At 35.8% G+C, this 106,583-nt stretch overlaps 5 protein-coding genes across 5 annotated transcripts; 4 read left to right on the forward strand and 1 right to left on the reverse strand.

Moving 5' to 3' along the window:
• The first annotated feature begins 26,920 nt into the window (after window positions 1–26,920).
• Window positions 26,921–35,616, forward strand: LOC133323335 (neprilysin-4). Its single transcript, XM_061532275.1, has 2 exons — window positions 26,921–29,870; window positions 35,291–35,616. The coding sequence occupies exons 1-2, from the start codon at window positions 26,933–26,935 to the stop codon at window positions 35,614–35,616; spliced, it is 3,264 nt and encodes a 1,087-aa protein (XP_061388259.1). The 5' UTR covers window positions 26,921–26,932.
• Window positions 35,617–41,818: 6,202 nt separating this feature from the next.
• Window positions 41,819–52,465, forward strand: LOC133323332 (glutamate receptor ionotropic, kainate 2). The gene is made up of 16 exons (XM_061532273.1): window positions 41,819–41,825; window positions 44,434–44,496; window positions 46,402–46,562; window positions 46,619–46,835; window positions 46,886–47,076; window positions 47,139–47,442; window positions 47,502–47,665; window positions 48,274–48,504; window positions 48,571–48,774; window positions 48,829–48,913; window positions 49,050–49,326; window positions 49,387–49,588; window positions 51,567–51,807; window positions 51,863–51,975; window positions 52,045–52,194; window positions 52,259–52,465. The coding sequence occupies exons 1-16, from the start codon at window positions 41,819–41,821 to the stop codon at window positions 52,463–52,465; spliced, it is 2,817 nt and encodes a 938-aa protein (XP_061388257.1).
• Window positions 52,466–59,962: 7,497 nt separating this feature from the next.
• LOC133323338 (glutamate receptor ionotropic, kainate 2-like) lies at window positions 59,963–65,933 on the forward strand. Its single transcript, XM_061532278.1, has 13 exons — window positions 59,963–60,094; window positions 60,164–60,574; window positions 60,636–60,834; window positions 61,094–61,257; window positions 61,324–61,554; window positions 61,856–62,059; window positions 62,116–62,200; window positions 62,259–62,535; window positions 62,597–62,798; window positions 62,860–63,085; window positions 63,141–63,253; window positions 65,550–65,699; window positions 65,772–65,933. The coding sequence occupies exons 1-13, from the start codon at window positions 59,963–59,965 to the stop codon at window positions 65,931–65,933; spliced, it is 2,556 nt and encodes an 851-aa protein (XP_061388262.1).
• Window positions 65,934–66,513: 580 nt separating this feature from the next.
• On the reverse strand, window positions 66,514–86,307 carry LOC133323337 (leucine-rich repeat serine/threonine-protein kinase 1). The gene is made up of 17 exons (XM_061532277.1): window positions 86,174–86,307; window positions 85,865–86,024; window positions 85,589–85,754; window positions 81,518–82,173; window positions 81,192–81,452; window positions 76,400–76,558; window positions 74,774–76,336; window positions 73,800–74,709; window positions 72,212–72,478; window positions 71,598–72,140; window positions 71,409–71,489; window positions 70,568–71,346; window positions 70,328–70,484; window positions 69,874–70,201; window positions 69,232–69,817; window positions 68,738–69,170; window positions 66,514–66,750 (listed from the first exon to the last, which is right to left on the reverse strand). The coding sequence occupies exons 1-17, from the start codon at window positions 86,274–86,276 to the stop codon at window positions 66,517–66,519; spliced, it is 7,386 nt and encodes a 2,461-aa protein (XP_061388261.1). The 5' UTR covers window positions 86,277–86,307; the 3' UTR covers window positions 66,514–66,516.
• A 9,506-nt stretch (window positions 86,308–95,813) lies between these two features.
• On the forward strand, window positions 95,814–104,097 carry LOC133323331 (phosphatidylinositol 4,5-bisphosphate 3-kinase catalytic subunit beta isoform). Its single transcript, XM_061532272.1, has 8 exons — window positions 95,814–95,958; window positions 96,054–96,707; window positions 96,784–97,901; window positions 97,976–98,563; window positions 98,626–98,932; window positions 99,025–99,195; window positions 99,360–99,479; window positions 103,969–104,097. Exons 1-8 carry the CDS (start codon window positions 95,815–95,817, stop codon window positions 104,095–104,097), a joined length of 3,231 nt encoding a protein of 1,076 aa, XP_061388256.1. The 5' UTR covers window position 95,814.
• The last annotated feature ends 2,486 nt before the right edge of the window (window positions 104,098–106,583 follow it).

Genomic DNA, 106,583 nt, shown 5'->3' on the forward strand with positions numbered 1-106,583 from the left:
CCACGCCTGGCCTGAGATGGTCCCTGAAAAAATATTCTTTAATAAATCCACGCCTGGCCTGAGATGGTCCCTGAAAAAATATTCTTTAATAAATCCACGCCTGGCCTGAGATGGTCCCTGAAAAAATATTCTTTAATAAATCCACGCCTTGAAATGGTCCCTGAAAAAATATTCTTTAATAAATCCACGCCTGGCCTGAGATGGTCCCTGAAAAAATATTCTTTAATAAATCCACGCCTGAGATGGTCGCTGAAAAAATTATCTTTAATAAATCCACGCCTGAGATGGTCCCTGAAAAAATATTCTTTAATAAATCCACGCCTGGCCTGAAATGGTCCCTGAAAAAATATTCTTTAATAAATCCACGCCTGGCCTGAAATGGTCCCTGAAAAAATATTCTTTAATAAATCCACGCCTGGCCTGAGATGGTCCCTGAAAAAATATTCTTTAATAAATCCACGCCTGGCCTGAGATGGTCCCTGAAAAAATATTCTTTAATAAATCCACGCCTGGCCTGAGATGGTCCCTGAAAAAATATTCTTTAATAAATCCACGCCTGGCCTGAGATGGTCCCTGAAAAAATATTCTTTAATAAATCCACGCCTGGCCTGAGATGGTCCCTGAAAAAATATTCTTTAATAAATCCACGCCTGGCCTGAGATGGTCCCTGAAAAAATATTCTTTAATAAATCCACGCCTGGCCTGAGATGGTCCCTGAAAAAATATTCTTTAATAAATCCACGCCTGGCCTGAGATGGTCCCTGAAAAAATATTCTTTAATAAATCCACGCCTGGCCTGAGATGGTCCCTGAAAAAATATTCTTTAATAAATCCACGCCTGGCCTGAGATGGTCCCTGAAAAAATATTCTTTAATAAATCCACGCCTGGCCTGAGATGGTCCCTGAAAAAATATTCTTTAATAAATCCACGCCTGGCCTGAGATGGTCCCTGAAAAAATATTCTTTAATAAATCCACGCCTGGCCTGAGATGGTCCCTGAAAAAATATTCTTTAATAAATCCACGCCTGGCCTGAGATGGTCCCTGAAAAAATATTCTTTAATAAATCCACGCCTGGCCTGAGATGGTCCCTGAAAAAATATTCTTTAATAAATCCACGCCTGGCCTGAGATGGTCCCTGAAAAAATATTCTTTAATAAATCCACGCCTGGCCTGAGATGGTCCCTGAAAAAATATTCTTTAATAAATCCACGCCTGGCCTGAGATGGTCCCTGAAAAAATATTCTTTAATAAATCCACGCCTGGCCTGAGATGGTCCCTGAAAAAATATTCTTTAATAAATCCACGCCTGGCCTGAGATGGTCCCTGAAAAAATATTCTTTAATAAATCCACGCCTGGCCTGAGATGGTCCCTGATGGTCCCTGAAAAAATATTCTTTAATAAATCCACGCCTTGAAATGGTCCCTGAAAAAATATTCTTTAATAAATCCACGCCTTGAAATGGTCCCTGAAAAAATATTCTTTAATAAGTCCACGCCTTGAAATGGTCCCTGAAAAAATATTCTTTAATAAATCCACGCCTTGAAATGGTCCCTGAAAAAATATTCTTTAATAAATCCACGCCTTGAAATGGTCCCTGAAAAAATATTCTTTAATAAATCCACGCCTGGCCTGAGATGGTCCCTGAAAAAATATTCTTTAATAAGTCCACGCCTTGAAATGGTCCCTGAAAAAATATTCTTTAATAAATCCACGCCTTGAAATGGTCCCTGAAAAAATATTCTTTAATAAATCCACGCCTGGCCTGAGATTGTCCCAGAAAAAATATTCTTTAATAAATCCACGCCTGGCCTGAGATTGTCCCAGAAAAAATATTCTTTAATAAATCCACGCCTGAGATAGACCCTGAAAAATATTCCTTAATAAATCCACGGCTGTATTGGTAGCGGGAAAAATATTCTTTAATAAATCCACGCTTGTAGTGGTCCCTGAAAAATCCCGTCCTGAGAGGGTCCCTGAAAATTGAATTGGTTACAACCCCTTTGATATTGCAGAGATATTTTCCTTTATTTTGTAGCTAAAACAAGAATGGTGAAGTCCATTTTTTTCATCTATTCCCACTTTGACTTCAGTTCAAAATAATTCATTAAATCTTGATTAAAACCGGCCACGAAAAAGCCACCAAAAATGTGTGTTTGAGTTTTTTTTGTTTGTTGTTTAAACAAGTATGTAACCTAATAGTCCAACAGACAAAGCCAAACCAAAAAAGAAGGTGAATACCACCACCTCACTGGCCAAAATATTTCCCAAGCCAACGGCCAATGACCAAGTTTTAGCCAGTCCGAAAATAGCCATAACAAGACAAAAAAAAGGAGGCAAACCGAACAACACCTTCGCGCATGCGCAATGATTGTTGTAAAGTAAATGAACTTTTTTGTATTGTTTTCCAAAGGAGGTGAAGAGAAGATGATGGAGGGGTGGCCTACCAAACCCAAACTAACAACTAAAAAATAGTTTGAAATGAAAATGAAACTCCATGGCAGAGTTTCTCAAATTTTAATGGAGTTTTAAATAAAATTTTAATTATCTTAAAAAGATTTTTTTGTAATTTGTAATTTAATAAAAACAATTAATTATAATTGGGTGAATTAAATTTAAAATATTAATAAATATAGGAAATGATTACCCTATTTGGGTAGTTAAACTTAATCGAAAGAATATAAACCTATTTTTTTTATAAAAATCATTTCACAGAAAAATCTGCCCCGTAAATTATGGGCGTATTTCTCATCTCACAGAAAATAAACTGCCGAACCCACCACTTGTTCTCAACTGCAGTTCCGCCCCTAACCTATAATTATAACCCAATTCCACACAAGATATATCTTCTAATTTACACCTTTAAGAATTCCTCAAAACCTGTGTTGGTGGCGCTGGTGGTGGCAATGGATGAGTGGTGCTTGCGGCTATTTTGTTTCTAAATTTATACCCGTTTTAATTTTTGATTTTATTTTATTATTCAGTTTTTTTTGTTAAAGAATTTCCATTCTCAAACAAAAATCATGGAACTTTGCTTGAATGCATTGAAAGGCGTTCGTTCGGTTTGCGATTGGTTCTATCCAAATCGGTGTTCACTTTTTGCAGCGTGGACTTCGTAATTTGTGTTCAGCTTAGTTCTCTTTTTTTGGTATTTAGGCATCACGAAGTTTATTAACCTTAAACAGAATTTTGTGGGTAAATGTATTTTGGCAAACAAACCACATTGACGTACAACAGTTTTGTATAAAAACATGCATGTTGCACTGGACCGTAGATTTTTGTTGTTGTAACAAATTGAAAGTCTATGTGGCATGTGCAGTGATTACCACATGTTTACGAATTTTCACGGTTTTATGCAATAATCCTTGATTGCATATAAATTCGTGTAAATGGAGACATGAGAAATTATATACATATATGTATATACATATAAAGTTGTATTATAGGAAAAATGTGTCAGTCCGTATTATAATTATTTATTTATTTTTTATACTCTACACAACTATGTTGTCAGGGTATTATAGCTTTGTGCAGGCCCAAAAGTTCTGGATGGGTTCTGGCCAATGTTTTGGGAAAAACATCGGTTAATATTTAGGGGATGAAATGGACCAAAAACTTTATTTTTGTCGGTTTTTCTGGTCGCTCCTGAGGCCGCAATTATGGCCCAAACACCGCGAATTTTTGCATGGAGAAGGGGATCGGGTCAAAGAATAAGCATGCCTGTTTTGATGAAGATCGGTCAATATTAAGAGGGTCAAATGAACCTTAACTTTTGTGTGAAAAATTACAAAATTTGTATTCTATAGAGTATATATTTACCACTGAAGGACATATACCCGAGAAGTTGACAGTATATCCAAGAGGAGTGGTTGACCTTTAAATTGATACCAATTATATTGTCGTAGGTACTCGGATGCGGGAGTTACACTTAAATATTTACAGGTGCTTACGTATTCATATATTATTTAGTAACCTATTACCACGCTTGAGGGCGGAAATATAGCGCTGATCGCTTTGAAATGTTCCATGTGGTTCCAGTTATGGTCAGGGATAACGCCTAAAATGTTAGGTGATGATCAGGTAATAATTTTTCAGATGAAGTGGACCGAAAACTTAATTATTTATACCTTTCGAGTCGAAAACCGAACATCACAACACAACCCACTGATTATTAGTATCATTTGCTGACCTCTAGTCAGTCAAAAGTGTGCAAATATCGCGAAATATTGCAAAATCTCAGAATATAGAAGCACAGAATGTTAGATTTTCATGGAAGTTGTGTAGGGTATCGTATGGTCGGCCCCGTCCGACTATTCTGCTCCGCTCACTGGTTTTTTCTTCTTTTTTTTTTGAGAAGCAGGTGAACATTTGATTCGATTTGCTTCTTCCACAAACATTTTTTGTACAGGGCATTATGTCTTTGTGCATATGTTTGTAACAGACAAAAGGAGCTAGACACATGGTTCCTTTTGAGAATATGCATAGAATCACTTTCTAAGTCGATTTATGCATGTCCGTCCGTCCGTCTGTCTGTCCATGTTAAATTGTAAACAAAGTACAGGTCGCATTTATGATCCGAATTGGATGAAATTTGGCGTAGGTCACTTATTCGGCCCAAGGATGAACCCTATTGAAATTGGGAAAAATTGGTTCAGATTTAGATATAGCTCCCATATACATATATTTGTCCGATTTAATGTATAGGGTCCCTATCAGTGTTGCCAAAACTTGATTGAGAAAAAATGCTAGATTTTGCTGAAAAATATGCTAGAAAGTGCTAAAAATTTTAGAAAAGTGCAAGAAAAAAGTGCTAAAAATGAATTTAAGAAAATTTGATTATAGTTTATAATGATATCTATCCTTCTTAAAATTTAAATTAATAGCTATGTTGTGAGGGTATTGCAAGAGTTTGTGTTTCAATAGTTTGTAACGAAATATTGGTCCTGGACTTACATTTTGGTATACGGATCGTTATATCCCGAATAGCTGAGATGTATGTGACTTTCCGTATGCCCATTAACATTTGTAAACAAAGTAACAATTGTCACGATATTCTGCATATCCGGTTCTGGCCAGTGTCTTCACTGGTATTGTGTTTGGTAAGAACGGTCAATATTTGGCTGTTGAAGTCAACAAAATCATTTTATATTTGTTTCTGGTCTCTCTAGAGGTCTCAAAATTGTACATGGGGAAAATGCTAATAAGCATATTGAGCAAGTCAAATTGACCCAGACTTTTGTTTGAAAAAATACAAAATTTCATTATATGCTCTTCACATTTATTCTAGAAGGGCAGACACCGTGTGTGGGAGCTATACGTAAATATTTACAGGGGTATATCTATTCTAATAATATTTTGTATTACCATTACCGCACTAGATTATAGCTATACAATTTTGCATAAAGGTTTTGATTTGTTGAAGCGCGACATCTATCGGTTTTGAACGAATGATATTTAGAGGAGTAAATAATACAAAAAAATTCTAAATGCACTTTTATAACCCGAACACCAATAAATACGGGAAATCTAGTCAACGAAAAAACATGGCTGCTTTGATAATGATCTGTCAGACATTGCTAGTACTCCTTGGATGTTTGGTATGGCAAATGTCATATGTCGGTCTAAGTATTGGTCTAGCCCTCACATAAGGGTCCCCCAATATTCGGTATTTTGGGGATTTTGGACACATTTTCCAATCGAGCTGGCTGTAATTTATTATAAAGTTATACAAAGTTCGGCCGTTAACATAATTTTTTACTTGTTATATTCTGATAATGTAAATTTTTTTGGTGCTAAACGAGTTTAAAAAGTGCTAAATCTAGCACTAAAAGTGCTAAATTGGCAACACTGGTCCCTATATATCTTTCGATTTGCATGATGTGTGTTAAGTTTCCTGAAAATCGGTTCAGATTTGGATATAGCTCCCATATATATTTTCGTCCGATTTAAGGTAAATGGTGCACCAAAGTCCACATATATCTTTCTATTTGCACGAAATTTGGCATAGCGTACTGAATAAAGTCTAGTATGATTAGTTTCCCATAAGATATTTTCTACGGATTTAATGTTTTTTTCTTCCGATTTTATGTAAATTGTGCACTAAAGACCCAAAGTTTGTCCGATTCACACACAAATTTGTACAATGAACTGTAGTTAATATAAATTAATCTCTGGCAAGTCTCATTGAAATTGGTTCAGATTTAGATATAGCTTCTACATATATATTTTTATCCGATATCCTAGAAGATAGATATAAATTCTACACTAAACTCCCAAGGTGGGTCCGATTGGCACAGAATTTTGCACAACGTACTGAAGATACCATAAGATAATGTGTGGCAAGTTTTGTTGAAATCGGTATATAGCTCCTAGATATAGTTTCATCCGATTTTAAGTAAAAGGTGCACAAAAGACCCAAAGTTAGGCCGTTTGCTACAAAATTTTGCACAACGTACTGAAATTTATATTGCCTAACGTTTGCAAAAATTTGTAGGAATCTTTTCCGATTTAGATATAGCTCCCATATATAGTTTCGTCCGATTTTAGTTAAATGGTACACCAAATACCCAACGTTAGGCCGATTGACATAACATTTTGCACAACATACTGAAGTTAATAAAACCTAACATGTGGAAAGTTTTGTTGAAATCGGTTCAATTTTGGATAGAGCTAACATATATATTTTCTCCCGATTTTAAGTAAATGATGCACCAAGAACTCGAAATGTGGCCGATATGCACAAAAGATACTGAAATTTCTATAACCTAACCTGTGACAAGTTTCGATTAAATCGGTTAATATTTCGATATAGATTTTATATATATATTTTCGTCCGATTTTAAGTAAGTGGTGCACCAAACTTCTCATGTTTATCAGTTATTTATCCAAATGATCAACGGGTGTCGGATTGATATTTGCTTTAAATTGATTTACAATGTCGTGAAGGGTATCATATAGTCGACCCCGCCCGACTTTACTACTTTCCTTACTGTTTTTTTTTTTTATTTTGCTCTACTTCGATTACGGTCGATTTTTATTTCATACCGGTCTATCCTTGATTCGTTGGAGACCTCACAAAGGTTTCAGCTGAATTTCCCCACCAAATTGGCTGCAACTTGGCCACGAATGCCATGTTACAGCCAATTTTGTGGGTTTGGGGGAAGAAATATATTTTCAAAAATTTATTGATATCATAATCATCATCGGTCCATTTTCGATGATGATTATGTCTGGCGAGCTGTGGCAATCTCTCCTTATCCTCATTCAAAGGTTCGGCCCATTTTCGATGGCTGTAACTTGATATTCCGAAGGCATTTTCAATGCTGAAAATCATAACGATGCCACCTCCTTTTCGGTAATTTGAAGCTTTTCATAGGTATATCTTTGGACACAATTTCATAATAGTCGCCTTTCGCCCTGAAGTGGTTGTAATTTGGCATTTCGGATTTTTCCAGGCTGACACACAAATACGCAGAACATTTTTAAAAAATTTGCCGAATATTATGGGCAATACCAAACATACGCAATGACAAATTTAATATTACAGCGATCGATCCTAATCTTTCTATTTGCAACGAGAGATGTTTCACTATTCGGACTCTACTGTAATTTTTTTATCATGAAGTGTCTAAAAGGGGTCCTGTCTAATTTCCTGAACGGTACCTCCCCATATGACGACGTTCGGTATTTTGAGCAAGTTGTTGAACGGAATCTCCTGTACGATATTTTGGGGCTTTTGAACGCGTTTCCAACAATCACTAATAGTGGTCTCCTTTTGGGGTGTAGTCCCCATATTAATTTCAAAATAGTTAACTGATTTGTTTCTCATGTTCCATGATATAACCAAATTCCACCATAGACATAACCCCCCATATAATGATGCTTTAATATTTTCGGCATTTTATATTTTTAGCGTGCAAAAAGATATAGAAACCTTGAAATACAAATTTCAGGTTCGGTCAACATTTAGTGATCGCCCCCATATAATAACACCTCCCGATTTTCCATATGTTTTAGTACAGTGTGGATTACAACATGGTATGCATAGGTCCACTTTTTGGTACTTATCCTGCCCATTATTCATTACATCATATTCCGCGACAGTAATACATATATATATATATATATATATAGATATGTGTTGTGGGAACCTTCATTTCGAATAAATGTCAATGCCATCATAGTTTGGCTGCAAATTTAGTATTTCTGGTCTCCCGCAGTTCTCAAGATATCAAAGGAAAACATTATTTGCAAAGGATTACTTATGTTTAATATCCCATATATAATATCCAACCCATTTTTGATTACATCGGAAATTTTAGCCACTATCCCCTAACTCATTCGCTGTAGTGGTGTTGGAACCTTCATTTCCAGTAACTGTCAAAAGTTTAGTCCGTTTTTACTTGTTTTAAAATCCGCGCCTTATTTTCGGTTCTTGAAATTTCCCAATTTTCCAACCTGAGTGTCGGTTTTGGCAGACAGAACATTAATCGATAGACAATTTACAATGACATAGCCAACATATATAGATCCCGAACTTTTTAGAAAATTTGAAATCACCCATTAACAGTCCGGCCGAAATTTACGTAATTTGTACTTGTCTTCTAGTAATATGGATTCAAATATTGAAAACGTTTTCATTTATCAATTCATTAAGTTGCTTCATTTATCAGAAACAAAACAAAACGACAAATGCATCAGACAATTGATTTGCCTTCAATTATCTAAGCACATAACAGAGATTCGTTACTAATTTGGCACTCAATAAATTGACAATTTTTGTTGTGGTTATGATATGTCTGAGATGCAGAAAATACTGCCTGCAATCTAAACAAAATCGACGACAATTGGTCTGATAAAAATCACTAAAGCAATTGAGGCAAATATATTGTTCGTCATACATATCAATCAAATGTTACGCATACTCTTACTTAACAGAATATTTCAATTACGATTCGTAGGGAATGGTTTGCATTTCCAGGAAAATTGCATCATTTCAAATGGTTAAAATGAAATTGAACTTCAAAATAAACAATTTCGATTTTTTAAGTTTTTTATACCTGGTTAGGGCTGTATAAAAAGTGCAACTGGTAATATTATCGCAAAAACATTTGGAACCGCACACCCTTTATAGATTTCAACTTCAAATTTCATCCAAATTGTTTCTGGTTATTAATATTTTCTCGGAAAAAAATGTTGAATATAGTTTAAAGTATTAACAAGAAAATTCCATTCCAAAAATTAAGAATCCGCTTTCCGTAATATGTTTATCAAACAATGATAAAGTACCATAAAGGAAACTATCAGTCCATTTATGCAAATGTCAACCCCGTATATAAAGCGAATGGGATATTCGTATCGAACTTTGTCCATGTCTATATCAATTCTGTAGATGAAACCTCTGACTCCACTACATCTGGCAGAGAACCGACAACTTTGGTCATAATTGAACTAACTACAATCCTGACATACTCAGTGGTGCTCCCGATGATATCCTTCCGGGTCCAACGCTTTGGATCACTTTGAGTTTCGAATGATACCTGCAACATTAACATTCATAAATTGTGATGACACTTTCTCGGTTTGGATGGCTATTTTACGACATAGCACACTCCTTTCGTCCAATCACTCTCGGGTTACTCTATAAACTAACGGCTAAAATAACATCCGTGCCTCGTCGGATCAGAAAAACGTAGACGTCCTTCCTTCCATGGTGCGAAAGTGACTTCTCCGTTGCCCATTTTTTAATTGATTCGTTCACCATGTTACATTGCTTCAGGTGGTCTAACCACTTTTTACTTTTATGCTCATCTGATGACTTCAAGGAGAATTTATCTCACCTAGTTTTTTAGAGCGTCGTACGGCGATGCTCGTAACGTTTATGTTATGAAGTAGGATGGCATATTAACGGAGAATATGTTATATATATATATGGTCTGAGACGAGCGAAATGTCAGTGATGGTGATGTCTGGCTAACTGTGACAATCCCTACTTATCCTTAGAGGATGCTTTTCATCTGCGCACCAAGGTTTGATTAAAACCATACAAATTATTGAAAGTTGAACGGGACATTTATATTAGGGCTATGCCAAAACATTGGCCTATATTGATCGTTTTCTTCGCAGATGTATAACATCTGCAAAACCCCGAAATGCTAAATCAACATAGAATTATATTATGTTCAAGAATATATGTATGTATATACTTAATGGGGTATCCGACGAACCTCCCGAGGTGTTGCAAACAGAATGACATATTTAATATGTGGAGTGTTATTATGTTCTCTAAAAAATTCAAGTCTGCGATAGTCCCTAAAAATATTGTAGGCCTTAAAAAATATGTTTTAATAAATCTAGATCTTGAGAAAGTATTCTTTAATAAATCCACACTTTTTATATTTTCTGACAATATTCTAGATATTGAAGAAATATTTTTAATATATCCACGCTTGGTATAGTTCCTAAAAATATTCTATGTCTTAAAAAAATATTTTTTAATAAATCCACGCCTGTTATAATCCCCAAAAATGTTGTAGGTCTTGAAAAAATATTTTTAATAAGTCTACGCTTGTTATAGTCCCTAAAAAAACATTTTTAGTAAATCCACGCCTGTTATATTCCCTAAAAATATTTTAGAACTTCAAAAATATTCTAGGTCTTTAAAAATATTCTAAGTCTTGAAAAATATACTTTAGTACATCCATTTATAGCCATTTATATTCCCTGATAAATATTCTATGTCTTAAAAAAAATATTGCTTAATTAAACATGACTGTGATAGTCCCTGAAAAAAATATTCTTTAATAAATCCACGTCTGTGGTGACCCCCGAAAAAATTATTCTAGACGTTACAAAATATTCTTTAAAAAATATTCTAAGTCTATTCTATTCTATGATAGACTCTGAAAAATATTTGTTTATAAATACATACCTGTGATAGTCATTATAAATAGCCTTGGCCTTGAAAAAATTGTTTGAAAATCCACTGCTTTAATAGTCCATAAAAATATTCTTCAACCAGTGAGCAGAGCTGTATAGTCGGACGGGGCCGACCATATGATACTCTACACAACTACCACGGAACAGTAACTTTCTGCTGATATGTACTCCGTGCCTGGGCAATATTTCGATTAGAGATCAACGGCTACAATTTCTAACCCTGGCATATTTTCAGAATATTTTTCCCGGAATGAACTTTTACGCCGTAAGATGCAATTATTTTATTTTACAAAGAAAGGTCTTGAATGATTTCACCCGCTGAATATTGGCCGATCAAAATAGTAATTTTAATTAGTTGGCCCCATGTGATGTGTTGTGATGTTCAACTTGTTCTTGAACATGTTGAGAAAACATACAAAAACTTTTCCATTTCATCCCCTAAAAATCATCATCATATTATCCGAAAATCACAGGCGTCGTCCGTGACCATAACCAGAACTTCGTGTATAATCAGAATAGGTACAAACCAGAGTGCTTACAACAATATAAATGGTATCAATTTAAAGGTGAACCATTCATCTTGGATATACTATCAACCTCTCAACAACAGACCCTCTGTATCCTTCAGGAGTAAATAATACGCCACAGAATTCAAATGTTCTTATTTTTCACACAAAAGTCTGGATCCATTTGACCCGCTAAGTATTGACCGATATTAATCAAAACTGTCATACTTGTTCTATGTCCAGTCCCCTCTTCCTGTGTAACAGTTCATGACGTTCGGGTCATAATTGTGGCCACAAAAAGAGTCCAGAAAAACAGACAAAAATTAAGTTTTTGGTCCATTTCATCCCCTAAATTTTAACTGATCTTTAGCACAAACAATAGGTCTTCGTTGGCCAGAACCTATCCTGCATGCAAAATTTCGTGAAGATTGGTCCATAACTGTGACCTGTATCGTGTTTACAAATTATAATGGACAGACGGACACACCGACGGATACACATGTCTAGACCGACTCAGCTAGTCGAGATATAACGATCGGTATACTTAACGATGGGTCTAGGACCAATATTTCGAAACACTGTGGTATTCCTTAAAAACGCCACGTCGGTATTGTTATACAACATATTATAACCATCTAAATATACTTACAACACGGTGTTTTTCAATACTCAGATATAATACCAGTACATGAGTATAAAAAATCGAGATGCAACGTTTGTTTTAAAATGATGGAATCATTTGTTCAAATTATCAGATGTTCCTACTATTAACATGCACATATATATTTAAGACAGACATAAAAACAATTAACTTTGATTCCATACAACAACAACCACGTCACATTACATACAGTTCACATTGTCTTAGTGTTAATTATAATGTTTTCTCTGCATAGAATTTAATTGGCTACTTGAAAATATCACAGAACAATGAATGCGATGACTGCAATATCATTTTGCTCTATTTTGTCAATTTATTAATGAACAACAATGAAAATGTTGTTTAACACAATTAATCCATATCAACAACAACAACAACAACGGTGGTCAACAATGCAGAGAACACTTTTTATTGTCATTATAAAAAATATAAAAATAATGTCACTATACAATACTAGTGAGCAAATAAATAGGTACACGAGTTTTAAATGAGATATAATTTTTATAAAATAACAGCTATGAGTATGTGGCTCATTATCAAAATTTCAATTTTTCGAATATCTGAAAGTTTAAAAAATTATTTAAATTATTTTTCAAATTGTATACAAATATATTCATGTTGTCTATAATTTGAAACGATTTACGATGCATTCCATCATTTGCAAGCACTCGTGCATAAATAATCCACATAAATATGAGTTTCTTTCGAGCTATTCGTGTTTTCACTCTTTTGTCATTTAGCAAATAGATTTATTATTGCTGTTCGGACGGACGGACGGCCCGCCGTTCGTCTGTCGGTTGTTGCGTTAATTTGTTTTAATGAATGCTGACAAATGTTGTTGAAATATTGTAAATTTATTCGTTTAATTAAAGCGTGCACATTATATTAAAGCCTCCTAGTCACTAGCCACTTGGCGTTGTATGGACGGACGGATATGCATTTCTACATACATACATACATACATACATAGAAATGCATGTGCATATAAATGAAGTATGGTGTAATAGATAAATATGTCCAGCTATTGATTCTGACAACTTAATTAAATTCTTTTTACACTCGATTAGACGTTACCAATAACAATATGAAATTATTTATTTCACTGAATTCATTTTTCTTTATGAAAGTGAAGAAAACAATGCATATCATATTTTAAAGAAATTGTTTTTTTTTCTTATTATACCAGGAACTATTAACGGACATTTAACACAAGTATTTAAAAATAAAAAATATTATTTAATTCACGCCTGCGAAAGACCCTGAAAAAATATTCTTTAATAAATCCACGCCTGCGAAAGACCCTGAAAAACATTCTTTAATAAATCCACGCCTGCGAAAGACCCTGAAAAAATATTATTTAATAAATCCACGCCTGCGAAAGACCCTGAAAAAATATTATTTAATAAATCCACGCCTGCGAGAAACCGAGTACAAATAATTAATAAATCCACGCCTGCGAGAAACCGAGTACAAATAATTAATAAATCCACGCCTGCGAAAGACCCTGAAAAAATATTATTTAATAAATCCACGCCTGCGAAAGACCCTGAAAAAATATTATTTAATAAATCCACGCCTGCGAAAGACCCTGAAAAAATATTATTTAATAAATCCACGCCTGGCCTGAGATAGACCCTGGAAAAATATTCTTTAATAAATCCACGCCTGCGGAAGGCCCTGAAAAAATATTATTTAATAAATCCACGCCTGCGAAAGACCCGAAAAAATATTATTTAATAAATCCACGCCTGCGAAAGACCCTGAAAAAATATTATTTAATAAATCCACGCCTGCGAAAGACCCTGAAAAAATATTCTTTAATAAATCCACGCCTCGGTTGGCCCTTTAAAAATATTCTTTAATAAATCCACGCCTCAGTTGGCCCTTTAAAAAATATTATTTAATAAATCCACGCCTGGCCTGAGATAGTCCCTGAAAAAATATTCTTTAATAAATCCACGCCTGGCCTGAGATAGACCCTGAAAAAATATTCTTTAATAAATCCACGCCTGGCCTGAGATAGACCCTGAAAAAATATTCTTTAATAAATCCACGCCTGGCCTGAGATAGACCCTGAAAAAATATTCTTTAATAAATCCACGCCTGGCCTGAGATAGACCCTGAAAAAATATTCTTTAATAAATCCACGCCTGGCCTGAGATAGACCCTGAAAAAATATTCTTTAATAAATCCACGCCTGGCCTGAGAGGGTCCTGAAAAAATATTCTTTAATAAATCCACGCATGGCCTGAGATGGTCCCTGAAAAAATATTCTTTAATAAATCCACGCCTGGCCTGAGATGGTCCCTGAAAAAATATTCTTTAATAAATCCACGCCTGGCCTGAGATAGACCCTGAAAAAATATTCTTTAATAAATCCACGCCTGGCCTGAAGTGGTCCCTGAAAAAATATTCTTTAATAAATCCACGCCTGGCCTGAGATAGACCCTGAAAAAATATATTTCAATAAATCCACGCCTGGCCTGAAGTGGTCCCTGAAAAAATATTCTTTAATAAATCCACGCCTGGCCTGAGATAGACCCTGAAAAAATATTCTTTAATAAATCCACGCCTGAAATAGGCCCCGAAAAAAAATATTCTTTAGTAAAACCACACCTGAGATAGACCGTGAAAAAATATTCTTAAACAAATCCACGTCTGAGATAGACCCTGACAAAATATTCTTTAATAAACCCTCGCCTGAGATAGACCCTGAAAAAATATTCTTTAATAAATCCACGCCTGAGATAGACCCTGAAAAAATAATCTTTAATAAATCCACGCCTTAGATTGTCCCTGAAAAATTGCTCGATAAAAGTTCTAAATTTCTTTCAGTGCACATGCTTCTAAAAGTCATTGACTTTGTCAATATTTCAAAATAAACTACAAAAAAATTCCAAAACCCAGTCAATGCCGGAAGTATAATTAAACAAATTGGTGAATTAACAAAAAATAACAGTTCCCAAACCATCATCATCATCCGAACAATCAAATATAATTATCTGAAAATAATTATATTTTGGAAGTATTTAATTTTTCCCATAAAAATCATATTCTAAAAAACTCCCCACCACAAGCATCCAAACACCTCGTACCCTAGACGTCATCAGAGATCGCAACAAATTATATATTCCAATTAATACGACACAGGCGACGTTAATTAATTAATATCTCAAGCCAAACCGAATGATGAATTGTTGAACAATTGGAATCGCAAATAAATAAATTACAGTTCTAACGTAAAGGTATGTAATTGTGTGTGTGTGATTTGTTTTTATATTTTTTGCATGTTAATTATCACCATGCAATTGAACTTTTCAACGCCAGTCACAAGCGACTAGTTCGGCACAGACGCTGTACCCTTTTTGCCAACACAAATCCGACATCATCCTCATCATCAGCATTGTTTTGCCGGCACTTCTACTTTTCCTCAATTCATTGTAAAAGTGTCAGTAACATCCACCGGTCGTCGTGGTTATCAAAAACACACAAAGCCGTCGCGTTTTAGATTTCATCGCGTTATTTGCATTTTCATTTTCAATGGAAAAATTGATGTCGATGTTGATTCGATTTAGTTTTTCATTTGGCAAATTGAAATCATTTTAATCGGTTTTATTTTTTTCTAAGGGACCATTTCAGGCGTGAATTTATTAAAGAATATTTTTTCATCGACCATCTCAGGTCAGGCGTGGATTTATTAAAGAATATTTTTTCATCGACAATCTCAGGCCAGGCGTGGATTTATTAAAGAATATTTTTTCAGGGACCATCTCCGGCCAGGCGTGGATTTATTAAAGAATATTTTTTCAGGGACCATCTCAGGCCAGGCGTGGATTTATTAAAGAATATTTTTTTTTCAGGGACCATCTCAGGCCAGGCGTGGATTTATTAAAGAATATTTTTTCAGGGACCATCTCAGGCCAGGCGTGGATTTATTAAAGAATATTTTTTCAGGGACCATCTCAGGCCAGGCGTGGATTTATTAAAGAATATTTTTTCAGGGACCATCTCAGGCCAGGCGTGGATTTGGATTTAAAGAATATTTTTTCAGGGACCATCTCAGGCCAGGCGTGGATTTATTAAAGAATATTTTTCAGGCGTGGATTTATTAAAGAATATTTTTTCAGGGACCATCTCAGGCCAGGCGTGGATTTATTAAAGAATATTTTTTCAGGGACCATCTCAGGCCAGGCGTGGATTTATTAAAGAATATTTTTTCAGGGACCATCTCAGGCCAGGCGTGGATTTATTAAAGGCCAGGCGTGGATTTATTAAAGAATATTTTTTCAGGGACCATCTCAGGCCAGGCGTGGATTTATTAAAGAATATTTTTTCAGGGACCATCTCAGGCCAGGCGTGGATTTATTAAAGAATATTTTTTCAGGGACCATCTCAGGCCAGGCGTGGATTTATTAAAGAATATTTTTTCAGGGACCATCTCAGGCCAGGCGTGGATTTATTAAAGAATATTTTTTCAGGGACCATCTCAGGCCAGGCGTGGATTTATTAAAGAATATTTTTTCAGGGACCATCTCAGGCCAGGCGTGGATTTATTAAAGAATATTTTTTCAGGGACCATCTCAGACGTGGATTTATTAAAGATAATTTTTTCAGCGACCATCTCAGGCCAGGCGTGGATTTATTAAAGAATATTTTTTCAGGGACCATCTCAGGCCAGGCGTGGATTTATTAAAGAATATTTTTTCAGGGACCATCTCAGGCCAGGCGTGGATTTATTAAAGAATATTTTTTCAGGGACCATCTCAGGCCAGGCGTGGATTTATTAAAGAATATTTTTTCAGGGACCATCTCAGGCCAGGCGTGGATTTATTAAAGAATATTTTTTCAGGGACCATCTCAGGCCAGGCGTGGATTTATTAAAGAATATTTTTTCAGGGACCATCTCAGGCCAGGCGTGGATTTATTAAAGAATATTTTTTCAGGGACCATCTCAGGCCAGGCGTGGATTTATTAAAGAATATTTTTTCAGGGACCATCTCAGGCCAGGCGTGGATTTATTAAAGAATATTTTTTCAGGGACCATCTCAGGCCAGGCGTGGATTTATTAAAGAATATTTTTTCAGGGACCATCTCAGGCCAGGCGTGGATTTATTAAAGAATATTTTTTCAGGGACCATCTCAGGCCAGGCGTGGATTTATTAAAGAATATTTTTTCAGGGACCATCTCAGGCCAGGCGTGGATTTATTAAAGAATATTTTTTTCAGGGACCATCTCAGGCCAGGCGTGGATTTATTAAAGAATATTTTTTCAGGGACCATCTCAGGCCAGGCGTGGATTTATTAAAGAATATTTTTTCAGGGACCATCTCAGGCCAGGCGTGGATTTATTAAAGAATATTTTTTCAGGGACCATCTCAGGCCAGGCGTGGATTTATTAAAGAATATTTTTTCAGGGACCATCTCAGGCCAGGCGTGGATTTATTAAAGAATATTTTTTCAGGGACCATCTCAGGCCAGGCGTGGATTTATTAAAGAATATTTTTTCAGGGACCATCTCAGGCCAGGCGTGGATTTATTAAAGAATATTTTTTCAGGGACCATCTCAGGCCAGGCGTGGATTTATTAAAGAATATTTTTTCAGGGACCATCTCAGGCCAGGCGTGGATTTATTAAAGAATATTTTTTCAGGGACCATCTCAGGCCAGGCGTGGATTTATTAAAGAATATTTTTTCAGGGACCATCTCAGGCCAGGCGTGGATTTATTAAAGAATATTTTTTCAGGGACCATCTCAGGCCAGGCGTGGATTTATTAAAGAATATTTTTTCAGGGACCATCTCAGGCCAGGCGTGGATTTATTAAAGAATATTTTTTCAGGGACCATCTCAGGCCAGGCGTGGATTTATTAAAGAATATTTTTTCAGGGACCATCTCAGGCCAGGCGTGGATTTATTAAAGAATATTTTTTCAGGGACCATCTCAGGCCAGGCGTGGATTTATTAAAGAATATTTTTTCAGGGACCATCTCAGGCCAGGCGTGGATTTATTAAAGAATATTTTTTCAGGGACCACCTCAGGCCAGGCGTGGATTTATTAAAGAATATTTTTTCAGGGACCATCTCAGGCCAGGCGTGGATTTATTAAAGAATATTTTTTCAGGGACCATCTCAGGCCAGGCGTGGATTTATTAAAGAATATTTTTTCAGGGACCATCTCAGGCCAGGCGTGGATTTATTAAAGAATATTTTTTCAGGGACCATCTCAGGCCAGGCGTGGATTTATTAAAGAATATTTTTTCAGGGACCATCTCAGGCCAGGCGTGGATTTATTAAAGAATATTTTTTCAGGGACCATCTCAGGCCAGGCGTGGATTTATTAAAGAATATTTTTTCAGGGACCATCTCAGGCCAGGCGTGGATTTATTAAAGAATATTTTTTCAGGGACCATCTCAGGCCAGGCGTGGATTTATTAAAGAATATTTTTTCAGGGACCATCTCAGGCCAGGCGTGGATTTATTAAAGAATATTTTTTCAGGGACCATCTCAGGCCAGGCGTGGATTTATTAAAGAATATTTTTTCAGGGACCATCTCAGGCCAGGCGTGGATTTATTAAAGAATATTTTTTCAGGGACCATCTCAGGCCAGGCGTGGATTTATTAAAGAATATTTTTTCAGGGACCATCTCAGGCCAGGCGTGGATTTATTAAAGAATATTTTTTCAGGGACCATCTCAGGCCAGGCGTGGATTTATTAAAGAATATTTTTTCAGGGACCATCTCAGGCCAGGCGTGGATTTATTAAAATATTTTTTCAGGGACCGTGGATTTCTCAGGCCAGGCGTGGATTTATTAAAGAATATTTTTTCAGGGACCATCTCAGGCCAGGCGTGGATTTATTAAAGAATATTTTTTCAGGGACCATCTCAGGCCAGGCGTGGATTTATTAAAGAATATTTTTTCAGGGACCATCTCAGGCCAGGCGTGGATTTATTAAAGAATATTTTTTCAGGGACCATCCCAGGCCAGGCGTGGATTTATTAAAGAATATTTTTTCAGGGACCATCTCAGGCCAGGCGTGGATTTATTAAAGAATATTTTTTCAGGGACCATCTCAGGCCAGGCCAGGCCAGGCGTGGATTTATTAAAGAATATTTTTTCAGGGACCATCTCAGGCCAGGCGTGGATTTATTAAAGAATATTTTTTCAGGGACCATTTCAGGCCAGGCGTGGATTTATTAAAGAATATTTTTTCAGGGACCATTTCAGGCCAGGCGTGGATTTATTAAAGAATATTTTTTCAGGGACCATTCAAGCCAGGCGTGGATTTATTAAAGAATATTTTTTCAGGGACCATTTCAGGCCAGGCGTGGATTTATTAAAGAATATTTTTTCAGGGACCATCTCAGGCCAGGCGTGGATTTATTAAAGAATATTTTTTCAGGGACCATCTCAGGCCAGGCGTGGATTTATTAAAGAATATTTTTTCAGGGACCATCTCAGGCCAGGCGTGGATTTATTAAAGAATATTTTTTCAGGGACCATTTCAGGCCAGGCGTGGATTTATTGAAGAATATTTTTTCAAGGACCATCTCAGGCCAGGCGTGGATTTATTAAAGAATATTTTTTCAGGGACCATTTCAGGCCAGGCGTGGATTTATTAAAGAATATTTTTTCAGGGACCATTTCAGGCCAGGCGTGGATTTATTAAAGAATATTTTTTCAGGGACCATTTCAGGCCAGGCGTGGATTTATTAAAGAATATTTTTTCAGGGACCATTTCAGGCCAGGCGTGGATTTATTAAAGAATATTTTTTCAGGGACCATTTCAGGCCAGGCGTGGATTTATTAAAGAATATTTTTTCAGGACCATTTCAGGCCAGGCGTGGATTTATTAAAGAATATTTTTTCAGGGACCATTTCAGGCCAGGCGTGGATTTATTAAAGAATATTTTTTCAGGGACCATTCAGGCCAGGCGTGGATTTATTAAAGAATATTTTTTCACCATTTCAGGACCATTTCAGGCCAGGCGTGGATTTATTAAAGAATATTTTTTCAGGGACCATTTCAGGCCAGGCGTGGATTTATTAAAGAATATTTTTTCAGGGACCATTTCAGGCCAGGCGTGGATTTATTAAAGAATATTTTTTCAGGGACCATTTCAGGCCAGGCGTGGATTTATTAAATAATATTTTTTCAGGCCAGGCGTGGATTTATTAAAGAATATTTTTTCAGGGACCATTTCAGGCCAGGCGTGGATTTATTAAAGAATATTTTTTCAGGGACCATTTCAGGCCAGGCGTGGATTTATTAAAGAATATTTTTTCAGGGACCATTTCAGGCCAGGCGTGGATTTATTAAAGAATATTTTTTCAGGGACCATTTCAGGCCAGGCGTGGATTTATTAAAGAATATTTTTTCAGGGACCATTTCAGGCCAGGCGTGGATTTATTAAAGAATATTTTTTCAGGGACCATTTCAGGCCAGGCGTGGATTTATTAAAGAATATTTTTTCAGGGACCATTTCAGGCCAGGCGTGGATTTATTAAAGAATATTTTTTCAGGGACCAATTTATTAAAGAATATTTTTTCAGGGACCATCTCAGGCCAGGCGTGGATTTATTAAAGAATATTTTTTCAGGGACCATTTCAGACGTGGATTTTTGTTTTTATAAAACTGTTACTTTTACTTTAATGTTATTCTAAATTATATTATTTCCTTACGTATTCTACAATTTTCAAATAATTTATTCAAATACGTCACGAACACAATATTTTCATCGCTTATCGCAAATAAATGACATGAGGCCTGGCCCCTTTTGTGTTTCAGTTAGATTACGATGTCGTTATATCAAAATCGTTTCGATTTGTTTTGCAATTAATCAAAACAACATTTAATTCGAAAAGTAAAAAAAAACCTTTTGATCTCCAATAACAATTACAACAGCAACAACAAAAACAACAATATTAAACGTTTAGTGGGAAATTCTGCTAGAAAAACGTCGACTACTGCGTATAAATCAATTACAATACAGATAAGGGGGTAAACTACATCGATGCCGACAAACAAGGTACACGATCTGCTATTGCACTCGAATTGATGATGCCTCTCAGTATTCAAATTAGTCTCATATAAAATTGTTTATCGTGTCACTGCCACTTGAATTGACTTGGTTGCTGTGGATGGATGACCGCTTTGTCCAAACGGCCATTTTTTTTTACGCTGAGAGTTAGTTGCATGGCAATGTTATGAATGTGATGACATGCCGCCCCCACATACACGCATACATAAATTCTACAAACAATAGGAAACACATGTATGATGGAATGAAATATGAAATATATATTGAAATCCAAAAGGGCCTTTTTGAGAATTTCTTTAGTTGAGGACTCCGATACCAACATCTCAACCGAATCGAATCACACATTATTTAACATATTCTAGACTAATTCCTGTCAATAAATAAGTAATCTGCATTGAATCGGAATTAATATATATGCAAGCTATTTTTTTAGGGTCTAGTCTTCTATTGAAAATGGGATATTTCTGTCCATGCTTCGTACTCAGGGTTATTGGATGGTTTTAAAACATAGCTGCAGAATATTTTCGATATAGGAAAACGTTTTGTATACCATTTTGAGTTGTAGGTCTTGACCGCAATATCATACCAAAGTGGCTGTAATTTTGTACTCCACGATTTTAGACGAATATTCGCCACTTTTTAAAGTAGCTCCAGAAATGGACATCCCAAATTTCAGCATTTTCCCGAGTTTGGGCACGTTTTTAACCCAATGGGCTGTAATAGTATTTTTGATTATCACAGGGTAGAAAATCTCCTTGCCAAAAATAATCAATATTGACTCAAATTCCCGGCTAGGCCCTTACTTTGGTTAAATTTTAAAGTTTCTAAATACAAGGCCCTTTATCAACAGTGTGTCCCCACCTGTTTTATTCTATTTGATATGAATTTAATCGTGAACAAAACGACAAAACGACATCAACAATGAACCTGGGACTACCAGTAATGATGCGAATGATTATCATCAACGACATTGTTATTGCTATCATTTTAGTTGTACACACACTATAATCGCCATAGTCGTCATCATCATTCTCATCGCAGCCATCACATTGCTATGCACGAGCGGCACAGACAGTATCACGACATAAACAAATCAAAACACACAAAAAACAATAAATTTCCGCCATAAAAATAAAATCACAAATCCAAATGATTTTGATTGATGAATAATTTATTCACTTTCCCATGCAAATCCGTGCGGAAAACAATATAATGAATCTTGGGTCTAAAAAATCGGGGATTGGCTGTGAATGGTTATCTGACATTTCTACGATTCTAGGAAATAACTGATAAGAAACTGATGATGTGCATTATATTGTTTTATTGCGAAACTTCTGGGAATTATACCTCTTGATTGGAGGGATGTGATTTATATTTTGATCGAAATGAGTCAAAAATTTTTACTGCACACATCGACAAATATTGATCCGTATATACTGATTGCAGTATCGAAAAATTGTCAATATACTTCCTAATAACCAAAAAGCCAGCTGCAAAATTCTTCTCGACCCATTCTATTATCAGTACTGTCTATGGATGCACGGTACTGTCTCTTTTATGTTGCAAAACGGTTTTATTGCCTGAGAACTTTTTTTAGCTGCTGTTGTGAGTAAATGTTCTCGTTCGATGCCTTGCTTGATTTATTTATTTTTATTTGTTGTTTGTGTGAGTGTGTGTGTGTGTTTTTATACGTCCAATGGTTGCTGTTGTTGTTTCAATTGCATCTATAACCTTAAACTATTTACATAATTGAATTATGACCGAAATTGATTTTGATTTCCATTTTCTGTCTTCTTTTTTGCGACATTGTTGTTGATTTTTCTTTTAAACAAAAATAAAATAGAGCAGTGGGTCAAATTTAAATATACTTTTTAAAATTAAAGATAAAGGAATTTTGTGTGGATTTAAAAAAATACTTTTTCTCAAGGGCTATAATAAAAGTGGATTTTTATTAGAACATTATTTCAATGACTATGAGAAACGTGGATTCTTTAAAGAATATTTTCAAGTCTAAAAAAGCGAGGCTTTTTTACAGGATGTTTTTTCAAGTCTAAAAGAAGTGAAGATTTTTTAAACAGATATTTTCAAGACTAAAATATGTGTGGATTTTAAAAATATTTTTTTAGACTAAAAGAAGCGTGGATTTTTAAAGAATATTTTTTTAAATTGCATTATTTAAGAATATTATTGCCAGGACTATTAGAAGGATGCGTGGATTATTAACACTAGAAAGACTGGAATTTTGTATATACCTATATTGCCTAAAATCGGTCAAAATGGCCTCATTCTGAAAGAATTTTATTGTGTAAAGAATTTTTTTTTTAACTTTTTTTAATATTTTTTACATTATTTACAATCATACAAAACGTTGTTATTATTTGTTTTCTGTGGTAGGGCTCTCAAGTTTCCCCTTTTAAAAAATAAGTGCGCGGACAAAATATTCGAAAAAAGGAAGTCTTTACTCTAAGAGTGAAATCGACTGGAAATATAACTTTTTTCCCCGATTTGTATGTTCGTTTGTGTTTCTAGAGTAGCAAACGGGTTTCGATGTTGTTGTACTGATCTGGTCATATAAGAAATTCACTTTATACAATAATAAAAGTAGTTTGATTATTTAGTATTTCACAAAAGGTCAAATGACCGCTTTAGACAATATCCCCGTGAATACGGGGAATGAAAGAGGGGAGGAAGCAGCTACTATGATTAATAAACGTAGTTCTATGTGGTACAAAAAGTCACCAAATTTTAAAAAGCTGAGTCATAGTATACACAATTGTTTTTGTACTTGAAAAACGGTCAAAATGACTGCCTTCGGCAATCTAGTGTTAAAGAATATGTCTTCAAGGTATATTAGAGGACTTTTAAAGAATATACCTTCTTTAAATAATTTTTTTAAGGAATTTAAATTTTTTGAGGAATATTTCCAGAAGTGTAGATTTTTTTGTTTAAATAACAGTTTTTCAGTTACTCTGAGAAGCGTGGGGTTTATTCCAATGCATGTATTTCTTAAAGAATATTTTTTCAGTGTCTATAAGAAGCGTAAATTCTCTAAAAATTATTTTCTCAAGTCGTGAATATTTTAAAGAATATTTTTTCAAGGACTATAAGAAGCTAGGATTTTTAACTAATATATTATAAAGAAAATGGAAGTGTGGATTTTTTGAAGAATATTTGTTCATGGACTCTAAGAAGCGTGGATTTTAAGTAATATTTTTCAAAGAACATTACATGCGTAGATTTTTAACGAATATTTTTTTCAGGGACCACCACTACAAGACTTGGCTTTTTAAAGAATATTTTTCCATGGACCACTACAAGGCGTTGATTTTGCATAGATTTTTTTCAATGGTTCTTGATAGGCGTATATTGTTTAAGGATATTTTTTTCAAGGATACTGGATTTTTTTTAAATATTTGTTCAAGGCGTGGATTTACTAAAGAATATATTTTTAAGGCATAGATTTATTACAAAATATATTTTCAAGGCAAGGATTCTTAAAGAATATTTTTTTAAGGACTATAAGAAGCGTGAATTTTTAAAGAGGAGTAGATTTTTTCAGGCCAATAGAGGCGTGGATTTTTTAAGGGCCAATAGAGGCGTGGATTTTTTAAATAATATTTTTTAAGAGCCAATAGAGGAGTAGATTTTTTCAGGGCCAATAGGGGCGTGGATTTTTTAAATAATATTTTTTAAGAGCCAATAGAGAAGTAGATTTTTTCAGGGCCAATAGGGGCGTGGATTTTTTAAATAATATTTTTCAAGGATCATTGCAAGGCGTGGATTTTTATACCCTTCACCACACTGTGGTACAGGGTGTTATGTCTTTGTGCATATGTTTGTAACAGGCAAAAGGAAACGAGATAGACACATGGTTCCTTTTGATAACTTTCTGCGTCGATTTACGCATGTCCGTCTATCCGTCCATGTATTTTTGTGAACAAAGTACAGGTCGCATTTATGATCCGATTTGGATAAAATTTGGTACATGTCACTTATTTGGCCCGAGGACGAACCCTATTGAAATTGGTTCAGATTTAGATGTAGCTCCCATATATAGTTTCATCCGATTTTATGTAAATGATGAACCAAACTCCAAATATTTGTCCGTTTGGGACAAAGTTTTGCAAGGACTACTGAATTAGGTCCAGACTGATGTCTGTGAAGTTTTTTTTAAAATCGGTTCAGATTTAGATATAGTTCCCAAATATAGTTTCGTCCGATTTTATGTGAATGATGTACCAAACTCCCAATACTGAGGCAAAATTTTGCACATGCAATTTCTCAAGAGGCTAAATATAGATCAGGAATAGTTTTCAGTGTACGATAGAGGCATAGTTGATTTTTAGATAGATCTTTATCTGGGAAGACCCCATGGTCTTCTTTGTGAAATCTTCTTTTGACAAGACCAATTGGTCTTCAACTTTTATCGAAGTGCATCTGGCCTTCTACTGGGCTTCAATGGGAAGAAAAACATATTGGTCCCCTATGAGAATACATATTGGTCCACTTTTGGAAGACATTTAGATTACTTTCATGGTTTTATGAGAGGACTTCCTGCATCTTTTGGAGACACTTTCTGACATACTATGAAAATGCATTTCTAAAACTGTAAGAGATGAATTCTGGCTTCTTATGAGAATATTTTCTGGCCTTCTATAAGGGCAACTTCTGAGAGAAGATATTACGTCATTATGTCTATGAGAAAAACTGCTAGAAAATATAAGGCCTTTATTCTTCTTTTAGATTCTCCTACAGTATTTATTATCAAGGCGTGGATATAATTTTTTCAAGGCCAAAGATTTATTTAATATTTAACAATATTTTTCAATAATTATTGGCTCCAGAATTTAAAACAGATATTTTCAAGGATATATATTTTCAAGGAAGGATCTTTTAAGAATGACTTCTGTCCTTCTATGAGAAGACTTTTGCCCTCTTATGAGAGTATATTTGGCTTTCTATATAAATTAAACTATTAATCGATTTCAATTTTACCTAATCGTATATAGACACAACAGATAGCATCGAATTTTCCCAAAAAAATAATTTTTGGAAATCCATTTGATCCTCATTAGTTTAACTATTATGTCATAATTTATGCTCCAGAAAAAAGTGTGATATGGTGATGAAACCCCCATAAAGAGATCCCATTTGATTAATCTTCAGCTCTCTCTCTCTCTCTCTCTCTCTCTCTCTCTCTCGTTTTTCACTCTCATCGCATTCAAATTCAAGTTACAATCAACGCTTTTCATTTTCAATTAAAGAATGAAAAGATTTTTTGTTCAGAGACCATCCTCAAATTTTGTGGACACTCTGTGGCTCTGTGAAATGTCATTTGGATACAAGGCAGTCAGTCACTTAGTTAGTTAGCGAACGTGAGGTACATCAAGCGGTCGTCAGCCGCTTGTAAAACGGAACGGTCGATCCCGAAAAAAATAGTATTCTAAAACGCTGACGGACGTTCTGATCGTTGTTGTGATTCAATTCTGGCATTAATTGGTTTCATTGTTACAATTAATTAAAAGACTTGCAGCAGCACACAAGTCGTTGACGTAAAATCGTAAAGCCAGTCAGTCGTCAGTTTCAAAGTCATAATTTGCTAAATGGTCAAATGTGGTTGTTATCGATGTTGTTGTTGTAGTCATTCAATTTAATTGGCCTTAATAAAAAACGCGAGTTACAATTTCATTTGTGTGAAAAAAGCCGTAGAGCAGAAGAAGAAGAAGCACAAGTAGTGAAAATCAGTGATAGAAATTTAAACATCGCAAAATAAAAAAAAATAAAACATGTCCCATCATGACCATTCGCCGTGTGGCGAAATGACACAAAAACGTGACTTCCATAGCATTGCATTACCCCAGGTCCACAGCCAATCGTTGAGTTATGGTAGTCGTACATTTTCCACAGCATCGGGTTCACAGACGTTCGGCTCGAAACCAAAATTGGGTTTGGGTGTCAATGCCCAGACAGGACGTCTTCAATGGTGTCCCGGTTTTACATGTTGCAAACTTTTGATTATCATTCCAGTGATAATGCTACCGATTACCTTGGTGCTGATTCTGCTGATGCGCATGGATGGCATGTTGATGGCCTTGCAGATGCATCAACATCATCGCCATTCACATAGAGGAGGGGGTGGAGGAGGATTGGGATATCATCAGGATCAAGAGCCACCCTTGTATTTGGAAGATTATGAGGGTGCCATGGATAATGATCCCTATCAGGATATGATCAGTGAACAATTGCTAATACCAAGGGATAAAAAGGTGCGCCTTAGCGAGGAGGAGAGAATAAAACGTTGCATTTCCTTTCGTTTTGGTTTGAGTGAATCGCTGGATTGGGAGGATCGGGATCTAATGAAAGATGCCCGTACTTCATTTTTACCAAGGGATACAACAGTTATCCCGCGCGAATGTTTGGAAAACTTCAATGGGCACTCTCGCATCACAAATTATAATGAGTTCGATTTGAATGCGTTACTGGAATCGTATGGACGCCGTAGGATACGTCGAGATAATACCGAGCAAGAGGCTCCTTCAATGGATGAGGCTGAAGAGGAGGAGAAGGATGAGGGCGTGGAAAAGCAAGACGAATCTCTGAGACCAAAAGAAGAATTTAATCCAACATCTGAATCAATTTCCGTTTTGAAATCCTTTTGGAATGACCAGACCACCAAGAAGAGCATGCGTGAGGCTCAGGCTCGAACAATGAAACTCTATATGAATACCTCGGTAGATCCGTGTGATGATTTCTATCAATATGTTTGTGGCAATTGGGAGAAACATCATCCTATACCCAAGGATAAGGCTGGGTTTGATACCTTCGAAATGTTAAGAGAAAATCTGGATATTGTCCTCAAGGAGTTGTTGGAATCGAAGGACTATGATGACACTGCACCCAAGAAAGTGGAACACATTGTGGCCAATACTTATGAACAGCTGCCCAACACCCAGGCAGATATTGTGAAACCTGTGCAGTCGCAGGATACCGAGGAAATCGAACGAGAGAAATTGGTACAACATTTGCTGGAGGAACGTGAGGCTCTGGGCCAGTTGCTGGAACGTTACAAAAGAGACTCAAGGATATTCACCAATACAAAAAGGAAACGTTTTACATCACATCCAAATGCCTCGGAATCGTTGTTGTCCTATACTTCATATCGCCAAAAGAGTGGCTTTACAGCCCAACCGCCTTTGGTTACCTTTCAACCCACCTCCACTCCCCTTCATAGAGGCAATTCCAATGATGCTCACACTAAAGCTCGGCAACTTTATCAATCCTGTACAAATATTAAACTCCTCGAAGAAAGGGGCATACAACCTCTATTGGATTTGGTGCAAAGTCTTGGGGGCTGGCCAGTTTTGGATGAAAATTGGTCATCCGACAATTTCGATTGGCTTAATCTCACCGCCCATCTGAGACGCTATAACAACGACATTCTTATCGTCCAATGGGTTGGACCCGATATTAAAAATTCCGATGAAAATATCATACAATTTGATCAAACAAATTTGGGTTTACCCACACGCGACTACTATCTGCAGGATGTCAATGCCAAATATTTGAATGCCTATCAGAGATTTATGGCCGATGTGATGCACAAATTAGGGGCGGATAAAGAGCAGGCCACCAAGACAGCAGCAGATTTAATCAGTTTCGAAACCCAATTGGCTTCCATAACAGCCCCCGCGGAGAAACGTCTCAATGTCACCAAACTTTACAAACGTATGACACTCAGTGACCTCCATTCGCTCATACCGAAAATTGATTGGTTGCGTTACCTTACCATACTGCAACAGCGCAACGTTCAGGATTCTGAAGAAGTTGTCATCTATGCCACAGAATATATGCAAGACTTGGTAAATCTCCTCGATTGCACAGATCCTCAAACCATTGCCAATTATTTACTATGGCGTTTCGTGCGACATCGTATCAATAACGTCGATGATCGCTTCGATGATACCAAACAAACATTCTACCACACCCTCTTCGGTCGCGAAGAGACGCCCTCACGTTGGAAAGTCTGTATCTCCCAGGTGAATACCAATATGGGCATGGCTCTGGGCTCCATGTTTGTTCGCAAATATTTCGATGAAAACAGCAAACAGGACACTCTAAAAATGACCTATGAACTACAGCAAGCATTCCGCGAAATACTCAAAACCACCAATTGGTTAGATCCTCAAACCAAACATCTGGCCGAACAAAAAGTCAACGCTATGTCATTGAAAATTGGCTATCCTGATTTTATACTCAACACTGAAGAGCTAAATGAAAAATACTCTGGCATTGAAATTGACCCGCAAAAATATTTCGAAAACACTCTGAATGTCCTACTGCACACAACACGCACCGAACAAAATAAACTCCACGAACCGGTGAATAAAACCACTTGGCAAACAGCCCCCGCCATTGTTAACGCCTATTATAGCCGTAATAAAAATCAAATTATGTTTCCTGCTGGTATTTTACAACCGCCATTTTATCATCGCCACTTTCCCAGATCGTTAAATTTCGGTGGAATTGGTGTTGTTATTGGTCACGAATTGACACATGGTTTCGATGACAAGGGCCGTCTGTTTGATCGCAACGGCAGCATTCACAAATGGTGGACAGATTTATCTATTAAGGGATTTGATGAACGTGCCCGCTGCATTATATCCCAGTATGGCAATTATACGGTGAACGAAGTTGGCATAGCGTTGAATGGTGAAAGTACGCAAGGTAAGTGAAATTAGATATTAAGTGATTTTTTATGGCAAAGGGAATTAGAATGAATTTTGCATGACAGAGTGAATCATAGGTGTGTGTAAATTTTGGTAAAGATAATAGGTTGTGCAAAGTTTAGTTTAAATCGGACATTCCGTTAGTCTGATATTGGATTTATAAAAATTGAAAATTTTGGCCCTGTGTAGGGGAGGTACCAGAAGGACTGGACCAATGAGTCTAATATTCCTCCTTGATTTAGGCTTGGTAAAGATATAAGGTTGTACAAAGTTTCATGTTATTATAAAATTACATTTTAGCACAATTTTTATCATTTGTGAGGGGAGGTACCAGAAGAAGTGGACCGTATTACCCATCTTCGAACTTAAACTAAATTTGGAAGAAATATTAAGATGTGTAAAATTTGGATGAAATCGGTTGCTCCCTTCGAGATTTATCGTGTTCACTAGCCAGACAGACGCACAACGGTCGGACGGACATGTGTATATCTACTCCAAATTATCTGAAACGGATTTGGTCCGAAGAAACAAGGGGTCTAAACTAATATTTCGATGAGGCAAATTTTCACCGTATCAAAGTGTATATACCCTCATTAGCCATATGGCTGGGGATATAATAATAAATTTCAGGAATATTTGTCAGTATATATTTTCCTAGTTTAGTTTCTATAGAAAAAATAACAAGTGAAAAATCGTTAAGTTCGGCCAGGCCGAACTTTGGATACCCTCCACCATAGATATACTGACAGGTACTTATGCCTTAAGAGGGTGTATACAATTTAACACGGTGAAAATGTGCCTCATCGAAATATTGGTTCTAGACCTCATGTTTCTTTGGACCAAATCGGTTTCCGAAAATTTAGATTTCATCCAAACTTTGCCCATCTAATTGTTTCTTCCAAACTTAGTTCAAATTCGAAGATGGGAATATCGGTCCACTCCTTCTGGAACCTCTACACGGGCGCTACGTCTTAATGCCGCTATAGTTCATTATCGAACCTTACGTTCTAATTTTTAATCTCGCTCTCCTCCGCAGGTGAAATGATTACAACAGAGTCTTAGAACCAAACGCAAACACGAAACAAATTATATAACTATTTTAATATAAAAAAGGGGGTTATATGGGCACGACCCCAAAAAGGGGGCGAATATTAAAATTGCTTGGTAGGGTGATTTTTTACCATATACGACTACCAAATACCAAATTGCAGCGAATTCGGTTGAAAGCGCGTTCAAGAACCCAAAAATACCGAAACCGAAAATGGGGGCTATCCGAAAAAATGGGCATATATTTATAATTTTTTGTGGAGAGATTTGGTACCTATTAAGAACTCCAAATACTAAATTACAGCCAATTCGGTGGAAAAATAAAATCAAAACCCCCAAAATACTAAAAATTAGGAGGTACCATTATATGGGGGCTACCAGAAAAAGTGGATCTATATTTATAAATTTTTATGGAGACATTTAGTACCCAATAAGAACTCAATGTACCAAATTCCTGCGTATTCGGTTGAAAAACGCGCTCAAGAACCTATGCTATATGGGAGCTATGCCTAAACGTGGACCGATATAACCCATCTTCGAACTTGACCTGCTTGCAGACAAAAGGCAAAGCAAATGCAAAATTTCAGCACCCTATCTCAATTCCTTCAGAAGATAGCGTGATTACAACAGACGGACGGACATCGTCTTAGAATTTTTATCCTGATCAAGAATATATATACTTTATAGGGTCGGAAATGAATATTTCGATGAGTTACAAACGGAATGACAAAATTAATATACCCTCCATAAGAGGGAGGGTATACAAATCAAACCTATAGTTCGGACAAAATATTTTCTAGATTAAGAAATCAATCCTTAGGTCGTTCAGATGATTTTCCTTATAGAAAAAATCCAAGTTTTCAGAATTTCAAATTTCTGAAGAATTTATTTCTATAAAATAAATTACAGTCAATTTGCACCTCTATGAAAAAATAACCATCACTTCTCTATAGATTTTTCCTACAAAATAAATCAAAGCTTAATAGTACGTTTACATTTAACCGGATTTCGTTAACCCAGTGGGTTTCAATTGTCAATTCCTTTGCATATATGGACATTTTGGACATTTTTATGGTACTTGGCGCAGTTTGCAACCAAAGTGGCTATAGTTCGGCTTTCCACATTTTATGTGATTTCAGAACTTATTTGCTGTCAATTTCTTACAATAAGTTCTAAACCTTCATATAATGGTTTCTCCCCATTTGAGGTTTGCTAAAAATTACCAACCTTAATTTCTGTTATTTGGTATTTCGTTTTCCCCTAGGATAAAAACATTTAAGGGTACCATAGAAGAACATAGTCCGTAAATCATTGTGAAAATATAAACATTTTGGCCCAGCCGAACTTAACTAATTTTTATTTTTACTTTTTCTATATTCTCCTTGGCTCTCCCACTTCTGTTGCTAGGTGTTTCTCCCTCACTGCTTGTCGGTTCTCCAATCATAGTCTTCCCAATCATAAATTAGACAGCATTGAATTAGACAGGCTTACCCTTACAGCCTGTTTTTGTAAAATTCCAAAAGAACGAATTCGAGTGACTTACGACCAAACTCCTTGGTTTTGAAAAATATGTCATTTATTTTTGTTTTAAATCAGAAAACCTTTATAAACATAAATAATGGTTTGGTCGTAAGTAACTCGAATTCGTTCATTTGGAATTTTACAAACACAGCATCCTTTCAAAGTTTAAGAGTTCCCACTTCTCCACCAGCAGTGTCTTGTTCTGTATAAGGAAGAATTATGTCTTAATATCGCCGCCCCAACCTTTGACGAAGACCGTTGCCTTTTGTATTTAAGAATGTATATTTTCCTCACCAGGTTGAGTTTTATTATCTCAGTTATGGAGACTATGTTTGTTAATAGTTTAGTAAGTGCATCAATGTTGTTTGAGAACTCAAATTCATGCTTTAAGTAATCCCCCTATACTCCATGATCGTATTATTGACCACATCCATCGTATTATTGACCGCATAGCAGAGCTCTTCTCCTCCTGGCGCTACAGCTTCACCGTCCTTAGTCGAATAATTCTCAACGTTTTTTTCTTTATAGCTTTTCATTTTTTTTATGAATTGACATTCGTCTGCTCTTCTGGAGACCTAATCCCTCTTCTGAGGGATGGTCAGGCTTGTCCTGAACTTAGTCATGTCTTTGCTCGCTTATTCCACCATCTTATTAGCTTCACTTCACTACTCTGGCATTCTAAGTCGGTTAGGTTGGCCTTACTCTCGTGTTCAGCAGAGCTCTTCTCCTCCTGGCGCTACAGCTTCACCGTCCTTAGTCGAATAATTCTCAACGCTTTTTTCTTTATAGCTTTTCATTTTTTTTTTATGAATTGACATTCGTCTGCTCTTCCGGAGACCTAATCCCTCTTCTGAGGGATGGTCAGGCTTGTCCTGAACTTAGTCATGTCTTTGCTCGCTTATTCCACCATCTTATTAGCTTCACTTCACTACTCTGGCATTCTAATTCGGTTAGGTTGGCCTTACTCTCGTGTTCAGACTCGGAATTTTAGTTTGAGTCCCCGTCTTCCTCGCATGGCTGGGTCGAGATTGTTCTTCCTCTATGATTCTTAAACTTACATCCATTTTTGCTTGTTGGCTGCTATCCTGTAGCATTACTCGCGACTGCAGATGCCAAGAACCCACATCTGTAGGAGTCGTTTGCTCGGATATTACAAATATTTTCAAATTTTCGACGACTCCAAAGTCGGAGCTACTTTTCCCAATATATCTAACTTAACTTGTTTGGCTCTTAATATATCAAAACATAATAGGGGAGACTGGGGCACCCTCATCACTTTTTATTTAGAGCTCTATATCTCAGTACTTATTAAACATATATAAAAACTTTATTGCTGATTATTGCCCTCTGCTACTTAATTGTAAAAACTAGTACCAAAAGCATATAATAAATTAGTATTAGTTAAACATTTTTACAGTTTTGAAAAAAGTCAAATTCGCCGAATGTGCCCCTACCTGGGGTAGCTTCGGCATTTGATGGTTACATTCGGCACCATAGTCATAGCCTGGAAATTATAACCGCTATCAGTGTGGTTAAAATTCAGGTCCTCCATATGTTCCATATTATTTTAATATGCGACTCAAAGTTTGACTTTTAAGGCTATATTTTCTAGCGGCGGACGTTGATAACTCAAGGCCACACACACCATCAGAAATACCTTTTTTCTATCGCGTTTTCGTCAATGCAAGCACGTTCGGTCTTATATAAGTAATTTCGGACCATATTAAAGAATTATTTTTAAAGACAAACTCAAAAACATTGTAATGAAAAAAATAATACCCCACTATCTGTATATGGCCGAATGTGCCCCACTTCAAAATGCCGAATCTACCCCGAATGTATTTTTTATATTTTTTCATTTATTTCTATCAATCTTCTAAAACATTATATTTTTAATTATTTTTATAAGAATGGACATTGTAATTAACTACTTTTTAATAATACTGCCTTAAAAATTGAAAAGTTTTAAACACGAAATACTTACAAAATGGAATGGAAATATTACAAAAACGTCTGTAAGAATAAAAAAAGCGGTATATTTAAATAGGATTATTAGCTAGAGATTTCAGACTTTGCGACAGTTATTTATTTTTATATTCGATACCGGTTGGTCCTTTTTGGATTCTCTACGGAAGATTCAGATTCAGCGCTGCTCTCCTGGATATTAAAGCTAGCTACGCCGCATTTAGTCGATAGATTCTCGTAGCAATCTCCTTTAACTTTGGATTGGTTCCGCTTTCTCTTTATATTATCCGGCGGAATTGGCATTCGTCAGATCTAATCCTTTTGAGCATCATGTTTGCTATACGCTATAGTTTCTCTATTTCTTGTCGTGACTTCGCTCGCTTCCTCCACTATCTTATCAGTCCCTTCAGACTCCGGAGGGATATTGCTCTTATTTCTTAAATTTACATTTATATTTGATACATATATGCGTGCTTGTAACGGCTACAGATGCGAAGACACCCACATCTGTAAAAGATGTTTGCTCACGATCGCGGATGTGTGCTGTAATTTTATTCTTTTTATTTCCTACCACATTTGTTTATTGTTTTGAGGGAACACCCCGTAGTCTGGTGGCCTCATAAAACAAACAGTATGACCCAAATTTCCATTTTTAAATCTCAAACAAAATTTACATTTCTTAAAGATATATTTTTGTCATTTCAAATCATATAGCCAAGACTAAATTGTAATATCTTGTGGGTGAATATATAATATAGCACAGGTCCAGAGTTTTACATATTCTTCCCAACTTTAATGTTTTCAACTAATAACATATACATTTAGTGTTTAACAAATTTTACTCGTGTATACTATTAAAAAATAATATGTTTCCTCTCCTTCCAGGTGAAAATATCGCCGACAATGGTGGTATACGACAGGCATTTCATGCCTACAAAAAATGGCTACAAGACAACCCCGAAGAAGCGAAAGATGAATATTTACCCGGTATCGATATGACGGGAGAACAATTATTTTTCCTCAATTTCGGTCAAGTGTGGTGTGGTGCTATGCGACCCGAAGCGGTACGCAATAAACTCAATACAGCCATCCATAGTCCGGGTCGATTTAGAGTAATAGGAACACTTTCGAATTCCATAGATTTTGCCAAAGAATTCAATTGTCCAGTGGGTTCACCCATGAATCCGGTCAATAAATGTAGTGTGTGGTAGATTAAGATATCTTTTGTAAAAATCATAAGGTAAGAAGATTAGAATTAGTGAAATTTAATTATTTTATTAATTTTTGGTTTTATATTGCAGATTCGTTTTCTGAAAACAAATTACAAAAACAACCAAAGACACAGTGTCCATCAACGAAAACAAAAAATACTTCAGTTAGCCATTAAATTTTTAAAATTAAAAATCAGTTCAATTTCACTTTAGTTTTCAAACATCAGCAGTTCAGTATCATCTCCCCACTTAAAGCAATGTGAGCTCTAATTGTCATAGGATTTTTTTTTTTATTTGTTGTTGTTGTATTTTTGTGCTGAATGGAAATTGAAGTGTTTGGCTCATATTGTTGCTGTTGTTGTTGGACTGCCGAGGTTGAATTTTCATTTAAATTGTCAATTTAAATTGGTTGCTGTCTACTGGCTTTGCTGCTGATGCTTGACGACTACGACGGCAATGTGGATCTGAAAACGATGAAGATGGTGGCAGTGCTGTTGATGGCTGTTAAGTTCTCATTCAGCTGCATACAGAAATAAAACAAGTCTCCGGGTGTAAGTATATGTATTGTGTATTATGTTTATAACGAGGGGTATATGATAATTCGGACGGATCGATCTTTTTACACCATCCATTCCATTACACCATTTAAAATACTTCAAATCCATCGGGACTTTTATACGACGATTATACCATATTAAACTGCTGCCACACTACATACGCTCTGGGTGAAAACTTGTATTCTCGGAAGAATATGTTTATCCACCACAATTACTGTCATTTCTTAAACCTAAAATATAGTCTGTTCGTTTTAAAAATGCGAGGTAGACCTTTACTACCCAATGAGAACCCAAAATACCAATTAGATATTTGTAGTGATATTTGACACCAAATGAGAACCAAAACAAGCAAAAAAGTGGAAGTCGGTGTTGCCTACAGATATTGCCCTTGGCCTAGTATAAACTTATCCTGACTTTTGTATGCTATTTTAGTTTTAGAAAGTCTCGCTTATGAGAACAAAAATGTATCGCTTAGGGGACATGGCTTGTCAGAGCTTAATTTCCTCAGAGCTTAATTGCTGTTCGTAGACTCAGATCGATGGGGTCCATACTTGCAGCAGGTGCTGTATAATCTTCTCTGTCTTCTCTGGACATTAGAGTCAACTTCGATGCCCTAAATCGATAGATTCCTTCAGCATTGATTTGGCTCCGCTTCCCCTTATATCGGTCGATGGGAAGCTCTTTTTTGTCGGTTGGGCATTGTCTGCTCTTCCGGAGATCTATCCATTTCTTGCAGCTAGTGCTTTTTAACAGCCGCATTATTAGTAAAGCTCTTACCTGGACAATAAAACTAACTTCGACGCCCTAAGTCGAAGGAATCTCGTTGCAGTCACCTTCAACTTTCATTTGGCTTCGCTTTCTATTTATATCAGTCGACGTAAAGCACTTTTTTTGCCGCTTGGGCATTGTCTGCTCTGTCCAGATCGATGATATCACCTTCTTGCAGCTGGTGCTCTATGATCTTACTATTTACCGCATCCATCACCTTCTTATGGATCTCTATTTTATTTTACCAGACGCTTTGTTAGTAGAACTTTTCTCTGGGCATTATAGTCAGCATCGACGCCCTAAGTCGAAGGTATTTCGTGGCGGTCTCTTCAACTGTGTATTGGCTCCGCTACTCTTTATATCATTCGATGTAGAAATCTTTTTCCTTTTTACGGACATTCGAACGCTCTTCCGGAGACCTAATCATATTCGCTGCTACCGATCAAGTGGGAGAAAGTTCGGACATATCCTTTTGAACATCAGTTTTCTGTTCGTAATTGCCTCTCCGATTCGTCTTGTCCAATTTCCGACCTTGAGTCCCGAAAAGCTGCTCCTCCGATATTCTAAGACGGTTAAGATGATCTTAATCTCGTGTTCAGACTCGGAATTTGAGTCCCCGCTTGTCTCAGAAGGTTGGGTTGAAATTTCTCTTCCCCTATGGTTCTTAAACTCAGATCCATTTTTTCTAGTTGGTTGACAACGATATCTTCGACCACAGATGCCAAGATACCAACACATGTACCATAATGTTTGTTCACGATCTCAGGATGACGACATGAAGATACTCGTGGACAGATCAACGAGGTATTTAGCCTCTCAACTGTGACGTTATTCACCGATTTCCTTCCATGTTCGTTTTGTTTAAGGGAAACAGCCCACATATTTAATTGCCTGCAAAAACAATTTTTATCCTACTTGCATATTGTTAGTCTATTTGAAAAATCTGGTATGTCTGCGAATACATTTCTTAACCACTAAGAAGCTGGAATACCACTTTTGTTGGAAAATGTGCCTAGGAATATCAAAATTCTTAAATTGAAATGTTGAAAAATTCCTCCAAATATCTGTTTTAACCCTCTAAAAACTTGAAATTCCGCTTTGGTTCGAAAACACCGAACGAAATGGGTATCGTTATATGAAACGTAGACCAATATAGAAATTTATTTGCGAAGCTCTATTGCGATTTCAACATACATACGAATATGGCAAACCGATATAGAATTTTATTCTAACCTTTATGAGATATCCGTGAACATTTCAAAGTGTTGCAAAAGTAATTACAAAAATTAATATACCCATCCCATCTTATGCCGGAGTTAACGCCATAAATCAACGATTTGAACCCCTTATAGTCATTTTTTTCTTAATAGATATGCATGCTGTTGGCGCTTCATCACCATCACTATCATCATCATCTCTTAACCCATTAATTTAATGGAGTTGCGTCAGTTCATTCATTCATCAATTAGTTCTCCCTCCGATTGTAAGCAGTGACTCTCAATTAGACTGCATTCTGGTGGTGCGTGCAATCAATTGTCATTGTTTTAGATTTTCGAATCCATAACAAGTTAACATGATATCAGCATCAGCAACAAGAACATGTAAACGAGGATACTCGTCATCATCATCATCCACATCGAATACAGAAACAGTGTCATGTCCCATATGGGTGAATATGTTTTGAAATATGGGACTAAAAGAGGGAATATTGTAAACATGTACATACATCAAATCGAAAGGCTCACCAAATGATCCCTAGATTCATAGAAAAATTACTGATTGATCGTTTTCAATAATAAAGACAGGGCCCCTTATTGTTTCACTCAATAAAAAGTAGAAAAGTGAATGTCCTGGAGACATAATTGGAAAATCCTACACATTATGAGAAGATTCCCAAAATTTGACTATTAAAAGTTATATCCATAAGAAATGGAATATAAAACATATATTTCAGAGATAATTTTACTCTTTACCTATATTATCTTTACAAAATACCAATTTTCACCACTCTTTATTTTGCAAATGTCAAAAGAATTTTACTACACACGAAAAAGTATATCTACTTCCGTTGAAAAATACTTCTAGAAACCTAAAACGTTTCAAATCATAAATTCAGCTAATTCAGTTGGAAAAGTTCGTTTAGGGCCTTCTTTATATGAGAATCTATCAAAATTGATATGTTTTCATCAAGAAAGTCGGTTATAAATTGAAAATTGTACAATTCCATTCGGAAATCCAGTTTGGACCTTCTAGACACAGAAAATCGGACGGATGATATTTCAAAACCTTATGAATATATTTTACCTGGGGAAAAATTTGTTTAAACTTTTAGAAGACGATTCAATAACATTTGGTAAGAGGTAAAAAATATACACTGGTGGCCAAAACTAAAGCAACTAAAATTGAATGGTTAATAAATTCCGCATAAATTTTTCAAAAATAAATTTATAGTTGATGTTTTTCAGTTTTAATCATAATGAAATAAATATTAATTTATTATACCCTCCACCATAGTATGGGGGGTATATTAATTTTGTCATTCCGTTTGTAACACATCGAAATATTCATTTCCGACCCAATAAAGTATATATATTCTTGATCCGGGTAAAATTCTAAGACGATCTAGCCATGTCCGTCCGTCCGTCTGTTGTAATCACGCTATCTTCTGAAGGAATTGAGATATGGTGCTGAAATTTTGCATGAAGTTGTCTTTTGTTTGCAGGCAGGCCAACTTCGAAGATGGGATATATCGGTCCAAGTTTAGGCATAGCTCCCATATAAGGGTACCCCTCAATTTTCGGTATTTTGAGGTTCCTGAGCGTGTTTTTCAACCGAATTCGCTGAAATCTACTTTGAGCTCTTATTGGGAAGCAAATCTCCCTACTAAAAATTATAAATATAGGTCAATTTTTTCTGGTACCCCCTATATAACGGTACCCCCAATTTTCGGTATTTTAGGGTTCTTGAGAGCGGTTTTCAACCGAATTCGCTGAAATTTGGTACATGGGGTTCTTAATGGGTACCAAATTTCCCCACTAAAAATTATAAATATAGGTCCACTTTTTCTGGTAGCCCCCATATAATGGTACCTCCCAATTTCCAGGTTTTGGGGGGTTTTGTCCAGATTTTTTCACCGAATTGGCTGTAATTTAGTATTTTGAGTCCTTAATAGGTACCAAATCTCCCCACAAAAAATATGAATACAGGTCAATTTTTTCGGATAGACCCCATGTAAGGGTACCCTCAAATTTCGGTATTTTGGGATTCTTGAGCGCGTTTTTTAACCGAATTTGCTGCAATTTGGTATTTTGTAGTTGTATATAGTAACAAATCTCCCTACCAAAAATTATTATTATTTGCCCCCTTTTTGGGGTAGTCTCCATATAACACCCTTTTTTATATTAAAATAGTTATCTGATTTGTTCCGCGTTTTGAGTTTGGTTCTAAGATTCTGTTGTAATCATTTCTCCTGCGGAAGATAGCGAGATACGAAATTATAACGTAAGGTTCGATAATGAACTATAGCCGCATTTAGACCTAGCCCCTGTGTGGAGGTTCCAGAAAGAGTGGACCGATATTCCCCATCTTTGAATTTGAACTAAGTTTGGAAGAAATAATAAGATGGGCAAAGTTTGGATGCAATCTAAATTTTCTGAAACGGACTTGGTCCAAAGAAACTTGGGGTCTAGAACCAATATTTCTATGAGGCACATTTTCACCGTGTTAAATTGTAAACACCCTTATTAGCCATAAGACAGAGGGTATAATTATCCATTAAAAATTTCTGAAATTTTTATTATGGTTTACATAATCCCTTTTTAGAAATGTCGGTATAGGTCCACTTTTTGGTATGTTCCCTATATTTTCATTTCTAGTACATGTCAGTATACCTATGGTGGAGGGTATCCAAAGTTCGGCCTGGCCGAACTTAACGCGTTTTCACTTGTTTATTTAATAATATTAATTTATTTATTTTTATAAAAATGGCTAGAAAAATATACAGTACAACTAAAATACAGCATAATCACTGGTAAGATTATGGAAAAATGTGTCACAAAAATTATTTTGGAGAAATAATCCATAAATAAATCCGTGATTTCTCGCATTATAAATTGGTTTTATGCAACTAAATTGCTAGTGGACGATCATCACGGAAGAAGACTGCAAAATAAAAAATACCCATTTAAGAGTTCAAAGGAATTTGTGAGACGGTTATCGTTGAATATAAATTGAAGAACAGAGCGTGAACGAGCTGAATGAGCCGGAAATTATCATGAAAGCCATATTATTTCTGAAAAAGCTCGTATTATTTGGAATCCGACTTAGAGGAGAAGTATTATGTTCTCGAATGAAATAAAGTTAAATATAAAGAGCTCCGGCACGAAAAAAATACAGTTAGAAGATCAAACTACTAAAGGCTCAAGTCTCGGTATTACAATAATGGTATGGTGATGTTTTTATTTTTATGGAGTTCGATATACAGGGTGAAATTAAATTGCAAGCAACTTCAGACTGCTGTAATTTCTAAGCCATTCGTCCGACAGCTGTTAAAATTATTCCAGTTTACAAGCGTATGAAAACATTTTGGTGAGAATTTTCCAGAAATGGTGGATGGAATTCAGGCGTGATAGTTTGATTTCTTTATATTTGGCTTGAAAACCAAAAGTGACTATCGTTAGAGCACTCCAACATTTAAATGTGAATAAATCTTTTGTGTCTCGTACTATCACTCGTTACCGAAATAAAAAATTTTTAGGGGTATCATAGATAGCAAAATCAAAAGAGTTTCACAAACAAATAGACATAACCTCTTCCCAAAGGTCAAGGATGCTAGGAATAGTATACCCAAGGATCAAATTGAACATTTTATTGATTCAATGCCTCGTAGGTGCGTTGTCGATTACTAGACAAAATGTGCTTATTTATAAGAACAAATCAAAATGTTGCTTGAGTTTTGACAATGCAAAAGTTGGGCCAATTTAGTTCTCCATAGATTTTTTTTCAAAATAAATAAATTTTGTGTTTATATTTTTTGTTTTTAAAAATAAAAAAGTAACCTATTTATTTCCGTAAAAACTTTCACTATAATTTTATTTTCAAAAATATTACGGGTCATTTATTCAGTTTGCAATTTCAGTTGCTTTAGTTTTGATCACCAGTGTATATGTCAAGTTTGAATGAAACTATATGCGTCATTCGTTCCAAGTAAAATATAAAAATACGTTTTTACCAAATAGTTTGCCATATGTGGAGGAGGTTCTAAAAGAGTTAACATACGAGGGCAGTTCGGAAAATTCTAAGCCTAGCACAAAAAGCGCGGTATAAACAGAAAAAAGTTAAGTGATTTCGAAACATAAATTTTGTTTCGATTTGGAAAGTCCTTCATATAGAAACAGGTGTTCAAAAAGACGCATTCGCAATTTTTTAACAATGAAAGCACGCATCTTAATTTTTCCATTGGCTGTTTTTTTTGTTTTTTTTTTTTATTTGCTTTCCAGATTCCATGTGAAGAATTTATCATTCCGTTTGTAAGACTTCCAAATGTTCACTTGAGAGCCCATAAAGTATATACATATATTCTTGATCGGAATCTGAATCAATGTCTGTTGAAATAACTATAGATCACTCAATATCCATTATTCTGTATTTTGTGACATTAAAAAACTTTTTTCAATCAATATCCTTATTACCTTATACCATTTACCTTAAATCGGACGAAACTATATATGGGAGCTATATCTAAATCTGAACCGATTTTCTCGAAACTTGGCACACATCATTCTAGGCCTAATTCATTACGCTGTGCCAAATTTCGTGCAAATCGAATGATATATAGGGATTTTGGTGCACAATTTACCTTAAATCGGACGAAACTATATATGGGAGCTATATCTAAATCTGAACCGATTTTCTCGAAACTTGGCACACATCATTCTGCACCTAATTTAGTACTCTGTGCCAAATTTCATGCAAATCGAATGATATTTAGGGACTTTGGTGCACCATTTACCTTAAATCGGACGAAACTATATATGGGAGCTATATCTAAATCTGAACCGATTTTCTCGAAACTTGGCACACATCTTTCTGGACCTAATTCAGTACTCTGTGCCAAATTTCGTGCAAATCGAATGATATAGAGGGACTTTGGTGCCCCATTTGCCTTAAATCGGACGAAAATATATATGGGAGCTATATCTAAATCTGAACCGATTTTTCCCAATTTCAATAAGTGACTTGTGCCAAATTTCATCGAAATCGGATCATAAATGCGACCTGTACTTTGTTAACAAAAATACATGGACGGACGGACGGACAGACAGACGGACATGCATAAATCGACTCAGAAAGTGATTCTATGCATATTCTCAAAAGGAACCATGGGTCTATCTCGATTATTTTTGCCTGTTACAAACATATGCACAAAGACATAATACCCTGTACCACAGTGTGGTGAAGGGTATAAAAATTGTTTAATTTGCTCTTTCCCAAATCTGGTCCCCTTACATTTCTCCTGAAGTGTGTAATAGTTCGGTCCGTCCGAACTAAACCACGTTCTTACTTATTACATTTATTTACATTTCCATTATTTCAATAACTTTGTTTTTCTTTTTTTTAGCTATTGCAACAAATATATAATACAAATGATCAACAACGCCATCTATCAACATAAGACGATATTAAACAATCACTAAAGCACTCACCCACCCACACTCACAAGCAAGATACACCAACGATGATATAAAATACAAAAATGTGCCACAATATGTATTATACAATACAAATACAAATGTAGGTTAACTATAAATATTAGTTAATAATATTGAATATATCTACTTTAGAATAATTATAAATATAATAAATATAAACAACAATATCCATCTTGTTTATAATGTAGACAATTTTTATGTTTTTAAATAATTTCGAAGTATTTTACACCATAAAAATATACAAACAATTATATATATTTCTTAAATTTAAGATTTTTCTAGCTTTTTAGTATATTTTTTAAAACAAATTTTATTATTGTGATAATTTTTAAATAAAATTCAAATGTGAATAAAATGAACTGTTCGATTTTTTACATTTTGGAAAGTTTTTCTTTCCTAAAAAGCTTTCTCTCCCTAGTCACTGGAATATCCACATCTGCTCATTTTTTGTTCTTTCTTTTTTTAAAGATCAGTCCATATTGAACTCTTCATCCATGCATTTGTTTGGATGATACCAACGCGGAACACGGAAAATTTGTTTGACGAAAAACATTGCATGAGACGCGTTGGTTGACACGTTTTGTTGTGATATTTGTTGGTGCTGTCCCATTGTCGGCAAAAGCTAAAAATAGTTTTGTTTTAATTTTATTTAGAAAACATATCGGAAAAGCGGAGAATGTAAAAAGAAACAAACAAAATGTTTATTGTTGTGGAAAAAATATATCGTGAAATTGTGTTTTTAGTGTTAATAACAATTATATTTATTCAACATCCTATTAAAGGACAGCGGGATAATTATGGTTACGGTGGTATATCGTTACAGGCCGGTGGTCGCATACCGATTGGTAAGGATCGTTTAAGTTATATGTATGTATATGTATTTGTTAAAATGCAGAAATATGTTTTTTTTTTAATTAAAGCATTTATAGAAATAAATGAATTCGCCGAAATGGTTAATGGGTTTGACATCACCAGTGACATTTTTGTAGTTTCTAAAATGTATTTTTGTTTTATTTTGCATACAATTCAAAAAATGAGGACGAAGAAAACTTACTAGGATTCGAGATATAAGAGGGTTATGCTTTACACAAATATTCCTCATTCGATTTTACTGAAGACATGTCATCTTAAAAATAATGGGCAATAGCCGCAACTAGACATCTGTCGAATTTGACCTTATGGGTTCTTAATATATTCGTCAAGTGTTTTTATAGCAAAAAGAGATTTTCATAATTTTGTTGAAATGGACAGATCTGTACAATGGATTACCAGGTGTATTCCCTCAGCATATGGGAATCTCTAGTGTTGATGTTTCATAATTGTAACAGATTATTGGGGAGGAAACAAATATAATTTACCTATAAGCCTATGATTGCTCTAAATCTACGCTTTGACTTTATTGTGAATATTCATTATTTTTTATGAGTTTTTTTTTTTTAAATAATACCAAATTTTAATTGAAGTGCTACCTATTATATCTGTCATTATTCTTGGCTGTACTGATAGATTTCTCGTAAACTATGGATGTATGCTCGTTGGAAGGGTGACATTTCTCAGTAAAAAAATATTTTGCTGTTTTTATACCCTACACAACTATGTTGTCAGGGTATTATAGCTTTGTGCAGCCCCAAGAGTTTGTAACGCCGGGAAATATTAGTCCTAGACCCACCTTTAAGTATACCGATCGTCATATCTCGACTAGCTGAGTCGATCTAGACATGTGTGTCCGTCCGTCCGTCTGCCCATTATAATTTGTAAACACGATACAAGCCACAGTTATGGACCAATCTTCACGCAATTTTGCATGCAGGATGGGTTCTGGTCAATGAAGACCCCTATTGCTTTTGGTGAAGATCGGTTAATATTTAGAGGATGAAATGAACCAAAGACTTTATTGATTGTCTAATTTTCTGGTCGCTCCAGAGACCGCAATTATGGTCCAAACATCGCGAATTTGTACATATAGAATTTGTACATAAGAAGATCGGACCAAAGAATAAGCATGCCTTTATTTGATACATGATAAAGATCGGTCAATATTTAGTGGGTCAATTGGACCCTGACTTTGGTGTGATAAATTACAAAATTTATATTGTATGGCGTATATATTTACTCCTGAAAGGCATAGACCCGAGAAGTTGACAGTATATCCAAGAGGAGTATTTGACCTTTAAATTGATATCAATTATATTGTCGAATGCACTCGGATGTGGGAGTTGCACTTAAATATTTACAGGTGTTTACGTATTCATATATTATTTAGCAACATATTACCACACTAGAGGGCGGAAATATAGCGCTGATCGCTTTGACATTTTTCATGAGGATGTAATTTTTGGAGATGATCAGATAATAATATTAGGATGAAGTGGACCGAAAACTTATTTTGTGTTTTTCGAGTTGATCTTTAAGCCACAATTGAAAGCCGAACATCACAACACAACTCACGGTGAAGGGAATCTGGACAAGTAATTAGAAGGGCTGTACTGAATATTAGTAATATTTGTTGATCTCTTGTCGGTCAAGAGGGTGCAAACATCGCAAATATTTTCCATGCTCAGAGTATAGAACCGCAGAAAGTTAGATTTTCGTGAAGGTTGTGTAGGGTAACATATGGTCGGCCCCGTCCGACTATACTGCTCTGCTCACTGGTTCAAAGTTATAGCCTTTAGTAGGATTATATCATATTTAACTTTTCATTATTATTTCAAAAATATTTCCACCAAATTAATTTCATAATTTTCATTAAGGCCTTATTACGGATCTAAATTCGGAATTGCTACGCAACACCTTTGAGAATGCCACAAATATTATCAATGCCGAATTGACAACACAACTGGAAGTGCAGCATGCCGAAATAAATTACGGAAATTCTATGCAAGGTGTTGATCGTCTGTGTCGTATGATGCAGGTAAGCATTGCTATAATTCCGACTGATACAAATATTTAAAAATATATATTCTATAGGGTGGCATTGGTGGTGTATTTGGCCCATCCGCCTTATCCACAGGTCTACATTTGATGAATGTATGCGACAGCAAAGATGTACCCTACATTATGTCACACATGAGTGAGGCCAATGAGGGATTCAATTTACATCCACATCCGGCAGATATAGCCCAGGCTCTACATGCTGTAATTTCAGCATTTGAATGGAGTCGTTATATTTTTCTTTATGAGAATGGTAAGTGTGGGATGATGTATATGACAATTTTAAAATATTTCTTATTTCAGCTGGTTATCTCAGCATTTTGAATGCCCTAATGACCATTTATGGCAGCAATGGCCCCGTTATATCCGTTTTACGTTATGATTTAAATTTAAATGGCAATTATAAATCGGTTTTGAGAAGAGTTCGCAAATCGGTAGATAATCGTTTAGTTGTTGTGGGTTCTTCGGAATCGGTGGCAGAGGTTTTAAAACAGGTAAGTTGGAAATTTTGAAATTATTTCGAATTTTTCTTTTAAAAAAAATATTTTTGTTCTAGGCCCAACAAGTTGGTATCATGAATGAAGATTATACCTATATTATTGGCAATTTGGATTTCCACACCTTCGATTTGGAGGAATATAAATATAGTGATGCCAATATTACTGGATTTCGCATGTTCTCCGCGGAAAAACCTGAGGTGCAAAATCTTATGCGTGAAATGGGCTATTTACAAAAATTGTCCGATGATGAACGTTACAATGAAATTGATCGTGTCGATGCTGCGGAAATTGATCCCGATGATGTGGAGACACAGAATCGTATTCGCCTTCGGGAAATTGATAATGAAATTATTAGGAATGGTATGGTAACTATTAAATTTTTTCGGTCGAATTATTTGTAATATCAATTTGTGTTTTAGGTTCCTGTCCCATAACTCTGGAAATGGCCTTACTTTATGATGCGGTCATTGCTTTTGCTGAGACCACCAAAAATATACAATACGTTCCCCAACCGCTGGATTGTAAATTGGATGCCGATAATGTACAGGAGGATGGGTCTACTTTTAAGAATTATATGAGATCGGTAAGACTTGCACTTTTAAAGAATATTTTCTCAAGGACTAACACAAGGAGTGGATTTTTTAAATAACATTTTCTTAAGGATTAACACAAGGCGTGGATTTTTTAAAGAATGTTTTCTCAAGGACTAACACAAGGCCTGGATTTTTTAAAGAATATTTTTCAAGGACTAACACAAGGCGTGGACTTTTTATACAATATGTTTAAGGACCTACATAAGGCGTGGACTTTTTATACAATATTTTTAAGGACCTACATAAGGCGTGGACTTTTTATACAATATTATTAAGGACCTACACAAAAATATTTTTGCAAGTGTCAACAAAGCATCGATTTTTTAAAGAATATTTTTTCATGGATTTGGATTTTTGAATTTGGATTTTTGGATTTGGATTTTTCAAGGGTCAACAAGGCTTGGATTTTTTATACAAACATTTTTGAAATATATATTATATTTTAACCTGTCTACGATTTCCGTATGCTGAGAACCTATGGACGGTGCTCCATTTATTGAAGGCATCTGTTGGATCTTGAGAAAGACCGACGGAAGGCCTTATATAAAATACCGTTTATCTGTAGAAAGTCCTTAAATATTCTATTTTTGTATTTCAGTTGGATTTCGACAAAAATACCCTAACGGGGCGTATATACTTTGATGGCTTTCGTCGCAAAGGCTACAAACTGGATGTTATAGAACTACAGCCAACAGGTCTGGTAAAAATTGGTGTTTGGGAAGAGAATAAAAATTTCACATTTGAAAGGCCACCACAGCAGAGGCAAACAATATTGCTCGATGACAATTCTATGGTTAATAAAACCTATGTTGTGCTGATATCAGTTCCCGTAAGTTCTAATAATATTGAAATGTCCTCCTTATCTCGAATAAATATTCAAATTGTTTTTCTACAGAATCCACCCTATGCCAGCTTGGTGGAATCACACAAAAAATTAAATGGCAATAATATGTATCAAGGATATGGTGTTGATTTAATTAAAGAATTGGCAGATATTTTAGGTTTTAATTTCACGTTGCGGAATGGTGGCTCCGATTATGGTTCATTTAATAAGACGACAAATACAACAACGGGAATGTTGAAGCAAATCATTGATGGGGTAAGTGTGGAGCAAGTATGAAATTGTATTTGGAAATAATAGACTATATTTTAGGAAGCTGATTTGGCCATTACTGATTTGACAATCACATCGGAACGTGAAGAAGTTGTGGACTTTACCATACCTTTTATGAATACAGGTAAATATTTAAAAAACAAATAAGTATTAGATTTAAAATACAAATTAATATAATCATAAGGAACATTTTTGAATCAACTTGATTTTAATTGATTTTATAATTATTTTATTTCTGTGTGTATTTTTATTATTTTTAGGCATTGCAATTTTATATCTAAAGCCACAGAAAAGTGAACCCACCACCTTCTCTTTCATGGACCCCTTCTCTAAACAAGTTTGGAAATATTTAGGCATTTCATTTCTCTCCGTGTCCTTGTGTTTCTTTATATTGGGTCGCCTCTCGCCCACCGAATGGGATAATCCTTATCCCTGTATTGAAGAACCCGAAGAATTGGAAAATCAATTTACCATCAATAGTGCCCTGTGGTTTACAACCGGTGCATTCTTGCAGCAGGGTTCAGAAATTGCCCCGAAGTGAGTTTGTTCTTTATAATATTTTAAATCGGAAAATATTAAGACGTAATTTTCTTCTAGGGCTCTTTCCACCCGTACCGTTGCTGCCATCTGGTGTTTCTTTACCCTGATTATAGTATCATCATACACGGCCAATTTGGCCGCTTTCTTAACCATTGAAAATCCAACAACAGTTTTGGAAAATGTCAAAGATTTGGCCGAGAATAAAGGCGGTGTACAATATGGAGCGAAAAAGAATGGTGCAACAAGAAATTTCTTTGCGGTAAGTGGGGAGGGATTATACAATATGATAAAGAAGACAACTAAAGTAAATATACAGTTGGGCTTATAGGATAAGTATGCGATTTGAAAAGGGCTTATATTTTTTCAAAACGTGTTTTTCAAAACGCTTGTGTTAGATATAGAGCCGTACATTCTTGCCCAATACGAATTGAGGAGGTTGCACTAACCTGATCTTAGTTGAGCTAATACTACTTGAGTTTGTAGTGGCAGCTGCTTGGTCTTACTTCGGGTATTCGACCAGCAGGAATGTAGCAAGCGGCAGCAGTGGTGATGATTCTACGGATTTTTCTATTAGCTCCCGAGGACAGGTAAAACGGTGATTGGTAAACACTCTGAACCCAGACCAATCAGCTTTCCCAATTTTCAGGAAAGAACGACGTTCAGAGGTAATAAAGTGGAGACGATGATAGGAAGGTGGTCTGAGCCGATGACTGGTTGACAGGCTATGTCATTTGTCAGATCCAGTGCCAAAATGAACTGTATCAATATTTTCTTATTATCTTGGGAATATCCTCATTAACCTGCAAAATGTTGAGCTTTCAATTTGTTCAGCCAGCGTTGTATCCCTCTGGTTATTACTTAGGACGAAATGCTACAACTTATGGTGAGCACTGAAATCCCCTAGTACCAGGCGATTATTACCTTCTACAGCTAACAGCTATTCATCAGCGGCATATAAACATTTAGCACATCTACCTCGGCAATTCCACAATTGACTGCTACCCCCATAAATTCAATATATGGATCACTAGAGTCTAGCTCAAGCGAGATAGGTCTGTGCTGGCAAAAATAATGTAATAAGAATGCAAGTCCCCCCCCCTTCCGCTTCTGGTACGATCCTTCCGCACAACGCTCAGCTTTGTTTCCTGGATCGCACCGTCCATTATTCTCATAAACTCCACAATTTTGCTGATCTTCTTGCGAAGACCATCACATTTTCGCAGTACTCTTGGATCCGGTCTAATCCGGAGAAACCTTGAAAATGCCCATTCTCTAATTTCATTGCATCTTACCGATATTGATATATATGGATGCGGTTCCGGGGTTCCTTTCTATCCCGGTACGGACCACTATGATTCGGAGCAGTCATTCCGGGATATAACGCCGCTCTCATGACAAACATGACGCACACGAACATGTATTTGTTGAAGTGGCAGCCTCGGGTCGGAGTCCATATCCGAGTCAATTCGGTACAGCCGTGGGATTATGGTTGTTCGTTTATTGGGTGCCTGGTCCGATTGACTGGATACTCGGGAGCGTGTCTAGTCACTGTTTGATCCGTGAGGCCGGATACTCGAGTAATTACGGTCACAGTCCTGTGGACTGCTATAAAGTTTTGTTTTTCGGTTTTGCGGATCGTTTGTGAGCGCATTTTGGTTTTGTTTGTCTGTATTGTCTGTGCCTTTGGGATACTAGTCCCGGATCATGGATGGAAGCAAGAAGGGTTACTATTCCCGAATTTTATAGGCTTGTGAAATTATCGTCGGGTGGGAAAGGGATACTGCATGGAAATTGGCATCGAAAGGTATTGGTTTTTGAATCTGTTTTTCATCCTCATTTAACCGTTATTTCATTGTGGAGAGCCTGCTACCATTAGTTCAAATGGTACTAGTTTCGGCTACGGAAGCTCTGTGGGGGACCGTTCCCGAAGTAGCAGGCTTGTGAAACAATTGTTGGTGGCAGGGGGGCTACCAACGGCGGTCACTTTTGCTTTTTTACCCCCATTCACCGATTGTAGAGAGCCTGAGAATATTAGTTCTAATGGTTTCAGTAGCACGGGGGTTCAGGGTCCAAGGTCTCGTTTTAAAAACTCCTTGACAATTCCGTGTCTATTCAGGTCATTTATCGCCTGTAGAATTTCTCTTTTCATCTTGAGATTTTAGCACCACCCTTGGCACCTGCGATATTTTCCTTTATTATTAAAAAAAAACTATTTTGTTTTTTTTTTTAAATTTTAGACCTCTTCAGAACCCACTTATATGAAAATGCATGAGTATATGATGGCTCATACTGATCTGCTGACGATGAGTAATCAAGAGGGTGTCGACAAAGTGACGGCTAGTGATGTTAAAAGTGGTACCACGTATGCTTTTTTAATGGAATCCACATCCATTGAATATCATACCGTTAGAAATTGTAAGCTGCAGAAAGTCGGAGAACCATTGGATGAAAAAGGCTATGGCATTGCAATGAAGAAAAGTAAGTTCAGAAAGAAATAAAGAACCTTCAGCATTCTAAGCTCTTTCTGTTTAAGATTGGCCATACCGTGATAAATTCAATAATGCCCTATTGGAATTACAAGAACAGGGTGTATTGGCTAAACTGAAGAAGAAATGGTGGAATGAAATGGGTGCCAGTGTTTGTACAGTAAGTGATGTGAAATTATTAATTTTTTTTTAATTTTTTAATATAAATATTTTTTTAATTCTTTTTTAGTCCAAATCAGATAGCGGTTCCGCCAATCCCCTGGCCGTCAATAATTTGGAGGGTATATATTATGTTTTAATTGTGGGTTCTGGCATGTCTATAATTTATGGCATAATTTGCTGGCTTTTCCATGTCTGGCGAATGGCTCGTACCTATGATGTAAGTGTAGTGGTTTTTATTTTATTTACTTGTTTATTTATGCATTTTAAAAAACTTTTTTCAGGTCCCCTATAGTGCTGCCTTCTGGGAAGAATTAAAGGCTGTCATTGATGTTAGGAACAACGAAAGGGTATTAAAAGGTGCCGCCTCAGTTTATTCCCGTAGCCGTAATTCATCATTGGAATCAATTGAATCATTTACCACCGATTCGGATGAAGATGGTAGTGGTAGCAGTTTGAGTGAGGGAGAAGACGGAGAAGGAAGTGGATAATAAACACGAACATTAATAAATTTAAATTTTAATATAAAATATATAAATAATAAGCATTTCTTTAATTAAATAAACAACTTTATACGCAATTTTTCGACTTAAAAGTTATGGCCAAAGTAAATGAGGTGTGTATTTTTTTAGAAACCCTTCGTCAGCGCCATCTCTTCGATAGGAAGGTGTACCACCCAATGAAAATTCAACTATTTAATTCGAGCCAATCTGGTCGAAATACGTACCCAAAATACCGAATAATGCGAGGATGGGGTCTAGCCCGAAACTTTGACCATTAATGCATTCAAAAATTTTGGTAAGAAGATTTTCTACCAAATGAGAACACAAATTTATAAAACTACAGTTATTCTGTTTGAAAAACATGCCAAAAAATCCAAACAATTTTCTCTTATGTGCCTGCATTAAAATTATTTCCCTGTGGAAAATATAAAAACTACACCGTTTTAACTTTCCAACGGTGAAATTTTCATAAATATCTCCATTCGTTCCAGAGATATAACCATTTGAATTTTAGCTTCTATGAAAAGATAGCTGCTACATGATTCTGTTCGCCTGGTATCACAAATTCCAAAATAGCGATATTTTACATTTTCCGAAATAGCAAAACTTGCTCTTGCAATGTTGCCAGATCGTGTGTAGTGTTTCAGTGTTGGTGTTATAAAATTAGATAATTTTAAAGCATACTTCTAGGCGTTAGAGTGAAATTCCCTTCATTCTAGTAATTTTTATGGCGCCTCAAATTATGCTTTGCATTTGGGAAACTATGCCTGCATGATCTGGCAACATTGCAAGCAAATTCTGTCATTTGAAAAATGTAAAATGTAGTCATTTTAAAATTTTGTGGTAATAGGCGAACAGAATTATGTAGCAGCTATATTTTGTTAGAAGCTAAAATTCAAATGGCTATAACTCAGTAACGAATAGAGATATTTATATGAAAATTTCAACACTGGAAAGCTAAAAAGATGTAGATTTTATTTTTCTCACAAGGAAATAAGTTTAATGCCTGCAAACCAGACAAAAACTTGGCTATTCCCCCTCAACTAAAATTATTTGGTATTTTGGGTAAGTTTTTTAAACAAAAATTATTATCAATGTTTCGGCATAGACCCCAATATAGCGTCGATCTTCTTAGCACAAATTTTCATCTTTTTTACTCTAGAAAAAAATACGAATCTCAGTTTCGGAGATTTTTTCAATAAAAAAAAATTGATATTTTTTCTGTAAAAAAATAGGATCTCACTTTTTGAGGTATTTTTCAGAGAAAAAAACTTGCACCTCAATTTCTGAGGTAATTTCTTACTTAATTAATTTTTAAACTTTTTTATAGGGAACAATTTTGGACCTATGTTTCTGAGTTACTTTGTTCTATCCAAAAAAATGGACCTCAGTTTCAAAGGTATTTTTTCTTTTGAAAACAATTTGGACCTCATTTTCTGAGGTTCAAAAAAATTTAAACCTCAGTTTCTGAGTTCCTTTTTTCTATACAAAAATTTGAACCTCAGTTTCTTAAGTTCATAATCTTCAAAACTTTTGTGCGGCCTTACATATTATGCCCATATGCGATGCCAATAATATTTCATATTTTTATTCCTTTATGGGTGATGTCGCTGAAGTATTTAATTTATATCCCAATTCGGAGGATATTGGAAAAGCCATATGCTCCTTAATAATTATTTTATTTTAGTTCACAAAGGATTTACTATCGTATCTTTCACATTCCACAAAATTAATTTAAATATCTACAGTAGCTCAAAATTATTGGAAAAACCAATGAGGTTTATATTTTTTCATAATCGATTTTCGGATCTAATAGATGGATGGCGCTGACGACAAGTGTTTGCCAGTGATGCAAAATGTATAGAAAATCGTCTGTATTTTATATTCTTCAAAACATTGGAATGCATATCGGTCCTCTTCTTTTGGTATTTAATGTGGAGAGAATTAAATTTGATTCAATGGTTTCACACATTCTACCAAAAATATTCTATATGCGAAGATGGCGTCTATAGGCCAACCAACCTCTTCTGGTACCTCTCCGAGGATGGTCAAGTATTTGGTAAAAAATATATGCATTTTATACATCGAATAATAAATAAAACTTCACACTTTATTTTAAAATATAAATTTATTAATTATTTAAATGTATTACAATCTAACATTTTTCAAAATCTATATAATATTATATATAGAGCGGGATCCATCAATGGAAAGCTTTTTTCAATTCCACAAAGCTTGGAAAATTAGTTTTCTCTTACGAGAAAATCAAAACAAAAAACCATGACAAAAATATGAAAATTCTTTCCAATAAGAAAATGCACTGGAAAACTATCTCAACACGGCTGCGATCAGTATAGCTTTACTCTCGCATAAGAAAACATCGGCGGACGGTGGTGACAAAAGAATATTCGGAAATTTAATAACAAGAAATATGTAATAAAAGAAAATTCCATCGCTTGTGGGGAAACTACTTTAAAAATATATATGCAAAAAAGAAAAATAGATATTAAACGAAAAAAAATAATGTTTTCTAATAAGATATTCTGGTTCATTGAACTAATTTTGCTATTTTCGAAAATCTGTCCAATAAATGCTCAATATGGCTATAATCTCAGATACGGAGATGTGGGTGATGACAATGGAAACAGCATCAATAACAACAACAACATGATGTACTCGTCTAATAAAATAACCCTAGGTAAGTGACTCTACATGAATGAATGGATGAGGGCATGCCTGAGTGACAAACATCTTTCGGATTTCTTTGTATTTACATATAGACATGTATTAGTATAAGTAGGAGACTGTCTACGGCATGTCTGACGAAAAAATAGAACATTATTACGAACTATTTATAAACAAACATACACACGCAAAGAAACTGTTTGTTTGTCGAGAGTTTTCAAATAAACAATTTGAAATGTTTTATTAATATTAAACGTTGAAAGATTTGTTTGGGAATTTCGGATGGCAGTGTTTAGAAAATATTGTGTGTGTTTTTTGGATGTTGTTGTTGTAAAAAAACATTTACTTTTTTTTTTGTTTAGAATTCAAAAATGCCGGTATATTAATGAATACAGACTGAGATAAAAAACTGCAACAAAGTCAAACACCAAAATTTTAAATTTTATTGAATGAAAGCAAAAAAAATCCGAAATAGCATCAACTTTTAGAATAAATTTAGATTTGTTCGAATTGGTCACCTTTGGCACGAATTATGTTTAAAGGCGTTTAAAGGCAGAACCTCACACGCTGCCCGAATGGCTCCTAATATTTTGACGAAGTAATTCGATAATCGCTGCCTATACCATATTAAACCGTTTTTCTCAAATAATGTGAATTCCAGTAAATCAATCTCCATTTCCTACGTTTCATATGTTTTTCTATGGGTTCCTGGTTCGTAAAGTTACACAGCTCTACGTTGCTTAAGGTGCAGAGGCAGAATATTTTGCGTGACGGTGTTAGACACATGCAAGATCTCAATATCGTTTTTATCCAATTTCGAGTATACTAAGCTTGTTTTTTTCTGGATATAAATGAGCTTCTCCAAAAACCTTACAGTCGTCCCAATGCTGATCTCGCTTTTTTGCTCCTTCCTGTCATCTCTCTCAATAAATTATCAACATTTTAATGAAAATAATGAAAAACAAATAAAAATCTCATAAAGTGTGACCGGACCGAAAAAATATATAAAACTATCGATCCTCCGGTTAGTAAATTTGTGTTAGGACCTCGAACATATCAAAAACCAGTAAGGAAAGTAGTAAAGTCGAACTGGGCCGACTATATGACACCCTTCAGCACTTTTGATATATTGCATGCATCCTAACAGACATCGCCTTGTCAAAGGAACATTGACATGAAATTGAACGGACCTAAATAAGGGATCTTTATCTATAAGTGAACCTTCCGGCAACCTATACTAAATTAAATTTTATTGGGGCAGATTTAGAGTCGTTTGCGTACCACAAATCTGAACCGATATATATATATATATATATGGGAACTATATCTAAATCTGAACCGATTTTCACGAAACTTAACGCGCGTCGTTCTATGCCCAGTGCAGTACGCTATTCTAAATTTCGAGGAAATCGAAAGATATATAGGGACTTCGATGCAGAATTTACATTTAATCGGACGAAAATATATATGGGAGCTATATCTAAATCTGAACCGGTTTTCAGGAAACTTAACACCCATCATTCTAGTCTCAATTCAGTACGCTATTCCAAATTTCATGCAAATCGGATGATATATAGGGACATTGGTGCACCATTTACATAAAATCGGACACAAATATACATGGGAGCTATTTGTACATCTGAAACGATTTTTCCCAATTTTTCGTCCTTGGACTAAATAAATAAGCTGTGCCTAATTTCATCCAATTCGGACCATACTCATAAATGTGATGTGTACTTTGTTTACAATTTAAAATTGAAAAAGTAACATGTGTCTATCTCGTTTCCTTTTACCTGTTACAAGCATATGCACAAAGATATAATACCCTGTAGCACAGACTCTGTGCTACAGAGTGGTGAAGGGCATAATAACGTTTGAAAACCATGTCTGAAATTCTCCAAAGACAAACAATTTGCGCGTTCTGTTATAAGGGGACTGTATGTACCAGAACGAGGATCGATATTGCGATTTTTGGTAGAAGGCGTTGAACTCAAATTGAGGTCAATACTGCAGAAAAATATGCCCAAAATGCCAAAATTTGGAAGTTATCGCTACTCCGGAACTTGAGTAATATCCGCAATTTTTGGTAGGAAGATTTTCTGCCAAATGAAAATCAAAAAAAAAAAATATTAAATTTCAGTCAATTTGGTTGAAAAACGTCCACAAACATTAAAGAATACCGACGTTTCGGAGTAACCATTATATGAAGGCTATTCCAAAATTCGGCCAATATTGGTCACATTTAGTACGAAAATTTACTATTCTCAAAAGATCCACATATATTTATACTCTTGGGTAGAAAGGTGTGCCATCCAATGTAAATCCTACATATTTTATTGAGCTATTTCGGTCGAAAAACGTACCCAAATGACTACCCTACCCCTAAACTTTCACCATTAAGGGAAATGAATACCAATGCTTGTTAAGGTTTGTAACTTGGCACATATATATTTGAAGATTTAAAAAGGAAGAAAAATAATTTACAAAAATTTGCAAAGAAAAGTCCACATTTTCGATGGCGGGCATGATAACTCCTCACTGGAACATCGGAATCCGAAAATTACTGTGTTAGAAAGAGGACATGTCTGGCTATGAACTAGGATTTTGGTCTAAAAAACGATTTTTTACCCATGTTAAAAAATGAAGATCTTACGATTGGCCATACGAGAGCTATACACTCTCAGAGAAACGCTGCAAAATTTGGAACCGATTGAACTTTCACACCATTGAGAAGCCCTTTAGCCGTCACTTAATGTTGATACAATAAATCGGATATATCTTCAAGACTTCTTGAGATTTTCACTTGAAATTTTGTAGAGACATTCCTTAATCAGTGTAGATTCGAATTATATCAACAAAAATTTTGACACCGAGAATGGGGGGGGGTCCCCTTAATACGTTAAAAATGTTGGTAGGAATATTTTCTAGCCAATGTGAAACCAAAATATAAACTTGCAGACATTTAGGTTGAAAAACATGCCCAAAAATCCAAACAATTTTAGTAGTGGTAGAATTAGTAAAGGTTTCCTCTGGTATATAGGTGATAAATTTATTTCCCTGTGAAAAATATAAAAACTGCACCGTTTAAACTTTCCAATGGTGAAATTTTCATGTAAATATCTCTATTCGTTGCTGAGATATAGCCATTTAAATTTTAGCTTCTATCAAAAGATAGCTGCTACACGATTCTGTTCGCCTGGTATCAAAATAGCGATATTATACATTTTCCGAAATGAAAAAATTTGCGCTAGCAATGTTGCCAGATCGTCTGTAGTGTTTATACGTGGCTTCATAAAATGATATAATTCGAAAGCATACTTTTAGGCGTTAGTTGGAAATTCCCTTCATTCTAGTAATTTTTATGGCGCCTCAACATATGCTTTGCATTTGGGGAACTATGTTTGCATGATCGGCAAATTCTGGCATTTGGAAAACGTACAATTTAGACATTTTCTTATAATAGGCGAACAGAATTGTGTAGCAGCTAAATTTTGATAGAAGGTAATCTTTAAATGGTTATATCTCAGCAACGAATAGAGATATTTACATGAAAATTTCACCACTGGAATGCTAAAAGGATGTAGATTTTATATATCCTAAAAGGAAAAAAAAACTTGGTTATTCCCACCTCAACTAAAATTATTTGATATTTTGAGTACGTTTGTTAACCAAAAATTGAACCCGATACAGCGTTACCCCTTCATTTTCGGTATTTTTAATACGTTAGATTCCCATTGGATCTTCCTAGCAAAAATTATCATATTTTTTACTCCAGAAAACGGATCTCAGATTCTGAGATTTGTTTAATAGAAAAAATCCTTGATATTTTTTCTGTAGAAAAAATCAGAATGTCACTTGTTGAGGTATTTTTTCAGCGAAAAACTTGCACCTCAGTTTCTGGGGTAATTTCTTATTTAGTTAATTTTTCTATAAAAAAATGAATCTCAGCTTCTGAAGTAATTTCTTTCTATAGACAAAAATGTGGACCTTTGTTTCTGAGTTACTTTTTTCTATAGAAAAAATTGGACCTCAGTTTCGAAAGTACTTTTTCTATAGGGAAAAATTGGGAACTCTGTTTAAGATGTACTTTTTCTTATGGGAAAAAAATTGGACATCATTTTCTGAAGTTCATTTTTATATGAAATAAATTTAAACCTCAGTTTCTAAGTTACTTTTTTATAGAAAAAATAGGACCTGAGTTTCAGAGGTACTTTTTCTTATGGAAACAAATTTGAACCTCAGTTTCAGAGGTAATTTTTTTATATAAAAAATTGGGTAAAGAGGTACATTATCTTATGGGAAAATTTGGACCTCATTTTCTAGGGTTCATTTTTGTAGGAAAAAATTTAACATGTGGACTTCAGTTTCGGAGGTACTTTTTTCTATAGCAAAAAATGTGATCCTTTTTCTTATGGAAAGAAATTTGGACCTCATTTTTTTAGGTTCATTTTTACGTTTATCCTATAGAACAAAATTTAGTCCTTAGCTTCAACGTTTCGGAAGTAGGGGTAATATGACATTACGGGATCTTGGGTAACAAACAACTTCTTCAGAGAACATTTTCAATATATGTCCATATTTCTACATAGTCCTCTTACAAATGGTATGTCTTATCATAGTCCAGACTGTAATTTACCATGGCATATATACGTTCTGATCGATTTTAAATATTGCGAATAAAAATTAGGTCCGTTCGAATTTTCACTTGTTTCTTTAAGAAGTTTTTCAAAATCCTAACAATTTAAACAATCTTATTTTTTCTGAACAACAGGACTACTTACTGATAGAGAACCTGAAAAAATGGGACTGGTAGTTGATGTGGCCATTGAAAACGCGAATGCAGTTTATGGAACCCAACTGGAGGTGACAACGGATACAATACCATTTGGAAATTCTTTTATGGGCTATAATACTCTATGCGGAATGATGGAGGTATGTAGAATATGACTTTAAAATCGATATGACAAACAAATCTATGTCCTTTATTCCTCTATTTAACAGAATGGCATTGGCGCGGTGATGGGCCCATCTTCCAGACACACCGCTTTCCACCTAATGTCCATATGCGATGCCAAAGATATTCCATATTTTTATTCCTTTATGGGTGATGCTGCTGAAGCTTTTAATTTATATCCAAGTTCGGAGGATATTGGAAAAGCCATACACTCGTTGCTGACCGCTTTTGAATGGAATAATTTCATATTTCTCTATGAATCTTCGGAATATTTGAATATTTTAAATGCTCTTATGGCTGAATATGTACCCAGCGAGGCACCGATAATAACCGTACTACGCTACGATATTGGTTACGATGGTAATTATAAGGATGTTTTGAGGAGGGTGCGCAAGTCACCGGATAAACAAATTGTGGTGGTTGGTTCAACGGAAACCATGCCGGAATTTTTGAAACAGGTATGGAAAATTGAAATGAAATTTATATGTTATGTTTATAGTATGGTTTATTTTTTTGTAGGCCCAACAAGTTGGCATAATTAATGAAGACTTCAAATATATCATTGGCAATTTGGACTTCCATTCCTTCGATTTGGAAGAATTCAAATATAGCGAATCGAATATCACCAGTCTGCGCATGTTTTCACCTGACAATCCAATTGTTCAACAAATTATGACCAAAATGGAATATCCTTCAATAAGTGAGGGATTTCAGAATGGTAAGAACTTATTCCGACCTCTGATTTGTTTGTTAAAAAAGTCGAAACTCAGCTTCAGGGATATATTTTTTCTCAGTTTACTGAGGTATTTTTTTCTACAGAAAAAAATCGGACCTTAGTTCACTGAGGTATTTTTTTAATGGAAGAAAATTCGTTCCTCAATATCTGTGTTCTTTATTTCTACAATTTCTGAGGACCCAAGACTAACACCAATTTCTGAAGTTTTTATCACTCAAACATTCTTTCTTGCCTCCTTTAGGTTCCTGTCCCATAACCATGGAAATGGCTCTGACCTATGATGCCATACAATTGTTTGCTGAAACCACCAAGCATATTCCTTTGAATCCTGAACCGATTAAATGTTCCGAACATAGTGATAGTGTGGCTACAGATGGTTCAACATTCAAAAATTTCATGAGATCTGTAGGTTCTTGACAACATCCAATATCAAGTCCAGATAATAACCACTTTTTCCTTCTCTATTCACAGATGAAAATGGAAGCCAATACCATAACGGGTGAAATATATTTTGATGGTAATGTTCGCAAAGGTTTTACATTTGATATTGTCGAATTGCAGCCATCAGGTGTGGTTAAAGTTGGAACCTGGAACGAAGATGATGGCTACAGTAGCCAACGATTGGCACCGACCACAGCTCTCTATGATTCCAATGATAATTCTTTGGCAAATAAAACTTTCTTGATTTTGTTATCCGTGCCGGTAAGTTTTGTTCGGGAGAGTGGTTGAAAACATTTTTTTGGGAGGGACTATAGCCACCACAACGCCGTTGAACATTGGGTTAAAGAGCGACTTAACCGTTGCCCACAGTTTACTTACTCCGGTATTGATGTTACAATATTAACTTAATTCGGGAAAGGAGTAATGAAGCGGGATTTAAGGGAATTGAATTTCTAGAATAATTTTTAGGGCTTAAATTTTTAAATAATATTTTGGAAGAGACTTTAAGGGCGTGAATTTTTAAAATAATATTTTGCGTCCTCTCTTTATCCTTTCCCCACAGAATAAACCCTATGCCAGCATTGTTGAATCTCACAAGAAACTGGTGGGCAATAATCAATACGAAGGATATGCTGTGGATTTGATCAAATTCTTGGCAGCTAAATTGGGTTTCAATTACACCTTCATACCCAGTGGAAATGATTATGGCACGTACATCAAGGAGACAAATACTTCCACAGGCATGCTTAAAGAAATTATGGAGGGGGTAAGTAAATTAATTATTCACAAGGGAGTCACAATATAACATAACTCTCTTTTCAGCGTGCCGATTTGGCCATATCCGATTTAACCATTACCTCCGAGAGACAGGAGGCCATTGATTTTACCACACCATTTATGAATTTGGGTTTGTAAAACGTCGTATATTATTTGAAAAAAATTTTAAAATATTTTTCCCTATGTAGGAATTTCAATTCTCTTCACCAAACCCCAGAAGGATACTTCCTCCATTTTCTCCTTTATGGATCCTTTCAATAACGATGTATGGCAAGCTTTGGGTTTATCATTTATTGGAGTCTCGTTGTCGTTCTTTATATTGGGCCGCTTGGCGCCATCGGAATGGGATAACCCCTGCCCGTGCATTGAAGAACCCACCGAATTGGAGAATCAATTTACTTTGAGTAATTCGATATGGTTTACAACGGGTGCTTTATTGCAGCAGGGTTCAGATATTGCCCCAAAGTAATTATTTTTTATTACTTTTCAAAAATAAAATTTATAATTGGTTTCCATTATATTAAAGAGCTCTTTCGGTCAGAACTGTGGCCTCCATATGGTGGTTCTTTACTTTGATTATGGTCTCTTCCTATACCGCCAATTTGGCTGCTTTCTTGACAGTGGAAACACCAAAGGTTTTAATTGAAAATGTCAAGGACTTGGCTGCCAACAAGGAAGGTGTGGTATATGGCGCCAAGCGTACTGGTTCCACAAGGAATTTCTTTTCGGTACCTTTCTCATTTGTTTGACTCTATGACTCTTTATTATTTATTTATATTTTTTCTCCAGACCTCCACCGATCCAACATATAAAATTATGAATGAGTTTTTAACGAAAAATCCCCACCTCCTGACGGAATCAAATCAAGAAGGTGTGGAAAATGTAAAAAAGAATAATCGTTATGCATTTCTTATGGAATCCACTTCAATTGAATATCACACGGTAAGGGAATGTAATCTGGCGAAAGTGGGACAAACATTGGATGAAAAGGGTTATGGCATTGCAATGAGAAAAAGTAAGTAGGCAGCGAAATGATAAGGGAGCAATGAGTTAACGATTTTTTTTCTTAGATTGGGCCTATAGAGATAATTTTAATCACGCCCTACTGGAACTACAGGAACAAGGCGAATTGGAAAAACTAAAACGGAAATGGTGGAGAGAAATGGGAGCAAATTTATGTTCGGTAAGTATGACATCTTCTGCAGCTATCATAGATGGATATTCTCCGAGGATTGTATTTACTCTGTATTCATGAATTACTTCCTCAATTGCATCCGTGTGGATACAATTCAATCATTTCAATAGGCCTGTTCATATATAGGCTACCTTTTGTACCTCTGGACATCACTCTTTCTCAATATCATGAAGATCCTTCCAGATATGCCAAGGTGGTGGTTGCCTATCCATATGTTGATGGTTTGGGTAGCTACTTCTATAAAACCCAATCAGATATTGCATCGACAATGCACAGGAAGGATCGTCGTATTATCATGGAAGTGGTCTATTGGAGTCTTGAGGAGACACCTTGTTGCAGTCCTTAGGGAGGCATTCTGGCAAGCTTGAGAACCTTGCTCCTGCTCTTGATCTTTTGGTGGTCGGAATTGTGGAACCATCGTTTTTTACATTCTCCGATGTCCATATGATAAACAATGTGGGCGTCCGAAAATTGTCAGCTATATCCACGAGATAACTCGCATATGTCAGAAAATTGGAGGTTAAAAAATTCCGGAGATATCACCCCTCCTTGGAAAACTTCCTATATAACTCTACGGCCTTCGATTTCTTATTTCTAAATTCCACGAACGACTGGCGTCCACACATATAATTTACGGTCCAACGTTTCAAACCTGGCTATGGGATTGTTCGTTCGACGTCCTTGGCGTGACTTACGGCATCCAATGCCTTTGATAAGTCCAGCGGCCTATTACAGGGATCATTCTGGTTGAGTACCTCCGTTATATTGGTGGAAATGGCGTGTAAAGCTGTTGTTGTGCTGTGCTGCTTCCGGAATCCATGTTCATGATCCGCAACTGAGTAGCATTCACGAATGCTAGAGAGTAGCGATGCCTCAAGAGTCTTAGTTAGATCGGCCAGTATGAAATGGCATCCTTGCCAGCAAAGACAGTATCAGGACCACCCTGCACATTTTCCAGGCATCGAAAACTAGTAGGGTGACTGTAGGCAAATTGAGGACGTTGGTTAGGTCTTCTACTTCTAGCTCATCCAGCTAGGGAGGTGATCAGACCCCAATGAAATGACAGGATGCCAACACACGTCATTCCTAAACCCTGGAGACACGATTGATATGCCTGGTGTGCTTGACAGTCTCCTCTTACCCTGGCGGCTGTGTCTATTCACTGTGCAAAATGTTGAGTTATCTCTCGGTCATTATCTAGAACGGAATGCCATAATTTATGATGGACATTACAATTTCCTAGCATCAGAAGTTTATTGCCTTTTAAAAGATGGCGCATCTGTCAAGTAACGCAGAACACAGCTATTTAACGGCGAAATGTAGACGTTAAGCACCTCAACCTCGGTGTATGTGTCACTAGAGTATAGATCAAGCGATATAGGTCTATACTGGACACAATGGTACTATTAGATCGATTTTGCTCCACCTCTCATACTAACCTGCCTTTTGATTTTGTATCCATCATTACTGCGACGCATAAAATCCACGATCTCGTTGATCTTCCCTCGAAGTCTATCTCAGTTGAATTGGAGAAATGAGACATTATCAGGTGTTATAACAGCAATGTGTGGTGTTAGTTTTGTCATCGTAGATCACGATGATAACGACGACTCGCTGGGGTCTGCATTGCCGCAGCACAATGCAATGTAGTCCTTTCCGCTATACTCCTGTACCCGCTGTAGACCGGAACAACTCCTAAAATGTACCCATTCTTCGCATCCGTTTCATCTCACCTATATAGACCTATGGTGGATGCGGTTATGACAAACGGAGCAAAACCATTCTCCGGGGTTTTTCTCAATCCCGGCCCAGAAGAACCCGGAGCAATCATTCCGGATAATTTAGCTTCCTTGTTGAAAAAATACACGAAAGTGTACTTCCTGGGTTTACTACCCTTGGTCGAAGATTGGCTCCATCGAGTCAATCCGGTGCATAGAACCGACCGTCGTTGGATTGATGTTGGCTTCTCAATTACCTTGGCGGTATTGATTTAAATATGAAAATTTCAAATCGATAATTGGTGCACATTAATCAGCAAGACGATCGTGCACTTCTATATCGAGTACAAATTGTCTAAAACGGATTTGGTCCGATATTTCGAAAACAATAAGAGTATATTTGCCCTACTTAGCAATAAGGTTGATGCTACAAAAATTAATTGACTTTAAATGCGTATACTTATCTGATTCTTTCGAAAAACATTTCAATCACTGGCATATTTTTCGACATAGCTCATCAGGATCTTGAATCCACTTTTATTTAATAATTCTCTTACACTTCACAGACCAAACAAGAACAGGCTGATGCTGCCCCCTTGAATATGGAGAATTTAGGCGGTATTTACATTGTTCTCATTGTGGGTAGTGGTATGGCAATGATACATGGCATTATCAGTTGGATATTGTTTGTTATACGCAAAGCACGAAGTCATAAGGTAAATGAAAAAATAAATAAAAAGAAATTAAAATAAAAAAACTAAAATTACATAATTTTTAAAATTATACAGGTACCATTGAAAGCCGCCTTCAAAGAGGAATTTAAATTTGTTTTGGAATTCACAACATATACACGTGACTTGAAATCATCCAATTCGATTTATTCGCCCAGTCGTAATTCATCTTGTACCATTGAATCCCTGGAAGCTGAAAATTCCATTGAAATGAATTGATAAGACAAAAAGAGGTTTCGGTTTTTTTTCACGTGGGATTATAAGCTGGAAAAAAATGTTTTGTTGTATTTTATTTTGTTTAAAAACATGTCGAATTTTAAATTGAAATTTGTTTATGGAATGTTAACAATTTGTGGTTGTATTCATTTTATCATGATGCACAAAAACACAATAAATTGAAATATATACTCAGAAAAAAATATACATATATTATTTAAATATTTAATAAATATTAATAATACTGTTTTTAAATAAAATGTTGTAATAAATGTTTGATAAAGAAAATGTAGATATTTAAAAAAGGAATGATTATTTTAAAATTTAAATAATTCAAATAAAAATAAATGGAATCGTTGTTTAAAATGCTCATTATTAAAATATTCAAACTAATTTAATACAAAAAAAATATAATATTTTTGAGAGATTCGGTTTTTTCTGGAAGTAAATATTTGTAATGCCACTCTAAACAATAGTTAGCTAACATAATTAGTAAAATAATGCATACGTAATTATTAAAAAATAAATTATTCACGTTTTACAGTGCCTAGTTTAAAACCATAAAATCCCTATCCTCCCATCAATTCTATGTCCAATCTTTGGCTTTCCACAAAAGAACATGAATATGACTGTCAATATCTTGTGGCTGATTTGCTTTGTATTGATTCTTGAAATGATCAAAATGTGTCGGTGTTGATACATTTTTACTACTGGAACTCTCGGGCGAATCCATATAACGTGATATCAGTGAACGATAACGTCTACCAATTGTGGCAATAAGCGGTACATTGGGATGTGGTACAGCAACAATTGTTTTGATCTGTAATTAAAAAAAATGTTTATTTAAATTACACTGTGCAACACACAAAAAATAATTACAGAGAAATTCCAACGGATTATGAGAAAGAGGGGGTGGAGGCAACCTAAAAATGGTGCACTTAAAATGGGAGATACTTTTTTACAAATAAATATCCTGTTTACAAATATTCGTTTCTATTGTAACTAATAGTGAAATTCAATGCAATCTTATTGAATATTTTGACACATTTCTGCAAGATGTTTAATTATCACTTATTGCAGTCAACAAAGAATTTGTTGAAAATACTCTTAATTTTATAATGTAAATTTATAAAAAACCAGTAAGGAAAGTTCAAAAGTCGGTCCGTGTCGATAATATGATATTCTTCACCATTTTTGGTACATATAAGAGATGAAAATATGTACAATATCCTATAGATATTTGCATAAATACATAGATATTTAAACCAATTAAAAAAAAAATCCTCCGATTTAGCTGATGGCCATTGTAGCCAATGCTAGATACTTTTATTATTAGCATTGTATTTACTACAATGTTAATACTATAATAAATAAATAAAAAAAATCCCATACACATACCATTCTAAAATCAATGAAAAATTGCATGTCAAACGGACAGACTTGGATTTTTGTGTGTACCATTTGTATGAAACATAATTCTGAACCGATTTCAACGAAACATCGCATACATTTATAGTGCTCCATTTACATAAAATCGGACGAAACTATACATGGGAGCTATATACACATATATATATATATATATATATCTGAACCGATTTCAACAAAATTTCGCATACTCCAATCAAGACCTAATTCAGTACTCTGTGCAAAATGTTGTCACAATCGGACAAATATTGGCTGTATAGTACTCCATTTACATAAAATCGGACGAAACTATATATGGGAGCTATATCTGAATCTGAATCGATTTCAAAAAACTTTCGCATACATTAGTATGGACCTAATTTAGTACCCTGTGCAAAATTTTGTTTCAATCGGACAAATATTTGAGTTTGGTGCATCTTTTATATAAAATCGGACGAAACTAACTATATGGAGCCATATCTAAATCTGAACCGATTTCAAAAAAACTTCGCATACATCAATCTGGACCCAATTCAGTACTCTGTGCAAAATGTTGTCACAATCGGACAAATATTGGCTGTATAGTACTCCATTTACATAAAATCGGACGAAACTATATATGGGAGCTATATCTGCAAGCTTTTTCTATTTTTATCAGGGTGCGAAGATGATTAAAATACGTTCTTTCTCACGAATGCTTACGCGCGAGAATTCGAATGTTTTGAATTTATCGCGAATGATAAAGTTACAATGAATTCACGTTACAATGAACAATGTTCGCATTGCACGAAAAATTCACGAACGATGAAATTTCGCTGCAAGCGTCGTCGGTTCGTTCTTTCGCTAGCATTTGTTGCTGAAGAACACTCTTTTGAAAACTCAAAAAACAAATGTTCGCGAACAACTATTGAGTTTACAAACGTTTGTTGTTGTTGTTTTAGCAGCCCTATTGCTTTTGTTTGTGTTCTTGTTGCTGTTTTGAGCATTCACGAGAATTCGGGAATGTTTGTTTTCATTCGTGAGAGAATGTCAGAAAGAATTTCAACCACCAAACGAAACGAACGATCGTTTTTGTGTGCTCTCACTCGTTTGTTATGTGTGTGCGAACATTATTTGGCGAATGCTCGTTTGGTAAAGAATTTATCGCCATAAATTCATTCGTTAAATGAGCACAAAACGAACATAATTTATATTAATTTATTCGCGAGCGAATTTTTGCGCACCGTGATTTTTATCCCCTCTTTCATTCGTTGAAATATCCTGATAATTAAAAAAATTGAAATTTGTTGCAACATCACTGCATAACAAATTCTGTTAACAATTATTTCGATTCAATTTATATTTTCTTCACACATTATTGTGGGTATTTGATATACAGAAATACAATACAATCTACTTACCTCATTTTCATATGGACGAAATACGACAACAGGTCGCAGAGTATTCACTTCAGCTATTATCAAACAACCCCAAGTGGTACCAATATACAACTCTTGGCCATGCGTACATAATGCCGAAATTTGACATTTAATAAGACTCAAGTGTTCATCAATAGCAATACTCTTTAACGATTCCGAACAGGGTAACAGTTTTGAACAGTCTAATTTATTTTCTATGGTTTTATTTTCAGCATGCCATTGATAAACCATAAATCCCGGATAGAGGCAGGTGAAGACATAATTCATATTGCTGCACATGCGGGCAACTCGCAAATCTTCGATGGCATTCGGTTCATCGCTGTGACACAATGCTTGATGGCCACAAACACCGGTCTTGCTCAATGGGAAGACATTTAATTTGCCGGCCATTTCACCGCACCACAACTCGTAGGTTCTATAATAAAAAAATAAATATTTTGTTATGGTGAATTTGGTATAAATTTGTATTAACTTACCCCTCCACCATAACAGCACATGCACAGTGTAATATTAAACCCGAACAAATTTCCGTCAAAACGAATGAACCCTCGGCAAATGCACAATTCAAGGGTATACGTGAGCTATCCACTAAAAATACCCGACCATTATGTAGACCCACTGCAACACGTTCAATATCCTTTAAATACACCAAACTTATCAGGGGTGATTTAATGGCCGGATCTAACATATATGAAAATATATGGGTGTAATCTGCCAAACTATAGGAATGCAGGGTGCCCGATGCATCACCAATCCATATTGATTGTTCAATAATACAACAACAAAGCATATTAATACGTGGCAAACGTGTTGCAGATGGTGTTCGCGATGAAGAACCCGAGGACGAGGAGGCCTGCAGTGATGAGGGTGTATTCAGTGGTGAAGATGACTGTGACTTCAGGCTAACTTCTTCCACACGCGGTGACTTGGGATCCGACGATAGGAATTTATTTGTGCATTTAATTGTACTCGATTGTATAAATTGACCATGTGTTGTTGTTTCCAGCACATCAATGTGAGAATTGTAGCCGGGCAGCCATAACTCCAGGCTGGAGAAGTCATCTGAAGGGGATATCTTATTAGTTGAAAATTTATAATATAATAACCTTTTGTCTTACCTTCAATTGGACTATTGGAATTACTAAAACTAAAACCACCACAAACAACTTTATCAGCATGTGGCAAGGCCACAACATCTAAGAGATGTATAAATTCTGGTGCACTCAGTATAGAAACAATTTGACTGGCTGTTGGTCTCTTCTTGGGTAATTCATCCCAACACAAGACCATTAAATCCAAACAGTAGGTTGGAAATTGTGTTTCTCTTTGTGTTAGCGCCGGTCGATTTCCCTCCAGTATACATTCTTTAATCGATTCATGTCCCTCAAATGGTTGCCGCAAACTGATATTTTCGTAAATGAACATGCCGAAAGAGAAACAATCAACCTGTAAGAAAAATTTAAATTGGAAAAAGAAAATTTTAGAATAAAATTATGAGTCCGAAGAGAGGTATTTTTCTCTTTCGAACAAAATCCACTTATTTTGCTCTTTCTCTCTCCCACTCTTACTTACCTTTTCCGTATATTCCTCTTCGCCATTGTAACGTATTATCTCAGGAGCCATAAATCCTTCGGTACCACCAAAACCCTTTGAACCACTAGGAGCCGTTTGACGACTTATGCCATAATCGGCAATTTTGATGTGTATCGAATTTCGTGGACTATCCTCTCTGAAAAAAAGACAAATAAAAGATAAATACAATTAAATTAGTTCCCCACTCAAAATACGTCTTTTCGTTATCGAATAACTTACGCATGTGGTTGTGGAAAATCCCACACGAGGACATTTTCCGATTTCAAATCCCTATATATTATACGGCGACGATGTAAATATTCTATAGCGCGAGCCGCCTGCAGTACCAATATTTGAAATGTATGTGGACCAATGTGAGCACCACTGCGACGATGTTGTCGTAATATCGAATCTAAACCACCCATTGGAGCTAACTCCAATACCAATGCCAACGGTTTGATACAAATACCCACCAAAGGAACAATATTGGGATGTTTCAGCGTCAACAGAACAGCCAGCTCTTGTCTGGCTGTACAATAAGCTTTACATGCATGTTGCAATGGATCACGATCCCATTTTCCCAAAGCCACTTTATAAGCCATTAGGGCACTTTCTTTAGCTCTGGGTCCGGGTGGAACAGGTTGTAACATTTTCATAGCAACAGCACGGAAGTTGCGAGATCCTTTCAGTTTACATGTTGCCTTAAAAACAAAGCCAAATGCACCACGACCCAATAATGAACCTTTTATAATTGTTTCCGAATTGATGGTATATTTATCGGGTATATCGGCGAAAACAACATCGGGTGCCAATTTCAGCATAGGTACCTCCAGGTGGACTGGACAAGAGATTTTCGTTTGATTATATACCGACAATATGCATTCTTCAATCATCCAAGTGTAGCACACATTCGATATATCAGGAATATTATATAATGGATGGCCGTCAACGGAGGTGTTGCGTGAAGAACCGGCAGAATCTGGGCCCACACCCGAATCAGCATCAGAACAAAGGGAATCCTAAAGGTGAACAATAACAATAACACACATATGCAATTGTAATGTAAATGTAATCCAATTACCTCTGATCGACGTTCCCTTCTGGCGGTGGCATTTAGATACGCCGAAAATACATTCAATTGAGCATCATCTCCATTATCACCCTGGAAGTAAAACGGCCTCTTGGCACGTACCTTATTCGTATAGCAAATAGCTGCAGCGAGACCCACACCAGCACCATCAGAAACATCCGATGTGCCATTACCACTAACTCCCCCACTTCCGCTGCCGCCACCAGCACCATTATTATCGGAAGATTCAGATTTTTTACTATTCAGCGATAACTTTTTCAAACATCGTGGACACATTACAAGTCGTGTTATCAAAAATCGACCCTCCGAGGTGTGAACAAATCGTGTGCCCAACGAAGGATACCAATCCTCTAACAGTAAATCAATATGATCTACAGCTAATGCCAACAACTTGGCAATAATTGGCATATTAGGTTCAATTTGTGCCAAATGTTGGCGTGCACCATCCTCTACCTCTTGATAGACATTGACATGGGTTAGCGGAAATGATATCTCCAATATACTCGAGTTACACAAATTTATATCACTCCACACGCCATCCAATTTAAGTTTAAACCGATTACTGGCATTACGAAAAGGTTGGGTATTCGCCGACAATTGAAATGGTAACTCCCATATTTTAAAGACCAATATTGGGCCATAGTAAAGTGAAACGCCAGTTTGCCATAAATTCCACTGACTGTCGTGTTCCAAAGAGGTACGTAAATCGAATTCAAGGGATTGCTATGAAAAAGTGTTACATACATTATATTCAAATATTTTTTATTCAAATATTTTTTAGACTTGGTACTTACATCATTAGCCGCAATGTAGACCGATTTTATGGCTTCAGTTATATGCTCATCGGCCAAAAGCCGTGTAATCAAACGTGACCAAAAACCCGACGGAAAATAGGTCATAAGCAAAATACGTTTAAGACCCATTTCCAATATATTACTGTCATTCACTGAAGAGGAGTTGGTGGTTTGCTCCACTGGCTCATAAACTAAATTATTTAAATTAATTTCATTTGAGACAGAGCAACCTAAATTCAAATTGCGACCACGTGTTCGCTGTGAAATCTGAAAAGCAACATAAAAATGAAAAAAATTAGTGTTAAGTGTTAGAAGTATTTTTCCAACTAAATGGAAAATTGTTGGGGAATTTTTAAACTAGATATATATTATGGGTCTGCGATGCCTTCAAAAAAATTAAAAAACAGGGACATGGGTCTGCTATGCCTTCCAAAAAATATTCAAAAAGGCTCAAAAAATGTTTTGTTGCGCTCTAGAACTTATATCATTAAATAGTCCACTCTAATTGTACTGTTACCCAAAAGTAAGAATTTCCAAAACTAAATTGAGTGTCCCAGATCCAAATTTGGTACCATTTAGTACTTAATAGTACGAATTTCCAAAATCAAGAATGATCCTAACTCCAAATTTCAAGATTTCAAGATTATACCAAATTTAGTAACATTTAGTACCCATAAGTATGAATTTCCAAAACTATATCCATACCCCAAAATCTTACACTCCAAAATAACCTTATTTCCGAAATTCAGTGTTCCAGCTCTATCGGTTCACCTAAATGCAAATTTGATACCACTTAGTATATAATAGTACAAATTTCCAAAACTTCCTACATAACCCCAATCCTACCCCCAACACTGATCCTAACACAAAATTTCAAAATCCCAGCTCTATCGGTTCACCCAAAATTCAAATTGTACCAAATTTAGTACCATTTGGTACCCATAAGTATGAATTTCCAAAACTATATCCATACCCCAATCTTACACACCAAAAGTAACTTTATTTCCGGTTCACTCACCCAAAATTCAAATTGTACCAAATTTAGTACGGTTTAGTACCCATAAGTATGAATTTTCAACACTACGTCTATACCCCAATCATACATTCCAAGAGTAACCCTATTTCCAAATTTCAGTGTTCCAGCTCAACCGGCTTACCCAAATCAAAATTGTACCAATTATAGTACGATTTAGTACTTTTTGTACATATAAGTAAAAAATTGCCAAAACTGCCTACATATTCTAATCCTTCACTCCGGCCGTAATTTAATTTCATATTTCAGTATTCCAGCTCCATCCGTTTCTCCAAATTCAAATTGTACCACATTTGGTACTGTTTAGTACTTTTCGTATACATGAGTACACTCTTCCAAAAAACACCTCTTTATATCAACCTTACTTCTCAACCTTCATTCGTATTCCAAGCGATAAGTTTTTAGATCTATCCGTTCACATGTTACGAAATTGAATCAAATTCAGTACATTTTAGTACTTTTCGGATACTTATAGTTGAAATTTCCAAAATCTCTTTGGTACATCTATCCTACACTTTATCAATGATCCTTAATCTTTTTTTTAATAAAACTCACCTTTACAATTGTTCCCGAATTTGGCGATTCATTTTCATTTTGCGGCAACAACGACGGTATCAGCAATGTTCGCGAATCCCATGTCAACGCCACCTCGAATTTATTCAACAGGCTTACAATATATGAACGATTTGAATTACTGCTACCACTTGAATTGCGAAATAATAAATTCAAATCATCCAATTTCATAATTCCGGTGCGAGCAAATGGATTAATTTCACGCACCGTTACCACATGGGCCAACATGTCACACAGCCATTGCGGATCTAGGAAATAATAATCACGTAGAGTGGCATCATCATAATGCAAGAGGACGCCATTGTCATGTAGAAACATAGTTGCCTGATTTAGCTCAGCGGTATCACGAAAACTTTTATAATTATGTAAACGCATTTCCTCCGTTACCAATTTACGATAATTTTCTGCATCGAGAACAGGATCTAAACCGGCGGCCTTTAAGTTACACGATATAACATTGACAATATCTTCTAGGGCAATATAACTGGCTGGTATTTTTTGTAGTAGCATTGGTTCTTTGGAACCGGGAGATTTCAGCATGAATGCAGTATCATAAATAATGTTTATTAGCAGGCGTATATTGTGCATTGTTTTGCAACTAATTTCAATGGAATCAATTACACGTGGTAGACCAATTTTCTCTGCATCCGGAATGGCAATGAATTTTTCACGAATTATCTGTTGTAACTCCTCGGCTTTTTCCGGGGAAAAGGTATCGCCGACAGCATCAAAATGGGTGCCAACAATTATGACCGGTGAATTGGGTGCTCGTGCCTGTATATTACCCAACCATTGTAGGATTTCGGCAAGACCCTTGTGGCCATCCGTTATTTTCCATAATACCAAATAAAGGCTACGCTTCGAAAGGAAGTACTGATGCGTGGCATAATATCTAAAATGATACAAATACAAATTTTATCAAAGAGTTTTGTTACAATTTAAAAATTCCTACTTACTCCTTTTGACCACCAAAATCCCAGGTGCGAAACACAACCGGTCCATGTGATCCCGGGGCCTTTTTACGTTTCTCAGATATCCATGTACCGATATCCACACCCACAGTGGATATATTGCCACCTCTTTGTGATTTCGAGAGATTCTTGGTGTGACCCATGCGTTTAGCCCAATGATTTTCAGAAGCTTTGGGTTTCTGCGAACCAACTCCCTGACGCAACAAATCCAACAGTGTAGTCTTACCAATACCCTGAACACCAACCACCATTAATTTCATGCGCGCATATGGCTGGGCATCTTCATAAATAGATTTCAGGTAACCAATGATGTCCATTGTCTTATATTTTTTACTTTCAATCATTGACTTCAGTGGATCCTGCAGCAGACAGCCACGAGTATTCAAATTCCATAAACGTGTCAGCAAACCCAAATGTGGTGGAAGATCCGTGACATTAACATTGCCACTTATATTGAGCACACTAAGACTTGTCAATTCATGTAGCGATGTGGGAATTTCTTTCAAACAATTGTTGCTTATATCCAACATTGAGAGATTCGGAAATATCAACTTTGATTTGGTTACACCAACAACACTCCAATCAGAATCATCCGATTCATTGAAAAGTGTGGTTACATCGTCGGTGGATAATTGTATACGTGTTAGTAAATTATCGGCCAAAATTAATGTCCTCAACGATTCCAAGCGTAAATGTCTGCGATGACGACACACACTCTTCAACACGGTGGAACGAAATGATGATGACTTAGCATTATTAGGATTGTGTTTGGCAAACGAGGGTATATCATCATTTTCTCCACCCTGATTTTGGGCTACAAAACTATAGCACAAAAGATGAGGATCCGATTCGGTGATGCGTGGCAAACTGGGCCAACAGGAAATTTCATTGTGACTTAAATCTAATTGTTTCAAGGTTGCCGGATAACTAGTAACATGACCCATGGATCTTAAACTATTATAGGACATATTAAGTCTTGTTAAATTCACTGCCAAACAAGGCAAGGCCGCTGGAATGCTAGTGAACAAATTGTTGGCTATATTTAGGCTATTGAGTTGTGAGACACCCTCTTCCTTTTTCGATTCATTCCATTTGACATCGTTGTCGGTTATCTCCAAACTATTCGACCATATATTACGATGCACCAAGGGTTGTAGGGTGAGTGTTCTTGTCTTGCTGCGATTCTCCGAACCGTAGGCATCGAACTTTGAAAATGGTTCCAAATCTAATTTATCTAAACTCAGTTGGGACGATGACGTTTGCATGGGTGGTATGGGAAGATCTTTGAGTAAATTAAAGGCAATATTCAATTCACGTAATTTCGGGGCTTTCCACATATCGAATGGCATTTCCTGTAGTTTATTATTGGATATATCTAAAATTGTTAATGCTGGCAAATCAAATATTTCCGCTGGTATTGTTATCAGCTGATTATCTTGTATATAGATTTCTTCAAGAACTGGTGAGGAGTAGGCAGATCTGCCGCTGGGTGTTGTAGCCGATGGCATGGGTAGTTGGGTTATTTTATTTTGAGCCACATTTAAGTATCTGTAAAGAGAGAGAGAGAGATATCGATATTGTAGATTTATATTAATTAATAAAAATACTCACTTTAGCGAAACTAAATTGAAAATTTCAATGGGCAAGCTTGTAAGATGATTGTGAGAGAAATCGATGCGTGTTATGGCTGTTAATGCAACCTCGGTGATTTTCGGATGACCCTGTAATTTCGGATTCAATTGTAATACACCATTTACCATCCAATCAACTCTGAAAATATATAAAAATAATGATTAAATAAATACTTGCATGGAAGATCTTCAATTCTAACCCCGAATCTCACCTAATCACCGTTCATGGATCAAAAAAAGCTACTTTCGCACAAATTGCTAGCAACAATAATACAGCCCCAGTACAAACAAACGCCATTAATGCAACACAACCCAATTCAACATCTCCTTCATCTCAAAACCCGACACCTTCCATCTCATCTTCACCAAGAAATGAAACATTTTCAGAAGATAAAAACCCTCAGTCCAACATCCAACCATCACAAATAAAACCAATACAAAACTCCCAATACCAACAAAACTCAGAAAACACGCCAATGAACAACTCTACATCACACACCATCCCAAACACAACAACCAATGAAACAGAAATGCAAATAGACATTGAATCTCCACAATGCACAACCACACCCAAACGCCTAACCACACAATCAACCGAACTATCACCATGCAGCCAAATATACAAAAAATTTCCAGAATTGAACGTCATCATCACCCCAGAAACCTACAGACGCACAGCATCCAACAATAAAAACTCAACATCTTAAAATCATTTCTCTTATTAAATTTATTTCTTAATGTCCTACCCCATATTAAATTTACTACAATGGAATATCCAAGGATTTATAAACAATAAATATGCCTTGGAAATTCTCATAGCTAAACAAAAGCCAGATATAATAGCCCTTCAAGAGACACACATTATTGAAAGAAATGTCCAATTTTTGAACTTGTCAGGTTACAAGGTACTGCATCACAACAAAAATTACAGATATGCGAAGGCAGGAATCGCATTATTAATTAAAAATAGTATTAATATTTTATCTCATACTAAATCATCTGGAAATCTTCTTTTCCAAACAACCACAATTGACTCAGGTATTACTTTAACAATAACAAACGTTTATAAAGAACATGATATAAACATAAATCGAGGTACGATTAATCAGATTTATCACTCTAACGGCAGTCATCAAAACCATCACTTGATAGTTGGAGACTTAAATGCACAAAGCACCGTTTGGGGCTCCTCTATAGATTCACCCACAGGTACACTCTGGACCGAGTTCGCTGAGGACAGTGGTTTTGTCATTTTAAATGACGGTTCTCCCACACTGCTTAGTACACGAAATACTTTTACAGCCATAGATGTATCGATGGCCAGCTCTGATATTGCTCCCCTTTTAACATGGTCCCGTTTGGACATGCCAGACGTAGGCGATCATTACCCTATACTTATTTCAAGTGTAAACATTTCACATGGGAAACAACATATTCCAAAATTTATTCTTAAGAATGCTAATTGGAAACTATTCCAATCTAAATTAATTGCATTTAATAATTCCTTTCAGGAATCTCATGAAGTTAATAGAGAAGCAGCCCAAATTGGACGGCTTTTCCGAAAAGCAGCTAACGAATCTATACCAATAAGTAAAAAATCTTCTAAACAAAATGTTCCCATATGGTTTAACAGCACAATCTCTAAATTAATTTACAGTAGAAGCAAATACTGGAAAAAATTTAAAAGAAGGCGTTCTCAAGAGAATAGTTTAAATTACAGAAGAGCCTGCGCAATGGTGAGAAGAGAATGTAAGTTAGCGAAGAAACTAGTATGGGCTAATTTTCTTAACTCTTTAAATCCCTTTCTGGATGTCAGAGTTCTTTGGAACAGGATAGGTAATTTACGAACTTCCAAGCTGAAAAATTTTCCATCCATTACAACATCTGGAAACATTTTAACAAACCCAAATGAAATAGCATCTGAGTTTGGCACCTTTTGGAGCACGTTAAGCTCGGATGACTCTTTCAATCCAAATGTAATTGCTTTAAAAAACAACTTTGACTTACCAACATTATCAGATGCAAATAACTTTCCCGAAATAACCGAAATTATTGATGTCGCAGAACTTGAACAAACGTTAGTAACGTTAAAAGGTAGCACTCCTTCGCGGGATAAGCTTTCTTACCCTATGGTAAGAAATGCTCCACTAAATGTTAAAAAACGTCTCTGCAATCTTTATAACATGATCATTGTCTCTGGAATATTTCCTCACGCTTGGAAAACATCCGTCTTATCTCCTATACCAAAGCCCGGTAAGAACATGTCACAAATTGAGAGTTATAGGCCAATTTCCCTTCTGCCTATACTCTCTAAAATTTTTGAAAAAATATTAGCTCGTCGATTTTTCAAATATACTACGCAAAAATTCTCTAACCTACAGCATGCTTTCTTACCGAGACATGGTGTTCATAGTCTGGGCCATCAACTTGAAGAAGTTCTTCGAAGAAATTTATCCATGAGTAAACATTCCGTTGTCATTTCTGCGGATATTGAAAAGGCTTTTGATCGAATCGTCCTCACGCCCATCCTCTCAGAACTACATCTTTGGGGTTTAAATAAACAAACTTTATACCTAATTAAATCGTTCCTAACCAATCGCCGAATTATTGTAAAAATAGATGGTTACCATTCTCGTTCTTTTAATATCGATAATGGAATCCCCCAAGGCTCACCTCTCTCTGTAATTTTGTTCAACATATATGCTAACTCTCTAGGTAGAACTTTGGAAGAAACCCTAAATATGGATTTCATCGGAATATATGCCGACAACATTTTTGCTATTTCATCGGGGACCCCCCAAGAAGTACGTGAGAATTGCTTAAGTTTTGAAAACTGTCTACAAAATTGGACTAGTGAAGTAGGAGCCATTATCCCACATGAAAAAATAGAAATATTACACGTTTGTAGACAAAGACGCTGTCGAGAGATATCTATTCCCCTACAAAATTGTACCATCTCCCTTTCATCAAAAATTAAAATTCTTGGACTTTTTTTCACAAAGAATATGTTATGGAGCGAACACGTTGCCCACATTGTTTCGAAACTGGGCAAAATAAACAATCTACTCCGACTAATATGCTCAAAGAAGAAAGGACCTCATATAGACACGGCTTTATGTATATGTAGATCCCTAGTCATAGGCACATTATCCCACTTAATTACCATATATGGCTGGACAAGCAAATCAAACATTAAAAAAATCGACACAGCGATTAATAAATGCTATAGAACAGCTACTGGCCTATTAAGAGCAACACCTATTGAATCCTTGAGAATTGAAGGCCGTTTCATAAGCTTCAATGAACTCCTAGAGAAATATTCAATTAGCTTAGCATCTAAATCAATAACCCTAAGAAGCGACGGTTTAAATAAAAGTTTCTGGAAACAAATCCATGAACCAAACCGATATCCCAACGCTATAGGAAATATTTTTAAAACTATAACAAATTACAATATAGTAATTCCAGAACAACCAGTTTCCATTCCTAATTGTAACTTACCCTTAATTGATCTAAGCCTTAGCATTTACAATAAAGACAAAACCAACCCATCTGTATTCCAAACTCTCATGGCTGATAATATCTCCAATTACGGCCCTCAGACGATTTTGTATACCGATGGTTCTTTTAATGGCATCAATACTGCTTTTGCTGTAGTAAAACAAACATCGACCTCAACTTATCAAACAATTTGCAAACGCAGATTGCCAGATAGAGTCGGTATCTTCTCCGCGGAACTAGCAGCTGTCATTGAAGCTATGACACACGCCTCAGATCTCTCTGGAAGGACACTTATCTGTACTGACAATCTCAGTGTAATCAAAGCACTAAAACAGAATCACAGGGGTGTTTTCGATTTCGCTTTACCCAACATACACGCTGAAAACATGAAAATTTTGTGGATTCCATCCCATATTGGAATCAATGGAAACGAACAGGCTGACGAGTCAGCCAAACAAGCACTACTTCTACCTGAAATTTCAAAGCCACCCTGTTTTCCAATGGCTATTAAAGCTCAATACATCTCTATAAGAAAAAGCATAAATTTGGAAATTTGGAATAATAGCGAATCTTTTCTTAGATTTATCAATCCCTCCCCAACCAGACCTGACTACCACAGATCACTTTCTAGAGCAAATTGCATAATGTTAGCCCGGCTTAGAGTAAACAAAACATTATTTAATACTAAACACTATTATGAAAACTGTGAACCTGCACAATGTAATTTTTGTAATACTATAATTTCGGTTCGCCATATCTTATGTGAATGCAATACCTCAAAAATTAATGAACCCCTCCACAAAATCCTTGACTGTTCAAGGATGGACATGATTCCCAAAATTCGTGACTCACTTGCAAAACATAAAAACCATATAATTTAAAACCTATAAGTTTAAATCTACCTACCCTTTGTAAATTTTATATGTATATATTAGACTATGTTAGAAAAAAAAAAAATCAATCATTAAATCTATTCCACTTCTAAAAATATATTATATATGTATATATATATATATGAATATGTATATGCACATGGATGTATATATATATATATATGTAGATATATATATATATATATGTGTATACAAATGTATATATAGATATATATTAAATCGATCATATTACTATACGTCAAACAGGTGCATATGATCTAGTTATCCAGCACCTTTTAAATCTATACTTTGTAAATTAATTTACAAATTATATAATAAATAAAATAAAATAAAATAAATAAATAAATACTACCGTAAGAATGTTTTTCGTAAACTTACCTAACAAACGGCAACTGGACATTTGTATTATTATGCCAATCTATAATGACCGGTGTATTTGGAAACATGGTACTGTATGAAATATTTGTGGCAGATGGCAAGAAAACTTTAACTTCAACCGGTGTGGGTAGACCTTTCTTATTGATTTTATAATCGGAATCGGGATGGACACGTTTGGCAAGTAAACGATTCAATATGGCCTCATCCTCTGAGGCAACAGCCACACTCAAAGCTGAACCATTATCATCACGAGCACCATATCTAGTTAAAAAAAAAAGACGAATTAAAATACATATCCCCAACAAATGATTCAAGTCACAACTTACTTCAACAACAACTCCACCATCGGCAGTGAACGTTGTTTACATGCCTCAGCTATGGGTACATTACTCAAACCATATATCTCTTCACTACACTTCGGATCGTTGTGATCCTCAACGGGCTTAGCAATTATATTGGGATTTGCACCATTTTGTAAGAGTACCGTTACAACATCTAAAAACGAACCACGTACAGCTGCCAGCAACGATGTTTCCCGTGCAGCACCACATAGCAAATTTATGTTTATTGGACATCTATCGCATTCTAGAGACTCTTCTTTTATCAACTGTTCACCCTCACCGGATATATTCAGCTTTGACATTATCGCCTGTATACCGAATGAAATACGCTTGCGGGTCGGTGTTATCGGTGCACTTTGTGGACTTTGAGCACAGGTTTTACGGGCCCGAACTTTCCATTTTAATAATATATTGACTAGAGACTTATTACCCAATATACTGGCTATATAAAGACTAGTTTGTCCGGTGACATCTTGTGCATTCGGATCGAAGGGTAAACTCCATTCCCAAACGCCCTCTTCGTCACGATATGTTGAATAGAGATATTCCGGATAGTTGTAATTGATAAGTAATTCGAGCAGGTTGACGTGACCATTTATACAGGCGGCATGTATCGGTAGCCATTTTTCCACTGTCGGTTGCTGCAAAGCAAAACGAGAAAGCGTTAGGTTCACGGATGAAAAATAGTGAAACAACATTTATATTGAAATAAAAGCAAAATACTTCAATGTTATTTAATGAAATAAATAAAAAGGTTTTTAAGTTTGTATACAATATAGTGGACATCGAAAATTTCTATAATCGATCGGTAGTTTTAAAATAGGGGCCACATGCCATTGAAAATCGCTGCCCAGAAGTAATGAACTACGAAACAATAGTTCATTAACGTCCAACGAAACGTCAACCAAAAATCACAAGATATCAGAATAGGTAGACACGTGTGAATAGTTGCGTATAACTCCCACATCTTATACCCACATATATCCTACCATTTTCACATAAAAGTCAGTGTCCATTTAACCCGCAACATATTGACAGATCTTCATCAAAACAGTCACGTTTATTCTTTGATCAGATCCCCTTCTCCATGTAAAATTTTGTAATGTTCGACAAAAATAAAAGAATTATTTAAACATATCAAATATTTTAATTTGTTTTCACAGAGAACTACATATGTCAGAAGTGCAAATGAACACGCACACACCAGTATTGACAATAATTAAAATGTTAGTACCACTTGTTTATCTTATAGAACATATTTCCAAAACTACCTCCATATCTAAACTCTACACATCAATTCAAATGTCATGATTCGAGCGTTATAAGTTTAACCAAATTTAGTACCATTTAGTACACATTAATATAAATACAATAAAAATCTTATTCCCAATTTCAGGATCGGTTCAAATCTTATTTCCCAATTTCAGGATCGGTTCACTCAAATATAAGTGTACCAAATTTAGTACCATTTAGAACACATTAGTTTGATTTTCCAGTGATCCCAACTTCAAATTTCAAGGTTCCAGCTCTATCGGTCTACCCAAATCCACATTTGATACCATTTAGTACACATTAGTAAAATTTTCCAAAACTTCCTACATAATTAAATTCTACACCTCATCAGTGATCCTAACTCCAAATGTCAGGATTCCAGCTCTATCGGTTCAACTAATGGTACCAAATCCAAATTTGGTACCATTTAGTACACATTGGTACACTTTTCCAAAACTTTTTAATTATACACCCCAATAGTGACCCTAACTCCAAATTTCACCCACAATTCAAATTTTACCAAATTTAGTACACATAAGTACGAATTGACATAACTACCTACATACCTCAATTCTACATTCTAACAATTTTTACTATTCCAGCTCTAAATCTAAATTGTATAAAATTTAGTATCATTTAGTATCCATAAGAACAAATTTTCAAAACTACATCCATACCCCCAATCCTACTCTCCAACAAAAATCTTGTTTAAAATTTCAGTGTTCTTGCTCTATTGGTTCAGCTAAATCCAAATTGTACCAAATTTAGTACCATTTAATACTATTCGCATAGGTACAAATTTCTAAAACTACCTACATATCGCTCCGTCGGTAATGTTAATTTCAAATTTTGTTTTTGCAAAATAGTCAGGCTGAATCCCAGTTTGTTGTTTTTATAAAAAAAATACTAGCAACACCAACAAAATCGTTGTGTGCATTTGTCGCGATGTGACAGCTAAGTACTTCGCTTTGTTACAAGAGACATTTGGGTATGAAAGGTTTTTTGTATAGAAGCAAGGGAACAGATGAGGATCAGTGGCGTGGTCCGAAACTATAGTCTTCCCTGCCTTACCCCTCGGCAAACAATGCCATACATTCCCCACTAATAAATAGTTGTTTTTTTTTATAAAAACAACAAACTGGGATTCAGCCTGACTATTTTGCAAAAACAAAATACAAATGGTATCCCAAATAAACCGCCAACACTACTGATGTTAATTTCAAATTTCAAGATTCCTTCATTTGTTTTTTTTTTCAAATTCAAATTGTACCAAATTTAGTACAATTTAGTACTTTTCGTATACACGAGAACGCACTTTCAAAACCACCTCCTTACATCGACCCTACTTCTCAACCTTAATTACAAATTTCAAGTTTTTAGCTCTATCCATTCACATTGTATCAATTTTATTACATTTTAGTACTTTTTAGATACTTATAGTTCTACCATTACCATTTGTATTTGGCAAACTGGTACACATTTAGTACTTCTTAGAACTTTCAAAGCCCCAGCCTTATCTGTCACCTTTGGACCAAGAGTGACCCTCACCCTAAATTTCCCCAAGATTCTAGCATCAGTTTCGTCTGGGCGTTGATGAATCGTTAAGTCAGTCAATCACTTTACTCTCTTATTAGTATAGTAGATTATTTCCAATTTCCATAATAGGGTTCTTCATTGACCCGAAACAAGTAAATTTTCGTGATGATTGGTCCATAACTATAATGTATTTGTAAATTATAATGGACAAACGGACGGACACGTGTGTCTAGATCGACTCAGCTAGTCGAGATATGACCGTACCGGTATACTAAAAGATGGGCCAGGATCAACAGTTTACGGTGTTACAGACTCTTGGGGCCATGCAAAGCTATAATCCCCTTACAACATAGTTGTGAAGGTTATAAATACGAATAATTTAGCCAAGTGGCGTTCATTTGTTGTTATTGACTGGTACATTATTACTCAGTTGCACTTATTTTTATTTATGGTATATGGACAGACTATTGATAAAAAAAATGAAGACCTACAAATTAACGTATTAATCGCATAAAGTACCAAAGAAGAAAAAAATAAACAATTTAAAACTATGTTAAGTTCGGACCGTCCAAACTTTTTATACCCTCCACCCTGGCAGTAAATTCATGTTGTGATAGGACTTTGAATATACCGAAATATATGAAATGAAATGATTTATATGAGTGAAATGATTTTTAGTACAGAAATATGGGGCCTACACTCAAACTTGGGGGCTACACTGAATAATTTTTAGTGTGAGGATGTGCTATACAATGAGAACCCCAAATACTAAATTACAGCCAATTCGGTTGAAAAACGTGTAACACATCCCCAAAATACCGAATATTAGGGGTACGACCGTTATATTGGGGTTACCCGGAAACTTAGGCCAATATTAATAATTTTTGGTACAGACATGAACTATAGAATGAAAACCCAATATACTAAATTACAGCCAATTCGGTTGTTAAAAGTGTATCCAAAGTCCCCAAAATAACGAATATCGGGGTTACAGTTATATGGGGGCTACCTTGAACCTTGGGTCAATATTAATAATATTTGCTATGGAGATGTGCTATACAATATACTAAAAGGTGTGTCTATTACCAATATTTCGCGTGGGGACTCGAAAATCGAGTTAGACCTATGGTTCCTTCACCAAAGTTGCGTAGAATTGTCAATAGAATCATCCTAGGGGCTGGTTTTAATTGAATTTTTCGGCTCCATAGAAAATGGATCGCCTTAATATATATCTATTTTTTTAATTACCTGTATTAAATCTGGAAACTTTTCCAACATTTTCTTGGCAATATTATAGTGGCCATGGTGTACAGCAGCATACAATGGTGAATATTTTGTAACCGTATGCGAACGGCCATCAGCACCGGCATCCAATAAACGATTTGTTATGCTCTCATAACCCGACTGGGCGGCCCTTAAATCAAAACAAACAAAAAAAAATTATATCAACATTACAAAAAAAGACATGTTCATTTACATCCATACAAGTACACAATTTACATATATGTATGCAGATATACTTACAGGAATAACAGTGTATTTGCACCAGCCGGAGCCATATTGACTATAATTTGCCGCTCACTGCCCAATGCCTCCAAAAGGACACGCACCGTGCGTTCATCTCCAGAGGTTACTGCATGTCGCAATTCACGATGTTTGATAAGGCGAACCTGTTCACGAGCATCTGGAAACAATTACACACACAAAAACGAATATAAATACATATATGTTTTTGGGAGTTATACACATCATTATGTAAAAAAGTTAAATTAATTAACTAAGAAACAAACCAAAAATAATAATAGCAATGAAAATTTCTTTAAAATGATTCACCTAAGGTTTTTGTAATTTCAATGACCTCATCTAGAAAATAATCACAAGCATCTAGAGCGGTTTCGGTGCCTGATTTTGGTTTTTCCACAAAACTCCAATCCATATTTGTTTTTCGTTATCCTCAATTACTGTATCACTCAAAATTTTTTTGCACACACTTTCAATACATTATAAAATATTATTGCAAAGGAAAATTGATATTCATATAAATTTTCAGTGTGTTCTTTCTTTTTTCCTCCCTATTTAGCTGTAGAGTTTCCTTTTTTCGTGCCCAACTCCCGATACCTTCTGAGACAACAACACCCTTAGCAGTACAAACTTATAATGACAACAAAAATGTAAGTTGAGGAAAATTTTTGGCTTCGTTTCGAGACGACATCAACGTCAGCTTTGGTTAAAAATCAATTGCCTGCTCTCAAATATCAGCCAACAAACTTTGGCAAATTCATTCATAAAACCGGCAAAAGAGCAGCAGGAGAAGAGGTGATATAGCTTTAGTGGTTGGTTGGCTTGTATTTTACAATCCAAACAACCACCACCGCCACAACCACCCACAATTTTGTTGATCCGAGTCCATGGGGAGCAGAACACAGAAAGCAGAGAGGCAATAACAACTGCGCAAGACACGCATTTTTGTCCATACTTACCAGCTGCTGCTGTACGACCAACTGTTGCACGTGGCTGAGGTGGTGTTCTTTTTTTGTGTAATACAAGTCCCATTCTCAGGGAAATCTTGTAACAGCAACAACAACAGTAACAACAATTCCTCAAGTGGCATCAAAGATTCTATTACAAACCAATGCCAAAAAAAAATCAGCAAAAAATACACTAAGTCTCATTAGCTCTGACACTAAGATGTGAAGGAGATGGGGTAGGAGGATAGATGACGATGGTCTAGTGTACAAGGAGAACTGGCGGTAAATGATATGTTTCACTTATTATGCAAAATAATAATAATAATCCAGCAACCATATGACGACGCGCAATGGAAGACTTTTATTTTATTATCGGGTAAAATGTATGTAAAAAAATATTGTGGTTGATATTTTGCATTATTACTATTATGGGTGTGTGTGTAGGTATGGGAATGAATGCATAAGATTATTGACTGGTACATTATTACTCAGTTGCACATATTATAATTTATGGTGGTATATGGACAGACTACTGATAAAATAATGAAGACCTACAAATTGACGTATTAATCGCATAAAATACAAAAGAAGAAAAAAATAAACAAGTTTAAATGACGTTAAGTTCGGCCCGGCCAAACTTTGTAAAACCCTCTACCATGAGGACGACATTCAAAACACATATGTGAAATTAATGGGGGCTCCTGGGAGTAAACTCATGTTGTGATAGGACTTTGAATATACCGAAAAAAAGACGTGGGAAAAACTGGGATCAATATTGATCTTTTTGGATAGTGAAATGAGTTTTAGTACAGAAATGTGGGGGTACCGTTATATGGGAGCTACACTCAAACATAGGGGCTACACTGAATAATTTTTTGTGTAAGGGTGTACTATACAATGAGAACCCAAAATACTAAATTACAGTCAATTCGTTTGAAAAACGTGCCACAAATCCCCATAATACCGAATATTGGGGTACCACCGTTATATTGGTGCTACCCGGAAACTTAGGCCAATAATAATAATAATTTTTGGTACGGCTTTCATTGTAAAAAAAGTTGTATTTTTTGAACACCTGTTTTTATACGAAGAAGTTGCCAGATCGGGACAAAATTTAACATGAGTTCATAACATAACTTATTCTGTTTATACCGCGCTTTTTTTCTGGGCTAAGAACTTTCCGAACAGCCCTCGTATTTACTATGGAGATATGCTATATAATAACCCAAAATACAGTCAGCTTGGAAAATCTGTCCGAAAACCCCAAAATATCGAATATAGGGGGTAACTGTTATATGGGGGCTACCCAGAATTTGTGTTCAATTTAAATAATTATTGGTACGGAGATGTTCTATAACACGAGAACCAAAAATACAAAATTACAGTCAATTCTGACGAAAAACGCTCCCAAAATACCGAATAATGAAGGATAAAGTTTTATAGGGGCTACACCAAAACGTGGACCGATATATCCCATTTCCAATACTAAACAACCTAGCAGCACTAGCAATGTCTGTGCAATCGACACTGTGGAGGGTATACAAATAAAGATATTTAATTTATTTTGTTAACTATCACACTCATAAGCGTATATTTTTAGAGCATTTTTCTCTCTCTCCATTTGACCCGCTAAATATTGAACGATTATCATGGAAAGAGCCATGGTTATATAAAGGACAGATCCCCCTTTTTTTCTAATATTTCGTGATGTTTGGGTTATAATTTTAGTCTCTAGAGCGACCCGAAAAACATGTTTTTGTTTTTGGTCCATTTTGTGCTCTAAATATTAACCGATCAGTACTAACAATAACATTGTTAACGTTAACATTGACGACGGGTGCGCAATCTAAAATTATCCACTGAAAAATCTATTGTGCCACTTTTCACTTCCTGGACGCGAGAAGTCAATCTAGAACTTGACATTTCCGTTGAAGGTAGGCGCATCCCCACCGGCTATAATCCGAAAATCCTTGGTGTGGTCTTCGATAACCTCCGTCATTTCTCCTCGCATCCTAATTACATCAACCAGAAGGTGAAAGCTAGGAATAAAGTTCTGAAAGTTTTTTGGCACCTCCTGGAGCAAGGATAAAGAAACGTTGGTAACGACTTATAAGGCCATAGGTCGTTCCATCCTGACTTATGCTTCCCCAGTCTGGACTTCTTGCCTTAGTGACACACAATGGAAATCCATGCAAAATAATGCACTCCGAATTTCAACCGGCTGTGTCCATATGACGAGCGTCCATCACCTCCATGAGGAGACCAGGATGCTGTCAGTCAAGAAACATAATGTGTTGTTGACTAGACAGTTCCCGCTGGCATGTTATCTGCCGAGTCATCCTAACAATCACACAGTGATGGCAGATCCATCTCCGCGACACATCCGCCAGAACTACAGGCGCTATCGTGAGGGCATCCAAGACGTCATTCCATCGGACGTCAAAAGATTGTCGATAGCGAACACGATGAAATCCGTGCATCAACTGGCGGTCTCCGAAACCAAAAATGGCTACAGATGCAATGAAGTTATACAACAACATCCGTTATCGTGATGGCATCCAAAGAATTCATTCCATCGGACGTCAACTGATTGTCGATAGCGAATGCGATGAAATCCATGCATCAACTGGTGGTCTCCGAAGCCATAAATGGCACGCACCATCTATTCAATTGTCCGTCCGAGCCTACGAGTCTATTGCCTATAGACTTATGGCTAAAGTCAATAGTGGTGGCACAATTTCTCCGGCTACTTTCTTCAAATCCGATTTCCTAATAATTAATTAATATATTTTCCTTCTTCCGTTTTTTTTTTCTATCAAAGTTTTCAGGAAAGAACTTTCATCAACAGCCAACCTGTTACAATACCAATAAGATAGGGGCCTTCTTTGGCCAGAACCCGTCCTACATGCAAAATTTCGTGACAATTGGTCCATAACTGTGATCTGTATCGTCTTTATAAATTATAATTGACAGACGGACGTCACAAATTTCCAAAACTTTCTACATACCCAAACCATACAATGATCCTAACTCCAAATTTTAGGATTCCAGCTCTATCAGTTCACGCAAAATTCTAATTATACCAAATTTAGTACACATTAGTATGAATTTCCGAAACGTCCTTACATAGCTCAATTCTACACCCCAACAGTGACCCTAACTTCAAATTGTATGATTCCAGCTCTATCAGTTTACCAAAATCCACATTGTTCACCAAAATCCACATGCAATTTTCCAAACTTCCTACATAGCTCAATTCTACACCCCAAACAGTGATCCTAACTCCAAATGGCAAGATCCCAGCTTTACAGGTCCACCCAAATCCAAATTATACTAAATATAGTAATATTTAGTACTTTTCGTATACATGAGTACACACTTTCAAAGCCACCTTCTTATATCGACCCTACTCCTCAACTTTAATTCGCATTCTAAATTTGAAAAACCCAGCCCAGTGACCCTCACAACAAATTTCAATATTCCGAACTTACGACTTTTTTCTTATTTGCAAATAAGAAAAAAGTCGTAAGTTACTCAAAACAAAAAAAACCTGGCAACCCTAAAATATTTTCTTCGACATTCTTACAAACCGCAAATAAATAAAATTTTGTTGTTATCCCCCCTACCATTAGTGAAAACATCAACAACTATATATCACGCGTTCAATAAAAAGTTGATAAATCAATATTTTGGATTTCATCATTTGTGGATGGCAGGCAACTGGCCACCACTGCAATTAAATATTAATTGCACAATGACATTTTTGTTTCAAAACTCACCCTCATCGTCGCTCATTTTTATAGCGTATTTGATAAACTTTTCTTTACGAAAAAAAATGCCCGTAAATACACAATAAAGCACCACTTAATGAAAAATATTATTGAAATATCTAATTTGAATATTTATGCTTTAATTGGGCATTATATTTTTTTATTTAGATTTAAGATTTTCCACTGTGGAGATCAATAAACAAACTTTTCACTTTTGTTTTTTTGCACACAACACAACAACAAATGACAAATGTTTACATTCTCAAAATGTCATTTCATAGCACTCAGCTTTGGATTGGCTTTGTGTTGTATGCGTGTGTATGTGTATCAATCACAATGGTGGTAATTGTGTAATGTAACACCGACCTGAAAACGGCCAATCGTTAGACTGTTGTAAATGGTTTCCTAATTAGGACTTGAAATTTGCTTTTTTAAAACAAAACACAAAAAAATTAGATATGTATATTAAAAATTTGTATTATGCGATTGAAATACAATGAATGACATTTATAAAAGAAACTCGACATCGCTCATATTGCCACAGCAGAACGTTTACATCTGCCCAAACTTTGGTGTTAGATTTCGATGACTTAACCGAAAGGTTGATATTTCCTGTTTATTCTTTTCCCTCAACTCATGAGGGCCGTGTTCGCTTTTCGGCATAGGCCAATGACTTGACGTAGTGCCCCATGAAAATTGTCTAAAGGCATTAAATCGCACGAACAAGGCCTTCATTCGTGTGAGCCATTTCTTGAAATAAAGCGACCATGAAACTTATTCTTCAATACATCGATTGTAGCGTGTGATGTGTGGCTTTGCCCTGTTGAGACCATATGCAATTCAGATTTATTAATAGCTTCGAATACAGGCCAAAAATTATCCGTTATCCATTCATGGTACTGTGACGATTAGCAAAAGCGCTATTAAACATGGCTGTGACTCAAGGATCTGTTCAATTATGACTTCTATATCCTCAAACATGTCGCTCATCTCTGGCCCGGGTGGGTTGGGCGCCTCGAAGGGAGAGTGGACCGCAGGTTTTGGTTCTTGCTGGAAAGGAGGTTGCATCTTGGTCACCTTTCTAGAGGCCTTCGTACGGTCTCTCTTTGTAGCCGACTTCGACACTAAAAAATTCTCTTTCGCAATGGAAGTAAGTGTCAATGACTTGTCAACATTCGGAGGCCATGCCTCCATCTTCCCGGTTGTTCTCGGGCTACTCACCGTCATCTATATTAGAGATGTAAATTAATTGAAATTATTTTTATTCGTTGCAAATTAGGTCATCTTCTGATTTTTTATTTTTTTAATCATTCGCTGATATTTCCGAGAGAACTTTTGATAGAATTTGAGGCTCCTTTTAACAGAAGGTATTTCTTACCTGTGAACGAATCTTTTCCCGTCCAAAAGAGGGATGTGGCTCTTAAAAGAGGGCTCCATAGAAGTCCTTTGTGTTAGATTCTGAGGTCAGTCTTGGCATAGCCAAAAAAATCTGGTCAATGGTGGATTTGCTAGGTCTGAAGACGCATTGGTATTGTCCAATAATGTCATTGATCATTGGCACAGCACACTGGATAGCACTTTATATGGGATGGGAAGAAGACTTATTGCTCTATAGTTGATATATATCGTATTGTCTTCTTTTTTGTGCACGAGACACATGATGCTATAGTCAAATTGTACTTATCAGCTGGTGCATGCTCCTAACCAGCATCTGACCACCAGTCTTGAATAGTTCAGCTGGTAACCCATCGGCACCTGCTGTTTTATTATTCTTCGGCCGATTGATTGATATTCTGACCTCATCTTGGCTAGGTCATCTAATATTTGTTCTGGGGTATCTTCTTCACTGTCACTATTTGATACCAGAAGGATGTGCCTGCACCAATCTGACTCCTGTACATCTCGATTTGCTAACGCTTAAGTTTTTCGTGTTTTTTTATCTGAAAATACGTTTCTCCTCTCTCCTTTTCTCCCGATAAATTCTCCATAGTCTATAGGGACTACATTTTAAAGCGATCAGCGAGTGGGCCCTAAACTAGACTTAAGCCAAAAAAAATCTAATTGTTGCCAAAAAATAGGAATTTAAGAATAAGTTGTATAAGGTTTTCCAATATCGCCTTGCCTTTTCTTAATATTGAATGTTTTTTTTTTTTTTGAAAAAAAATGTGCTAATAGTGTGTGAACCTCTTAACAAATCAACGTTTTTATGGTATAATGGTGTACACACTACCAGTTTTTTCTCTATCGTGTGTTCTTTCTGTCTCTTCCCAATCTGTCAATTGTCTATGACTCCATGTCCACTTTCGCAACAATCGGCTCTCTTAAGCGTCTATTCTCTTTCGATTCCTTCTTTATCAGACATTCTTACTCTCTCTCCCCATCCAGTTTGTAGCAGATGGAACGTTTTTCATTTCGGTACGCGAAAAAGTAAAAAAGTCAATTTCATTTCATATGAAAATAATCAGAAAAAACAAGAATAAAAAGAAGTCAACATGATTTCGTTTATCTTATCCACCAGTTAATGTGTTTTAAATAAATAATAAAAAAAGAGCATCATAGAAATTTACAGAAAATCGTCGTGTCGTGAACATCCCTGAGGTGAAAAATAAAAACGAAAGAAAGGAATTTATTTTTCCGTCGTCTATCACTCTGTGTGTTTTGCTTCTTCTCACAAACAAATACATAAAAATCGGTCGTCGTCTTTCAACAGCAAACAAATAAAAAAGGGAAAAAGTTAAGAAAAAAAACTAATAAAGGTACGTAGGGCGATTGGTGCCCAAAAGGATGAAAAATATAAACATGTTTTTGCCTTCGAATTTGAGCGTGTGAATATTTAAAAAAAAATATTACAGTCATCGTGTTTGTTTGTTGTAATGATGTTTTGGTATTTCCCCAGAATTATAGATGAGCGTTGTTTGTTCACAGTTTTGGGTGCGACGACGAAAAGACGACAGACGGACGGCATAACGATGTTGTGAATGAATAGTGAGTGTTGTGATGGAGTTTTCGAGTGATGTGATGCCGCAGGGCAAAGAAAAAAAACATATTTTTTTTATCATTTTTAACGTTCGTTTGTGCGATATTTTGTTGTGGTCTATTGGAAAAAAACGTAAATTTATTGAAAATATATTCAATATCCTTAAAGAAAATCTTTGATAAAAATTGAAAATAGTCATTGTTGTTGTATTTGTATATTGCCGCAAAATGAATGTTGCTTGTTGTTGTTGTAGCTGTTCTAATCGAGCTGTTGTGAAAAGTTGTAAACAAGTAAAACGACGTCAGACCGATTCAACACCTCCAACTGAAGATAAATATTCATTCCAACTATTGAATGTCGATTATGATTACACAATTATATGCTACCAAAAAATATACATTAGTTGCGATTTATATTTGGAGTCCTTATATCTACCTTCTCCAATATATCTAACCCCCATACTAAGCAACCCTCTGTTTGAGGACATCGAGCATACCTTCCTCCGGTCAAAGTTGAAACGTTGGATAATGTGGATAAAATGTGTGGACGCCAGTCGTATGTGGAATTCCGAAATAAGTCCAAACCCCGCATAAGAAGGCAGGAAGTTCCCTCAGGGTAGGGTGATATGTCTGGAGTTGGAGTAAGTCTCCTTCCCATTCCATATAAAGCGATATCCAGCGTACTATGTGAAAGTCTGAAGCCAATCGTCAATGACATTATTGGACCATACCAATGCAGCTTCAGACCTGACAAATCCACCATTGACCAGATTTTCACTCTGCGTCAATTCATAAATTTAACCGCCCTCTTCCATGCGAGGAATATGATTATATCCGCCAAGAAATCTTCGCCTAGGTGAAAATGTCAATGAATGTGCAGTTCGAGGGGCATACAATTCCGACCACCAATGGGCGGAGATGAAAATGCCATTGAATGTGAAGGTCGAGGGGGATACAATTCCATCCACCAACGAAGTTAAAAGAAAATGCTCCACAAATAATTTGCTGGCAGCACATGTGTATACGTTGTTGATGTCTTATAAAGCGATAGGTCGGGCTGTGGTCCGCGATGAAAATGTCATTGAATGTGCAGTTCGAGGGGCATACAATTACGACCATCAATGAACGGAGATGAAAATGCCATAGAATTGCAGTTCGAGGGGCATACAATTCTATCCAACAACGAAGTTGAAAGAAAATGGTTCTCAAATCGGAATGTGGTCCGAGATGAAAATGCCATTGAATGTGCAGTTCGAGGGGCATACAATTCCGAGCACCAACTATGTTGAAGGAAAACGATCCTCAAATCAATTGCTGGCATAAAGAATCTCAAGTCGCAAGCCGGTAGCACTTGGGGAACTGACAAATAAACCATGTTAACAACGTATACAATAATGGGCCTTTCTGTGGTAAACTATGTGCCCACAGTGTGATTCGCCAACGTTATTGCAAAAGGATGTATCTTCATGACTCCAATAGATCACTTACATGAGAAGACGAATATTCTTCTTGTGCGTCAACACAACTAGATGTTCGGGTGCTATGGAAATAGCCATCCAAACCATCACCTTATGGATGCCTATCCACCACCTAGGGATGTCAGGAAAGATCTTCATCATCACCACCATCTAGGCATGTCAGAAAGGATCTTCATGATCTGGAGATATATTTATATATTTTTCTTTAACCCGCCACTAAATCTGTAACCAAAACACAATTTTCGATAGCCTTTTTGAGTATGTTTGAGATGTACAGGAGTCAGAATAATGAAGCCCGGAAATTTTACGTACGAGTAAAACACCAAACCGAAGGTTTTGGTGCAGGATTGAAATCTGGATACAGACTGCTTGTTGAGGACTGGTGGTCAGGAGCATGCACCAGCTGATTAGTACAATTTGGCTAGAGGAATGCATGCTCAATGATTGAAACCTTCACATCCTGTGTCCCGTGCACAAAAAATGAGACAAGACAACATGTGCCAACTATAGAGGAATAAGTCTCCTTCCCATACCATATAAAGTGCTATCCAGCGTAATGTGTGAACGACTGAAGCCAATTTATCTTTTCACGGTTTACATATTTGAATATAATGTATTGAAATTATAATTATTATTATTTTGTGCAATTTGGAACCTTCAGCGATCTGAGCCTAATTTTATTTTTATTTATTAATATCCATTTATTATTTCAGCTTGGAAAAATAAAATAAACAACAAGAGTTTTGCCAACGTCTTGCCCTTTGCGGAATTGTTGCTGAAAAATGGCACCGTTGGCTGGTTCATCATTTTCCATTGACACGTGGAAAAACGACCCACCAGATGTTGAACTGAAATGTTTTCTACCAAATGGCATTTTTCTATGTTTGAATGTACCTGCAACGACCACAATACGAGAAGTCAAGGCAGTAAGTGAACATAAACGTTTAATTTATATTATTTTTCTTCTTTTACATAAATATGTACTAACGATCCTGATTCACTATCCTTCACCCTTTGTTAGGAAATGGTCCGACAAGCTAAAAACTATCCATTAAATAATCTGATCAAAGATGCATGTGATTATGAAGTCAGTGGAATATCAGCAATTGCACTGGTCGAACCATTTACCGATGAGACCAAACGATTATGTGAATTACAGCCTTATTTTTGCCTTTTACGTTTGGGTGAACGTTCTGAAGCTAGCACAATATCCAGTGATTATGAACTATCGAAATTGGTCAGTAACATGATTGGTAAATCATTTGAGGACTACAGTGCCCAGCGCAGTCCCGAAGAAGATGATTTTCGGCGAAAAATGTCGCTGCTATGCGATGAAATTGAACTGGAACGTTCCAAATATAGTTGGTATGAAAAATTGCTGTACGAGCATCCTTTGCGGCTGGCGGATACACCCGGAATGCCCGAAATCATAAGGAAACGTTTTCGAAATTCCAACTTTTTGGTTGTGGTCAAATTGGAGAATGATGAGACATCGTTTACCATATCGGTAAATGATCAGCATACACCCCGAACACTAATCGATTCGGCAATATTAAAAGTTCGCAAATCACAAATAAAAGTCAGTGATCGTGCCAGCGATTATATACTGAAAGTTCGTGGCCGAGATGAGTATTTATTTGGTGATTATCCATTGATACAGTTTATTTATATACAGGTAAGGATTTGCGGAACTTTACTTCACAGTGATTCTATTTTTTGACAATAAACAATTTGATTGATTTGATTTACAGGAAAGCCTTTCCGGGTCTGACGTACCCAATGTAGTTTTAAAAGCTATCGATACCTTACCATCGTACAAAGCTTATAAACAAGAATTGAATGCAGCCCCCAAACGACCACCAAAGCCTGAAAGCTTTCGCCATCCCTCAAACGAATTGGAGAACCGCAAGGTCAAATGTTCATGGGATCTAAATCAACCATTTCGTTTACGTTTGCATCGCATCGATAATGTGAATTGTGATCTGGTCCGAGGTGATAAAGTCGGTGTTCACATTGGCCTCTACCATGGCGAACACAAGCTGTGTGCCCAACATTCATTCGATATTGCCAGCAGTAATAATCGATCGTTTACCTTCGAAAAAGACGTTATCTTCGACATACCCATACAGAACTTGCCACGCATGACCCGTCTATGTTTGGTCATCTATGAAGTTACAAGATCATCACGCTCCAAAAAATCATCGAATACCAGTAGTAATACCCTGCTGAAAGATGCCAATGTCAATATCAATTCACTGGCCTGGGTCAATACAACGGTATTCGATTATAAGGAACAATTGAAAAGTGGCTGTATATCCCTATACACGTGGACATATGCCGATGACATACAATCGGATGAAATATTTCATCCGTTGGGCACAATTGAACCGAATCCTCGTAAAGACGAATGTGCTGTTGTACAGCTGACATTCCATAGTTATGAATACGATTATATACAATATCCCTCGGAGGATACGGTATTACAGTATGCCACACGTTTGGCGGCCTGCAACGAACCACTGGGTCGCATTAAATCACTCGATTACCCCCCAGTACCATCATCGACGGCGGCGGTCAGCAAAGTTTTATCCCAGTATTCTCGCACATTTAATAAGCTGTATGAAATGCACGATCAGGATCGTAATGATATATGGGAAAAACGATATATCATTAAAATCGAAGAACCCGAAGAACTTTCGATTCTACTGCATTGTGTCAACTGGAATAAACGTGATGAGGTGGCTGAAATGTGGTATCTATTAAAGGAGTGGCCAACCATCTCAGTTGAAAGATCATTGGAATTATTGGACTATGCTTATCCGGATCCAGCAGTTAGAAATTTTGCTATCAGATGTCTGAAAAATTTAAGGTAGGTCAAGCTAACAAAAACGAAAAAAATATCCAAAATTAAAATTTAAAATATTTTCTTGCTCTTCTTTACAGAGACGAAGAGCTGCTGTTGTATTTACTGCAATTGGTGCAGGCCATGAAACACGAATCTTATTTAGACTGTGCCCTTACCACATTCATATTGGAACGGGCATTACGAAATCAACGAATAGGTCATTATTTCTTCTGGCATTTACGTTCCGAAATGCAGACACCGTCAATGCAGACACGTTTTGGTCTGTTATTGGAGGCATATCTAAAAGGTTGTAGGCCACATGTCTCGGTGTTACGCAAACAGCTGCATGCATTGGAAAAGCTCAAACAGGGTTCGGTGTTGGCGAAGAAGGGCAGTAAAGAAAAAGTTCGTAATCTACTGCAAGAATTTCTACGTAATGGACGTAACAACAATGTCTTCCAAGGAATACAAAATCCGCTGAATCCCAGCTTTCGTTGCAAGGGTGTTAAACCGGAGAAATGTAAAGTTATGGATTCGAAAATGCGTCCCCTATGGATTGTATTCGAAAATGCCGATCAGAATTGTAATGATATTTATATTATATTCAAAAATGGTGATGATCTGCGGCAGGACATGTTGACATTACAAATGTTACGAGTAATGGATCAATTGTGGAAAAATGAAGGGTAAGCGACAATGTCTACATCTAATCAATTTTATTACTAATTTAATTTTTTTTAATATTTAGTATGGACTTCCGCATGAACATATACAATTGCATTAGCATGGAACGTCGTTTGGGTATGATCGAAGTGGTATTAAATGCCGAAACAATTGCCAATATACAAAAGGAAAAGGGTATGTTTTCAGCAACATCACCATTCAAAAAAGGCTCCCTATACAGCTGGCTCAAGGAGCACAATAAGACGGAAGAAGAAATGAATAAAGCCGTTACCGAATTTACACTTAGTTGTGCTGGTTATTGTGTGGCCACCTATGTCTTGGGTGTTGCCGACCGACATTCAGATAATATTATGGTTAAGAAAAATGGTCAAGTAAGTTGTAATGAGGAAATAATATTTTCCATTAAAGTGTTTATGGTTAACGACATAATTGTGTATGTGTGTGTGTTTGTTTTTTTTTTCAGCTTTTCCATATAGACTTTGGTCATATACTGGGTCATTTTAAAGAAAAATTCGGTGTTCGCCGTGAACGTGTTCCTTTCGTACTAACCCATGATTTTGTATATGTTATAAATAAGGGTCGTGCCGATCGCATGGCCGAGGAATTTCGATATTTTCAAGAAATGTGTGAAAAGGTATGTTGTACAATTGAAAAAATAAGAGAGAATTCAATATACAATTGTTTGAAGATTAAGATTTGAAAGATTTTTTTGAATATATTTTATTTATATTTTTATTTATATTTGTAATTTTAAAAAGTATTAACTTGAAATTATTTGTGTCTTTTTATTGAATCTAGGCATTTTTGGTATTACGCAAACACGGCTGCCTTATACTCTCACTATTTAGTATGATGATATCAACAGGACTGCCAGAGCTATCATCTGAAAAGGATTTGAATTATTTAAAAGAGACTTTGGTAAGTGTATACACATAGACATATGTCTCTCATACTATGATGTGATGTAAATCACTTCAATTTGAAGTGAAAAACAATTCTAAAATATTTAACACTAGAACGCCGAAGGCAGTCATTTTGACCGCTTTCCAATTTCAAGTACAAAAGCAACTGTGCATTTAATGACACTTTTTTTTTAAAATATGGTGACTTTTTGTACCTCATAGAATTACGTTTATTATAAAAAATTCACCAAATTTAAAAAAGTGTCATTAAATGCACAGTTGCTTTTGTACTTGAAATTGGAAAGCGGTCAAAATGACGGCCTTCGGCGTTCTAGTGTTAATATTTAAATAACACTAACTACACTGTGAAACGAAATCGGTGAAACATTTATGTGGTATAAAAAAATCCTACCGGGGATGAAATACCTTGTCGAGTAGAACCCCCAGATGATGTTCGCCATAGGTGAAAGTTTGCAGATATGTCGTGATCATTTTTTTCTGACGACCATATTAAGTATACAGAGATTGCTAAAATATCTTGATTTGTAGCCATTATTAGGGGATGATAGCTATCATGACGTAGGGGATGATAGATACCAAGCAACGGCTCTGATTGGCTTTAACATGGCAAAGCCCAAGCTTATCTTGGTCCCTCTTTCATCTCAATTGTGGACGGTGTCACTTGGGGTAACTATTTTCAATATCCATTGAAATAGGGAGCTAATATGTGCCGCGAGTTCACCCATAACCACTCTCGGAAAACCCAACCTACTATGAAAAAGCAAAGAAAACCAAACCCCCCTAATGTTGATGACACCCGCAAACGTATAAAGGACCACGATCTGCGAATTTGCACTTGAAATGTGTGTACAGAACGGGCGCAGTGTTTGCCTTAACGGATGTACTCAAGAAGTATAAATCCGATAATATTGCCTTACAGGAAATGTGATGGAAAGGGACTGGCGTAAGTAAATCAGATGACTACGCCCTGTATTATAGCTGCCATAAAACTAATAGGAGAATAAAAGACCTCGTCTCCAGATTCACTACAGTAGATGAGCGAATTGATATAATCCGTATAAAAGCGAAGTTCTTCTACATCAGACTCGTTTGCGACCATGCTCCGACCGAAGGCAAAGATGAGCAGACCAAAGACATATTTTACGAACGCCTAGAAACAGCATATGACCGCTGCCCTAGCCATGATATTAAAACATTCTGCTAGGAGATTTTAATGCAAAAATCGGAAGGGGAAATATTTTTGGCCCCACCGACCGAAAAATTAGCTTCCATGAAGAAACATCCAACAACGGATGTTGATGAAAGTTCTTTCTTGAAAATATTGATAAAAAAGCGGAAGAAGGAAAATATATTACTTAATTATTAGGAAATCTGATTTGAAGAGGGTATCCGAAGAAAATGTGCCACCTCTATTGATTTTAACCATAAGTCTGTAAGCAATAGACTTGTAGACTCTGACGGACAATTGAATAGATGGTGTGTGTCGTGAGGGCTTTGTTGGCAGAAGGGACACCAGTTTAGGGTTCCGGGGACAATGCGCCCTCGATAGGAGTTGAGAACACTGCTGTATCCGGATCTTGGTTGTGCCGGAATTGAACGGGTTTGCCTAGGAAGAAGCCTCTCACTCTCCGGAATTGCAGGAGGATGTTTTTTTTTAGGATTTTATTGAATCTGTAGCCATATATGGCTTCGGAGACCGCCAGTTGATGTACGGATTTCATCGCGTTCGCTATCGACAATCTGTTGACGTCCGATGGAATGACGTCTTGGATGCCATCACGATAGCGCCTGAAGTCGTGGCGAATGTGTCGCGGAGGTGGATCTGCCATCACTGCGTTATGGTTAGGATGGCACAGCAGATAGCATGCCAGCAGGAACTGTCTAGTCAACAACACATTATGTTGCTTGACAGCATCCTGGTCTCCTCATGGAGGTGATCGATGCTCGTCATCGGGGCGCAGCCGTTTGCAATTCCGAGTGCATTATTTTAGGTTGGTTACAAGGATCTCTATTCTGTGTCACTAAGGAAAGAAGTCCAAACTGGGGCAATATAATTCAGAATGGAAAAACCTATGGTCTTATAAGTCGTTACTAACGTTTTTTTATACTTGTCCCAGGAGGTGCCAGCCAAAGCTTTCAGAATTTAATCCTAGCTTTTACCTTGTGGTTGATGTAATTGGAATGCGAGGAGAAATGAAGGAGGTTTTCGATGACCACCACAAGCATTTTCGGACTATGGACGGTGGTGATGCCCCTATCTTCAATGGAAATGTTTAAGTTTTAGATTGATTTCTCGTGTCCAGGAAGTGAAAAGATTGCGCTCCCGGAAGAAGTTGATGATGGTGGCTAAATAGTTGGAAATTTTTGCAATTACGTCGTCAATATTATCGCCGGTAGTTAGCAACACCAGATTCAAGCATCTCGATATACACAAGGCCACCTGGATTTCTCCTGATTAAGAAACGACAAATCAAATTGATGCTGTTGTTGTAGACAGAAGGCATTCATCCAGTGTTTAAGGCGTTAGATCGATCCGAGGAATGAATGTCGATTACATTGTGGCAGCCAAGGTTCGCACACGTCTTTATGTAGCAGGAATAGGTGCGATCTAATGTAACACGGAAACTCGACGTCGAAAAGCTGCAAACACAACATATAGCAGAAGCCTACTCCGCTCAACTTACCCACCTGTTTGACGAGAGCACTCCTTGTCCCGATAATATTACAGAAGCACAATGGCAAAGAATTGCCTAATCCCCACAAACTGCAACAAAAGCAACACTTGGGTACCAAAGACCACCAACAAGAAACCCAAGGTACGATCGTACCTTGGAGCATATGGAGCAACCCTGCAAACAGTAGCAACACGCAATGCCAGAGAGAATTATCGGGAGAAAAGGAGCAAATCGGTATGTACAGGAGTCAGAATGAAGTCCGGAAATTTTAGCAAATGGTAAAACTCTGAACTTAAGGCTTTGGTGCGGGCACATTCCCCTGTAGAGATGAAGAAGGAAACCTGATAATAGTTACAGACAGCGTGTTGAGGATCTGAAAGGATCATTTTGAAAAGCTTCTGGTCCCAGAGAGAATAATGGGGAGAATAGGAGAGAGAAGAAACGTTTTTTCAGAAAAAAGAACAAGACAAACGTGAGCGTGACCAAATCGAGATACAGTACAGAAGTCCATTCTTGGGTGGTGCGTGCTGAGTGCGATGCTGCTCAGTCCTTTTGGAATGTCCAAGGTCGGCGGCCAAAATATTTGCGTACCAAAGGCTTTAATACACCCTCAAGAATATTTTCGCGATAATATTCGGCATTTATTCCGATGCCACGATCGATTAATAAGAGCGGAGAGGTCATGGCCGGCGATTGAGTTCTGGTGGCCAACCAAAGATGCTCATTTTCAGCTGATATATTTGACAAGTAAACACGATCATTTTGTTTGTTTACAAACTGCTTGACAACGAATATTTTCTCATCGGAGAAAACTAAATTCGGAAGTTCACCACTTTCGGCCAAGCGAAGCAACTCTTTAGCTCTTTTGAGTTTATTTTCTTTCTGTTGTGGTGTAAGCTCTTGCACTTTTTGGAATTTCAATGGCTTTACCCCGAGTTCATTTTTCAATGTTTTCCGAATGGAATATTGCGATATGTTAAGCTCACGAGCCATTTTTCGACCACTGCGACGCGGGTTTCGATCAATTCGCTTCTTTACTTTTCATGCATTTGCATTTCTGCTGATGTTGCTGTTTTCTTCCGCCCACTTCCTTGACGTTGGCCTACGCTACCTGTATCACAGTAACGAACGAACGATTTATTCACATTTAAATGCTGGAGTGCTCTAACGATAGCCACTTGTTGTTTTGCAACCAAATATAAAGAAATCACGCTATGACGCTTGAGTTCCATTACGAATACCTTTTTTTCTGGAAAATTCTCACCAAAATGGTTTTGTACGCTTGTTCATTGTCATTGGAATAATTTTAACAGCTTAGAAATAACAGCAGTTCGAAGTTGGTTGCAGTTTTTTCATCTCACCCTGTATATATAGGGTATGTGACTAAAACCCTATATATATATATATATATATATATTTTAATATCTTCACGGGTAAAATTGAGGAAATGCAATACCTAAAATCTTATGAGCAACATTTTGAAGAACATTGCGAAGATGAAAAATCACACATCTGTATGTATAAAATGGCTATAGAAGGAATCGAAGTAGAAGGGCGAAATGTTCTACAAAAAATGTATCATACGATTTCATTAAAGAAATGCAATCTCAAAAAAACTAATTTACTATAGCTACAAATCAAGATATGAAGCTATCTCTTCATGTATAATAGGGTTGGTCATAAAAAAATTATTCTCCTTCCTTTCAACCCCCATCGGAATTTCGAATCGATTTACATCACATAGTTCGTGAATTTCAAAAACAATAATAAATTTATAAATTGTTACTTTTTTGTCATTTTCTCCCCTAGGTTTTAGAATATAGTACAGAAAAAGCACTCGAACATTTCCGTTCGAAATTTAGCGAGGCTTTAGCCAATTCCTGGAAGACTTCACTCAATTGGGCTTCACACAATTTCTCTAAAAATAATAAACAATAAAGAAAAAACACGTTAAATAAAACATAACTATGTATATGTGTATCTACACAAAAACAGACACGCAAACACATCTATAATCCCCACTACTCCCTCATATATGCTCCCTCAAATACCTTGCTGCATGTTCATCTCGAAACAAAAACATGTCAAACATATTGTTTTGTTTATTGTATCTATACAACACATACACACAACAACAACACAAATAATTTTTTTTTTTGGTTAATGATCCTTTTTCTCCCTCCTTCCTTAATCCTAATAAATCTGCCTATGTATATTTAGTATATATTTCCTCCTACACACACACACACACACCTCTCCTAAACTATTTTTGTGAAATAGTCTTATGATGATGGATTTCGAAAAAAGATAATGGAGAAATTGAAAAAAGAATTCTATTTTGAAAAACGAAACAACAACAGTTTAACCCCCTTATAGCCCCGTTTTAAAATCAATACCACCCAGACAGCCACATTGTGATTTTGTAATTCGAGAATTCCTTTTAAAATTTCTAAGCATTTGTACTTGTGATTCGATTTTGTAATTCAAATTATTACAAATCATTTAATTTGTTATGAAGAATTTTAAGTTGAATAATTTGAATTTCGTATGGAATAAATTGGATTATAAATAGAATAATTTAATTAGCAAATAAAATGTTTTAAATTACAAATAGAATAACTCGAACTACAAATGAAATACTCGAAATCCAAACACAATTTTAGGCCATTAAAATATTCACTTTTAATTCGAAGATACCTTTTTAATTTCCAAAACATTTCAATTGATATTCGAGGAGGATTCCATTTGTAATTAATTTAATTTGTAATTTAAATTAATCTGTTCTCAAATAATTCCTTTTGCAATACGAACGAGTTCAATTCAAAAAAATTTTAACAGAATTATTTAAAATTTCAAATTTGAAAAATTCAAATGAAATAACATATAGAATAATATGAAAATATGAAATATTCGAGACTTGAATAACCAAAAATTACAAATTGAATTCTTAAACTTAATTCGAATATTCAAATGGTATTTTAATTAAATTCTTTGGTTATTCAAGAATTTCTTTTGGATTTTAAAATAAAAAAATTTAAATTATTCCATTCAATTTTTTCAACATTTGAAATTCAAATAATTTAAATTTCAAATGGAATATTTTGAATTGCTATTGAAATAGTTCGAATTTCAATAAAAAAATTATAACAAAAAATATTCGAATTTTCACTAAGATATTTTGAATTACAATGTAATTCAAATTCTCATGTAATTCAAATACAATACCATACGAAATTTTAATTATTCCATTCAATTTTTTTTTCAACATTTGAAATTCAAATAATTTAAATTTCAAATGGCATATTTGGAATTGCAATAGAAATAGTTTAAATTTCAAAAAATATTTATCAAAAAAAAAAAAAAATATATATATATATATATATATATTGGAATTTCAACTAAGATACTTTGAATTACAATGTAATTCAAATTCACTTGTAATTCAAATAAAATACCACTCAAAATTTAAATTATTCTATTCATTTCTTCAAAATTTGAAATTCAAATAATTTAAATTTCAAATGGAAAATATTCCATTTGCGATTGAAATAGTTCTTTGGTTATTCAAGAATTTTCTTTGGATTTTGGAATACATTTGTGCACTTGTAATTGAAATACAATTCAATTCGAAATTTAAATTATTTCATATTTTGAATTACAATGGAATAATTTCAATACAAATCGAATTGCACATAAAATTGTATAACTTTTTTGTTGGAGGTAATAATATTTCAACTTTATTTCAAAAAAATTGCCGGTTTTAAGTGTCAATATTTAAAAAAAATATCGAATAATTCCAAAAGGAATATTTTGAATTTGGCATGGAATAATTTCAATTACGAAACAATTTATTATACGTAAAATACTGCAATCTGAACTAAAATGATTTGAATTCCAAAAAAAAATTAAATTGAAAATAATTTTTTAATTACAAATTACATTTGATTTATAACGAATTTAGCTATTAATCTAATACAGGAGGAACTAATTGATAGATTTATAATAATCAACCCTCAAATCTATAAGTAATTTTAAGGGAGATGATGAGCTTTTTGTTGGCATCTATTATTGAGAATCAACCGCTATCAAGGGTGGTTTCATCTATATCAAAATTTCTAGCAGCTAATTTTTGTTTCAATTTCCAAAACAAAAAATCTCCATTCTCTACATATTTCGTAAACTAATCCATCTACAGTTGTATCAAAAGTGTTCAGGTTTTATTTTCTTACTCTATTTACACTATAATTATTATTATTAATATTAAATATATATATAAACATGATTTACATTTCATTTGTAAAATCTTTCATAGCGAAATTTTTTATTTAAATAAGTGTAATTATTTTATATTATTATTGCTATTATTTGCTTCTTTGTAATGAACTCTATTTAAAGAAAAAGAAAAAAAAACATTTAAAAATTTA

The sequence above is a fragment of the Musca vetustissima genome, unplaced genomic scaffold (genome assembly GCF_032173495.1).
Source record: "Musca vetustissima isolate MV318-11 ecotype Yass unplaced genomic scaffold, APGP_CSIRO_Mvet_v1 utg7560, whole genome shotgun sequence".
NCBI classification, from domain to species: Eukaryota; Metazoa; Arthropoda; class Insecta; order Diptera; family Muscidae; genus Musca; species Musca vetustissima.

Excerpts from the sequence above, each read along its gene's own strand:
- LOC133323335 (XM_061532275.1), top strand. The coding sequence starts at position 26,933 with ATGTCCCATCATGACCATTCGCCGTGTGGCGAAATGACACAAAAACGT. Across the intron at positions 29,871-35,290 it reads GAATGGTGAAAGTACGCAAG|GTGAAAATATCGCCGACAAT; the intron begins GTAAGTGAAATT and ends CTCTCCTTCCAG.
- LOC133323338 (XM_061532278.1), top strand. The coding sequence starts at position 59,963 with ATGGGACTGGTAGTTGATGTGGCCATTGAAAACGCGAATGCAGTTTAT. Across the intron at positions 61,555-61,855 it reads TGATTTTGTTATCCGTGCCG|AATAAACCCTATGCCAGCAT; the intron begins GTAAGTTTTGTT and ends CTTTCCCCACAG. Across the intron at positions 65,700-65,771 it reads GCAAAGCACGAAGTCATAAG|GTACCATTGAAAGCCGCCTT; the intron begins GTAAATGAAAAA and ends AAAATTATACAG.
- LOC133323331 (XM_061532272.1), top strand. The coding sequence starts at position 95,815 with ATGGCACCGTTGGCTGGTTCATCATTTTCCATTGACACGTGGAAAAAC. Across the intron at positions 97,902-97,975 it reads AGATGTCTGAAAAATTTAAG|AGACGAAGAGCTGCTGTTGT; the intron begins GTAGGTCAAGCT and ends TCTTCTTTACAG. Across the intron at positions 99,480-103,968 it reads ATTATTTAAAAGAGACTTTG|GTTTTAGAATATAGTACAGA; the intron begins GTAAGTGTATAC and ends TTTCTCCCCTAG.
- LOC133323332 (XM_061532273.1), top strand. Across the intron at positions 46,563-46,618 it reads GTCTGTGTCGTATGATGCAG|GGTGGCATTGGTGGTGTATT; the intron begins GTAAGCATTGCT and ends TATATTCTATAG. Across the intron at positions 49,327-49,386 it reads GGTTCAGAAATTGCCCCGAA|GGCTCTTTCCACCCGTACCG; the intron begins GTGAGTTTGTTC and ends ATTTTCTTCTAG.
- LOC133323337 (XM_061532277.1), bottom strand. The coding sequence starts at position 86,276 with ATGGATTGGAGTTTTGTGGAAAAACCAAAATCAGGCACCGAAACCGCT. Across the intron at positions 81,453-81,517 it reads ATGGTGGAGTTGTTGTTGAA|ATATGGTGCTCGTGATGATA; the intron begins GTAAGTTGTGAC and ends TTTTTTAACTAG. Across the intron at positions 72,141-72,211 it reads TCTACATTGCGGCTAATGAT|CAATCCCTTGAATTCGATTT; the intron begins GTAAGTACCAAG and ends ACTTTTTCATAG.